The sequence below is a fragment of the Urocampus carinirostris genome, chromosome 2, assembly GCF_059441175.1.
Source record: "Urocampus carinirostris isolate Australia breed hairy pipefish chromosome 2, RoL_Ucar_1.0, whole genome shotgun sequence".
Lineage (NCBI taxonomy): Eukaryota > Metazoa > Chordata > Actinopteri > Syngnathiformes > Syngnathidae > Urocampus > Urocampus carinirostris.
Window position 1 is genome coordinate 34,138,978 of NC_142350.1, and position 121,701 is coordinate 34,260,678.

Here is a 121,701-nt window from a genome sequence, read left to right on the forward strand (position 1 = left end):
TAAGACAACTACACTTTTTCTTCCTATGATACAGTTTATATATTGCTTTCTTACTCTGCCAATCAAATGATGAATGAGATGTAGGATTATTTAATTGTAAATTTGACTGCCTTACCAGACACAAACCTCAGTACATCTCAATTTTCTTTCACATCCCATTTTTGTTCTCATTTGAGTTAAGCAGGATAAAATGAGGATCTTTTGGATGAAGTAACCGCATGGAAGAGATTTGGAGTGGACGAATAGATGAGGGAGGTTTACAGAAGCAGGAGTAGAGGAAAAAAGGACCGCTTCTTGAGGAGCAAATGCGGCTCTCCCAGGCAAAGGTAAGTCAGGATATGGGGAGGTGCAGCCAAAACAATCAAAAAGAGTCTTGATTTTCACTATGTCCCCAGTCACTGATTACTTCCATGCTATTGTTGAGAAGCAAACAGTAAAGCGCCCTTGCACCTGCCGAGCATCATTTCTCACAACGCTAACTCAGTGGTCTCTAATAGCCTTCGGTGTCAAACATCCGGCTCGCAGGAAGGATCAGGCCACTAGACAGATTGAATTAGGCCGGCGACACAGGGCTGAAAGAAGCACAAGACAAAAGGGCCAAACAGCGAGCATCTGTTTTAAATATGTCCACTTGATGTCGCCAAAGCTTGGCGCCACTCTCAATACAACAGTAGGTGTATTTCTTTCTATTTCTCTCGATCTCTATTTCATTTTCAGTTCTCTATCTTCATTTCTATCTTTATCTTTTTCTGTCTGTCTTTCTCTCGGTCTCTTTGTCTCTTTTGCTTTCATTCTCTTCATTTTCTCAATTTTTCTTTTTCTCTCTTTCTATGTATTTTCTTCTCCCGCTCTCATTTTTTTTGTTTCTCAATTTTTCCTCTTTCTCTCATTTTATCTTGTTTTCTGTCTTTTATCTCTCACACACACATTCTCTATATCTTTCTCTTCACTGTCTCTTTTTTCTTCAACTTTTCTTTCTCTTTATTTGTCTCATTTTTGTTTTGTTTTTTTAGTTTTCTCTTTCTTTCTCCCTCTCCTTTCTCTTTAATTTTTTCTAGTTTTCATTTCTCTCTCTCACTCTTGCTTTCTTCCTCTCTCTTTCTCTGTCCTCTCCTATGGGCAGCAGTAATTCAGGAGGTAGAGCGGTTGTTTTAGTAAGAGGTCCCAGGTTCGATTCCCCGCTCCTCCGATTTACCGGTAAATGTCAGTGTTCTTTGGCAAGACACTGAATCCCTAATGCCCCTTAAATCTAGGTAGCCACCTAGCATAGCTTACTCTGCTATGGATGTGTGTGTGAATGGGTGAAGTGTACTGTAAAGTGCTTTGAAAGTCCTCTGTGACTCGTTAAATCAAGTCATGTTAAAGGGGCTGTACAGAAGACAGACTACCATTACACATCCCCTGATCTGAAACTTACATCAAGGCAAGGAAAAACTCAAAAACTTTAGCATGAGGAAATGAAGAAACCTTGAGAAGGCTAATCCCCTTTCCAGGATGACCAGGCAAGCAATACACAGATATCATCAACTTAAAATATAGGTTATTCATATGCTATAGAATAGAAGTGTGTTTTAAGCCTAGATTTGAACACTTCCACTGAGGTTGCAGATCAAATCTCAGAGGGCAGAGGTAACAATAGCAAAATTTAGAGCAAAACGTTAAAACAAACAAAGAGCTAAATTAATGCAGTCCATTTACCATCTATCTTTCTTCCTCTATCATCTACAATTCGCTCCTTGTGAGATTGCTTTTTCTACCATGTGGCCCCTGATCTCATATGAATCTGGCACGCCTGATATAAGTCTAATGTCAAGCACTTAAACAAAGTAACCGAAATGATAAAGAGGCCTTTATTTGCAATCTTGAAAAATAGCACACAGAAAAAAGAGTCGGTCCCGCTTTGATGGTTTCAAGCTCTTTCCTTTCACTTATCATTTCTTATGAGTTCTCTGCACATTCCAAGTTTGTCAGCTTCTTATGTGCATCATTCACAGCACCTCCCCGAGCCAAAAGTGCATCCCCTCTTGGTCAAATGATGGTGTTCTCCTTTGCTTTTGTGTCACGAGGAAGGAATGCATATCTGGACATCTTGTGGACTGCAGTTGTTTTTGTGTGTGTGTGTGTTTTTTTTTTTTTTCGATCGCTAGTTTCCACTGCTCAGGACTTTCCGTGTGGAAGCGCTCCAAAGTGGCCAAGATAAAGAAGGAATTCCCAACCGAGGCAGTTAAGGCGCTGACAGATTCCAGTTTGGTCATCTGACCCCACCCGCTCACTTTAAATCAAAAATTGATGGGATGATCAAAGTATGAAACTTGTATTGGTTATACAGCAGTGATGTGTGGTGAGGTCCGTGTCTGGTCAGGTCCGGTTAGATTTACAAATAAATGAACCTACATCTTGGCAGAGCAAGAAAGCAATATATGCGCTGTAAAATCGAATGTTAGCTTGCTAATCCTATGACTACTTCTATTGTTTGAGTCTGAGGTGTGCGCCAAAAGAATAATCTTGAGTCTCAATATCGCCCTCTGCCATGAGGCAAGAGAATTGCTTGGCTCATTCAGCATTAGGAAGGAGGATTACCTCATGTGTGGTCCATTCTCAAGGTTTCTTCATTTTCCTCATGCTGAGGATTTTGCGTTTTTTCTTGCCTTCATGTTGGTTTTAGATCAGATGGTGTCATAATAGTCTGTAGTTTGCAATAGTCTGTGGTCTGTGCAGCCCTTTGAGACTCCTTGTGATTAAGGGTCAACAAATAAACATGACTTGACATTGGCAGATGCTCAGCACAGTAATATGTTACATACTTTAACGCTGACAAAAATATAATCATTTGATATACTTTGATATTTTATTTGCTATATTCTTTTAAAGAATGTGATTTTTTGGGGGTAAGTAAAGAAGCTGCCCTACTTACGAATGAGATAAGTTGAAGTTGCTCCAGTGCTATATTTTGTATGGAATGTATGTTTAAGATTTATATAAGTATGTTTAGGGCTTCTATAAGTAACCTGTATTGTTTTTGCACTAAAAAATAAACAATACAATGAATAATATGCTCTATAAAGCTAAAGTCGAGTTTAACTTACATTTGGAAGATGCGCTTCAAGAGTTAGACAACTTCCTCCTCTGTGGTAAAAAGTGGCCGGAAAAAAGCATTCCGACCATTTTCTCAACCGCATCAAGCTTTCTTATTCCATTTTTGTTTCAAAAGAAACAGCTCGCCTCTTCTTTACACTTTACACCAACCGTATTGAATGCATGCACGAGATATTAAACAGTAAAAATGTCAAAGTTTTTAGTACGCTGGAGACACAGTATAGTATGTTTACACACGAAGTAGGAAGAGGAAGCTGAATTTCTTCTTCGGGGTGGATGCTGGGTGAGCCCTCACAGCGCCACACGCCGGTAGCGGCGGAAAGAAGCACGACAGTACCGTCTTGTACTCGGAAAAAGGTGCACAATACAAAATCTAACTTACAGAAATGTCCAAGTATTTTTCGATATCCCAAAAAATATGTAGGTATCTACCGTTTTTGGTAACTCGAATGGAGTTGGAGAGCGTCTGTAATTCGTTGTTTTTCTTCCAGGACATTTTTCTGGTGTCCCTTCATTTGTCAATGGTTTTTATGTTTACTTTCACAAAGTGCAGCAACAGAAGACTTGGGAAAAATTACTTTTAAGTTGGCAGACGCAACGGCCAGGGCAGCCGTTTGAAAGAAGACCACCAGACCACCCTGGTGTTGAAAGTAATGTTTTTTATGTATTTTCAAAAGGCATCATACGATGAGCTTGGGTACATGCAAACATTTGAGCTGATTGTCCCTGAAGCAGCACCATCAGGAGCCTCAATCCTGGCTGTCTTCCAGCTCGACCCCCTTTCCTAAAATTATACCTCATCAGCCCCTTTGCAGTCTCCGGGGCAATTGTGCCATACTCAAATCATTAAAACGGTGTTTTAGCTTAGATCATCACAAGCGGAGTAATTCAATTTACCCTTTTCCTTTTGCCAGAGGATACGCATTTTTGGGACACCAAGGCAATGTTAACGAGGCTTTAAAAATGTTCTGTTTATTGGATCAGAGATACATTCAATAACCAGACCTAAAGTGTTTGCATTCGTTTGTATTTGATATTTCTATTTTTGTGCAGAAAATGTAAAAAAAGTGTTAAAATTCAGAAACCTTACAGATTGGATGCTATAGTGATCGGAGTAGTTTTGTGCTTATAGGGCTAAAATGTCACATGAAATTTTGGAGGTCCAAGTAGATGCTAGCTAGCATGAAGCAGATAGCTTTGTTATAATCAAATCAGATAAAATAACAGGGGAAAAAATTGGTTTGAATGCTCTGACGATTGGAGAAGTTTTGAGATAATATGGCTTAAATGTCATATAAAATCGTCGAAGGCCAAGCTAATGCTAGCAAGCAAGTAGCACATAGTCATTATAATCAGATAAAAATAAAGCTTTACAATTGAGAAACCTGACAATTTGAATTCGCTAATGGTTTGAGTAGTTTTGAGATATATCCCAAATGTCATATGAAAGAGCATTAACCAGAAACCCGAAATATAATCGAATTGAATTTAAAAAAATCAAGCTTTTTATTGGGCCACATAACAATTTGATTGCACCAATAGTTGTAGTAGAGATGATATGGCTTAAATGTCATAAGAACTCTCGGGAGTCCAAGTAAAGGCTAGCTCGCATGAAGTAGATTGTGACTTTAATCAAAGAAAGTCATTTATTAGTATACTATTTTACTTGTCATTATTGGTTAACTTAATTAATGCACTAAATTAATCCCAAATAATCACTGCTATAAATAATTACATGCATTCTTAAAATGTCATCCCACATTACTTCCGAAAGAAATAACAAATTGGGACCCAATCAAAATGATTAGCTTATTGACTAGCAATCTGTGTGTAGATCTTGTTTGTCACCTTATAAAGTTTTTAGTGTGACATATTTTGATGACATCTAATGTATTTTAGATAATTAGTCATCAATAAACATCATGCAAAAAGCCTTGGTCTGTTTAACATTAGCAGGGAAAAGAACAATATTTACCTTTATTTATTTGTTAATTTATTTGTTCAATGTAAAGCAACATATGATAATGGAGAATGTGTGAGAGATGCTCAATTTTAGCTTTCTTTACACCATACAACAAATTACTTAAACTTTTTTAATATTTAAAAAAAAAATCAGGCTTGGCCTTCAATTGGCCTTAAGCAAAATTACATTTTGGGGGCCCTATTACTTGAACATTTTGGCCTGGGTTAATTTACACTATATATTCAAAGTTCAAATATATTGTCATAGATATAGTATAAAGTGGGATACTTAAAGTCATCTATGCCTTCTAAAAGTAACCAAACAAACCAATGATTTACCGCAAACACAATTGTCTCTATTATTCGTGTTTTAAGTTTACTGCAACAACAAATGTAACAAGGTACCGAAGTTGGACTCAAATACTTAAATAAATATAAAAATGCACAGTGGTACCTGAAGCAAAGTATCATAAATATTTTTTGTTTTAGAATAACTGCAACAGCAAATGTACAAAACTGAATTCAGACGGAAAAATATACATCTTACCTCATAAATGAAATATATGTGCTGCTCCTTTTTTACGAATAAAACATCAATTGATAGTTAATCCTCCATTATGAAAATAAGTCCATGCAGCGAGAAACAAAAATACTGGATGGCTTGACACACTGTTAGCTTGCTAATACTATCACTAATTGTATTGTTTGTGGCTGAGATGTGTGCCAAATCAAAATCCTATGTCTCACTATCGCCCTCTTCAATGAGGCAAGTGTATGGCGTGCCTCACTCTGCATCCGCAGACGCACAGTAGAGTAATACATACATAACAATTGTATTGATAATGTTTATAATATGATGAGAAAAATTGGTAAGTTCGATGTGAAATAACTAACACTGAATAATTATAACCCTCTGATCTATTTTTATTAGTATATTTTGAGAGTAACTACATCAATCCATCCATTATCTGCACCGCTTATCCAACGTAGGGTCGCAGGGGTGCTGGAGCCCATCCCAGCTATCTTCGGGCAGTGGGCAGGGGACCCTGAACTGGTTGCCAGCCAGTCGCATGGCACACAGGGACAGACATTTGATACAATTTCTTTCTGTTTTATTATGTAGTGTAAGAGACCCTAGGACACACACTAGTTGTAGACTTTGTTTGGTCCTGGGGCTTTCTTACTAATGAGCGCAAAGAGCACCCAGTTTGAATTGATTTCTGAAATAGAAACATAGCTAGATGTCTTGCTAAATAGCTAAAAAGTACCTTGATAGTTGGATAGTAAACAGGTAAAAAAAAACTAAAAGGGAGATAGATAGAGAGCTAAAAGAGTAAAAATCCAACTAAATAGCCAGATAGAAAGCTAGAAAAACAACAACAAGCGAGATAGCAAGCTAGAATGGGGAAGGGGGGATAACATTTAGCTTGATAACTAGCAAAAAGAGATCAAATATTAGCTCGATAAAATGCTAGAATGTAAAAAGCTAGCTAGATAGCTTGGTAAATAGCTAAAAATGAAGGAACTACAAAGCTAAAAAGGTAGCCAGATAGCTAATCCAAAAGAACTGCATCTTTTTTGCTCATATGCTTTAAAAACCCATCAATAAGAATTTAGTTTATTGTATTTCCAGGCAAATAAATCAATAATAAATGAATAAATGTGTTTATTGGATTAAAAAATAGATTGTTATTCTCCTAATTAATTGCTTAAGAATAATCATCAATACTTGAATATCATTTTTTTTTGTCAATGAAGCCCTGGAAATTATTTAGTTGAATTTCTACAATAACAATTCATCATGTTGCTACTACAGATTAATTAAAAAAAAAATAGTGCTAAATAGACTCAGTCAACCCAAAAAAAAAAAATACCAAAACAATGACACAGCACATATGAGCTGTTTTCAGAATACATTTGCGTGTCTTTATAGGACACCCTGGTACCTGCAAGCACCGCCTTAGAGACCCCTGATTTGGACTATTCTGTGTTCGTGAGTTCCCTGCTACATGACCACAATCGTCCACTGACAAGTTTCCCCAAAGATCGGGAAAGCAGCTTCTAGCATTCATTGAAGGAGAGAGGCCCACTGACTCCTGTCATGTTTTTCTAGAACTGTTTGGAGCGCTTTTTCCGCTAAAGTGCTCAGGGTGACAGAACAGCTCTAGAAAGCTCTATTTGAAAGAGTTCGGGGTCCCCTTTGCCAGAAAAAACCTTTGTGAAGCAGCAAACTGAGACCCGATGCAGGATAAACACAAAGTCCCTCCAATCAAAATATGCCCCTCCCCGGCTTTGCTTATTTGGAAGAGGGATCACGTTGAAATTCTGTCCTATTAACATGATTAAATCTTGAAGTACCGCAAGCACTTTTTTCCGCCCCTCCTCTTTTCCGATTCACAAGCGTCTGCTGACAAAATGAAAGCGTGGAACCCGATCATTGGAGAAAATCTAATTTATCTTCCACTATCATATTGATTCAATTTAGCCCTTTTCGGAGAGGTTTTGACATCACGGAGACACTGCAACTACTTTGAAGTTGAAACAACTCGAGTCAGGAGAGCCCTTGAATGGGCCTGCCGCCAACGTATATATTTTTCTAACTTTCTCTTGCCGTTGGACAGTGGCTCCTCTGTGCTTTAAGAGATGGAACTCCTCCTCGTTTACACCCACCGTCATTTTCACTCTTGTCCCTTTGCTTTGCCTCCAATAGGGGGACAATTGTTTTGTGCATTCTATATAGTATGGGTCGAGAACCTTTTTGACCCATAGAACCGTAAAAGCGAAATATTTTGATGTACTTTTTAGAAAGATTCACACCATATATTCATTATCTGCACCGCTTATCCTCAGTGGGGTCGCGGGGGTGCTGGAGCCCATCCCAGCAATCATCGGGCAGTGGGCAGAGGACACCCTGAACCGGTTGCCAGCCAGTCGCAGGGCACACAGAGACAGACAACTCACTCGCTCATTCACTCCTAGGGACAATTTGGACTGGCCAAATAACCTGACATGCATGTTTCTGGAATGTGGGAGGAAACCCACGCAAGCACGGGGAGAACATGCAAACTGCACAGGAAGGGTGGTAGCTGTTTTTGAAGTCATGACCTCAGAACTGTGCCACGGACACGCTAACCATTGTGCTGCCGTTCTGCCCACACCATATATCTTAAGACAAAATTCAGCAAAACCTCCACACCCGCTCTCCAGACAACATCTAATTTTTCAGCGCATTTTATTTCGCTGTGTGACGTTTGTTGATTTGATAATTTAAAAAAATAATAATAATAATAGGCCCAGAGCCTGTGTCCCATATCAACAAATATGCCACTTTAAACTTGTCTCCGTACAACTGTTATTTAAGATTGTTGAGGCTCATTTTGACATTCGTTTTTCTTCCGTAAATAATGGTTTCAAAACAAGGTGCAAGCAGAGTTCTTTTGTAAAAATATCACCGAAAAATGCAAAGAAAAAGTTCACGGATGTATTTCCATTCAGCGCAATGGGTGCATGTGTGCTTTGTGTGCAGAGCTCCGGCCACCCCTACAACTCACCCAATCAATCTGATTGGCTGGCATTTTTGGGTGTTAACGGTTTGTTCTGTAGGTTTTTTAATCATAAAGTGTCTCATCAGTAATCATTGAGCTTGCTTATAAAAGATTCCTTAGCAACGTACAGCCGATACAGGGTATGTGGGTGTGAGATACTGTAAACTGTAGTTGTGCTTGTGCTCCTTATATACTGGACCGAACGGCTTAAATCATCAGGACTGCTCCGGTGATGCATGCACCAAGCTGGACTTTGAGCCTATCTAAATTGAAAAGCTCCAAAAGGCAATTTACACGCACAGCATTTTATCTCCTAGCCATATGTACTTATGAGAAGATATCAGGCTTGCCAGTCGTAGGTTCCTGACCCCTACTATTATGCTAAACTGGGGGAAATTATTTCAGGTTCCCAAAGAATAAGTATTGACTCAATTTAAAGTAACAAAAACACAACGTTTGGGGATTTCCATTCTTGAACACACATAAGATAGGTGTGGGCGGTACTGCAAATGTTGATAACCATCCGATCCAAGTAAACACAGGTTAGTATAGATCGATATTGATCCGACACTTTTTGCTCAGAATGTTAATGATCATTGAATAATTGAACCCTGCCCCCTTGAATTATTTTATATTTTTGATGTACACAGAATAAAGATTTCTGAGGTAAAAAAATTTGTAGATTAAATTACTACGCATGTTGCAAACTTTAAAAGTATTACAAAAATAATATGAATATGTCTATTACAGCTGTTTCAGATCAAAACAAAAAGGCAGCAATGTAAAAAAATACAAATACTGTGTAACAATGTCAACAAGACAAGTATGGCCCATTGCACAATATTTTAGAATTAATTCAGCGGTGCAAATAAAGTATCAATTATCTCTCACTGGCTCTCTCGCCATTTGGGTTTGCATCATATCGAAGTTTCACGGTAAAGGAGCAATGATTGATCAGTCGAAAAATATTTCTGACCTCATTTTTTCTGCAACAGGACTTGAACCCAGATTGCAGCTGTGAAAGTGCTGTATTCCTACCACTTTGGATGACATAGGAAAAGGCATTAGATTTAATCACATCATTACCTTATTTTTATGGTGCCACTTTGTACAAGGTTGTAATTGGGCATTATGGGAAATAGTTTATCCAAAACAACATGGTACCATGGGTAAAAATAGTGTGATAATGAGATAAAATTGACTGCCTTTTCCTTTGTCATTTAGATCCCCAGTGGTCTATGTTTACATAGTGGATTTGGGTTCATCATTTCTTTAATGGTTATTATTGATGTTATCATCGGGCCGGGCTGTGAGAATATGGGAATATTAATCTGGTCCGTGGTACAGAGAAGGTTGCCAGCACTTTCCTAGTTTACAGATCTACCCCAAAAGGTGTTGAATTAAAAAAAAAAAGCAACATCATTGGCAGTTACGTGAACAAAGCATAATGATTAAAATAATGAAGAACATTGAGGTATGATAGTCAAAATAATGAACTGGCATTTGTTTTCAATTTCCTTTACAGGTGTCAAATTTTAACAATCATTTTACTATGCTAAAGGTGAGGTGAGTAGTCTGAGGTGTCCTCAAAAAGTTTGAAATGAAATATTTTCTCTATTAAGTATGTGTTAACAATGCCCAACTGATTTCAAAGAGCCTTTATATTTTTCCCCACGGTGCTTTTATCTTACTTTTATCATGAGTGTTTCCGCCACAAAGCACATTATGCTGGAGGGAAGGAGGTGAGGGTGGGCGTGTGGTCGCGGTTTTCTTTTATTCTATTCCATGGTGAAGGTAAGAAAAGGATTGTTTCAAATACAGTCCAAATGCCAACCCAAATTCCAAAAATGAAAACAGAAGGAGCTGCAATGATTAGAAAATAGCGTGAGCAAGTACAATATTGTGAAGTTACAAACACCACCTTTACTGTCAGGTTATTAATAAACTGAAATTACTATGAGTGCGGCCTGAATAGGCTCAGTCAACAACAAAAACATCTTCCACGAAAAACATAACTGGACAATGATCAATTCTACAGATATATATTCAGTTGTTAAAAATTGACCACGTATCAAAGATACTGATTGTGTTACCAATTTCTTATGCCAGAGACTATCAATAAAAAATGTTTTCGATATTTTTTTTTAAACTATATTTTAAGTGTTTTTAAATCACAACGACTTAACAATGAACCTGGTGAGCTTCTTGTGGAAGTGTTGACTTAACAGAGCACTCACCTGTGATCAATTGTGTGCGCAAGGAGACACTTGGTGGTGCTACAGCTCCTGCCCCTCTGTCCTCTTTAAATACAAAATTCACACCACTCTCAATAATGACTGATGACGTTTATAAAAGTTGCACTATTTAAATCCTGTGCAAAATTCTCAGGAAGATAAAAAAAAAATAATCATAGGTTTGTCTTAAAAGTCCTAACATTCGAAACGGCTCTATGCTGTGCTTTCCAAACTGTCACACTTTGGTACTATGTTTGTTACAAAAACAATGTGGAAATTTGCCAATTTTTGTTGCATTGACTTATATTGTTACACATACTTTTAAAGCCATTTTTAACTTTAAGCCCCGTGCACACTTAACGTCACTAATGTGGGGGATTTGGCGTCAATGTCAATGACTGCATAACACCAAAAGCGCCGTCCTTAACACAATTGGAGCCATTTTCGGCTGTGTCCTTTTCGGCTCTACTCCAAGTTGTTTGGGTCTTTTTGGATTATTTGACCATTCAAGATGACTACTACCGAAATGTCAGATAACGATTATGAAGACGACCACGTATTGGTCACTGCACCACCAACAATGTTGTGTAAGCCGTTTATTTTTAGACTACAGCATCAGTGCACTTAATGAATACGTCTGTTTAGAATAAGGTCAGATTGCGACACGGATGTGAGAAGTCGACTTTTTGTTGTTGTCATAGGTAGTTGCCACGGTATCGGACCAAATTGCATTCCCTTGCCATCGTTCCTGGAGGATTAAAAGGGAACACTTGTGACTGTACAATGCTCTGCTAATACCAAAAAGAACTGTAGCGTGTAACTTTCGCTGCTGTTTAATATGAATGAGCTCGACAAAATGGCTGGGTATAGGGAGGTCTGGGCTTCCCTGCTGAGGCTGCGACCCCTGAAACCTCAAAATTTCTGACATGTGTCTATATTAATATTGTTAACATATCAAAGTTACACTTGTTTTGAGAATTATACAGGCCAAAGGCTATTTATCTCCTCTGTACAGGTGCCCTCCAAAATGTTTAAGTTCACTCCAGCCTGTTATGAACACACACAGTACCTGAACGAATCACACTTTTCGAGAAAAGCACACAAATCCCACAAAAACAGAAACCTGGTTGTCTCCTTTATTATCTGTTCACCATAGGAAATAATACAGCACTGAGGAGAAATGTTATCAAATAGTGTGTAAAATTTAGTGCTCTTTGGTCTTGATAAACCAACAGGATGCAAAGCTTCCTAACAGTAGCTCCCTCAAGTATTTCTTCCCTTCTAGTAATCTGAGCAAAATCTTTCCAGGAAAAATGATAGCCTCTTTAAGGTGTGGTGAAATTAATGTAATATAGAAATAACAATGGCTGAAGATGACTGTCCTTAAAACTGAAATTTACTTCAGGAACTATCGAAGTGGTAATTTTGTCGCTAAAAGAAAAACAAATTCAATGTGTTTTCAAGGTCAGATGCTACAATGATTTTTTTTAAGTACAATTGAAAAAAGGACTACTGTCTTTTGTTACATTTGTTGATTGCTCCGTGTCTGAGAATTTATGAAATGTCTGTCAGAAATCCATAGAGGCAGGTCAGGCATGGAACCTTCTGACTCATCCATGAGTTTGAAAGATGTCATGCTGCTAAAAATTGTCCACGACTACACATTGCAAATCTGTCATGACCACATTTCATTCAAGTTATTTTAAGTACAGTTAATGTTGAAGCTCCTTAACGAAATCATTTACGAAGGGAAAAAAGTATCCCGGAGAACATGTGGAGAGCGCAAACAAAATAAATGTCAGTGACGTCAGCCTCATAATCAGCATGCAGAATTTAGCGGGAAACCATCAACAACATGTTCTAGAAAAACAGTTACAGGAAAAACTCAACTCACATTACCAAAGACCCGATTGTCTTGGGTGACTCCCTGACGCTGACAAAAAATAAACAAACCAAGAAACAATATGGTTACATTTATTCTTGTTTGTTCTTTAGGAACATTTTTGTAGGACTAATATCGTACTATTGTTGATTTGATTTCAGATATGTAACAGTTATAAATGTTTGAGAGGCATGTGGAGGCGATAGCTCATGGAATTCACGATATTTGTGTAATCAATATGGTTGTTTTTTTATTTCAGGAACCGCCTAGGTCGTCAGGGGACCGTTGAGGACACAACTCTTGAAAGCCTTCTCCACTGCTGACAGTTCCTGGCCTGAGTTTGGGTTATGGCAAAGTTGGCACCAGTCCATTCTTTAATGTTGTCGGCCCAGTTATTTTTTGGTCTTCCTGTCCTCCTGCCCCCTTGCACTGTGCCCTGGAGAATTATCTTGGTCAGTCCTGATGATCCTGTGACAAAAACATACTACTGAAGTTTTCGTCTGCAAACAGTTGACAACAGTTCTTCGTCGGGTCTAATGTGCCCTCTGTTTCCTTTGTCATAAGGGCTATGTAGCTGAGGCCTAGAGGTTTCCTGTAGCATCGCATATCCATGGCCTGGATTTTCTTCCATGTCTCGCAAGCATAGAGGAAGATGGAAGTAACTAGTGACTGCATGAGTCTGATCCAGTAGTGGGCCATGTGTTTCACACCTAGGTCTTCAGCAGAGGTAAGCTCTTAAGTCTGGGCCTGACGTGCTTAAAATGGAGGATCTATCCTCCTCTCGCAGCTTGGTTTGAGGCTCCCCACACTAGCCTCATCCACTGGTGGCGGAATCCGCCGCCTTTAGACCCACAGAACCGAGCACGCGGTGGGGGCCAGTGTCGGACCAAATCACCTCTCATACACTCAAGTCCTCACAAATGAAAAATAATATTTCAGTTTTGCTTCGGGCTTGGTCATTCAAATCAAGTTATTTGGTCGGGCTCTGGAGTTGTCTGACCTTTTCAATTGATGTCCAGCTTTTCTTGAAGAGTCCCCCAGAAGAGTATTTGCATATATCTGTTAAATGGTCTGAGCTGGTTTCTGGCCAATGTTGTACTTATACATGGTGGCCTCTGCTAAATGATACACACTGTCCCTTTAAACACTGTTGAACCTTTAACATGTCTCTTGCAAAACTAAGGTAACTACCTTCTAACAGTTGTTTATTTTATTTGGATTAATTAGCACACATGTTCTGGGCTAAAACACTGACACTGAGAAAATTCTAGTGGCTCCATTCATTAAAATAAGTGTGAATTTGCAATGTCAGTAACCAAATGGCTGTCTTCTACCAGAGATCTCAAATGTGTCATTGATCTCTTTATGTCTAAATTGAGACATGATCTTTATTATTTTACCGTTACCGACACATATACATTGTTTAGGCGCTGTGAGATTGGTAAAGAAGACAACAGCCTTAGTGGAATAAAAGTGAGGACATTTTTCTCTCGTCTTACCATGACATTCAGACTTCTTTTACTCATCCACGTTTATTTTCATCAATTTTAATTATCTTATGAGCAGTCTTGGGTAGTAGTAGAATACATGTTACAGTGTTACGTAATCATGATACAAACATCTTTTTTAATTGTATTGTTACAGTTACAGAGGAAAATAGTCAAATTATAGGTACATTTAATAAAAATAGGGATTACTTTTCAGTATAACAGTTTTATTTAAAAGCATATTTATGTTGCACACTTCAGGGGACAAAGATGAACTCTGGTGCGTTGGTTTTAACGTTTAAATCTTTTCCTCACTCGCATTAGCTTTGTTTACATTCACCATGTCTGTTTGATCCTCTCTGTCTCGCTCTCTCTGTTTCTATCATTAAACACAGGCACTTGTATGCTCACTTTCAGGACCCCCGCAGCTGCCCCAGGTGCCCAAGTACAAAACATAACTACAGTGGCTTGCGATACTATTAGGCCCCCTTGAACGTTGTTACTTTTTGCCACATTTCAGACTTTAAACAATGATATAAAACTGTAATTTCTTGTGAAGCATCAACAATAAGTGGGACACAATCATGAAGTGGAACATACTTAATTTGATATTTTAAACTTTTTTAACAAATAAAAAATGAAAAAGTGGGTGTGGAAAATTATTCAGCCCCTTTACTCTCAGTGCAGCAAACTCTGTCCAGAAGTTCGGTGAGGATCTCTGAATGATTCAATGTTGATCTAAATGACTAACGATGATAAATGGAATCCACCTGTGTGTAAGTCTCTGTATAAATGCACCTGCCCTGTGATAGTCTCAGAGGTCTGTTTAAAGCGCAGAGAGCATCATGAAGAACCATGAAATCACCAGGCAGGTCTGATAAATTGTTGTGGAGAAGTTTAAAGCTGGATTTGGATACAAAAAGATTTCCCAAGCTTTAAACATCCCTAGGAGCACTGTGCAAGCTATAATATAAATATCATCCCCCTAAACCTTAGGCTCATACAAGGACAAAACTGATCAGAGATGCAGCCAAGAGTCCCATGATCACTCTGGATGAATGCAGAGGTCTACAGCTGAGGTGGGAGAATCTGTCCATAGGACAACAATCAGTATACTGAACAAAACTGGCCTTTATGGAAGAGTGGCAAGAAGGAAGCCATTTCTTAAAGGTATCCATAAAAAGTGTTGTCTAAAGTTTGCCACAAGCCACCTGGGAGACACACCAAACATGTGGAAGAAGGTGTTCTGGTCAGAAGAGACCAAAATCGAACTTTTTGGCAACAATGCAAGATGTTATGTTTGGCATAAAAGCAGCACAGCTCATCACCCTCAACACACCACCCCACAGTCAAACATGGTGGTGGCAGCATCATGGTTTGGGCCTGCTTTTCCTCAGCAGGGACAGGGAAGATGGTTCAAATTGATGGAAAGATGGATGAAGCCAAATACAGGACCGTTCTAGAAGAAAACCTGATGGAGTCCGCAAAAGACCTGAGACTGGGATGGAGATTTGTCTACCAACAAGACAATGATCCAAAACATAAAGCAAAAGCTACAATGGAATGGTTCACCAAAAAACATATCAAGGTGTTAGAATGACCAAGTCCAGACCTCAATCCATTTGAGAACTACTGTTCACAAACGCTTTTCATCCAACCTCACTGAGTTTGAGCTGTTTTGCAAGGAGGATTGGGTAAACATATCAGTTTCTCGATGTGCAAAACTGATAGAGACATACCCCGAGCGACTTGCAGCTGTAATCTCAGCAATAGGTGGCGCTACAAAGTATTAACTTTTTCATTTTTTATTTGTTAAGAGTTTAAAATATCCAATAAAGTGTGTTCCACTTGATGGTTGTGTCCCACTTATTGTTGATTCTTCACAAGACATTACAGTTTTATATTTTTATGTTTGAAGTCCGAAATGTGGCAAAAAGTCACAAAGTTCAAGGTGGCCAAACAGTTTTGCAAGACCTGAAACTATCAGAAAGGTGCCATATAATTAAAGAGACAACATCAACAAACAAGTAATGAACATGAAACAACATGAATTGAAATCATTAATGCAATTGAATGCCCTCCTCTACAGCATTTTTCAAGCAACCATTCATTCACTTCATGTACTCATTCACATTTGTCTTACATTTACTTATACATAACGGACTGATAGACTGTTTTGCTCAATACACTATACTATGTAGTTAAAATGTGAGCACTTTTTGGTGGACAACAAACAACACAATCTAGGTTTCTTCTATTTCTTTTTCAAGGTACATTTTTCATTTTTTTTGGACAACATGTTGTCATTGTATTTATTTTTAGTTTATTTTGTCTTCTATTAGCATATTTGTTATTGGTGAAATCCAAAAGTAATTGAAAGTAATCAAGTTAAATTTCTTCAACGTTTTGGTATTCGGATTACGTTACTGTTTACTTTTTTCAACAAGTAACTAGTAATTGTATCCGATTACATTTTTTAAGTAACACTCCTGACCCTGCTTCAGACAGAATGTGAAGGAGAATTTGGTGAGCAAATCTTCCATTGTGACAATGATACAAATGTAAACGCCCTGTCTGTAATATGGGCATGTTTAAGCATTTCTCACGATAGACATGGAAGTGCAAGCCACTTCATATTAGGAGGAGATATTTTTGCTTTTAACCAAAGTGGTAAAGGGACAAAGATAATTAGAGGGTATGTGGCTTGACCCATGTTTGTCTGACTCCATGACTAGACCTATGACCACACAATGGTGTGTTAGCATTGACCGTAGGATAATTGCGTACCGCATATACCACTGCAAAGCATTTCTATGGCCCTATTCTATCTTCATTTGTCAAGGTTTAAAGAGAGACGTGTGACAGCATCAGTGGTTGCTTCTGGGGTTCGCCACAAACCATCAAAGATGTCTGCGCAGCTACTCCTTGGCGTGATATTACAACAGTGTGTCACACTACAAAACATAAATATAAACCTTGCGGTTGAATTATACACTTCTGGGGAAGTGTAGTCACTACATTCATTGCACTGTAGTTGGTAAACCTTTTTAGCATTTCCAAATATTGAACATGTGTAGCCACAGTAGTTTGTCACTATTTTAGCCAAATCTTGACCTTCAGCACTCACGCACATGCAGTAAAGCGACAATATCCAGTTTGAGACATTTGACTTGAAAACAGCTTCAAATTACATTAGCAAATAGAACTTGTTGCAAGTAAAGATGGGTGCCTAGTAATCTTTAAATGAATTTCCTACATGACTGGAATGTAGAATTGAAAGTTGAAGTTATACGAACTGTCACCACAGATACTGCGTGCATGGAGACACAAGTTCTGTATTTTAACCAATGCACCGTCGTCTATAACTGAGCAGGAATAGAGCTATTAAAATTGAGTTGGCTCGTTGTCTACAACAAAACCTTACCCAGGCAGATGACTTTATCTAACTCACTGTGCCTATCATGGTAACATATACAGTATATTGTTTGAGGATGATGCATTACAAACATGTAGTTTCCTGACAATAATGTCAAAATAAACACGGCGTTAAAACAATTTCAGCACTTAATATGTAAATGGGGCTGCACGGCAGCTGAGTGGTTAGCGCGTCCACGGCACAGATCTGAGGTCACGGGTTCTAATCCAGCTACCAGTCTTCCTGTGCATAGTTTGCATGTCCTCCCTGTGCTTGCGTGGGTTTCCTGCAGGGAATCAGGTTTCCTCCCACATTCCAAAAACATGCATTTCTGGTTAATTGACCGGTTCTAATTGTCCCTATGTGTAAATGAGCGAGTGAATGGTTGTCTGTCTCTGTGTGCTCTGCGACCGGCTGGCAACTAGTTCAGGGTGTTGATAGCTGGGATGGGCTCCAGCACCCCCGCGACGCTACTGAGGATAAGCGGTGCAGATAATGGATAGATGGAATATGTCAATGTCTAACCATCAGCGGACATTACATATAATTGGGTTGATTGATTTAGGGTTAACCAAAATGTAGACAGAGTTTTGAATGTACATGCCGGTTTCTTTGAAACAGAGGAGTTTATATACACATATAAACAAACATTGACAATGGCAATGCCACTCAAAATCATATTTACAGTATGTCATTTAGGCAAAAAAAACAGTCATCAAAATCATCATGAATGAAAACTTTACAATCACAGACTTCCCTAAAAGCAGGACCAAATATGAACACAGTTAAAGCCCCTACGCTTATGAGCATACATATCACTATAAAAACAGCAAAAAAGATTTTTTTAGCCCTATTCATTACACTTCTAACAGAGGAACAAAAATTTCTACTTAGAACATGATGGAATTTTAGAACCTGATTGTTTGCTGTTGTTGCATTTATAGGACACTCATAGAGAGGACCACCCTCAGCTGTAGGCACTATAAGGCCAGTATTCGCTAGATCCTTTTCAGTCTCTGTAAGGACCACATTAATAGGATTGTCCTCATTTTTTCTCGCTGTAAGGCTCTTATTAGAAAGAGCTGTCTCTGTAACTGGCGTCAGATGATCTTCGAAAGGAACATCATCAGTTTTTCTAAACCCCATATTAAGATGATTCTTCTCGGTAGCTATCCCCATAAAACCCTCATTGAGGCTATAATCAACAGGACAATCCTGAGTTTCTGATACTGAAAGGCCCTGATCGACAGAATCACCCATAGTTTTGGGACCTTGAAGGCCCTCATTGTTAGAATCACATGTAGTTCTTTGTTGCAGATGAACCACATTAATAGACTCATGCCCAATTTCAGTCCCCGAAAGGCCCTCAGCATGATCCACCTCACTTGTCAAATTCTCTTTGGGTTCTGTCTCTAGAGAGCACCCATCAAACACATCTTCCGTTTCTGTCTCTATACAGCCCTCATCATCATTAGTTCTTGTATCTGAAAGGCTTGCATCAACAGACTCCTCCTCAGTTATTGGTTCCAAAAAACCCCGATCCTGGATGGTTTCTCTCTGTAAAAGGCTCTCATCTATAGAATCTTTGATTTCTTTCTTTAACTCCTTCGTGGTTTCTCTCTCCGGTGGTACATCAACAACAGAACCACCCATATTTGTTGGATCCAGAAGGACCACACCAACAGAATCCTTCACAGTCTCTTTCTCCTCATCAACAGAATGGTCCCTAGTTTCAGTCTCTTGAAGCTCACCATCAACAAGTTCCTCTTCAGTTCTTTCTTCTCCAAAGAACCACTCCACAGGATCCTGTGCACTATTTTTCCAATTTGCAGCAGTGGGATTTCTCTCGATTCTTTGTATCAGCCGGCCATTGAGTTTTTGCGTTGTTTCATTTGATTCTGCATCATTCTTTGTGTAAAATTCGTCCCTGCATGGTTCATTTTCCAAACCTAAGCAAGCCCGCTCAGCCATATCTTGACTGATAAGTTTATGTATTTGAATTTTGTTCATATCTGCCCTCAAGTCTTCCAACAGTCCTTCGACAACAGTTTTTTCTCTATGTGCTTTCTCCAAGAGACATAACGCTTCATTAACATTTTTGCTGAGTGTTATATTTTCAGTGAGAATCTCCTCAGCAACTTGTTGTTGAGCAGTAACTTTCTCTTGCTCCGATAAAATTCCATTATCACAGCACAGCATACACTGAACTTCATCGTTGTAGAAGTGAGAATCAGTTAAAGATGTTTCTCTGTATACAGTCTTTTGATTATGCTGATTTCTAGATGTGTTACTTTCAAACTTTTCTCTAATATTATTAGCATTTTGTTTGAAGAAGCTGCTGTTTTCGTTCAGGTCATAAAGCTTGTTGCACAGACTTTCATTTTCCGACCAACCATTCTCTTTATCATTCATCCTATGGTCCATTTCATAATTAAGGATCTGCATATCTGTTCTCATGCAATACGTGTCATTTTGATCAGTGTCCTTTTGAGATCCAACATGTGACGCGTCAGCAAGCCAGTTTCTCCACCTCTTCTTTGCTTTGTTGTCATTGTGTGTGGCAGTGTTTTCTCGTTGTACTAATGCCTCTTTTTGTTTGTCAATCCATACGTCGTATGTCTCGACATCAGCCAGCACGTCTGGGAATGTGTTCTTATCATCGAGATTGCACTTACGTTCGAGAACTTTAACTTGTGTCCTCAATTCCTCCTCCTTTATTTCCATCTTCTCGCAACGGCATTTAAGCAACGCCATTTCGTCCATCAGTGACTTCACCTTATCCTTGAGGCTGTTCTTTGCTCCTTCGAGAACTTTAACGTGTGCCTTCAAATCTTCATTCTCTGCCTCCATCAAACTTGGAGATTCAAAGAGCACTGTACTCAGATTTTGCTCGGAGGAATCTTGATTGTCCTCGGCGTTCGGTTGTATTTCAAACGCGGCATTTTCATTCGGTTCCCCACTATGAGCTTTCCTCAAGAGACACTCGTTACATTTTTTCATCACAAATAGCTCATTCATCTGCTCCATTTGACTTTGAAGATCACGTATAATTTGTCTTAAACTCATGTTGATAGTAGTAAGCTCCTCTGTGACTTCCCGTTGATAGGCTATCTCCCTGTTTTGCTTTTCTATCATGTCATCCTTACTGTAGAGGAGAAACTGGACTTGTTCGCTGGAGAGTTCATGATCTTTTAAAGCTGTCCTCAAGTGGGTGATCTGTTGACTCTGTATCGATTTGTTCTTTTCAAGCTCATCTCGAATCAACTCGTTCTGTTTTTTTAAAAAGGTGTTGTTTTCGTCAAGTTCGTTCAATTTGTTGCTCAATGTTTTGTTCTCCACACTTTCCTTCTTCATGACAGTTTCCGATTCATCGATCCGCCTTATCAAGTCATCTTGATCCTGAAGCATTGACCTGACTGTCTGCAATTCCGTTCTCAGACGATGGATCTCGGCTTGATTTTTGTCACGTTGCGTTTCAATTTGATACAAATCCAATAGGAGATTCTCCGTACTTTCGATGATGATGAAAACATTTTTTTTCAAAACGTTTGCTACCGCACAAAGGTTTTCAGTTTGTTTCCTAATCCTCACGCTCTGATTTTGCAGACATTCCAGGGCAAGATGCAAAAATTCATTATCCTGACCATCCTTGTTTTCTTGTAAATACTTCAAGTGGGCCTTCAAGTGTCTGTTCTCTGTATCCATCTTCAATGTATGACATTCCCGCAGCGCTTCATTGAGGTACCTGTTTTGCTCATCTAGAACAGTCTTGATTTCTTCCAGAACTTGAAATTGAGCCATTAAGTCGTTTTTCTCTTTTTCCATCTTCATCCCGTGTAGTTCAAGACCAGATAGCTCCTTACTGAGAAATGTTTTCTCATTTGCTATGGCCCGGTCTCCTTGACCTTTCACGAGTTTTCCCACAACTCCATTGTGGTTCACTCTAGTTGTCCTCACTTAACCCAAGATCCATAACTTGAACATTCTGTGGTCTTCTCTTTGTTCCCCATCTCTAAACTGTCTGAGATCCAAACAGTGCCGCTCAGAATAACAAACGTTGTATAGCTGCGGAGAATCTGAATAGATCTGCGATCTCACAGTGGATTGTTTAAAGGTGGTAAATTGTATCTTTATGACATCATCAGAGTGAAATATGTAACTTTGGTCAATGATGTCATCAAACTGATCGTGGAAACACAGTGCATATTGTTGCCTTCTGATAATTTGGCAAATCACACATGAAATTTCGGGTAATCTATATTTGAGGTTTTGGAAATCCTCTTTATTTCACTTACCAATGACTGCACCAGGGAAGACGGAGGTCCTTATGCCTTCAAGTGTTTCACCAATTATCTAAAGGATGGGTGCGTAATTTGAGGTTTCCTTAAAAGAGTTTAAAATTAAATTGTAAATGTAAACTGCGCTGCATTTATACAGCGCTTTTCAAGTCACTAAAGTGGGGTACGTGATAGCGAATTTTATTGTATTCCAGGATGAAAATGGTGAAAGTAAGAAAAGGCCAGTTTCAAATACAGTCCAAATGTCAACTCAAATCCCCCAAAATGGTAAATGGTCTGCATTTATATAGCGCTTTATAAGTCAATGAAGACCTCCCAAAGCTCTTTACAATGTGTTTCACACTTACCCATTCACACACACACACACCAATAGCGGCCATGCAGCCATGCAAGGCGCCGACCTGCTTATTGGGGCATTAGGGATTCAGTGTCTTGCGCCCAAGGAAACTTTGACATATACATAAAAACAATAATAGTTTATTCAAGCGTGTCTAAGAGAGACACGTACGACGTGCACGTCATGCAAGCAGTTTGACAGAGGCTGTAATGATAGTTTCAGCCAGAGGATGGCGTCAGGAAGTACAATATTTGATCACATGCATACGTGTCAACCTCCACGGCTACATGCCCGTAGAAACTGTCGTATTTTCCCGTACAAAATACAAAATAATCGTACACAGTATTTATTTATTTTTTCGGAATGATGCATGATGGGAAATCCCCAGGCGGCAGACGCATGCGATTGAAAAATTTGCGTTTTTCCGTACAGATTTCCTTGTACGTCGTACTCGTCTTAGAATGCACAAAAAACGTACTTTGTACGGCAAAACTGTACAGGTTGACAGGTATGCACATGTAACATGTCTACCATGTTCTACCAATATGCATAAGATCAATTTTTGTCTACTTTTAGAGCTTTGGTCTTCTCTAATACAGCATATATCATTGTGAACCTTAAAGAGATATTTGGTCTATTGTTTCATACAATCAATTACTTTCATTTGTGCACAATGTTTTGTCAACCTTATGGGTTCAAGTAAACTGGAAACTGCAAGAGAATTTGCACGTACGTAACGTAAATTTGGTAAGCGTATGTGAACGTATTAAACCAAGGTCCTGCTCACCTCTGAAAAGCGGGATAACTATTTACACCAATAAGATGAAAAAGGCTGTATCTCAGTCGGATAAGGAGGCTTCTCTTTTTGCTGTTAAATATAGAACCAAGTAATGTGTTTCATATAAAGGAACAAACCCTAGCACCCCAAAAAACAGAAACAATCTGGAGAGTGATGGGAGTTGCCAGGCTGTACTTTCCTAAGACACACCACACCACACAAAGCGCCAGGTGGTTGAAGAAAATGCAAGCCCCAAAATGTAATGCCTAACTGCTTTACAATGACTCACATTCACACACCAGTAGCATACTGCTGCAATGCCACGCCTGACTACTCAGAGCAATTTGGGGTTGTGTCTTGCCCTAAAATTAGGTTTGGGTGATGCTGGTCATTTTGATATTGGTTCGGTCCAAGTAACTATATGGTAGTAATACAGATTTTGATACTTTTTGCTTGGAAATGTCATCATTTCATAATTGAACACCCCCCCCCCCCCACCTTCGAATTAGTTTAGTTACGATAGCACAAAAAATAAGGCACAAAGGGGCTTCTTTTTTTTAATTGAATGACTAAATTGCGATCTTTAACAGTGGGAAAAAAATAGACCAGGTGGAAACATAAGTTGGCCTGGAGAGGGATGGGCGTCACCAGGCTGTACTTGCGCAAGACACCATAGGAAAATGATGCCCCCTACAGGAAATGGTACCCACTACGACCCTTGTGGTTAAAGAATCATTTATATTACAAGTGTTTCAGAACACAAGCCAAGAGTCAAACAAAAAAAAATCAGCAATGAGACAAGAACACAAATACTGTACATCAATGTCAAATGGAAAACTAAAATACCATCCATTGCATAATATTTTGAAAAAAAAAGTCAATCATGCAAGTGTCAATTGTCACTCACTGGCTCAGGTGTCAGTGACAATGGATTAACAGGTTTATGTTCTGCAGGTGTTTTAGTCATGTGTTTATGTAAATGTATGGTGTTGCCACAGAGGCAGACAACTTTACCACAGCTGGCATTGTCCTATTCTGTAATTGAAAGGAAAAAGTCAGCATGGGGCAGCGCTTCCTCTTTGCCTCTGTAAATTTTAGCTTATGGTAGAGGTGGGCACATAGATGTGGCCCTCTCTTCTCCCTGGAAGGTAGGATACAGCAGCAGCTCATGTAAAGAGTTACATTAATTGTGCCCGTCAGTCATACACTCAAGCATAAACTTGTTTCCAAGCTCGCTCTGTGAGGGAGAGAAGGGTAAACTTGTCGCCAAGCTCACTCTATGAGGGAGAGAAGGGTAGCGCTATCTACATAGAGACGGTGGAAGAGTGAAGTATCAATCCCAGGACATTAGTATCAATCTGATCCAATTACTTTATTATTATCGAATATCGGTAATGATATTGAAATCTATCCGCACACTGTCAAAGACACTTGGATATGACTTGCCATGTCCAGGAATCAATCCCAAAACCCTTATTGATACAAACACATACTTAGTGGTGCTGCATATTTCCAATTTGTACACATTAAAACCATTTATGACAATATTAGTGCATACTTACCAGTTTATTGAGCTTGTACATGAATCACTAAGATGCACACTTTAGGTTATTTTTTGACGCATGCATGATTGTACTAATAGTAAGAAACATCACACATACATCCAGGTATCACTTGCCTACATAAAAATTTTATTCACATTTGTACATCTGTAGATGGAATGTTTGAAACACTTTTCAACATATTAATTTTATTTAATAATTATGTGCACAGCGAACATGTTCAAAGTGTTTTAAAATATCAAATTGTTTTCATGATTACAATGTAATAGAGCAAATATGTAGAAAACTTTGAATGTTAGCCACTATGAAGACATCTGGTGAATACAAACACTGTAGTATTTGGGGGAAATATCAATGCAAATAGTGGAAAATGAAACATTCATTACTATTAGAAACCCAGCATTTGACAAGAGGACTGCTTCCTTCCCTAGTCATTGCTGCCCCCTATCATATATAGTGGTGTAAACTAATCTGACACTCAAGAGGCGATACATTTTTGTGATGTCCAATACCATAACACAGTAATTACAAGTATTTTAAATAAAAACGGGGATCCTATTTCTTGAATGAACTATGTCAGGGGTCGGGAACCCTTTTGACATAAAGAGCCATGAAAGCAAAATATTTCGGTAGATTTTAAGACAAAATTTAACATAGCTTTTGTCCTCAGAGCAGATTTGGCAGTTAATTCAAAATATTTTTTTGAGAGACCCACCATATAATTTAAGACAGAATTCACAAACCCGCCTGACCCACTCTCCAGCGCATTTAATTTCAATTATGTGACATATGATGATTAGGGAAAATTTATGAGATAACAATGCCAGAGCCTTGTTCTCATATCAACAAATGTACCACTTAAAATAGTCTCCCAGTTACTTCATTAATCATTGAAGCTCATGTTGACTATAATTATGTTGTAACTAATGGTTTCATATCGAGGTGCGAGCAGAGTGCTTCTATAAAAATGTCACAAAATACTGCAACTGAGAAGTATATGGATGTGATTGATTTCCGTGCAGAGGGCACAGGGCGGGAAGAAGAGAGCGTGTTGTGCGTGCACGGATCCCATCCCCTACTGCCTACCCAATCAAATTTGTCTGGGTGCTTGGCTAGCGTTTTTAGGTGTTATTCTGAGAGTTTTGTCATAAAGTGTCTCAACAGTAAATATACATTGTTTAATTAGGTTCCATATACAGGGTTTCATAGAAACATACAACCAAAACGGAGTTTGTTGTTGTAACACCTTGACTGTAGACTGTAATTGGCCTATTTATTCTGGACTAAACCAGATACAGTACGCCACAAAAGTGAGTACAATCCTAACATTTCTGCATAGATTTCATTATGTTAGATGGAACACTGAAGATGGATCACTTTGACACAATGAAAAGAAGTATGTCAACAAAGGCCATGACTTGTTGGAAATATATCCCCTGGTCAGTTGAGGCAAAGATGAATTTTTTTGGCTCAATGTGAAGCATGTGTGGCAGCAACCATGTGAGGAGTACAAGCATGTTTTTGCCATGCCTAAGGTCAAGCATGGTGTTGGGAATGTCATGGTTTGGGACTGAAAGAGTGCAACTGTATTTGAGGAATTGCATTTCGTTAAGGAAAACATTAACTCAAACATGTAAAGTGAAAAACGAGCAGAGAACAATTCCCTCCAGAAACTGGGTTGCAGGGCAATGTTCCAGCTTGACAATGGCCCTAAATAGACATCTAAGATGACCAAGGCTAAATAGGATGGACTGGCCAAACATGTCTCCAGATCTAAATCCAATAGAACATATTTGGGGCAACCTTAAGCAGAAGGTGGAGAAGAAAAAGATCTTGAATATCCCCCAGCTAAGTCATGTTGTCATGGGGGAGTGGAAGAGCATTCCAGAGGCAATTTGTAAGGGTCTGGTAAAATCCTTGGCCAGATGGATTAAAGTGGTCCTGCAAAATCATGGTACCACACAAAATATCAGGAACTTTCCTTTTAGGGTGTACCCAATTTTGTTGCAAAAGAGTTTAGTTATTGACAGCTACTTTTTGAGTTTTTGAAGGGAGAACTTAAATTTACACTGCTACATAAGCTTTACACAGACCACCTTTGATTGTGTCAAAGCGGTGTTTCTTTAGTGTTGTTCAATTAAAAATTATGATGAAATCCCTGCAGAAATGTGAGAGGTGTACTTGCCCATGTGACATACTGTATCTGTCTTGTTGTTTCTGCTTCACATGAACTTAGTTTTCACGATGCAAAGCAGATCACCATGGGTTTCATTTTGTCTGTGAGACAGATGTACTCATGAAAAGAGCCATAGGTTCCCGACCCCTGACCTTTGTGGTCAACATAAACACTATCAGCAATGAATCAAAGCAAATGAAAACCTATTTTAGGTGTCTGTTTCGCTAACACGTCTTAGATGAACAACCCTGAGTTGGTGCCAAGGGAGATGTCGGGACCTTGAAAGCAGTTTAAGGTTGAGGGTGCAACTCCTCAATGAAGAGTGTGTAAACTCAGAAGACGTCTGGGGAGACGTACTGGAGGAGCACAACAATGCCCACCAGCAACAGGCCACAGAAGAACACCACCAGCCACAAGGGAAACGTTCCTGACAACAACAAAAAGTATGTTACTGAAAGAACACAAGGCTGTTAATTGAGGTAGCGGAAATGGATAATGTTACACTACGTACTTTGGTTGCGGACGGAGTGTAGCTGGCAGCGGCTGTCTACAGCTACACTAAACAGGACCGTCTCGTTGGGTCCCTTTATATTCCGGCCTTTGAACGTATCGGGAAGGAAGGCCAAGTCCGTCACAACGATAGCATGGGACTCCTTCACAAAGTATAACCTCTGCACGGACAATGGAAGAAATTATCAATGATGATGTCATTATTCCGAATATGCATTAGAAGCACTGCAATGCTTCCTGATTATTGTCAAGAATTTCTCAAAAACATGTAAAATAGAAAAACAAATGTGGAAGCTGCATAAACCAGAAAACAAAGGAAGAGAAAACAAAATACATATTCAAAAAGGAGTGAGCAGAAGCGTAGCTTATTAGCCCACACCCCTTTACTAAACAAAAACAAATATATGTATTGTATATACACATACATAGACATACACATGTGCATACAGTGCATCCGGAAAGTATTCACAGCGCTTCACTTTTTCCACATTTTGTTATGTTACAGCCTCATTCCAAAGTATTAATTTAATCTCTTAACTCAAAATTCTAAACAAAATACTCCATTATGACAATGTGAAAAGGTTTTTTTTTTACTTTTTTTGAATTTATTAAAAATAGAAAACTAAGAAATCACATTTACATAAGTATTCACAGCCTTTGCCATGAAGCTCAAAATTTAGCTCAGGTATATCTTTTTTCCACTGATCATCCTTGAGATCTTTCTACAGCTTAATTGCAGTCCACCTGCAGTAAATTCAGTTGATTGGACATGATTTGGAAAGGCACACACCTGTCTATATAAGGTCCCACAGTTGAGTGTGCATGTCAGAGCACAAACACCAAGCATGAAGTCAAAAGAACTGTCTTTAGACCTGCGAGACAGGATTGTCTTGAGGCACAAATCTGGGGAAGGATACAGTAAAATTTCTGCTGCTTTGAAGGTCCAAATGAGCACAGTGGCCTCCATTATTCGTAAATGGAAGACATTTGGAACCACCAGGACTCTTCCTAGAGCTGGCCGGCCTTCTAAACTGAGCGATCGGGGAAGAAGGGCCTTAGTCAGGGAGGTGACCAAGAACCCGATGGTCACTCTGTCAGAGCTCCAGCGTTCCTCTGTGGAGAGAGGAGAGCCTTCCAGAAGGACAACCATCTCTGCAGCAATCCACCGTTCAGGCCTGTATGGTAGAGTGGCCAGACGAAAGCCACTCCTTAGTAAAAGGAACATGGAAGCCCGTCTGGAATTTGCCAAAAAGCACCTGAATGAGTCTCAGACCATGAGAAACAAAATTCTCTGGTCTGATGAGACAAAGATTGAACTCTTTGGTGTGAATGCCAGGCGCCATGTTTGGAGGAAACCAGGCACCTCTCATCACCAGGCCAATACCATCCCTACAGTGAAGCATGGTGGTGGCAGCATCATGCTGTGGGGATGTTTTTCAGCAGCAGGAACTGGCAGACTAGTCAGGATTGAAGGAAAAATTAATGCAGCAATATATAGAGATATCCTGGATGAAAACCTGCTCCAGAGCGCTCTTGACCTCAGGCTGAGGCGAAGGTTCATTTTTCAGCAGGACAACAACCCAAAGCACACAGCCAAGATCTCAAAAGTTTAGCTTCAGAACCACTCCGTGAATGTCCTGGAGTGGCCCAGCCAGAGTCCGGACTTGAATCAGATCGAACATCTCTGGAGAGATCTGAAAATGGCTGTGCACAAACGTCTCCCATCCAACCTGATTGAGCTTGAGACTTATTGCAAAGAAGAATGGGCAAAACTGCCTAAAGATAGGTGTGCTAAACCTGTGGGATCATATTCAAAAAGACTTGAGGCTGTATTTGCTGCCAAAGGTGGATCAACAAAGTATTAAGCAAAGGCTGTGAATACTTATGTAAATGTGATTTCTTAGTTTTCTATTTTTAATAAATTCAAAAAAAGTAAAAAAAAAACTTTCACATTGTCATAATGGAGTATTTTGTGTAGAATTTTGAGATAAGAGATTGAATTAATACAATTTGGAATGAAGCTGTAACATAACAAAATGTGGAAAAAGTGAAGCGCTGTGAATACTTTCCGGATGCACTGTATATACACAGGCTACATACATGCATTTACACTCAAACAATTATATATAGATAGATAGATAGATAGATAGATAGATAGATACTTTATTCATCCCCTAAGGGAAATGATTACATACACAAAGATGCATGTATATATATATATATATATATATATATATATATATATATATATATATACACACACACACACACCCTGGTCATATCCCTCGAGAGGGGTGAAAGACAGCAAAACAAACATCCAAAAACAAAGAAAATAAAAAAAGAGAAAAAGCAAAAAACACACACAAAAATGTTTCGACCATGGCCAACCCAAATGCCCAAACACCCAAACAAGTTAAGCACCTCGGTACCCAAGTGGGTCATGCTTTCCTCCCTCCAGATGAAACGGGACACAAGAAAGCGGCCATGTCACTCGAGTCAGGGTGACACAACACACTCTTCTGTTCAACAGCAGGGTCCGACAGCTTTCACTGGTCTACCCCTGCCGCATCATACAGGTGCCCTGCCCATCCCTTAGAACATGTCTAAACATCCCACTATCCTTTTACAACACCTCCCCACTATATTACACATATATTACACTACACAAATATGCACCTTCATGTGTAGCTACATACAAACATACCTAGATCTCCCTGACTCTCGTTACTGTACGATATTAACACATAAATCAAATTTACCAGTAATCATTCATGGTCGTTTTCCTTTGTAACCACTAAGTTACATATATTTGTACCTTTTCTTAAACTGATGGATAGTTGGACTTTGCTTCAGGTCCTCGTTAAGATTGTTCCATAGTTTACAGATATACAAAAACTTCAATGTTGTTCTTACATTTCAAAATTTTAACTTATGTCTCCCCCTAAACTGATAGCCTCCCCCTCCAGATTCCTAAATATGTTCAGTATATTTGCTGGAAATAACCTGCTTTTTGCCTTATACATAATAATTGCTGTTTGAGATGATATGTCAGGAAATTTCAACAGTTTTGATTGTATAAAAAGTTTAGTGTGTTCCAAATAGTTGACTCGATGAATAATTCTGACTGCTCTTTTCTGCAGTAGGACAAGTGACTGTCGTGAAATATTATGGTTATTTCCCCAAACCTCAGCGCAGTAAAGTAAGTATGGCAAGACAAGTGAAGAGTAAAGTGTGCCAAGTGTCTTACAAACCAGTAGTTGTTTTTCCTTGTTTATTACTGTAATGCTTTTTCAAACTCTGAACTGTATGTGCGTGATGTTTCCAACTCAGCCTATCATCAATTGTAACTCCAAGGAAATTATTTACATTCACCCTTTCGATTTCAACCCAATCAATTGCTATTCGTACCTACGTGTTCACAGTGCCTTTGCCGAATAACAAACTTAGTTTTGATCACATTTAATGATCATTTGTTCGAATAATTAAAGAATTTAAAATGTTACATACCTGAAGAGAGAATGCAATGTAGATCGCTATGGATCCAGTTATAGTTCCCAGTCCGAGAAACGTTCCAGAGTCACTGTTGGAGACAGGAAATTACACTTGTGAAAGATATTTCAAGTTATGGACACAGTTTATGCAACTGACTAATAGTAAAAGCTATTTGTCCTTACATAATGTGTGCCTTGAATGACATGGCTTAAGTGATAAATTGATTTTGCGTTTTACACTTTAGAAGGACAACAAACAAATCACACTCAAAGCACTGGTATGACAAGCAGTTTTCAAGGACCTTAAAAAAAAAAAAAAAAAAAAAAAAAAAAAACTGGCAGTTTAACCCATCTTTAACTATCCGTCTGAGAGAGCGAGCGAGCGCGAGCGAGCGAGCGCGAGCGAGAGAGCGAGAGAGAGAGATATATATATATATATATATATATATATATATATATATATATATACACACACACACACATCTTTATAGATATGACCCAGCTGAGGCTCGAATCAGCAACCTCCCAGTCTCGGGGCGGGCGCCCTACCACCAAGACCACTGAGCTGGGATAGTTTAGATAGATGGATGAAATTTAGATAAATAAGGAAGGAAACACACATTGTGTCTATCTGTATGCATTGGAAAACTTTAAGTCAAGTCATTTTTATTTGTATAGCCCTTAATCACAAAGAGTCTCAAAGGGCTGCACAGGTTATTGCACAGACTATTATTACACCATCCCCTGATCTGAGAGAGAGAGAGAGAGAGAGAGAGAGAGAGAGAGAGAGAGAGAGAGAGGTCCTAAAAGTACCAATTAAAATGTTGTGCCAACAAAATAAGGACAAGTGCTAAAAAAGCACAAGGAAGATAAACTACGAAGATAAACGGCACCATTTTCCCTCTCATTATTTTAACTAGTCTTTCACAAGGTTTTTGGCTTTCTGGGGTACCCTTAGCAGGAAAACAATGTCTGACCCTCTATGTGAGCCTCATGTTATGTAAAATAAATACAAATTCCATGACTTAAGAGTTTTTTTCTGAACAATGTACATTCAAAAGATAGTTCTTGTATTTTTACTTATCATTCAAATCAATAGTTATTATAAATTAATGATGTTTTTGGCCACTAACCATTTTTTAAATAACTGATAAATTGGTCAATTATTTCTTCTATTAAATCAATGAATCTGATTTTTTAAAAGCATATTTTTAATGTCCTCTTCTTTCAAATATTGAAGGACAGATAGAAAAATAGCAGACAAAACATAAAAAATATTCTATAATATAAAACAATTAAAAAGTGTTAGTAAATTAGCTTAACAATTGACAAAAATAAATCGAAATGTATACTATACACCTGCTTAAATGTAAGGGAAGTGCCTTACATTTATAAAGTGCAAAAAAAGAAGCATCATCGGTGGAGAAATTGAGTAATGTTTATAAACATAGGCTTAGGCCACCTCTCCCACGTGTTTCATCACGCAACACAATGTGATCTCGAGTCCCCCTCTGCTGGATTTAAATTGTACTACAAGCATGTCCCCTCAGCAGCTCAAATACGTTACAATGTCACGAAGCAATTCCAGCCATAAATTGCACGACACAACGAATCAATGACGAAATTCGTTGCCAATTCTTTTAATAATCAATTTTATCGATTTGTTGTTTTAGTCCTAATCAATATCCATTCATGATCTCAGGTTCTGAATGCCCCGTTTGACCCAAGACTGAAGAGATCTTTTCTTCCTCATGCCATGAGGCTCTTTAACTCCACCCGGCAGAGTAAAGGCCCACATTAAACCACACCACCTACATTGGATATTACCGAATCTTACTGCATTATGTGTTCTGTGTAGCACTATTTAGTTACTCGATATAACATGCTAAAGTGGGCATTTGCACGTCACACTGGGTATTTGTATATTGTATTCTTTTGGCTTTATTATTGTATTGTTCTCAGCTCAGGGATGCTGCTGGAAATGTGAATTTCCCTTAGGGGATGAATAAAGTATCTATCTATCTATCTAAGATGAAAAATAACCACATGACAGTGCATGAATTATATACCAGCTTTCTAAGTCTAACAGAATTTAACATTACCTGACAGCAAAGCTAGAGATGACCTCTGGCCCGCAAGGAGCGGTCAACATGGGAAGGAAACTTTTTCCGTCCCACTTGGTGAGGTAACATGGTGGAGGTTTTCGTTCTCGTTTGTGGGGGATCTGAACCGTGTACAGCCGTAGTGCGTCTTTCTGGTCTTCAACCTGTCCAAACCTGAAATATACAACCATAATACATTGTTATTGTCTTCATGATGGTATAAAAATACAGTGGCCCCTCCTCAAACGAGATTAATTTGTTCCTGATCGAGGTATTATTCAGATTTTGTCATATCACCAACAAATTTTCCCAATAAGAAATAACTGAACCAATTAATCTGTTCCCGTTCTCACAAAATCATTTAAGTTGACCCTCAATAGCAATCAAACAGAACTTCCTGATCACGTAAAACATTCATATAGTCATAGAACATTAAAAATACTGTAGTACCGTATTTTCCGCACTATAAGGCGCACCTAAAAGTCTTAATCTTTTTCAAAAGCTGACCATGCGCCTTATAATACAGTGCGCCTTACTTATGGATCAACATTCGCAAAGTCTTCCAACTAACTTGCAGCCGCCGACTAGATTTCCCCCCGAACGCCAAGTAGTACGCGGTGTATGCTGGGATTTATTTACCAGCGTTTCATTGGCTAACCAATGTGTCAATCATCATTTGAATCGATCACTATTGGCTAAAGTTATTCGGAGGTCAAGGGGCGGATCCTTTTTATCATTTACAGGCTGGCATTGGCTTAAACGGCAAAACAAAGCCTGCAATTGGCCGGAAAAGATGTGTCAATCATCAGTTGAATCGATCACTATTGGCTACAGTTATTCGGATGTCAAGGGGCGGATCCTTTTTATCATTTACAGGCTGGCATTGGCTTAAGCGGCAAAACAAAGCCTGTAATTGGCCGAAAAAGATGAATGTGAATAGCACGTTGGGTTGACGGCATAGAGAAAACAGTATTTTACTTTTCTGTACTGTATTTGTAAATATTTTAACTCTCTTGGATTTATCACACTCATGGATATAAGAGGACATTGGCTGCACATTATTATGAACACAACGACTTCGGTGAGCTACTCCAGGTTTTATATTATCCCTGTATCTTGTTTCAGACTGAACTCGATGTCTCTGTGATAAGCGGTGCAGATAATGGATGGAATGGAGTGTCTATTTTTAAATTAAACTCAATTCCAAGTGTTTATTGTCATATGCACAGTAAAGTTGCGAGCGAAAAAGAATCCCAAGACTTTAACCTTCTGAATGATGGATCGATGCATTTGAGTGACATCGTACGGACACCGCATCCGCACGTGTTCTCGACGCGTCTTTGCAAGCTTTCGGAATGTTAAGGAGGTAAGAAGTTGGACTGAACTATCTGACTGTTTTGTCCACGTTCCCATTGTAGCGCCTTATAATCCGGTGCGTCTTATGTATGTCAAAAATAGGACCGAAAACTATTTTTTCGGGGTGCGCCCTATAACCCGGTGCGCCTTATAGTGCGGAAAATACGGTAAAATGAAAAAATGAGATTAACGAAATAAATGAGAGTTGGCGGTCGCTAAAAGAGGCGGTGGAGTGAGGGAGCATGAGAGACTAATGAGAATACTTAAACAATGGAATGAAAATCAATAACACAACCGCGTGGGATCAGGTCCATTTGGCAGGCAGTGCACGTGCTAACTGGGATCTGATACTAGTGTTGAGAGGTCTTTAGTGTTAAGAGTCCAGAAACTCTCATAGCGTGAATTTTCTATCGTATGTCAGGCAATTTTTTTGCTCAAAAGATCTCCTATCTTGAATTTCTTGTCGTTATAGTAGCTTGTAAGTACAGGGGCCATTATATGACCAAGACGGTTTCTTTTTACCTGCAAGCCATATATCGATATGTGGTTTCAGCCATCTTAGGCACGGTTTCATGCCATTTAAGACTCATAACGTGTTGGTTGCTGCGCCATACACTGCAGGCAAAGTCCCTGCTGACAGTCACTAAGTGCTGCACAGAAACAGAATCATTCAGGAAAAGAAGTAAACGGCATGCTATTTATGTCACTTCAGTACTTTATGACAAGGAAATACGAGTGCGCAACCTTGTTTCCTGGGCTCATATCCAGGTCTTCTATTTCTCCTTCATGCGCTTTGAAGTCAAACTTTTTCTTCAGGGATGGAAACTGAAAGGAAATTGACATTTTTTTATTGAAATAAGATACATAAAATAAAGAATTTCATAGTTACCTCCCACACTCGAATATGCCCGTCCGTGCCCCCTGTCAAAAGAAGGCTCATGTCTTGACTGAATCTAACTACTTTTTGGAGGGGGTCCACAGGGTTTAAGTCTGACTCCAGCTCAGCTAGGGCGGTCACAGAGAGGTGGGCCGTCTCATCCTTCGTATCGGACTCGGAGATGGGGGCGTTTTCCTTTTCACCTTTGTTTCTTTTGCCTCCTCGTTGTCTGGCGCTACCTTTTTGCATGTTGTTGTCTAAAAAGAAAGCACAGAAACTGATAGTCAAGTCAGGTCATGTTTATTTGTATAGCCCTTTATCACAAAGAGTATCAAAGGGCTGCACAGACCACAGATTATTGCAAACCACAGACTATTATGACACCATCCCCCGATCCAAAACCTACATGAGGGCAAATAATAGGTTTAGTCTCTTTTTGATATTATACACCTGCAAAGGAGATATAAGATAACAGTTGGTTATTTGAATATGATGCTCTGTTTCGATAATCGTCCCTATCGGCCAATAATGCTAAGGCTATTTGTAACCTAGGGGATTTAATAAAAAGAATGGACTGAGGGGAGGGCTTTTAGAACAGATTTTGGAGTTTCTCCCGCCCTCCTTGCAAGCTCAAAATACATTGAGGTCTTCTCTCTTTATATTGAGTGTCTAGTAAACTATGAACCTATTGGTAACATTTTTGAAATGATGTCTCCCCTACAGAAGGGATTTAGAAAATGTCCAACCAACATTATTTTAAATAAAATTACTCATAATTCATTTTTAGATCTGGGGAAAAAAACGTTTTAGGACAACAATTCCTCTCACAGACACATATACACACTTATTTCTTTTCTCGAGTAACAAAGAAGTTAATGAGTACCGCGGACAGCCATGTAAGCTCCCTCTAGGTGAGCTTCGTGTAATGTAAAATAAATGCAACTGCAGTTTTATATGATAATTCATGAATTTATGCGTATCGATCAAATCAATATTGTAATTTTTTTAATGAATGACATTTCCCTTGGGAGTGTTTTTTAAAATATTACTATTTTCCAAGAAGTAGCATCTCAGGTTAAAGCAGAACTTTTTCTACCTTCATGATCGCCAGCTCTTCCTTTACATTTCTGCATGCAGTCATCAAATTTCATCAGCGAGCAAATTCCGTCTTGACCGGCAGCGATTACCCCATTGCCTAACGCCAAATTCATGGTGGCACGCATTCCCGTGTCGTGGGAGTGAAGCAGGCTGGCACTGTATTCTTTCTCTCCCACAAACTGCAGCTCCAGAAAATGCTAAAACACAACCGTGAATCACTTGGGCCCACATTATCATTTTCACAGAGAAGCAGAAAGGTAAAGTAAGTGTACTTACCACAGCATTTGTGATACCGGTTTTGGAAGCCCCTCCTCCCCCTGCAACGACCACAAGACCGGCTTTTGGGTCGACCTTTATGGAGTACAAGGGAAATGGGGCTCTGTACAGATCTGGCACCTTCGATTTGCCCATTGCTGGCCTGCAAGTCACTCACGGTTCTTCATGAAATTGTTGCATTCGAGCCCACCTGAAGTAAAAGTAGGTTTCAGCGAGTGGAGCTTTGAGGGCCCACCTTCTGGATAACTCCTTTGTAAGTCCAAAAAATAATACTTTAATCGCAAAAGAAGATCAAACTAAGGTTCCTAATGTGATGATTAAGCACATGGGTGCAGGGGCTAATGGCTCTTCAATTACTTTTATATTTCTTACTACTGCTTTGTCTTTCAGTTATTGTTTATGTTCATTGTTGATGTTGACCATGTATTGTCTATTGATGTCCTTACAACATCCATTGCAGCCTCATTATCCGAGAAGGGGGACACCTCATGTACAACCCCTCTCAATATCCCTTAATTTTATTCACCATACTACAGGTTTCAAATCATACGATGTTGTAATAATGATGGTATGTGATGTCCTTTAAAACGTTGTATGAATAAGGTAGTGAGCAGCCCTCCAATTCTGGCCTAAAATGTCAAGTCATGTTTTAATGGCGGCGCCCTCTGTTGGCTGCGGCTGCATCGACTCGCTACAACGGGTCAGGTGTATCGACATTTCGTTCTGTGTACATTGTTACAAAGAATGACAATACAAAGGAAATTATTATTATTATTTGTATAGCCCTCAATCACTAAGTCTCAAAGGTCTGCACAGACCACAGATTATTGCAAACCACTGACTATTAGTACACTATCCCCTGATCCAAAACATACATGAGGGCAAGGAAAAACTCAATAAACCTCAACATGAGGAAAATTAAGAAACCTTCAGAAGGGACTGCACATGATTTTATCCACCTTCCAGGATTACCAGGCTGCAATGGATGCTGCGATAACAAATAATACACAGAAATTTTCAACATAAAATATAGTTTATTCATATGCTATAGAATAGAAGTGTGTTTTAAGCCTAGATTTAAACATTTCCACTGAGGTGGCAGATCAAATCTCAGGGGGAAGAGCATTCCACAGCACCGGGGCCCGAATGGAAAACGCTCTCGAACCTCTTCTTGGCTCTTGGGTCATTAACTACGTTCGGGACAGGCATTTTCATTGTTCTTTTTTGTTTCTCTGCCTCGCTCTCTAAATACCGCAAGTCTTAAGAATGTACTGCTGCTGTGGTTCACGGTCCAATTTTCAACTGCTCAAAATTACGGACATTCTTAACATTTTCCCATCAACTCATAAAAAAATGTCTCAAACAACAAACTATAAAGGATGTTAATCGTTTTGCAGTCAGTGGACCCAAAAATAAATATGAAAGCTACTTCAGTAAGCAGCGGAACCAAAGGCAAAGCAACGAAAGGAAGCTGAGATAATTTCAAATTATTAGGTATTCATGGTCAATATATAATTATTATTACATGATTCAGATATTTTTTATGTTAGAGGGGAAGACCTTGCAGGGTCGCCGACCAACCACTGGTGGCAATGATGAGAAATTATCAAGAGTGTGTATTTTCAAGGCAAATGCACATAGTTAACAGCCTTACTTGAAATACTTCATTTCTTCTAATAGCATTAGTTTATAGAATGTTTTACGTTTTTTAGGGGAGATATTTTCATTAGAAAATATTTTGACTAAAAAATTCAATCCATACGATTTAACTTTACTTCTTATAATCAGTAACCAATGTCACACCTAAACAAGCAGTCATTCTACAGATGTATGATTTTTAGTTGCAGATTTCGGTATTTAAGATATATATAATTGCACTTTACTACTGACGGGTAGTAATGACAGCGAATGCGTAAAATATAATCACAGGACCACTACCACAACACATTAATCTAGACAAATTTGAAGAATGTACGTGAATCTTAACAAACCAGACAATTTTAACTGGAAATACATTTTTGGAGAAGGCTTTGGAGTAAACTATTACGTTCCATTTGTTTGGCAGCTAAGCTAGTTAGCCTCTCCTTCCGCTATTGTAGCATTTATATGGCGGATTGAACTTGGCATCTCCTACCTGTGCACAAGCTCGCGTCTTCCTCATGCAGTCGTACAATTGCCTCAACAAGAGCGAAAGAAGATTATTTCATTTTGAGCAATTTTGATCAAAGTCTTGTGATGTGTAAAATGGCCGACGCGTCCATGATACAACGCAACGTGACGTCACGTTCGGGGCTCAGGGCTGCTTCGTGAACACGTCAGCAACAACGAGTGACGTCACTTGCACCGTGACGTTAACCAAAATAATGAATATTATTTTTTTACACCTTTTCAAGAAATTTTAAATGGTATCATTATAAGTAAAAAAAAAATACCAAACATAACAATATACATATGTAAATCATTAAATGTTTGTTCAGATTTGTTTTAATTCTGCTTTTGTACAATTGAGAATTTGGTTGGACACCTACGAAGCAAATTTCCTGGGATGCCAGGGTTGTTCGTTACTTTGGCTATTATTGCGCAGTTTTGTTCGTTGTTTTAAGTCTTAATACGTTTTTAATCACTATTCCGGAGTGTCATGTCTAATCTTGTGCAATGTTCACTGCGTTGTTATCATTGACAATAAAGACTATTCTATTCTATTCTATTCTATTCTATTCTATTCTATTCTATTCTATTCTATTCTATTCTATTCTATTCTATTCTATTCTTCTGTAAACCCATGCCAATTGCTCCCCATATTAAAAATTGCAATTCCCCTTGATAAACCTGACCAACACAACGCAGCACCTATTTACTCACAACCAGACATACTATGTTGAATAAAAAAATGTAATTTGTGTAGAAAAACTTTATTTTATTTACCAAAAAATGTTTGATCGAAGATAATATTTGTCAAGTCAAGTCAAGTCATTTTTATTTGTATAGCCCTAAATCACAAAGAGTCTCAAAGGGCTTCACAGATTATTACACTATATTACACAGACTATTTTTCAGCCGACGAGAAGAGTAGGTTATTCATATGCTATGGAGTAGAAGTGAGTTTTAAGTTTAGATTTAAACATTTCCACTGAGGTTGCAGATCGGATCTCAGGGGGAAGAGCATTCCTCAGCACCGGTGCCCGGATGGAGAACGCTCTCGAACCAGCAGAACACTTCTTTGCTCTTGGGATCACCAGAAGACCGGCACTCTCAGATCGTAGGCTTCGGACCGGGACATAGGGGGAAATCAGATCTGAAAGATAAGAGGGAGCAAGTCCATGTATGATTTTGTATAATACTAAGAGAACCTTGAAATCACATCTAAGGCTAACTGGGAGCCAATGCAGGTTAGCCAAAATCGGTGTTATGTGATCGTACTTTTTTGTCCTAGTTAAAAGCCTCGCTGCGGCATTTTGTACCAGCTGAAGAGACTTGATTCTAGACTTCGGGAGACCAGAGAGTAGTGCATTACAGTAATCGAGACGGGAGGTAACAAGCATGAATTATAATTTCCGCATCCGACTGAGACAGTATTGAACGGACTTTAGCAATGTTACGAAGATGGAAGAAAGCGGTTCTAGTAATTTTCTTTACATGCGTTTCAAAGGATAGATCAGGGTCAAATATGACACCTAAATTTTTAACTGAGTCACTCTGTGTGATGTGACATTTGTCAATGTTCACAGCAGTTTTTGAGAATAAGTCACGGCATTAAGATGGACCAATGACTAACATTTCGGTCTTTTCAGAGTTAAGACGCAAGAAATTGAGTGACATCCACTCTTTTATCTCAATGAGGCAGGCCTCCAAATTTCCACAGTTTAGTGTGGGAGATTTCTCCAACGTAAGATATAGTTGAGTGTCGTCCGCTTAGCAGTGGAAGCTGATATTGTACTTGCGATGGACCAATGACTAACATTGGTTGGTTAGTTGTTAGTTGTTGGTTGGTTAGTTAGTGTAACGCAACAATTTTAGCAATCGACGATGAAGTTGTCATCTGCTACCGATGGACCAAAGCTGAAATGGGCAGGATGAGATTGTTTTTTAAAAAAAAAACGCCTTTTTGTTTTTTTAATTTAAAAAAGAAAATTAATGTACAATTGTTGTACTACATAAACAATTTTAAATGTTCAAAAAACGCATCAAATATGTAATAAATGTATAAGTTCACAGGTATTCTATTATAGTTCATTCTACTCTCTTCTATTCTCTTATGTTGTATTATATTCTCTTCTATTTGATTCTATTTGAATCTATTTGATTATATTTGATTATATTCGATTCTATTCTATTTTGACTACTACGCACTGTTTACATCATTGTCCCTATTGGCTAATGGTGATACTGTTCTTACTGACACCTCACCCTTTTAAGACCTGCTTTTTGTAACCATGAAAAAAACATTTAAGACTTTAGAACAGGTTGGATTTTTATCCACTTACCAGTCCTCTCCTGTTTGCCTTGCAAGCTCAACGTTCATTAATGTCTTTGCTCCATAGTTTGGGTGTCTGCTACACTAAAATCTTATCAACATCCAATTACATTACAATTCACGGAACCCTTAACCGCATGGGAACCACTTCCTGTGCTGTGTCTTGGGCAAATACAGCCAGATGGCACTCAACTTTTTTCAGGCTATTTTTTGTGTAGGGCTTGGGTTCCCCCGACATGAAACAGATAGTACTGGTTTCAATAACTACCTGTAGCAGGACAAGCCTCCTAATCTGACTGAGTAACAGCGCCATCTTCATCCAGTCACCGTTGTTTTTCTGTGTAAAGCTTTAGCTTGCTCTTCAGAGATGAGCCGTACTTCAGCATTGATGGGACGTGTTGTGTGACAATACTGATCCTAAATCACAAAGACTACTTTGTCCTGAAATGCTAACACATCAACCTTCCTTTTAGTCATCATCATTCCGACCTCCTCTTTCTTCCACTCAGTTGCTTTACTTCCACATCCTCTCACATTTAGTGACCCTATAACTAGGGTTTGCGAGACCTTTCGGTCTCCCACTTCCCTTTCTTACCATGGAGTGGTTTTGTAAAAGGATCGTGGGATGTTTGGTGCGTTCTAAGGGATAGGCAGGGCACCTGTATGATGCGGCAGGGGTAAACCAGTGAAAGCTGTCGGGCCCTGCTGTTGAACAAAAGAGTCTGTTGTGTCACCCTGACCCGAGTGACATGGCCGCTTTCTTGTGTCCCGTTTCATCTGGAGGGATGAAAGCATGACCAACTTAGGTGCAGAAGTGCCTAACTTGTTTGGGTGTTTGAGCATTTGGGTTGGCCATGGTCCAAAAAATTGTAAGTGTGTTTTTTGCTATTTTTTCCCTTTTGTTTTCTTTGTTATTGTATGTGTTTGTCTTGCTGTCCGTCACCCCTCTTGAGGGATATGACCAAGGTAGATAGATAGCAAGATAGATAGACTTTGTCCTGAAAGTTTGATTTATACATCATACAATACACATTGCATCACTTATAGCTTTCATGTTGTTATTAACAATTGATGAGTAATACACTTGTAAACTGGTGTTGTCCGTGCATCATATATCACTAAAAATAGAGAACACTTTGTAAAGTAAAAGGCCAACAACTTGTGCATTGAGGATGGAAACTGGCAAGCACAGGGTGTGGAAAAATCAATCCGCGCTTGCCTTCGAACAGTATGTTAAAAGTTTGAAATTACAGCCTTGATCCAAATCCGAGTGGTGCATTGCCCCTACTATGTTCACATGATATAATATCAGTTTTGTTCCTTTCATATTATTTCAGGTTTTGTTCACAAAGTTGTCATTAAATTGCAATTGACGTTTTTCTGTGCATGTAAGCACATAGTTTGTCCCATTCCTTATGATTCCAAATTTTCTATAAAACAGCCTACTCTTCCTTCCTCCCTTCATTCCTTCCTTTATTCATTGCATATTAATATATATATATATATATTTTATTGCAGTGCAAGTTTTACACTGAAGCTTTATTGTCCTCGCAGTACTATAATTGACTACAATGAACACTATTCATTAAAAAAACGACATAACTAATAATTAAACTAGCATAAGATCGGATGGGACTTTCCAAATATATACCCGTGCTTTTATTTGAACCTCTGTGACAATGAATCTACATTGCTCGTGGGGCTGTGCCTATATTGATTTTTCCACTCCAACCATGTGCCTACACATCATCTGAGCACTAGTTGTTAACAATCTTTTCACATGAATGTAATCAGACAGAGATATGTTTGGACTATTCCATGGCCAAGGAGACAGAACATGCATTTGAATCAATTATTAATGAGCACTACATTTTAGATTGAGTTTTAATGGTATATGTAGATCAGAGTTTTTCCACCTTTTTTTTAGCCAAGGCATGCATTTTTGACTTAAAATTCTCGAAAATGTGTGGAAATTGATTCCCATCACAAGTTTTAATTATGATCTATCCATTACCTGCCCTTTTTATCCTCAGTAGGGTCGCAAGGGTGCTGGAGCCCACCCCAGCCATCTTCGGGCAGTGGGCAGGGGACACCCTGAGCTGGTTGCCATCCAGTCGCAAGGCACACAGGGACAGACAATTCGCTCGCTCATTCACATCTAGGGACAATTTGGACCGGCCAATTAACCTTTTTGGAATGTGGGAGGAAACCGGAGTGCACAGGGGATAACATGCAAACTCCTCATGGAGTAAGACGCGGTAGTTGGACTTGAACCCTGAATCTTTGCACTGTGGGGCTGCACGCTAACCACCTAGCATTAGTTGTCAGCATTTGAGGTCACCGTGGCTCTTGAGGTAATACAGTACAGGTCATTTATTTTGGTTAATAATTTGAATTCAATTTGGATTTTACAATATTTAGTTTTGCTACATCATACTGCTTTTGGGGGGGAGAACAATATTTATTTTACTACATTCTAATACATTCTTTCATGTTTTTTTTTCATTGGTAAAATAAGAAATAATAATTAAACAAGTAAATTTCTGAGCAAAATTTGTACCTTTTTGGGGATTATTGTACTCTCTAGGGGAAGTGCTATCTTAAAAGCTTCATCAAAACAAAACAAGTTATAAAACATATTTACCTGCACTACCTCATAAGCAGATAACTAGTTTTACGGTTGCACGTAAACAAGTACAAAATAAAAATAGTAATCTGCTGCCACCTACTGATATGGATGAAGGTTACAGTTTCTCGAATGTTCACCGGGAGTAATGAAAGATACTGAACAATGGCGTGCTTTTTTGCAAAGATAATACAGAACGGGGCAATTACCTGCAGCACACTAGGCGAGGTCTCTGGGCGCACGAGTGTGCCCTAGCACAATGGTTGAAAAACACCAATGTACATAACATATTTTTTTTAAAATAAATAATCTCATTCAAAATAATGGCGGGCAAGACTCAAATTGGATACATCCAATTTCAGTAAAAGTCCGACATGCCTTTCTTTTCCCTTTTCGATTCGGATTCCTTCAAAGTTTGTTTTTGAGTGCGCATGATTTAAGTGTGAAAACTAACTCATGGAGCTAAATAGTATTCATAATTAAACAAAGGCACCATGCCACAAATGCAGGTGCTTTGCATCAAATATTACAAGTGGAAAACATAATGTGTCATAGATTTTCAATAATTGTCCAGTCTAAAAAATGATTTTGTAAATGTTCACAAAGGTAAAAAACAAACAAAAACGAGTGTTTAATCAACAACCTTCCAGGAAACACCACAAAAACAAAGGAGACGATCCTGGACTTCAGGAAGGGGAGAGCAGTCTAGCCCCGCTTCAGGATCAACAGGGACAGTGTGGAAAGGTTCCGCTCCATCCGATTCTTTGCCGTGTAAACATATGAGGATTTCTCCTGGTCAGCCAACACTGCAAAGGTGATAAAGAAGGCCCAGCAGCGTCTCCACTTCCTGTGTGTGGGCTCAGTCAACCACTAAAAATCATGCCGGTTAAAAAGCAATTTCCCAGAAAATCACAATGACCCACGATATAGTTTCAGAACCACTCCGCGGGCTTCTCAGATCGTCATGGGGGGCTACCTGGTGCCCACGGGGACCACGTTGGAGACCCCTGATTTATACAATATCCTACAGTTAAAAAACCATAAACCTCATCCATATGCTCATTGGGATAAGAAAAAGGTACAATATTAAAACAAAGGTGTTAATATCACTAAAAATATCCACAGTTTGCCATGTAGGGTACCTATAAATAAAACACGAAGAAAAATAGGCACAGTGGAGTACTTCTCTGGTAATTTGCTCAAGGGGGCGGGGATACAGAAAGAGAAAATGTTGAGATGAGTGTGTAAAGCTTTGAAGATTGTCGCTCAACTATTACGGAAGTAAAGTGTTACTACTTCCACAACAAGAGCTTACCCTATTCTACTTTTTATTTTTATTTTACAAAATTTCACTTTGATTTCCATAAAGAATGAATAAATCCATGATCACATTTGGTCCTGAATGACTGTTTAATGTATTTTATTTTCAATAAAGTTATAAGGGTTATATATTTGGAATTTCAACATAAAGTGCCGGAAATTCAGTTCGTGGTGTTTACAGTACGAGACAAAAATCTATCTTCTGCGGAAAACACCCAACCTGGGGAAAAAACCTACACACGCACGCACTCAACAAATGAATTCATTGCAATGCTACCTTTTTTAACTCTAACTGTTAATTCTCTGCAAACCGAGGCTTTGAATGGGATGGCCGCTGTAATTCCCGTTGATGACTCCCGCATCTATTTTAAGGAGTAAGGATAGCACCCCTATATCTGGTCTCCATAAGGTAGGTAAATGCATCATTGGAGAATTTCACGACATCTGGAAGAAGGTTGACAAAATATTAGCGTCAGACGTAACTAGGGAATTCGAATAGCCGGATACAAATTAACTTTTGCCCGATAAAGAAGCGCGTAAAACATTGCAAATATAGTTTATAGATGTTTTAACTCTATAATGCTAAAAGATGGTGTCTTGAGGGGGAAATGATGGGGGACAACGGATAGCATCGTCTGAGAAACATGAGTGGTCATTTGGACGCTGAGTACTAGCGATGCTCAATGTTACAATGAAGCTGAGAAAGTGGAAGTGTTTTTACGAACTGTCTGTTTGGCGTCGTGCAACATGTAGTCTGTCAATCACTCTGTAGGCCCATAAGCACAAGGCCTGGATCATGAATGATGACCAAAACGATTTATGAGTTACTGGGGCTTTTTGCCTTTATGTTAATTTATATCAAACATATATACATCATAATGTATTGCAATTAATGTATCATTTATGTCATACCAAGTTTTGAATGTGTAATTGCGAATATCCTCTTCATGTGTACTTACTCATCCAGGACATATAACTTCGGAAGGCCAACATGCAAATTATCATTACCAGGACGGGAACTCATGAAAACGTTTGCCCAGGGGATGACAACAACAAATCAACCACTCAGACTGGTCGCATTGTTGTGGAGAGCCACGATAGAAATGAGACGATGAACCAGTCACGTTGCTGATGCTGGATAAGGGGGGAGAAAAAAAGACAATCTCTGGATCATGTTGCTGAAGAGGCGTGCCCAGTTTGTGGATATGACACAGGACTGAACCAAGCAACAACAGTTGATGGAGCGGGCACAAATGCAGCAATGTGAGCTGACGTCTCCTGTGTGAGGCAATCGGCATACGAAAAGGATTTCGTATACGTCTGGATACAAAGAGGATGTAGAGACGAACTGGTGAAGATTTTAAGAGTCTGGTTAGCACCTGTGTGAAAACAATCAGGTATTAAGGTGGAGATAAACCAGGAAGCTCCCAACACTTAATGTCCATCATGCCTCGAAACCGGGCCTTCTCTGAGCCGGAGTATTCGGCAGAGTATTCGGCAGACTGTTCGGTCACTCTGCCGTCTGACCCCGGACAAGTCGTCGGGCGTGCACACGAAGTAACAGTGAGGAGTTCGGGATGCTGCCTCTGCCTGCCCCGTTTCATGCGCCTCACCTTCGCGCCGGAGTCCCTGGAGAACCTCTACCAGACCTACTTCAGGCGGCAAAGGCACGAAACCTTGCTGGTGCTGGTTGTGTTTGCAGCACTCTTCGACAGCTACGTCATAGTCATGTGTGCAGTGGTCTACACAAGTGACAAGCTGGCCTCCGTCCTTGTGGCGTCCGTCGGGTTGTTTGCAGACGTCACCCTCTACCTGCTATGCCGCTTCGGACTGCTGCCAGACCGCATCACCAGGCGGGTGGTACCATACGCCCTATGGGTGCTCATAGCGACCCAGATATTTTGCTACCTGGGTTTGAATTACGCCCACTTTCACCAGGCCAGCGACACAGTGGGTTGGCAGGCTTTTTTCAGCTTCTCCTTTTTCCTGACTCTGCCCCTGAGGTTGACTCCCATCGTGCTTATCACGACTGTCACCTGCGGGGTTCATACCTTGGTTTTGGGGGTCACCATTGCCCAGCAGCAGCAGGAGGACATCCAGGGGGCAGCACTTGGCAGACAGGTGAGATTGGAATCAAAAGACCAGGGTTATAATTAAGGTTTATCCCAGAAAACTTTCTAAGCCTGTTGGTCATTGATGTTACAGAATAATTCTACCTTGGCCAGGGTTCAGCAACAAGGAGCCTTTGGCTCCCTGGTGCCTTTTAAAAAAATATTTATAATAGAAAATGATATGGTTTCCGTAGGAGGACAAACATGACCCTAACATTTTTAACGTTTACCAATAAATATAGATATCTACAGTACACCGTACATATGCAATATGTGTTTCCTTCATTTTCAGGCTTTTATAAAGCTTTTAATGTTCTGCAGCTTCAAACACATGTTGTTTTTTCTTGGTCTAATATTGCTCTCACAACATTTTGGGTTGCCAAACCCTTACCTAGGCAAAAACCGAAAAACCAAAATTTTGGGGTGGTTGTCAGCCTATGGAAGCCATATGTTGTTTCCTGTTCTTTATGTGGGATGGCTTTTAACTCCTCTTTTTCAGTTGGATTCGTTGATGGAAGGACATTACTTTTCATTCATACCCTGGTGGAGGGGGATGTTGTGGGTGCACAACCAAAGCCTGATGACCGACCAGGCCTTTAATGAGCTAGGGGATAAACTGGGTTGTAATAACGATCATATTAATTAAACCCCTTACATCAGTTAAATGTCTTACAATATTTTAGCGGCCTGTTCCCCATAATAGTATTGGTAATAATAATCATAAAACCTTAATCCACTGTGTAATCCGAGTCCCACGTATTCAACAAAGTGGTACCCCGAGTAAAAATAGAGTGATGATGAGATCAAATCTAATTCCTTTTCCCATGTCATCCACATGCCTAGTTGTCTAGTGGTTAGGATTCAGCGCTCTTACTGCTGCGAAACTGGGTTTGATTACCATTGCATCCTATTTTGTGCAAATGTGGTCAACGATAGTATTTGACTGGACAAAAGGTGTTCAGATTTTGTATAATATACTACAATAAAACCTCTGGTATAACCCGCACCTACTGTGTGTTATATTGTGGGTAAAAATATTTATATACGTTATATTCCGTCTGGGTAAAAAATAGGGCAACTTTTATTAATTTCTTTGTGGCCCGGAATCAAACAGCCCAAGGCTGGGTACCGGTCCGTGGCCCTGTGGTTGTTGACCACTGTCTTACATTCATCCATCGATCAATTTTCTTAATAATAGTCTGAAAAAATAGTCTCTGTAATAACCTGTGAAGCCCTTTGAGACTCTTTGTGATTAAGGGCTATACAAATAAAAATGACTTGACTTGACTTCACTGCTTATCCTCACAAGGGTTGCGGGGACTGTCTTACATTACTGTTGTTAAGTCACAGTTTTAAAATGCTACTTAACTCACTGTGCAAAAAGCACCTAACATCTTGTAAAAATATTGCTTGAATTTTCACTTGTGTAGTTCCTACAGTGGTCTATAATTGGTAATTAATTATTTGGGCCACATTTGTGTAAGATCCACACTAATTTTAGATAAGAGACAATGTAAGAAATTTAAATTCATCCACTAAGGTTCAATGTTAAAAAAATCTTTACAATTACTGTAACTTGTTGCCATAATAGAAAACAGCACAAATTTATTTGTTCTTTAATTTAGTCAAGTTTGCTGAAACTATGTAATCTGAAATATGTATAATTTTAACTAAAATAGAAATGTTCAAATATGTATTTTCATCTATTTTCCTATCTTGGAGTCCTATTTGCTGCAAAAACTATTATGCGGATTAGAAATTCACCAACTGCTTATGAATACATTTTAAACGTCATTCCAACCAATCAATTTAATTGTGTTTTATTTATATTGAAATTTTAACTATTTGTGCATTGACCCAAACACCATTCCTTGCAGTCTATGGGTATCTGCTATCTGACAGAAAAAGTAAGTTCTTATTATTTTTCTCTCAGTGCAAAAGGGTCAGCTGAATAAAAAAGTACCATTTATTGACCGCACAAAACCTTTGAAAAATATTAAAGATTAAAACATAGTTTTGCAATTTTATATATATATATATATATATATATATATATATATATATATATATATATATATATATATATTACAAGTGTCATAAATGGCTTGTTGAATCATTTCTCTGATAAATCAGTCGGGCCTGACTTCAAAGTATTGCCTGCAAATTCCAAATTTAAAATAAATGTAGCTATTTTTTTAATATTTATAAAGTTACGTAGTTCTACAGTAGAGTGGTAGTTTACTAGTTATAGCCCCAGAGCCAACTTTTGCCCACCACCTTTAAAGATGGCCACAATCCAAATAAGACTTTTACCACTTATTTATAAGTTCTACAGTGTATAAAACTAAAAGTTGAAACAAAACAAAAACAAAAAGATCACATCGGCCCTTGGATCCATCTTTTATACTCTATTTGGGCCTTGAAGGAAAGTTGATTCCCATGAGGTTGAGCAAAGAATAGAGAAACAGCATCTATAGAAAAGGGAAACAAGTTCTCCAGTAATGATATTAAAAAAACTTTACGAATTGATAGCACCATATACCTTCAAAAAAGGCTATGGTTCTATACAACAGATAACTTTGTGTTACATTATTGTTTGCTTGATTGCACAGTCTGTGAGCATAGGAAAATGAAAACCAGACTGAGCTAATCATGCAAATAATGTCACGCTAAACAAATGTTGCAGATGTATTTTTAGTCCTTTTTTCCAGCTGTTGGCCACAGTCTCAACATATCAAACCTTTCTAATCAAACCCTTTCATAGAAATTGATGTAAAATATGCAACAAAATAAGCTTGCTGGGTATGTACTGGCACCACTACCTTTGCTCCATGTTGCAATACATCTTGTGTTCATCATAAATGCATAGTCATGTCACAGTTTTTTTGCATTGAGGCTGACAAACAAAGATTATTTTGGGTAGAGCCAAAAGAGAGAACAAAACCAATCAAATAAAGCAAAGATTTCATAGTACGTTTCGCATGGTCCGATAGGGGTTCGAACTGGTGTGCTAGATTGACAGTATGCTGGCCTGAAAAGTCCATCGATTTGATCAGTTCAATAGTTTTTCAATACACCCCCATTTTATAGCGCTTCCTCTTGACCTTTAAAGTAATAAACAGATGGTGTCAGGGATTTTAATTGAGTGTTTTGGTTATGATATTTAGGGATTTTACAACATTTCTGTTGATGATTTTCCTAAAAACTAATAGATCTGTTATTTTCAGTTTTATAGAGATCACAAGTGGAATAAAGTTATCACTGCTTTACGTATTACTAAAACTAATTTTCCGGAAGGCTTCACAGAGTTTGTAGAAAAGAATGCTGCTTAAGATATGGTGTTTATTTAAGCATTCCAAAAATAGGGATCTATTTATATGTTAGAAACATTTTGCCCTTGAGTACTGTGTGTACTTCAAAGCTACAAATTATCTGCCAAGGTCACCTTTCATCACCTGCAGTACTGTACAATTCTATTTAGTAAGTAAGAAACTGCTTGTGGCATCATGCGGTTGTTAGACTTTGAGAGCAGAAACAGAAGAAATATATTCCTTTCCATAAAAAGATTAATTCCAGATGTTATTTATTATTTTTAATGTAAGAAGAAACAACAAATAAATCCTGAAGTGAAATATGTTTTCTGTGAAATTTGTTTGTTTTAATTTCCTTTCAGAATATGCAAATAACTTAACAGTATTTCTGTTCTCCAGCTTCTAGCCAACATTGTGATCTATGTTTGCGCAATCACCGTGGGCGTCATGTCGTATTATATGGCTGACCGCAAGCACAGGAAAGCTTTTTTGGAGGCAAGACAATCCCTCGAAGTCAAACTCAACCTGGAGGAGCAGAGCCAACAACAGGTCAGAGTTCAAACAGTACAGCAAGTCCGTGTATGAATGCAAATTCATTACGTGAATACTTCATCAAACATTAAAACGCTCTTCATAGACCTTTTTTTATGTAGTTGCCACAAGGAAATAATGATTTTGCTCACAACAAGTGATCCCACAACCCTCCACACACACACACACACACACACACACACAGGTTTATCATCCATAAACCTGAAATATTCTCAAACTCTCTAACCTCCCAAATTCTGCTATTGGGTGTATGCATGCTAATCTATACATGAATACAATATAATTGTCTATATTGTTATTGACACCAGGTTCAGAACATTGTTTGCAACAAAATTAGACGTGGCACTTCAGGATAAACAAGATAAAATATAATGAAGATTGAAAAAGGGATAATGAGATAAAAGAATGTCAGGATCAAGAATGTAGTTTTGGCATGAATGGAAGGGACGTGTCCCCACCAATACTAAGCAATTGTTGTATTTTCCCCCACCAGTATAATGCAATCCTTTTGAAAAAATGTGGTATGTGCCCAAAAATGTCAAGACCAATATTTTGCTCTACAATTTTCTTCCACGATAACAGTGGAACCAAAAGTAGTGCAATAACATTTAGCACTGACAGAATTTCAAAATAGTTTGATGAATAAGAACTGAATACCTATTTTTCCATACAATATCCATTTTTCAATACAATTGGCAATACAACATATGCTAAAATGTTAGTGAATTGTTGGACAGGTTTTCTTCTTTGACATGAAACAGTTGATCAATCTGTATGTCTGTATGAAGACCCCTGCAGCTTTTGCTTTGAGTACCAGATATGTAATTATTTGATGGTTCACCATGACAACCTGCCTGCTCACAATGCCCTGAACATCAAAACTCAGTTGTTCAGATTAGATCTTCTCAAATTAAGGTACAGACCTCAACAGACATGCAATGTTTAGTTCTTTTCATCCTAATGTAACTAACTTATTCTTTCATAAAGTTATTCTATTCTATTCTATTCTATTCTTATTGTTGCCATTCAGATCATTATTTGTTAACTTAATTTCATAATATGCAAATAGATTGCAAAATGTGCATGGGTACATTAGACACACCAGCACCATTCGTCTTAATCAACATGTAGACTGGTTCTAAAGTAAAGTACTGTCATGGCTCGTTTATTATTTTTGTAGGAACGGCTGCTGTTGTCCATCCTCCCCAAACATATAGCTGATGAGATGTTGCAGGACATGAAGAAAGAGCCCAGTCAGAAAGAAATGCAACAGTTCAACACAATGTACATGTACAGACACGAAAATGTCAGGTAACGTGATGATATATAAGGTTTATTATTCAATAGTGTGATTTCCGGTAAATGTATGATTTGGTATTAAATGATTTTCATTGATCTAGCTTTTTTCTTAAAATTGTTAAATCGGAACAAGTACATTGTTATAGCTGTAAATGATCTGAATTCTAAACCAACTAAACAGTGATGTGTTTGAGTTAGTCGTGTCATGCTTGATTGTCGGACCTTTGCTGGTAAAAAATGACCTTGATCAGGGCGTTTTATACTGCTTATTGACAAAAAATATACTAGGGACCTAGTTGTTTGCGTTTAGTTTGGACTATTTTTTTCTAGTTTTATGCATGAAAAGCTCTGATGGAAGAGGTTAACTTGGATTTTGTATGTACAAGTATTTGTCTGAAAAAACTGTAAATCAGTAATTAATAGTTCAACATTTTACTTTTACTGCATCATTATAAAATCATATGTACATCGTTTGATTATCCTGCAAATTATTTTTTCACCTTAAACAAATGTTATGTTCTTTCCCGTTTCTTGTTGTTCAGTATTTTGTTTGCAGACATTGTGGGATTTACGCAGTTGTCATCATCATGCAGCGCGCAGGAGCTGGTCAAACTGCTTAACGAACTTTTTGCCCGGTTCGACAAATTAGCTGCAGTGAGTCATACAATTCCTCATATCGGTTGTATACGTATATTTGTGTTCTTTTACACATTACAATTTATAAATTATTCTATGAATAATTGTAGGACAGATAAACAAGTGATCTTACATTAACAGGCACATTACAATACACACTGTCCCTCTTAAGGGCTTGAAAAAAAACGGGAAGAATTTACTCTATGCATGATTAGGTGTGATGCCAGTGAACATTCTTAGTAGTTGTAGTTATACTGGCCATGATTTACTCAAATATCAAAAATCAAATAAAGACAAATAATCCAACTAAAAGTGAATACTTTTCGGTAGTATTTTTATGGTTTAGAGGCTAAGAAGCTCCTGCAACATTAAGTTTCTCATTGTGTGCTACAACTCTAACTTTCCTTACCAGAAATATCACCAGCTGAGAATAAAGATCCTAGGAGACTGTTACTATTGTATTTGCGGGCTACCAGACTACAGGGAGGACCATGCTGCCTGCTCCATCATGATGGGCCTCGCCATGGTTGAAGCCATCTCGTGAGTAGAGCTGCAACTTAAATTTCCAGAAGTTAATTATTGCATTCGCTTGTGATACATGATGGTCTGTCACATGCTCAGTGAGAAATCAACCCCTTTACGGATTGAAATAGATTTTTTTGTATCAATGAAACCAAGGACATTTGTTGTCCGTCATTCTTCATGTGTGTTTGCGTGAGTGTGTTTTCTTTTTGCTTTATGATGCTAATGTGGCTACTGCATTCAACACTGCATTCCCGTAATTGAATTTATCTCAACCACTAGGTATGTGCGTGAAAAAACTCAAACAGATGTGGATATGCGAGTTGGAGTGCACAGCGGTACAGTCTTAGGGGGTGTGCTTGGTCAGAAGCGTTGGCAATATGACGTGTGGTCCACTGATGTCACTGTTGCCAACAAGATGGAAGCTGGAGGGATCCCAGGGTAAGGACAAGTTTTACATTGATTTACACCATTACAGTACTGTTAATTCTGGACTAGGTAGTGCACCTGATTCAGACCCACATGCGCAAATTTAAGAACAAATCGAGATTTTGTATTCGTATGAAGCATACAGAATTTAAAGCCGCAGGCGTAAAGGTAAGGTGCATCGCCTGAGATGTCCTTAAAAAGGTTGAAAGTTATATATTTTATCTATTAAGTATGTGTTAAAGGTGCTGTCTGGAATTGGAAAAGTTGTTACTCTCTGCCAAAATCTGCTGGCTTAAGGTACAGTAATAATCGCAGCTTCAGTCAGATCATATACAAATGCATTCGTATCTTAGATACGCTCAAATAACCTCTTCTTTTTGGGGGTTTAAACTGTATTTGACACAGGCCTTTTCTTACTTTTACCATTTTCTGGCTACACTAACAAAAAATTACTGTGTCAAGCATAAAGTCACTCTCCAACCTAGCCCCCTTCCCTCTCACCCCTTTCCTCCTACTTTTTGTGTTGCAGCATTGGTAAAAGTAGGACATTTTCAGCTGCACTGTTTTCCTCTCCCCCTAATTTGCCTAGGTCATGTGTTTTCCAATCATGTGACCATTCAAGATTGCGATTTTAAAGTTAAGCAAATACGGTAATTTACTACCACGCAAACTAAGAATAAGGGCCGTGTTTTGCATTTGCTTGTTCGGCTTCGCATATACTAAAATTGGATTCCTCGTGGATTGAAGGAAACTCCAGCGGCCTGGCATTGAAGCTGATGACACGGAGAGAGAAGTGTAGCGTTTTTGAAAGATGATTTCCACTGACTTTCAATTTGGATGTATAAATTGAGGACTTGATTGAAGATGCAAGAGTCAAACATTTTGAGTATGTTGTCATTTTTAATAAACTACTTACTGTCAAACATCCCATTTTGCTCCGTTATGTATTATATGAATAATGTTGGCAAAGGCATGAACTAATTTATCCCAAACAAACATTTCCTGGTGTCACCATGGTGTTTTGTATGTGTATTTCTATGCTTGCTGTTATTTTAGAATAGAATAGAATAGAATATATCTTTATTGTCATTGTTACAACATGGGTTGAATATATTCTGACAACGAAATTGGACGTGGCACTCCAGGTCCACATTTTAGAGTGAAGATAAAGAAAACAAAGAGATAAAGGAACAAAGAAGATGTTTGTACTGTCCTTGTTGCAAGCTTTGTTTTCCTCCGGAGGGGGTGCATGAGGGGGTGAGGGACAGATGTTTGATCTTACTGTACACACAGTCCAGTGTTTTTTCCCCTAGTTGCTCAGTCCACGTATTGAATGAATTTGGGAAGTACAGTCCTTAAGCATGCCTGATTAAAGTCGCCAGTGACGATAAAAGCTCCGTCGGGGTGTTTAAGTATATACCAAAATATATTGAGGATTTGTTTTACTGGTCTGCACCAGTTCTCAGCCAGCTGCTAGGTGGCAGCCAAGCTAGGGAGATCTGCAAGAAAGGCCTGCCGCGCATCCAAAGTCGCCGCCAACACCCTCGCGACCAACCGCCTCCCCCCCAAAAAAATCCACACTCTATTTAAAGCTGGAGACCTTAAAATGTAGGGGAAAATGTAGTGGCTTGTAGTCCGGAATTTACTGTATGTGCTTTTTAAACTGCATTACTTGCAGTTGGTGTACAACTCTGTATCAAATATTCATGTTTAAAATGCAATTCCATTATACATTTAGTTTTATGTGTGCCCAAATTTTTGACAAAGACAGTGACAAATATTTTATGTCATAGTTAACAGCAGCAAATGCTTTGTAAAATTTTAGAAAGAGCAATAAAAACCTAAGAGGTAGCTTAATTATTCTCGTTGTGTGTTTAAAAACAATTGTTTACCTAGTTAGCTCCGCTTTTCATCATTTTTGATAAGTAGAGCAAACGTCTAACCTCTGACTGTATTCCTTTCATATATCACAACGATCTCATTCCTCCTGTTTGTGCGGACTAGTCGTGTCCACATCTCACAGACCACCTTGGAGTGTCTTCATGGGGAGTTTGAAGTTGAACCTGGAAATGGAGGTGAGCGGTGCGATTACCTGAGGGAAAGAGGAATTGAAACCTACCTGGTCATCCTTTCCAAAGGACCTGTTGGAAAAAATGGCATCAACAGTGTAGTGAGTCGAATTTCTATTTATCTCAACATTGCTTTTGTCTTACTTTTCTCTTTTAAATTTTGACGTGTTTATCCTGTGTGCAATTTCTAATATCATTGTATACAATAGTTACTATGTTGTTATCAATTACAATAAAAAATAATTCTGATATATACACACACACAAACAAAATTGACCAATCCCATTCATGACAGTATATATAATAAGTGGTTCCAAAAAAACACTAACGTTAATAGTTCATCAACGATAAAAGAGTAGGACTAAGGCAATAGCTGAAATTAGTCCAATTATTTTTTTTAATCTTAAGGACCAATATCAATATTTTGACATTAAATAGCAAAATAGCATTGTTTGTGCTTTTGAGATATTTTCTATTCAATCCTATAAGTGAAATAAATAAAAAATGTAAAATTAGTAGTTCATCATTGAAAGACAAAGTAGGACTAGGTCTATAACTCAAATTAATTTGATTAGTCTATATTTTTTAAAGACCAATTCCATTGTTTTGGCATTAAATCAATGATATCAAACTTTAAGCCTTTATTCCAGGTATTAATGATGCAGTGTCATACTAGAGATTGCAAAACAAAAATACCAACACAATAATTTGTCAGTGAAAAGAGATTGAGGAATAGGGCAATACTTTTAATTTATTTTATTGATTTCTAATTTTTAAAGACCAATCCCATTATTTTAACATGATAAATAGCAAGATATCAAACTTTATGCTTTATATACACTTTATATTTTCGGCCATATTGCCAAGCCTTATGTTATATATGAATGGCCTTCAGATTTAAACTCTTTGGAGCATGCATTTTTAATATTTCTTTTTTGTTTTTTTCTGTTAGAAATTATCAGTTACTTCATCCAATGGTAACTCTCCTCTGCTGATCAACACCACCGAGTGCAATGGTAGTGTGAACACAGCCTGCACAACGCCAGAAGAACCTGAAGAACTAGACGCGAGGGTAAACACTCTTAATCTTTCACATCAGACTATGAATAACACCAATGGGGAAAAAGAGTTAACCAAAATTTTCTTCTGTTTAGGGTTCCATATGTATTCAATAAAAGATTGAGATTATTTACAACTGTGGAACAATATGCTTATATAAAATAAGTTAATACAAAGGAGAAAAATATTTTTATTTTTGTTTTAAAAATCAAACATGTACAGTAAGTAATCTCTTGTTTATTGCAAGGGTAATGTTCCCCCCAAAAAAACGTGATAGGCAAAATCCTTGTAGAAACCTTTAATTTACAATTATTATTCAACCAAATACTGTATTATACTCTAAAGCTCAGGGACAAACTCTTTTTACAGGTTCAAGCATTTCTTTAACAAACAAACATATTGTATAAACATTTTTGTAATTATCTTCTTTATTTTAAATAACTTCTGTACTGTCTCATTATTAGCGGAAGACTGTTTAACTTATCAGAATGCAGAGCACAATGGACAATGCAAATCCGCGAAATAGCGAAATTGTGAAAAGTAAACGACGTTATAGCGACTGATTTGTATTCATTAAAAAAGTAATGTGAGTATTCTGTCGTTTCGCATAATTCCTGGTGCTATCTTTTTGATATTGTTTAGATGTGCCTTGTTCTTATGTATTTCTTTTTGAGTGACGCATTTTATCAAAGACTGGCAAGACATTTACAATGACAAAGACTTTTGTAACCGCAGGTTGTAAACCCTTCTTTCCCAAATCCTCGCCGAAGGCTACGCTTGCGGGACCTGGCTGAAAGGGTGATTGACGCTCAAGAGAATGAACAGGAGCTCAACAAACTGCTAAATGAGGCTTTGCTGGAGCGAGAAACGGTCCAAGCGTAGGTCCCCTCTGTTTTTGTTTTTTAGCGTTATTTCTACCGCAGCCTCCCCGTGCAGAGTTTGCTTGTTCTCCCCATGCCTGCGTGTGTTTCCTCCGGGCACTCCAGTTTCTTCCCACATTCCCAAAAACATGGATGTCAGGTTAATTGGCCGGTCCAAATTCTCCCGAGCTGTGAATGATTGAGTGAGTTGTCTCTGTGTGCCCTGCGACTGTCTGTCAACCAGTTCAGGGTGTCCCGTGCCCACTGCCCGAAGACACATGGGATGGGCTCCAGCACCCCCGCAACCCAACTGAGCATAAGCGGCGCAGATAATGGTATGTAGGAGAACTTGATTTTGTTGAGTTACATGAGTAAAATCATCCTTTAGTTCGGTGGTTGGCAACCAACGGGCCACAGACCGGCACCGGGCCGTGGGTCGTTTCGCACCGGGCCGCACAGAGACAAAGTTGCACAGAGTTTGGAAAAAAAATCCCCCTTGCTTATTTCTTGTACTTTTATTTGTGTACATGTAACCGCGGTGTACTTGTCCCACCAAAGATCCACATTCACGCTGGACTGGATGATGAGGTTTTTTTTACAGTTACTGCAAATTAATGAGTCACAACATTAGCTTTTCTGCTGGCTTTGATCTCTTTGATCTCAGTAGCAGTTCTCTCTGAAGACTGCCCAACAAAGCATATCAAAGAGCTTTCTTTTCAATTTACATAAAATAGATTTTAGAATATCACAATACATTTTTACATCCATTTTAACAAGATACTTTTAACAAGAGATTGTATAGTGGATTTTTAACGTTTACAATGAATTCAACATATTTTTCCTTAGTCTAAATTTCAACCAACATCATCCTTTTTAATTTATATGAGGAAATAGAAATAAAAACAATAATGAGTATAAAAACAGGTACAATTTACCTGCAAATGAATGGGTCACAACATTAGCTTTTCTGCTGGCTTTGATCTCTTTGATCACTACAAGGGGAAGTACATTTTAGTAAAACAGAAACAAAACGAAAATAAATCTAAACAGCTTGACAATATCAATCACATTATTGTGCATGTTGAGAGATTTGTCAGCTGGGGTTATAATGTTTAAAATTAACTTCTTTTGTGGAGCACCAAAAGATGTGTCTTACTAGTAGCAGTTCTCTCTGAAGACTGCCAACAAACCCCGCCTCCCGGTCACATGTCAGAAGCCAAAACCAAACCCCACCCCATACCAGCAGATGGCACTGATGGACTCATCATTGCAGGACACTTACCAAAAACTATACACATATTTCAGCAGGAATTTCAATAAAACAAAAGTTATTATTACACCCGTTACATTTTATTTATGTACACACACAATATCTTTTTACCATTAATAACCTCAAAGCTGTTGAGGTTTTGCACTGGTAAAGCATAGTATTTGGGCAATGATTAATTAATCGATACATTCTGCCAATCGTATTTGCTCAAAAATGGATACTATGCGGATCAAATTATTATTATTTTTTTTAATATTTATTTTATTATTATTATTTTTTAGACCTGCGAAGCTCTGAACCCGCGAACATGGAACCACGAAGTAGCGACGCCCCTTCAAAAATGCTTAATTTTTTTTTCTTAAATTAAATTGTTATTTTATTATTATTATTTTTTTTTAGGCCCGCGAAGCTCTGAACCCGCAAACGTCGAAGCGCGAAGTAGCGAGGTCCCACTGTATTTCCTTAATGTAAATGTAGGCAATGACCAATATTTTCTGTGGTCCTACCCCTCCACACCTAGAATTCTGATTGATGCAAGAAGTGTGGAATGATAATCATTCAGCATACTCTACTCCTTTTTAATCCGTGCCTGGGCACTGCCATGTTAATAGTTTCTGCCCACAGTGTCACAGTGCTTTAGATTTTAGGTCCAATCAGACCAATCAGCTGAGAAAGAAAAAAAGGTTAGCAATGATTAGTTGTTGTTCTCAATATTTTACAATATGTCCGCAACAATGTAATGCTCTACAATTTTGTCTGATAACAAAGATAGATGTTTTCTTGTGTCTTCAGTTTAAAAGGGAAGCACACAAACCGTCTTTCTCTGCGGTTTGTTGACCCCGACTTGGAGACACGCTACTCAGTAGAAAAGGAGAAGCAGAGTGGAGCTGCTTTCTGCTGCTCCTGCGTGGTGCTGCTCTTCACGACTGCAATGGAGGCCCTCATAGATCCCAGGTTCATCTCCGGGCCGTGGCCTCACAGACTTAACTCATTTAGTGCCATAACACATAAATACAATTTAAGAAGAATTTTCCCTGAGAGCCAAAATGTAAAAATATGTTGTTTTGGGGGGGGGTTTATAGAAACATTTTTTATATACTACAAAAGGTTTGGCGCTGCTCATCAGTAAGTTTCAAGCCTCTGGAAATGATTTCAGTACAAAAAAAATTACATGGCAGGAGTGGCTTTGTTTAGGTCTATGTCCACACCTCAAGGAAGCTCCCTTTTCATAGTTTCACTTCCTGTATCCAGCACTTGAGAGTTTGTAGGTGGTCTCCGAGTAAGCATAGTGAAGCAGTGTGGTGAGAAAAGAAAATATATGTATAAGGACCTACACACACTTCAACAGTTTTTTTTTCTAAAAAAGATTACGAAGTCCCTTTGTCATCGTTGGGGCAGAGAGGGATGACGTTTCTTGCATTTCCACAGGAACGCAATTTTTATGTTAAATTGTGTGACCACGTCACCATAAAAATCAGGCACTCTAATGTAAAGTTCAGTGTTCTTGTGAGAAAATGTATCAGTTTATGGAGAGCATTGTTTAGATGTTGATGGTATCATAAATGCTTTAAAAAAAAAAAAAAAAAACAGAGGTGAAAGTTCTGCCTGAAATGCATCCTTTTCACAAAAAGCTGTTTTCCTCAGAATTTTTCTTGGAAACAAATATTTTCAACTGTTGTTTACTAAACACTGGTAAAAGCCAGTAACATATTTTTTGTAATGATAGTTGAGGCTGAAGTTTTCTTTTGATATGTCCTATGCCTTATTAGCTACAGAACAAAATGTTCTGTAGGCCTTGAAAAATAAGCCATAACGGCAAAAATTGGCTGGCACTGGCTCATTGAGAGGAATGTCTGGCATTGAATGAGTTAAATTAACAGTATAACACTCTTTTCATATGTTGAATATTCACTGACAACCATGATTGTTGGTCATTCACTAAATTTCTTGTTTTAACAGTTTGATTACAAACTACATCACTTTTGCAGTGGGGGAAGTCCTCCTCCTAATCCTGACAATCTGTTCATTGGCTGCCATCTTCCCCAGAGTGAGTTTGAACCTCTATTTTTATTTTGCTTTGATTTTATATCTGCATTAGGAGAGCAATTCCTTTTTTAAATAGTAGTATGAGGAGAAATGATCAGAAAAACATGAACATCATAATTAGCATGCTCGAAAAATTTGGCAAAACAGCCAGGAGGAAAAAAAATATTGTATTGTATCTGCTTATAGTCTCTAAGCTACCTTGCCAATACACAATTTAGGTAGGCCTATCCTATTTATCATGTCTGCTGTTTTTAAGCATTCTTTTTTATTGTAAACATTCCACTCATGCAAAATTAATTTAAAAAAAAACGACACAAAAAGAATATCAGTTTTAAAGTAGCAGCCATAATATGCATCTAAGAAATAATAAACATGCGGACATTTACATTTTACATTTACATTTTTTCCATAGACCATTTAATAAAATTTGTTTTGAAACAGTACAAATCAATGCAAAGCCATATAAAATGTCCCTTTTAAATTCCTAAGTTTAATAATATGCATCGAAAAACTCTAAATAAAATGGGGGTAGCTCAGAAATGCTTTTATTTGCAATACATATATCTTGATAAATAAAATTAAAACTTAATAAACAAAAATAGCAAGCATAGTAAAAATTTATCGAGATATTTTAATGTCGTGGACACGGGGGACAGCAGTGGCACCAAATAAACCACTTTTCTTTTTACCATTATATTTATATTATGTCATTTTTAGGGCAGCACGGTGCTTAGCGCGTGTGCGGCACAGCTCTGAGGTCATGGGATCAAACCTTCCTGTTTGTATGTTCTCCCCGTCCTTGCGTGGGTTTTCCTCCCACATTCCAAAAACACATCAAGTTTATTACCCGATCCAAATTGTCCCTAGAAGTGAATGAGCGAGTGACCTGTCTGTCTCTGTGTGCCCTGCGACTGGCTGGAAACCAGTTCAGGGTGTCCCCTGCCCACTGCCCGAAGATAGCTGGGATTGGCTCCAGCTCCCCTGTGACCCTACTGAGGATAGGTGGTGCAGATAATGGATGGATGTTATTTTTATTATTTGGGGGGCTGAATTAAAAAGCTTGATGGGCAGCACGTGTAGTTTGCTCAACGCTGTTCCAGATGGCGTACATTGATTAATTTTGATTATGTTTACAACAAATTACTTTTAGGGATTTACTAAATTTAATCTTGATTCCTCAAAACAAAACAAGAAAAGCAATGCATATTGTATATATTGTTTATATACACTTACAACCACCCATACACACACACAAAACACATGATATAAGATGGATATATTAAACCTGATGTAATATTACTCCTTGGTAGTGAAAGGTTCTCGCTTGATCACATTTGTTATGGCTTTTACTGCAAAACATTTTATAGTTTGATTAAGCAAAGACACATCTTTTTTACAGCTGTCAATATTCAACGATACTATTTTTATGAAATGTTATTGGAGTCATTCACTGTTATTGCTGCAAAGATCAGTTTTAATAGAGCTGTCAGGAAATAATCAAAATGAAAGTTCCATGTCCTTGAGAGCTCAACCTTTCAGTGTGTTCATTGATTCAGATTTCCTCACTAAGGAAATTCAAAAGCATTTAATATCCAGCAGCATTGATCTCCTGAAATCTCAGGCTATTCTCAGCTTGTCGGTACAAAGATTAGTCACTGGTAATAATCATGTTCTTCTGTCAGAACAAAGATTACAGTACATCTAATTACATGACTCTATGCATGTCTTGGAATTTGCTCGGATCTGTACAGTCTATTGTTTTAACGGCATTAAGTTATTACTTTATTATTCTGAGAAAATATTTTTCTGTGCTGTTTTCTCTCATTCTCTTAAGCAGTCAGCTTCAATTTAGATTTAATATGCTTCAATATAAAACACATACGTTGTTTTGATGTTTTTATAGGTTTTTCCCAAGAAGCTAGTTGGTTTCTCAACTTGGATTGACCACACTCGCTGGGCTCGAAACACCTGGGCCATGGCAGCTATCCTTATACTTACCATGGCTGACATTGTTGATATGGTAAGATTCAAACCACATCCTCAGCAGCCGCTAGTGCTTGGATCTTGGCGAGATTTGGGACAGATCGGCTTTTCCACTAGAAACCTCTGATAAAAACATTTCATTGTTCCATTTTTTCAAATTGCTCCACAAAATAAGATCTCATATTAAAAAAACACGATGAATTAAAAAAAAAAAAATCATCCATCCATTATCTGTACCGCCTTTCCTTAGTAGGGTCACGGGGTTGCTGGAGCCCATCCCAGTTATCTTGAGGGAGTGGGCAAGGGACACCCTGAACTGGTTGCCAGCCAGTGGCAGGGCACACATAGACAGATAACTTACTCGCTCATTCACACCTAGGGACAATTTAGAGAGGCCAATTAACCTGACGTTCAAGTTTTTAGAATGTGGGAAGAAACCGGAGTGCCTGAAGGAAACCCACACAAGCACGGGGTGAACATGCAAACTCCACACAGGAAGGTTCGATCTCATGACCTCAGAACTGTGCCGCATACGCGATAACCACTGCGCTGCCTTGCTGCCCGAAAATAAATATAATAAATCAATCGGTAATGAATACACGATTCATGTGCACTGAACATTAAAGCAAGCGTCTCAAACTAAATCTACCTGGGAACCGCTGGAACTTTTGGTGAGGTTGGGCATCAACAGGTTCTTCACAAGTAATGTTCTGATAAAAAGGTTCCAATGTTCTAAAATACCTTTATTTTTAACAAAAAAGAAGATGAACAAATTAACATATTAGACATTGATAAGGAAATCAACCACTCCCTAATAAAAAAATACCATTATAATAATATAAGAGGAGATATAAACAACTGAAGAAACCACATATATTTTCTGACTGGAAAAAATATTTTCACTTCATTTGCCTGTATTAACAGTTCTTATACTTTTAACGTTCTAAGCATAAATGGAACAGTGAAGATGATTTCTCTTGCTTATTACTTGCTGCTGGAATTACGATCAAAAAACAACCCACAAAACAACTGAAAAATTATCCCCCCCAAAAAAATAACCAAAAAAGTTAAAAATCGACCAAAAAATGCCTTTAAGAACCATCCAATTAATCCCCGGAAAATTACCCCAAAAGGTTCAAAATAGATTAAAATGTGAAAATTCAAAGTATGTACTTAAAAATAACTGAAATTGTACTGACTACAAAATCTTTTGAAAAGTGAAAAAATACTCAAATGGAATTAATAGTATGTAAATGTATGGAAAAAGTGCAAAAAAGTATGTAAAAGTACTGAAAAGTAGTGAAAAAGGTACAGATTACGTATGACACTGAATGAAAAACGACCGGAAAATGACCAAAAAGCTAATCCTAAAAACGGAAAGTACAAAAAAAACCTACAATGAAAAACAGCTGAAAGAGTACTGAAAGGTATGGGAAAAAGTATAAAAGCTAGTGGAAAGTGTGAAGAACTACTAAAACTGATCCACTGTATGTAGGATGGAAAAATATGAAAAACTGCTGTAATGGTTGGAGAAGTATTGAAATGTTGTGGAAAAGTACAAATTATTCAAAAGTGTAAAAACCAACAAAAAAACGACTGAAAAATGACTAAATAAGTGAGCAAAAACTGTCAAAGAAGGACCAAAAAACAACTGGAAAATTACCAAAAAGCAAACGCCTAAAAACAAAAAACGACCCCAAAAAAAAAACATTTTTGAAAAATGTAAAACGAAAAATCTTTTCATTTTTAAATTTAAGACGAGGGCCGCATGTTCAAGACATCTGCTCTAAATACCTTTTTTATAGACGGCTGTAAAATAGTTGCCCATTATTTATAGTACTGACCTGAAATGAATGTTTGCTGATTTTGTTCCCAAACATCTAGCTGAGCTGTTTGCCTCAAGCTCATCTGTCAGTCAGCACCTCTGTGGCATCCCCATCTTCCTCTTCTTCTGCCTGGTCCAGCTCTGAGGGTTGTGTGAACAACCCCAAATATTATAGCTACATCGCTGTGCTGGCTCTCATGGCCACCACCATGCTGGTTCAAGTTAGTCATATGGTCAAATTCACGCTGATGCTAGTCATCACGGTTGCCACTGGTGTTGTTAACATATACAGCTGGAGGGACATCTTTGACCGCTATGACATGGCCCGCTTTCAGGATTACAGGTGAGAAGACAAATACCCGACATGTTGTATATACATCAGAAAATTTTGATTTTATTGTTTACAAATATATAGATTTTATCATGGGTGTTATTGTTTCTCTCAGGTCATATTTAGTCCCATCCAAGTTCACCATGTCAATTATGATCTTCACTATGATGGTCAGCTTTTATTTTTTCTCCCGACATGTAAGTTAATGAAGTGTTTTTTTTCCTGTTTGATTTTCTGTCTCTCTGTCCGTCTCTGCATTTCCCTCAGTCTCTCTCTTTTTGTCAGTGTCTCTTTCTCTCTCTCTCTCACACTCTATATCTATTTCTTCATCAGATTATATTACTTGTTTTATCTTTCTGTCTTTCTCTCTATTGTTATCTTTTTTCCTCCTTCTCCCTCGCTATTTCTCTCTCTCTTGCTCTCTTACTCGTTATTTCTCTCTCTCTCTCTAGTACTTGTTATCTCTCCCTCTCTGTCTCTTTCTCTTACTCTTTACCCCTGTCTCATGATTTCTCTATATATCACACTGTCTCTCTATGACTCTCGGTCCATTCCTATTTCTCACTGTCTATCACTCTCTCTATCTCTTTCAGTAGCTCTCTCTCTATCCCTCTCTGTACTGTATTACTCTTTATCTCACTCTTTCTCTCACTGTCTTTATTACTCATCTCTTTATCTTTATCTGTCTGTCTCTATGTTAAGTATTATTGGAATTGAGCAAACAAATTATACAATGTGTAAAAGAGGTGGTCATCCAATTGGGTTAAACACAAGCTGCACTACAACAAATGACTTACCGTAAATTTCGGACTATAGAGCGCACCTGATTATAAGCCGCACCCACCACATTTTAAGAGGAAAACCGCTTTTGTTCTTACACAAGCCGCACCTGTATATAAGCCGCATGCGCCCACATTATAACATGTAACACAATCACAAAATTAACCCAAACCCTACTTTGAGTCCCACGATTTTAACTGAACATACAGTACACAATTCAAAAACCACAGCCGGCAAAATAACGGAAAATAATACCGGTAGTTAAGATTTGATGCAGACCTGCAGAGTCCGGGTCCCGTTAACAGTAATCCAAGGGAAAAAAGTGTATATTTCCAAAGGTAAGGGTGGGAAAAATATATATCCACTATTGTCTGCCGTGTCCACAAACACTCACCTTTACCGGTCCCCACTTCCCGTCATCCCCCGCGTCTGTTACGCCCCTTCTTTTTAATTGGTCAGTGCAAGACTCATCAGAATATGTGTCCAAAATAAATACATTACATAAATATACAGTTGCAAATACATATTATACATGGTTACACATATTTACAAAGAAAGGTACCGTCTTTCTTTTCCGAGAGAGTTTTCAAAGCTTTAATAATAATAGTATAACTTTCATCCCAAACCGTGCCTGTGAAGGGTGGCAAAACGCCACTAACAACACGCTCGCAATACAGTTAACGGGTCTGTTATAAAAACATACCGTACATGTAGAAATCACGGTAAACCGTTCTCATCTTCCTCCCTATAACTAACGTCATCAAAGTTGTCCTCCTTTAGTATGGGAAAGAGACTTTGTCATATAGACTCCGTCCCACGCTCCCTTATTCAAAAACATGCTAGCAACACGCTCGCAAGGTAAAGTTTGGGTGCAGTAGCCCTGTTTCCTTCTTTATCGGACTGCTCGATCACGTTTAGCTTGTAAGCTGCGTCATGTGCCTTGAACTCGAGCGCCGCTGGCGGCTGTTAGAAAAATTACATAAATTCGCCGCATCACTGAATAAGCCGCGGCGTTGAACGTTTGCGAAAAAAGTAGCGGCTTATAGTCCGGAATTTACGGTACTTAACAACTCAAGAGAAGAGGTTTGAGTTAATCTGCTAACATTGCAGAAGTTTTGCAATTACTACTAAACCAAAGTTAACAGCAATGTGTTAATATGACAAAACACATATTTTTAATTAATAATTAGTTCACCGCTGTATGATGTTTAATTTACGCTTTATTTCTTTAAAATATATTTCCTCCCCTTTATGACAATTGGCCTGTGTATTGATGGTTTAGAAAGATCTAATGTCAGTTTTTTAGAAAGATATTCTGTCAAAGCGTATGATGAGTTACTGTTTTGACCTGAAGGTGGAGAAGCTTGCTCGCACTCTATTCCTGTGGAAGCTTGAAGTTCATGAGCAGAAGGAGAAGGTATATGAGATGAGGCGATGGAATGAAGCACTGGTGACTAACATGCTTCCTGAACACGTAGCTAGGCATTTTCTGGGCTCCAAGAAGAGAGATGAGGTAAGGGCCTAGCTTCAACAGAGTGATCGTTGTCCATAGTAGAAAATTCTTAATCCTTGTTGACTTGCTGTTTGCCAGGAACTGTATAGCCAGTCATACGATGAAATTGGAGTCATGTTTGCATCCATTCCAAACTTCTCTGACTTCTACACAGAGGAGAGCATCAATAATGGAGGCATTGAATGCTTACGATTCCTCAACGAGATCATTTCAGACTTTGACAGTGTGAGTTTGGTCACCAAAAAACATTCTCTTTGTGTTTGGATTAGGTTGACTTGTCCTGTTTTTGGTTTGTGTCAATGTGCAAACCTGTGCTCGACGTAGCTACCTTCCGTAATATAAACCGCACCCAAAAACTTTTCACTGGCCACAATTTCATAATGGTTGCAACAGGGATCAAACCAGAACACTGATGGTTGTCCACAATTGCATAACATTGGATGCAACAGAAATAGGTACCCGGATCCTGGCGGGGAAAGCGCTGGAACATATCCACTCAACCAGGGGTTGGAAACCTATGGCTCGCGACCCAAATATGGCTCTTTTCATGAGTACGTATGGCTCAGAGATAAAAACATACCCGTACAAATCTTATCTATCTATCTATCTATCTATCTATCTATCTATCTATCTATCTATCTATCTATCTATCTATCTATCTATCTATCTATCTATCTATCTATCTATCTATCTATCTATCTATCTATCTATCTATCTATCTATCTATCTATCTATCTATCTATCTATCCATCCATCTACCTTGGTCATATCCCTCAAGAGGGGTACTGACTGCAAGACAAACACATACAATAACAAATAAAATACAAATAAAATGAAAATAAAATAAAATGGGATAAAATGGCAAAAAAAACCACACACAAAGATTTTTGGACCATGGCCAACCCAAATGCCCAAACACCCAAACAAGTTGGGCACCTTGGCACCTAACTTGGTCATGTTTTCGTCCCTCCAGATGAAACGGGACACGAGAACGCGGCCATGTCACTTGGGTCAGGGTGACACAACACACTTCTGTTCAACAGTTCAACCTACATACATGCATTTACACTCAAACAATTCTATATGTTTACATACACATAGATGCATGTATGTATATTTATTTATATATATATATATATATATATATATATATATATATATATATACACCCTGATCATATCCAGACAGCAAGACAAACACATCCAAAAACAGAGAAAATAAAAAAAATAGAAATAGCAAAAAACACACACAAAAATGTTTCTACCATGGCCAACCCAAATGCCCAAACACCCAAACAAGTTAAGCACCTCGGTACCCAAGTGGGTCATGCTTTCCTCCCTCCAGATGAAACGGGACACAAGAAAGCGGCACTCGAGTCAGGGTGACACAACACACTCTTCTGGTTTACTCCTGCCGCATCATACAGGTGCCCTGCCCATCCCTTAGAACGTGTCCAAACATCCCACTATCCTTTTACAACACCTCTCCACTCATTCCTAAAAAAAAATTATCTATAGTGTTCCAATCCTAATAAACGCAGTGCTGAGTCTAGTGTACATATTTGACGTAGCGCTAATATAAATAAGGCCAGTCAATGTCCAGTGTGTAATGAATGCTCCCCACTACCGTTCACAGTCAAGATTTTACACCAAGAGACCCCGTTTTGGCTGTACGTCGCTAAGGAATCCTTATATGGAAGCTCATTAAATATTTTAGGTCCACAGTTGAGACACTTTATGATGAAAACCCCCAAAACAAACTGAACACCGGAAAACGCCAGCACACAACCAATTTAATTGGACGAGTGGTTTAGGTGGGCAAAGCTATGCACACAGCGCAGTTCTCTGTCCAGGTCCGTCTGCACCTAAGTTAAATACGTCACTATCCTCGTTTGCAGTATCTTGTGACATTTTAACAAAAGAACTCTGCTTGTACCTTATTTTGAAACCGTTATTCATGATAAAAATGATGGTCAAAATGAGCCTCAACAAAGTAACTGTGGTAGGAAGAGAAGTTTAAAGTCGTACTGTAAAATTCGGACAATAAGCCGCAACTTTTTTCCCAAGCTTTCAACCCTGCGGCGTATGCAATGATGTGGCTAATATATACAATTCTTTTAACGGCTGCCAGGGGCGCCAGAGTAGTAAAGGTCAGAGAGAGACAGGTGGAATATATGTGTCGAGGAATACTCACTTTTAATGTACTGTAACTTCACGCTTTGTGCATAAATAAAACTAGCATGGATAAGATTAAATATTTAAGGCGGATTTCTATTCATCTGTCGGCCTTATCATGGGGTTTTATTTCCATCAACCCAATAGTCTAATGCGTCTTATATATAAAAAGTATATATATATATATTTTTTTCCCACAACAGTTGCTGGACGAGCCTCAGTTCCGCTGCATCACCAAAATAAAGACCATTGGAAGCACTTACATGGCCGCATCAGGTGTCACTCCTGATGTCAACAACGGCTACACATGTATGAAGGTCAGTACCTCGACTCGATTAAATTACAACCCGAAAATATTTGTACATAATTGGACCTTGTTGGTGAGAAGGAGGAGCAGTCCGACAAAGAGCGCTGGCAGCACCTGGCAGACCTGGCCGACTTTGCGCTAGCCATGAAGGTTACACTCATGAACATAAACTACCAGTCCTTCAATAACTTCATGCTTCGAATTGGTACGTCTTCACACACGAGCTGCTTTTTTTAATACGTTATTTATTTATTTATGTGTTTTAGTTGACATTTTGCATTTGCATAATTACATTTATTTAAATTTTCTCTTGCAGAATTATTGCATTTGACCATTGTGGGTTAGGAGTTTAGTGCTGTTTGAAAAAAAATCATTTCCTTACTGCAATCATATTTGGATTTTTTATTTTTATTTCAAAAGCTCGCTATATACAGATTCCTGTGGATTCTTGTAAATTCTTGAAGGCTTCAGATTCATTATTGTGAAAAAGGCCTTACTTGGCATTAAAATGTCTTAAATCAAATTTTCAAAAGTCTTAAAAATGTGAAGACAAAGATTTAGGGTTAGGGGATTTAGTATTTATCAATTGTCCATATCCAAAGTTTTTTTTTCCCAAGCATGTGTTTTTATGATGCTTCACTCAAAATTGGTCATGAATATAGCGAATATAGTGTAATGTTTTTTAAAAATATTTTACACTAGACAACAAAAACCCATTTTCATGCATCATGATAAAAATGTTTTATGAATGTAGCGGAAGAATTATTTGTTAATAGTAAGTGTGAATTTCCCTACGGGGATGAATAAAGTATCTATCTATCTATCTATCTAGTTATCTGTCAGTTTTGACTGAGGATCTATGACATACTGTATACATCCTTTTTATACATTTTTTCCATATCTAAAACTTTGGAGAGAGCGAAAGTTTTTTTTAGATGGAAGGTTTTCAACTGGACCAAAATGTGATTGAAAAAAGTAAACATTCGTTTGAAATTGCCTCTAATTTAAGTGGTGTTTTGTTTGGTTAGTTTCAATTGTGTTTATTTTTGTCGACTTGGTCTTAAATTTGATTTCAAAAGGCATCAAAAAAAAGTCTTAAAAAGTTTTTACTTTAGCTCGACTGCTGGAACTCTGGGCAGCACAGCGGGGCAGTGTTTAGAGCGTGTGCGGCACAATTCTGAGGTCGTGAGATCAAACCTTCCTGTGTTGCACCCCAAATTAAAAATTACAAAATAATTCAAAAGTATCTTTAGAATAGCAGCGATGATATGTATTTATTAGGTACTTGTTATTATTAAGTACATGTTATATTTCTTGTTTTGTCTATAAGTAAATCATTTATTCAAATTAGTTTTGCACTGTTCAGAATTAAAGCAAAGTGATACATTATTACCCTTTTTAAAGTATTAAATTTGATAACATGATCTTTAAAAAAAACTTAAAATGCAATATAGCTAGCTCAGAACTTGTTTTTCTTTTGATACAATTTGATAAATGTCTGGATGAATAAAATAAATGCATAAGAAAAATAGCAAGTGAAGAAAAATCAACACAATTCCATTAGTAGTACGTTTTATTTATCATTTAATACAGATTATCATTATATTTTTAACATTTCTGTTTGGCAGGGGGATTAAAAAGCCAGACAGGCTGCACGTGGCCAACGGGCCGTGGTTTTCCCACATCTGATCTCAAATGTGTAATTTGAATTTTTTTTCCCCAAAATGATTCTTTAAGTTACAAATCTGTGTAAAAAAACTACGTGGTCTATCACCCTTTAAGAATCCTCCTAGATTTTCATAGTGTTACAGGACGTTTATTTTCTTAGCGCTATGTCGGCTATGCACACTAGATTCGACTCTGCGTCTATAAAAATAGGAAAACTATAGATTCAATTTAATTTCTTCTACCTATAAAAAGAGCTCTAAAGGTTCCCGACCTCTAGAATACGGTAATGTAAAAAAAAGGCAATATATGAACATTATTTGGTTAAATTTCTGGAAATATTAATCAATGAATTCCATAAGAAAAACAAAATAGGAAAACATAATGTATAGACAAAAATGCTGTGTATCCTCAATGCAGTCAGTTGTAATAAGTATCACCTAATTTTTGTCTCTCTTTCTTTCGTATCCCTGCTCCTTCAGGTCTGAACAAGGGAGGAGTTCTGGCAGGTGTGATTGGTGCACGCAAACCTCACTACGATATCTGGGGAAACACAGTGAATGTTGCCAGTCGCATGGAGTCCACCGGGGTGATGGGAAACATTCAGGTACTGCGTCACAATACTTTAAAGGAGCTGTCAGGAATTTTAAAAATGGTCTACTAGCTGACACCATCCTCTGGTTTAAGACATCATTGCAGCCTCTTTCAAGATGTTTTTGTGGTGCGTTCAAGAATATGGATTTCTTAGACCCGCTTAAATAAAAATTTCTTTTTTTTTATTTATCTTTTGGGAGCTTGGGTTGGTGTTTGTGCTGAATTTGAAACTTCTTTCACCATTTTCATGCTACACTAACAGAAAATCCGGAAGCACGAGCATGAAATCATTCTCAATAATACATAAAGTAGGCAAAATAATCTTTTTTTTTTTCACAATATTGCATTTACAGAGCTATAGGATGGTTTCTCACTTCATAGCCAAGGGACAGATTCCGCTTCAAACAGAACAACTGTACTTATATTAGAGCCATGATGAAAAATGCCTGGCAAGTTGGGTCTGTGAGTGCCCATGAGTACGCTAGCTAGAGATCCAATTTGATTGAACATTTCTGGAGGGATGTGAAATTGGCTGTCATCCAACTTCATCCTCCTGTCTGGACTGACAAAAAGGAACTACAAAGAAGGAACTATCGTGAAAAAAGATGAAACTGTGCAAACAGCATTCAATAGCTCCATGAAGATAACCTCACTATGTTGTGTGTTCCCATCAGGTGGTGGAGGATTGCCACAACATTCTCAAAGAGTATGGCTTCCGCTTTGTGAGGAGGGGGCCTATCTTTGTCAAGGGAAAAGGGGAGCTGCTGACTTATTTTCTCAAGGGAAGGGACAAACAAGGTTCTTTTTTAAATGGCTCTTCGGTCACTCTCCCCCATCAAGTCGTGGACAGTTAAGCCACAAAACGAAAATACGAACAGCAAACAAATGTTAAATTTAGAGAGGTTGTGAAAAGAACTTTTGCACTCATAGTCATTTGCCTTTAACCATGAAATGCCCTCATATCCTCAACACTGCCTACTTAGTCTAAAGGCGACTCACAACTGAAGATGTCCTAATCTTTTGGGGGACCGATCCCCTCTTTAAATGCCAGTAGAGAATGTACTCGTAAAAGTAATGCCATGTCATTGTCAACCAGAAACATTTGTCACAGGGGGAAATGATCCTGGATTTTCTTCATTTTGAAAAATGTACATAACATTGTACCGTATTTTCCGAGGTATGAGGCGCACCTAATAAAAGCCAATTGGCTAGAAATTTTAACGGGCGCCAATAGTCTGGTGCGCCTTATACGCGGACAAATTTGGAAACGCGTTACCATATTTGATCAGATGATAATTTTATCACTTAACACAATTGCATAACAATGATGGCAATGGGGATCAAACTGGGCAATGGTAAGAGCACTGAATCCTTACCACCAGGCTGCTAGGGACATGTATGGTTCTTTTACAATCGTATAACATTGAATGCAACGGGAATCGAAACTGAGACCGTATTTTGATGCACAAGGCCCAAAAATTCTATATAGTACTTTCCGATCCAAGTAAATACAGATTAGTATCGATTGATACAGATCTGATACCGATACATTTTGCTTGGTAATGTCATGATCATTGAATATGTGATCAATTATAAATGTACCCTTATAGTACAGTAGTTTTAATTCCATGCGCCTTATGGTCCGTTGCGTCTTATAAATGAGAAAATGATTGTAATAATCGGGTGCGCATTACAGTGCGGAAAATACGGTACAAGTTAGGAACATTTCACAATTCATACATGGGACTAAATAATTCAGGTTGTGGCGGTGTAATATGCAGATGAGAAAATTGTGATAGAAAAACAAACTGCACACTGGAATCACACTGTGACTTGAACGTGAGTTGCTCCTTTAAGATACAAAAAAGTGACCTGGAAGAGCAGTCCTGCGGGAAAAGGAGCGTTTACAAATGTATCTGTTATTGTTCGTCAGGCCTCTGTGTTGATGAAATTAGCTCAGTTGTGTCCTCTCTTCTTCTCTCTGCTCATGGATCTCTAAAGCACACTTACCTTAACATAGTTTGCGGGGGAAACTGTCCATGTTTTTGGATGCACCCGATGTTCGTTTTCTCTGTTCGTAGATAGAAGTGCCTATCACATGATGTGATTGCCAAATTTTAGATGAAGGATTCCATTATAAATGCAGATCATTTCATTTTTCATTTAATTATCTCAATACTGCTATTCCAGTCCACTGGGTGTGCTTTTAAAATAATTGGTTTTCATGCTTTTAATTTCTATTTGATAAGATTATCAATTAGAGTGAGCTCGATTAGTTTTTGTTGAAGAAATGTATTACACTCTAACCAAACATTATCCGAATAATGTAAAGCTTCATTGTGTAATATTTGACCACTAGATGGCACTGTTGTCAAATGCGAATGAAAACCTGTGCCACAGCAAGAAACAACAAGGCAGACAAACGTGACAGTGTCTTAGGGGCCGGTCACACAGCCGTTTGCGGCTGAATCACGGCTAAAATTTTGCGTTTTTTTTTTGCCCGTGGTTGCCCGGGATGGAAAATGCACAAATTTGGCCAACCCGCTGTTCATCTGTGGTATGGCCGGAAAAAAGATGCCGGCGACTGTTCCGCTTCCTCATCGCGTCATTTCTGCGTCATTTTCTCGTGTGGACCACGGGTATAAAAGCTCCCGAGCCGGTGTCGTGCCCAAATCCGACTCCTACGCAACACGTAACACGCTAATTTCACGTAATAACACCGCGATACAGGCGAAGAACATGCTATTACCATGCTCTACCCACGATTACCCGCTGAAATTTCCCGTCCTACCCATGTGTAACCACGCTCTGGCCGCGGCGAGAGCACGTCGTTCCGCGTCATTTCTGCGTCATTACCTCGTGTTGACCACGTGTGCGGCACGCGGTTTAACACGTGCTCAAACTTTTGAGCAGCTCAAAAGTTTTGAACGCGGCCAACCACGTGAAAATTTCCGACCGCGAGTAAAGCACTGCTCTATCTCGTCTATATAGCGGTCTCAATACGTACAACAGCACTCAACAGCATCTGCTTCACGACCAGAAATATCTGGCCGTGGTTCAGCCTCAAAACGCTCGCGAAAGACTGTGTGCCCGCGCTCTGAAGAATTGAGCAGCGCTAAATAATTTCGCGCTGCCACCCGCGCGCGAATATCCTACTGCGAGTTAAGCACCGCTGTTTCTCGTCTGAATGACGATTTTAATGCGTCCAATGGCGTCCGCCTAAAAGGCAGAAATTTCTGGCCGTGATTCAGCCGCAAATGTCTGTGTGACCGGCCCCTTAAGTAAGGATTCCGCTACGTAAAAGAAATATACATTTCTCAACTTATGATGTTTAATAAAAATTAACATTGGTATGATAGTTCATAAATTTTTGCCTAGCATTACACACTAGATATTACACACTTTTCTTTGAACAATAATTTTGGATGTTTGGTAGCACTTTTTACACACTGATACCAAAACGAGTACGCAACACTAAAACCAAGTTCCGATGCAAATCACCTCCCAAACTGAAACATAAAAACACATATACCCCAAAGTTACATTTATTTAAATGCATAAGAAATGTTCTATTTTAATATAGTTTGATATAATCTATACTACAGTGATAAGGATCAACTGCTGTTGGTAATACTGATACTAACCCAATACTTGATATTGCTAATCACGGTTCACGAATCCTATAATCGCCTGAGTCGTAGAGGCACAACTTTCTGTGGTGTATCTTGGGCAAGTACAGCCTGGTGGCCCCCATCCCTCTCCAGGCCAGTTTTTGGGGTAAGAGTTTGCTCCGCCATATGAAACAGATAGTACTGGTTTCCATGGTGACCAGTATGAAAAAAATGCTCTTGATCTGACCCCGATACAACACTTTAATCATCTGGTCGCCGTTGTTTTTCTGGTGTAAAGCGTCATCCCTTTCCTAAGAGACGAGCTAGACCTCGACATTGATAGGCAGTAGCCCTAATTCTTACCATTACTTTTAAAGAGACAGTTTGTATTATTTGGGCACGAGATTTCACTGTATGGTATAGACTAGGGCAACCCAAAACGAGTGCTAAAATGCACAAGGAGCAATACAAATTTCCGAGACTCAAAGTGACTAAAAAGTACCACTTCTATATTTTTGCCCAGCCTTTTTGGGTTTCCGTCGCAGCAAAATGGCTGACAATTATAACAGCTCCCTTTAAATATTTTTGCTTATTATTTTAATGTGTATTGTTTATTTATCACCAGGAGGTACTAGATAATACACACTTCCCCCATAACGAACTTTAGGCCCATTTAAGGATAATGCATTTAATATTGAATGTTGTTTTTCATATTGGACTTATTGGGTAGGTTTTCAGAGGTAAACAGGACAGCCTTAAGTGCCTCCAATGTTAAAAAAAGTATGAATGAATGAAAACTTTTATTTCGAACATAAAAATAAAAACAGGACAAAAACAATGAGTCAACAACAGAATAATGTCACATAACATGTTCGAAAAGGGGTAGTCAGAAGCAGATGCTTATTTTTCCTACCCCTTTATCTTCCTTATTAAATACATTTTATAGATAGCTCCTCTTGTGTCCAATACAACAAATCTCATGGATATACTTATTACATGGGTCAGATATAAATAATTATGATAGTTACAATAATCACATATTTTATACACTAATCTTCACAATACCATCCCTCAACGTCATAATGCGCATAATGTCACTGCGGCACCAGTGATAATAACAATAAAAATAAACACAATACATATAATAACAGTTCTGATATAATAATAGTAGCAACATTAACAAAGTAATTAAAGTAAACCAAATACCAAATAGAGCAAAATTTATGGCTTAGTTGAAATTATTTTCCTTAACTAGTGCTGTCAAAAGGTTTTAAGTGTGAGCGAAATCTTTTAAACTGCTTTAATTTCAATGTTAAAGCATCTGTAAAAAATAACTTTTGAGCTAGTGTTTCCCCCAGGAAAACTTGCTAAGCCTTGTTATTAGGGGAAACAATCTGTATTGAAAAACCTTCACCACTACCAAGAGAATTCTGCTGGCCCGTCAGGCTTTATGAGCTTTGATGAATACTATTAATATCATCAAAATATTTCTCTCTTTCCAAGCAGAACATTACTGTATTCGTGCCCATAAATCTTCACCACTTCTCTGTTGTAAAAGCTACCAGAAAACTGCAGTGAAATGTCATCGAGGTATTGGTCAGGTCTGGATTGGGACTGTGATTTTGTCTTTTGATTACTTCTACTTGAGTACAACTTTTTCTTCTCCTGCATGACTACAATCCCTGTCAAATTAGCTATCTAATAGATGCAGAGTAGTCCAAATCTAATTATTATAAAAACACAGCATGAAAAAGGACTCAAATCCAATTCGGAGAAGGCACAAAATTTGAATGATTTTTTTTTCCACTTTTTCTACTTTTTAGTATTTTCAAATTAATCTTGGTATGAATTTGAGGTATTGACATTACACCCGAAAAAGTCAAATGGAAAATTGGAAATTATCTTAATCAGGGATGTCAAACTCTGGGGCCGGATCAGTCAAAGAATCTCATCTCATCTCATTAGCCGCACCGCTTATCCTCAGTAGGGTGCTGGAGCCCATCCCAGCAATCATCGGGCAGTGGGCAGGGGACACCCTGAACTGGTTGCCAGCCAATCGCAGAGCACACAGGGACAGACAACTCGCTCGCTCATTCACACCTAGGGACAATTTGGACCGGCCAATCCACCTGAAATGCATGTCTTTGGAATGTGGGAGGAAACCGGAGTGCCCGGAAGAAACCCACGCAAGCACGGGGAGAACATACAAACTCCGCACAAGAAGTCCGGTAGCTGGATTTGAACCCACACAGGAGGTAGAATGTCAACTTTAAATTGTTGGCTTTGTTTTTCAGAATTATGCTTCGTCACTCAGCCTACATTGGTAAATTACCCTACAAATTATAATCACGGATGACAAGGGATATTTTCTAAACACAACACATTTGTTTACAATGTGTTAACTGGTTTATTTTACTGGCCAAGTGAATGCAGTTTTACACCTGATCCAACTCACCATGCTGTACAAAGTCAACACTTTTCTTTAGTGACTGGAGATCATTTGGTTTGATTTTATTTGAAAAAATCATTACTTTTGCTAGAAATTACCTCAAGACTCGCTTCATTTTTCTTACCTACGCAAAAATTTAAGGTGGGCCGGATTTAATCATCCAATAGAATCTGTTCCGCGAGCCGTATGTATATGCCTGGTCTAAATAAATGGGTATAAGTGTTGGAAAGTAAAGGAATTCTCCTAACATTTTTTTTATATACATACTCGTTCTTAACTTGAGTATTGAAATTCATTTGTGCCATTAACTTACTTAAGGTTCGTGACATAAATTTAACAGCTTTAGTTACATCTCAGGTCAAAATTGTTCTTAGATTTTTTTAATAGAATGTGTATTTTCTGTTATGTTTAATTTATTACAATGTCCTGTGATATATTTATCGCTTTCCTTACAAGTTTGGGAATCATTCCCAAAATAAGACCATGAAGGTATACATTATACATGTTTCATGTTCTCTGTTTTAAATTATCTTTTTTTTTTTTTTTTTGCAAAAAGTTGCCTGGAAATTGAGTGGATATATTTGAACCACGCATCCAGTGAACTAAATTGAGAAATTGAAAAATAAAAAAATAGAATATATGCATACGCATGCCTATTTCTCTCAAAAGTTTCCAGTTAGGATGAGTTGGGACACTCAGTAGAATTAGCAACCGAAAAGAAATGTTTGAAGCAGAGCATTTAAGAAGCCTGAGCTGTTAAATGAGATTAGGGTTAAATTGTTTTGTTTTGTTTTTTTGAAAAGCTTGACATGCTATTTTAATTAAATATTCATTCTTTCCCCTTTAATCCATATTTTTATAATGTAAATTTATGCTCCATCTACAAAGAGGGTATTGTATATAGGAATTAAAACTGTATTTATGAGTCTGCTGAATTTATTACAAAACGCGATAAGACGTATTTTGACACTAGCGTGAAAGTGCCATGGATGTTCAAGCCAAAATATGAATTCGGGATTGTTTTCTCATATGTATTTTCAAAAGATCAGGAGAATTAGATAGCACTTTAAATTGTGTGTTGGTTGTATGATGCCAAATTTCTCAAAGTGTTCTGCCCTGATTTTCTAAGATTCATTCCTGCCTTGATGCTAGTGAGGCCATTGATGGTTATCTATTGATTTCTCTTGTAGTTGTCTACTGTATCCTTTGACCGTTTTCCCCCTATTTTGGTACTTATAAGTCAATGTTTCCTTCTTAATTTTAGTCGTCAGAAAAAGTAATCTGATTTTGTTTTCTAAATGAAAATGTTCGCTTTGTTTTCTGTTCAATGTTCAGTTTTAATAATAAACACAAAAAAAGGCCAATGAGTTATTTTGCAGAGGTTAATTTGTGAAAGATGTGTCAACAGTGTGGATTTACTATGTTTTAATAGTTTTTAAAATTGGTTCTTAGATTCCAATTTAAATTGTAAAAAAATTAATAAGTTGGGCCAGATATTCGGAGGGAAGCACAATGAATTATTCATGTTTTTCTTAGTGTTGACTTGACTGTCACGACCAGAACAGAATTAGGACCCAGATGCGTAACGTTAACCACAAGTTTATTGAGATAAGAAGGAAAGCCAGCGCCCGCGATCCGGTGCTCGCTGGACGCGGGAAGCAAGCCGCTCACAGATTCTGAACGTGTTCCGAATGCGGAAGTGGATTTTCCGGAGCGGGAGATCGTGGTGTCGAAGACTGAAAAAAAAAGCCAGGACAGGAGAGCAAAAACGTCGGGATAAAAAACGGGTCGTAAGCCGGGACGGGAGAGCAAAACGTGGTCAGGGTCAAAATACAGGTCGTAGCCGGAGACAAACGGGGAAATCAGGAACGGCGGGTGGAAAATGGGTGCAAAAATTGGGACCGACGGGAGTCAGAGTCAAAATGCTTGCCTTGTAGAAACAGAGGTTTGCTGACGGACTGACAACAGGCTAATGAAAGGACTGAGCTTGAATGGGTCGGGGAGCCAATCAGGAAGCCCACAGCGGCAGGTGCCAAACGAGCGGGCACATGTGAAGTTAATCAGTCATCATGACATTGACAACATTTTGTTCTGAAGGACAGTATTCATAATACCTATATTTAATAATTTATTAACTATGAAGTGCAACATGTATTTCTACAAAAATCCATAAGTGTTAATATGACAAATGATCATTTTTTAAACAAATAGTAAGGTACTGTATGTTTAAAACAGCCCTCCAGGTCCTGAGTTTGAACCACATTGGTAACCCCTGAGCTAGATGCTACACTATCAGTATATGCAGCGATAAGTGATAGAGCTACCGACACACCGTTGTTGAATGGTAATCCTAGTTTTGACTCAGGTAAGACAGTGATGTTTTAGTACAATGTTTTTACAACTATTGTGCCATAAGATGACGAGTAGATTTTGCCCAATTTTATCTTTGAAAAAAAAGCATGCCATGCCTTTGCTTTTTTTCCAATGATCAGGTGGGCAAGTGCAACATTCATTCATCTGTTTTATTTTTATATACTGTGTACTAATAACTTCTCATTAGGTATTACATAGATTTGATCAATCAATCAAACTGTATTTGTATTGCACCTTTCAGGCAAGTCAAAGTGCTGAATATAAACAATTAATACAGAATTAAAAAAAAAAATTCCCCTACCCACCAACCCAAGACTCCAAATACAAAGACACACACCGTGGTTGAAATAAAAACAATGAATTTAAAAAATAATACTAAAATTATAGCAAGGCACAGACAAAGCCTGTGAAGAAAAAAGACCTGAGAAAGGCTCATCCACACTGATAAGGGATGGCAGCAGACAGCCACAGGAAGGATTTTCAGCCAGCTAACTGCACCATACCAGTTTTGCAAAAACTGCAGGGGAATATAAAAGCATTTATGATGAGGGCTGGGTTTGTGCTTGCCCACATGAAGTCTAGTATGACTTCCTTAGATTTGGTGGTGTTGAGTATTAGTTTATTTTTCCGAACACAACGTCAGCGTCTGTCTCCACCTCCTTCCTGTATGCCCATCAGAGCTGAATCCCACCAGCAGACTTCACAATCGTGTTCGTGGGGTTGGTTGGTGAACAGTCCGATGTGTACAGGGTGAACAGTAAATGGCTGAACACACATCCTAAGAGATTCAGTGTGCAGCATCAGGGTGAAAGAGACTTGGCGGCCGAGTTTCACAGCCTGCAAGCGGTTGAAGAGTCCATAACCCAGCTGCAGATGGAGGAGGAGAGCGCCAGTTCGGAGAGTACACTAGGATCGATTGTGTTGAATGGAGAGCTGAAGTCCAGAAAACATTCTGACCTAGCTACTGCGTTTATCTAAATGGCTAGGCGCAGCTTGAGGAGCGGTGTTTATTGAATCATCAGTGGAGCAGTTTGTCCAGTACAAAAATAAAATCCTACCCTAGACTCAAAACAGACAGGCAAACGAGCAGTTCAACCATCTAACCTGTGTTACCTCCTGATCAGTGGTGACCACAAATTACATATTCAAAGAACAGTGTGCTTTGAGATTTTCGTTTTAAAAAAAATGTGCGCCTCGGCTCAAAAAAGGTTGAGAAAATACAGTTGTTACTATGTATAATTTCCAACTGCTGCATACCCGCCAACACTACCAGTTTGTGTGTCAGACTACTGATTTTTGCCCCTTAAAAAGGCCAACCCCCCTTTTTTATAATACCGCTTTTTAACATTTAAACAACTAAAAATCTTGACTCAACTAGTATTTTAGTCATTTTGTGTTGAAACCAAGTGTATTTGTGCATGAATAAACCACTCAAATGATCGCATTAAATTTCCATTTTGGTAAAGGTTTACCACGCAAGCAGATGTTTTGTTTTCTTTTGTAATATTATGTACACAGAATGTGTTTGGCATGTAAAAAATAGAGTGCACGGTGGTTGCCATACATGCATTTTTCCACAATGGGGACGTTCTTTTTTTTCTTTGGCACTGAATATGTTAACTGGTTTATTTCAACAGCTACATGAATACAGTTTTACATATAAACCAACTCATAACGCTATACAAACTCAACACAACACTTATCTAAAAAACTTTCAATGGAGATTACCTATAGACTCATATATATATATATATATATATATATATATAATGTATAGATGTGTTAGTTTTGGCGGACGTTGCATGTTGTGCTAAAATTCTAATTCCCCTTATAGTGTTGAAAGCCAGCAGAGGCGCTAACCACGCATTGTGTCTCATTCATTTGCAGGTAAATTGTACCTGTTTTTATACTCGTTATTATTTCTATTTTCTCATATATATAAATAGGATGGTGTTGGTTAAAATTCAGTTTAAAGAAAAATATGTTGAATTCATTGTAAACGTTAAAAATCCACTATACGATCTCTTGTTAAAATGGATGTAAAAATGTATTGTGATGGTTGATATTCTATAATGTATTTTATGTAAACTGAAAAGAAAGTTATTTGATATGTTTAGGGCAGTCTACAGCGCGCTGCCAACGTGTTGAAAGCCAGCAGAGGAGCTAACCACGTGTTGTGTGTGTAACTCATTCATTTGCAGCAACTGTAATAAAAACCTCATCATCCAGTCCAGCGTGAATGTGGATCTTTGGTGGGACGGGTACACCGCGGTTACATATATTCAAACATTTATGGAGGTTGACAGGTATGCTAGCCACTCATCCGCTGTGCTGCCAATGGACTTACTATAAGTATCTAAAACTACCCAACATCAACAGCGGTCAACTTTTATTTTCTCTAACTCGTCCCAAAATCAAGTAGTGCAATAGTCCACCGTGCACGAGAGCGCCTCTAGCGGCGACGCCGTACGTACAAAAAGACATGAAGGAATTTCCGCTGACGTCACTGCGTAAGACCATAACAGGGCTGCAGCTGTCTGGGAGCAACAATAACAAGCTTAAAAAAATCAGTAACTTGAACGCGAGTAAAGCGATATATGACAGCGCCAAATATTTCTAAATCTGTCAAAATGTGGCGCTAGGAATCATCGTTGGCTCCGTCTGTTCGCCTCTCCGAGTCGAATTGTTCGTTAGTATTTTCTTTGTCGCAGCAACCGCCGCGTAACAAGCATCAGACTCGGCCGCGGGGGAACAAGACAGTTTGGGGCTCTATTTGGGTCAGTGGGCCTGTCGGCGGCTCCGCTGGTGCTTGGAGTTTTTCATCCTCGTCTTGTCCCACCGTGTCTGTTTGTCTTTTTCGGTGAATACTCGGCAAACAAGCTGAGCTAACATGCAGGCTAACGGGGCAGCGCAGGACCGAGACCCTGAACTGTCCTGTCGAAACGGTACCCAGAATGGCGAGTCGTCAGCCGCCGGGGCAACCCACTCCAACGGACTCGTTTCGGTCAGCAACAACGGGAACTCGGCGAGTAACAACAACGGAGTGCCTGCGTCCAACAACAACATCAACAACAACGGCTCGGGCGACATCAACTGTGGCGTCAAGAAGAAAAAGCGCTTGTCTCAATCCGAGGAAGACGTCATTAGGCTCATCGGGCAACATTTACACGATTTGGGTCTCAAGTAAGTCCTTCAACTTGACTTGATATACTTAACGGAAAAGCTGGATGGTTTCGTGGTTACTAATCCTAGTTAGGAACTCGTTTGGGCAGTAAATGTTACCCATTTTGGTTTTTCCATGACGACGAAACACTAAACGTCAGTTGGTGGATGATTACCCCGTTGAAATATATATTTTCTCGGTTCTTGATAGAAATTAAGTCCGTATCCCCCCCATGACTGTTTATGTCGCTGGCGAATGTGGAGTTTACGTTTGGGTTCATTCAAGGTCGCGACGTTTTCTAAACAGTTCTGTTGTTTTTCCATATTAAAAGTCTTCCTAGGACAAAAACATTCGCTACGTTGGTCAACTTGCAAATATTAGACCCACTGTGGGGTAATATTTTAAATAAAGATGTCCAAAGTACGGCCGGGGGGCAATTACGGCCATGATCAATGTTTTACTGGGCAGCACCCTCTGTCATAAAATTAATAATATGTAGCCCGCCAATAATGTTGACCGCAGTACAAAATACATTTGTACCGAAATAAAGAAATCAAAATTTTACCTCATAATGGCAGTAGCCCTTTGGCCACCTTGCCCTTGGCTTTCTGTGTGAATTTTAGCCCACCCTATTTCCGACATGGAGACTGTAAATAAAAAAAGGAAAGTCGACCGTGAGGGCTACAGGCTTCCAGGACACATGGAAAGTGGATTTTTTTTTTCCTGAAATTCGAAACAACTGCTTCTGCCTAATTTGTCTGTGGCTTTTTTCAAAGAATATAATATCAAGAACCTCTACCAGACGAATTATGCTGACTACAAAAAGCTAAGAAGAAACGAACGTTGGGAAAATGTGAAGCAACTGAAAGCTGTTTTAAAAGCACAGCAGTGCTTTTTCACAAGAGCCTGCAAAGTAAATGGAAATGCTACAAAGGCGAGCTATGAGGTCACGACGCTTATCGCCAAGCACTGCAAACCTTTCACGAAGGGTGAATTCATTAGAGACTGCTCAAAAAATGTCTGGCTGAATAGTTGGCCCTCACACTTATTCAGCTTACCAAATCTGGCCCACTTTCTGAAATGTTTGGACACCCCTGGTTTAAAGGCACAGTGTGTACTATTTAGCCCCTTTGGTAAAAACCATTAGAAAATATTTTGATTTAAATAATAAGCAAAAATACATGAACTATCATACAAATGAGTCCCCCAGGGCAAACTTTCGACCTTGGTTGAGAAATGTATTTTACATAACATTACCTTTTCCTGTGATGAGCTGACATATTTGTCTGTCATCTTGCTACTATGGGTACCCCAGAAAAACAAACACTATGCGAAAGGCTGGGCAAAAAAACGAATAAAAATGGTCATGGTTTCAATCCCTTGTAAGTCTCTTAGTAGTTTGTATACTTCCATGTACATTCAGCACTCATTTTAGTCGCATTACACAATACAGTGACATCTAGTGGCAACTAATACACAATGTTGCTTTTAAAGCATGGGTTTCCACTAGGTAGCCCCCAAAGAACACCTGAGTAGAACGCGGACTGAAAATAGCTCACTGGTAATGGGTCATTGCGATTTACTGGTAAATTAGATTTCTAACAGACATGATGTTTTAGTGGTTGACTTAACCTCTAATAATTAAAACCTGGTAATATCATGGTAAGAACATAGTTATATCATAAGCTATTTTAGACATGTTTATTAAAATAGTAGCTCTTCGCGCCAATCAATAACAAAAAGTAGCTCTCAGTTTCAAAAAGGTTGGTACACCCCGGTTTAAAGGGATAACTTGAAATATTTCCCCCAAGAGATGTCCCTGTATGTGTATTATTAAAGCAGATGTACAGAATTTGGAACTCTCTCATCCGCCATCTCCTGGCTGGTTTCACGATTGCTGCTTCAGTCAGCTTGTTCATGACTCGTGTGCAAGTAAAACACTCAAATAAACTCTTTTTTTCGCCTTAGGGTTTGTGTTTCTGTTTTCGAGCTACACTGACAGGTTTAAAATTTAAGAAACCTGCTGGAACGAGCATGATGTCACCCCTCCAGCACTCTCTACCCCCATTCCTCATACCTAATGTGTTCCGAACTGAACAACCCTGCTTAAAGTCAGATAAAGCAAATAGGCGGAGTGTTAAATAAGGTAGAAAAACATTTAGGAACCTGGAATAAAATAATGTTAAAATGCCATTAAATGAATTTAAGATAAAGTGAAATATTATGCTGGGAAACAAATTTATTTTTATTAAGACGTTAGTCTATTTCCTATTATTCTCACAATACCGCAGCAGAGCCAACAACATTATAAAGGACTCTTCACCCCGGCTACCACCTCTTTGACCTGCTGTTCTGTAGCAGATGCTATAGGTTCTTAAAACCAAGATCAACAGGCTCACAGTTTCTTCCCCTGGACAATCACCACCCTAAACAAGTACAAAAGACTGTTAACAAAAATACTAAATATTTTCTATGTATAGAAAGATTATTATTTCACTGCACTATTTTTCGATGCACTAATGTTCTGATGCCCTGACAGACAACCAAGTCTCCAAGCATCGCATTTCACATATTTCGCCTTATCCTAAAAATATTTTCTATTTTACTTTTCTCTTTAAAATATTTTTATGTATATTTTATCCTGAAGTGCAATGTCTAATCTTTGTGTGAACAACCTATACAAGGTTGTTGCCAACAACAATTAAGATGAGTCTAATTTTATTTTTGTCGAGGGATTTGAATTGTATGTACCAATCAAATCGGTGTGTGGTATTGTATCATTACTCATTTACAGTCTGAAAAAAATGTATCAAATATTCCTAAAAAAGCCACTGTTGATGCCCTATTACATAAACGCAATTATTAGAAATTATTTTTCAAGGCAAGGTCTTGTAATCTGTTATAATAGTTCATGACTCAAGCCTTATCTCAGGGGGCTGACATGTTTCTCCACTATCTTTGTACTACGTATGCCTGAAAGTGTTCAAACTCAGCAGCTAGTTTGCTTCTTTGGCTGCTTCTCAATTATTTTCTTGGCCTTTTTAAGTAGTATGTCCCTATTGGCCCTTTTGTTGGCCACTAGACTGAAGCTTGTGGCTCAACGTTAGCTGCTTCATTCGGGTAAATCCAGCTTGCTCAGTATTTTGGTTTCACTTGCCTTCCACAGCTGGGTTGTCTAGGTTATTATTGAGGAGTCTATCTATTCAGGCTTCCACAGCTTGACATTTTACTCTTGCAAGCCTTACTAGCTGCCACAAGTTGGTCATATGAGACAGCTTTTTGTTAGCATCTAAATCAGGGGTCCCCAACTTTTAATGAAGTTGAGAGATATTTTTTTTTATAACTTTATTTCTCACACAAATTTTGACAGAGATTTGATTCCACCATCATACCTCAACACAAACACAAAACATATACACTTGACACACTCATAAATAACAGAAGGAACAACAGAACAAAAAAATGTTAATACAATACAATCAATAAAATAAAAATGAGGGGGAGGTGTTTAGACATCAGGTAAAATTTGTGTGATAGGCTTCCATCTTTTCTCGAATTGATCGAGTTTCAGTTGGAGTCTTGCAGTGATTTTTTTTCATAATGAACATTTGCTTTAATTTGTCTCTCCATTGTTTTATGTCAGGGGGGTTGTGGTTTACTTTTTGTTAGTAATTGTTGCGTAGGGCTACCGTTTTGATGTACATTCCTAAAATTATGTCATTACTATGTTGTTACTATGTTATTACCAGGTTGCAATTCTTAGACGTTAAGTTAACCATTAAAACATCATGTCCGTCAGGAGCAATGTCCCCTCTAATCTGCGCGTGTGCGCAATCCCGCAATGCCCGCACATTCTCAGCGCACAAGAAAATCTGTCCAGCGCATTGTTCCCTCTAAGCTGCGTGTGTGCGCAATTGCGCACTACCCAGAGCTTTTCTGCGCACAAGAAAATCTAGCCAGCTCACAAAAATCAGGGCTCGAAATTGCTAATTAGCAAGCGAATTAAGTCAAAGTTACAGTGCATGAAGGTAAAAATACAAGGGTTCCCCTGACCAAATGCGGTATTTTTAAGTCAAGGTCAAAGTAGAACGAAGTTGAGTAAAGTCAGTAGAGTTTTTCGAGAACCGGCTTCTTCGGCTCGGCTCACTAAAAGGAATCGGGTCCTAAAAGGCTCTTCGGGTTGTTTTTGCTTCCTTCATCCCTATATGACCAAATATTATGTAAAATTATGCACAAAATGACTTAAAGGAAGGGGGAATAGAACAAAAAATAAAAAAAAATACAAAAATGAAAAAGTAGTGAAAAGCTGAGAAAAAAAGAAACAAAAGGAAGAGAAAAAAAGGACAAATTCAGAAAAAAAGCCAGAAAAAAGAAGAGAAAGAAACAAAGGAAATAGAGAACAAAAAGAAAAAAGTAACAGCTAGGAAAAAATAAACACAATGAGATTTTTTTTTAAGGAATTAAAAAAAAAATAGAAAAAAACTGGGAAAAAGAAGAAAAGGTTTGTGTTGCATTCAAATAATATCCAATTATACCAAGTCAATCTTGTTGCCAACATTGTACTTCCACTCAAAAATGTGATTAAATACAGTTGTGTATCGTGCAACCGACTAAATAAGCCCCCAAAAATGTTAGTATTATGCGACAAAAGCTACCAGGAAAAAAAAAAGAAATGGAAATCTTGTGAAAGAATTATTGTAAAAACAAATGACGTTTGTAGGCCGTACAACCTTTGCAATAATACATTAGTCAATTCATTCAAAAAAGATTTTTTTTTTTTTTTTGCATTGCCGGAAACTTTGCAAAATGTAACGTGGTGTCAAGTTTTGGACATGTTTGATAACGACTTAGTTGCCACACTTAGGATTGCTGTTGCTCACTGTTGTTTCAAGCGTTGCTCACCGACTTTGTGTGAACGCTCAGACCTGTGGAAAATTAGAAGGAACATTGGTCAGAAGTCAAATTGACTCGAAAACCGCAATGACCCATCACCAGTGATTTATTTTCAAAACCTGTCCACAGGCTACTCGGGTGTTCTTAGGGGACTACCTGGTGCCCGGAGGCCCCACGTTGGAGACCCTGATATAAACCTTGGTTTCCCTGTCATATTAAAAAAAAGTCTCTTGATTTCTAGTCTACAAGCCGCACCTTTTGTCACACATTTTCAACCCTGCTCCTTATATAGATATGCGGCTACTGTATGCATTTACTTTTTCGGCCGCCAGGGGCGTTCGGGCAAAAAAGATAAGAGTGGTGTTGAGGAATATGTAAGACACAATCGGCAATAAGTACCATAGACAAAGAAGTTTAATGTTCATACATGAAATTGACAAAAACAAAGGACATTTTCACTATTAAGTTTTTTCAATGTAATTTAAACGTTAACTTTTTTTTAAAGCACTGTAACTTTTCTCTTATTTTGTCAACAAAAAATGTTTTTTTTTTTGTTTTTTTGTTTTTTTGCAATTTAAGTGTGAGTTACTTTGGTCATTCTGGTTCACTATAGCCTCGCGATGTAGTTAGAATGTTACTTCAGGGAACGGGTAAACGGACTCCCTGCAGGCGTACTGGTTGATAAGGGTCAGCGTGACCCAAACTCAAGACTTTGTCCTCAGTTCGGTAGCAGCAGTCACTGTCAATCTTTCGAAACTTAGTTATTTATAGATATATTCAAGGCCTCTTGTAATTATGTGTGTGTCTGTGTGTGCGCGTCTGTCTGTCAAAACTACACTCGCATTCTTGTAATTACAAGTAGACAAAAACAAAAAAGAACCCAAAGAAGTATGACTCTCCTCACTATTGTTTTTTCCCCTCTTTATCCAGTAAAATCAAATCCTCCAATGTCACATGGATGTTCTGTGAGGTCAATCATGTGAATTGATTTCCTACTCTGTGCTGTATACAGTCAGACTGTGGACCTCCTCATGCAAGAATCAGGCTGTCGGCTGGAGCATCCCTCTGCCACAAAGTTTCGAAATCATGTGATGGAAGGCGAATGGGACATGGTTGGACCGAGTTATTTACTGCACAAATACTATTAGTACCTCGTATGTTTTTGTTTTATTAAACAATGTGCTTAACCTCATTTAGGCAGAGAGTGACCTCAATGAGTTGAAAACACTGATGCATTCTCCAACAGCTATAGTGGTGAGTATTCCCCAGACTGCTGACAAACTTAACACTAACGTTTATCAATATTAACGAGTGAAGGACATAACACTAGATCCTGTAGAGTGTTTTAACTCCATTCAGGTTTTGTACATTTTAAATTCAAACTCAGCGATCTTGTGCATTTTTGAACAAATCAAGAAGCAAGATCTATAATAAGTGTGTCCTCTTGTAAACTAGTGAATCATAAATATGATAGTTATGAAAGACACTAACACAGCAAACAAGTCACACCTGCATAGCATGGTAAACAAGATGGGAGTTTAATGAAAAAAAATCTACTCGTCATCTTATTAGACTAGAAATAACAAGTGTCGCTCCGATGCCGTACTATTTTAAGGTATTATTTCGACGAATAAACAGAAAAAATCATTGATATGAGTTTTAAATGTATTTAAATGGAATACTCATATTAATGATTTGTTAAATTACAGTATTAAATATCAGCACTGCTGCTTGTGTGATTGCTGCCATGACAGAATGCTGATTCTTCTTCACTGGTTCACAGGAGGTTGTTGTAATGCGCATTTTATGAGCTACATTTATGGCCCCATGCGTATTTTTTTTTCTCATAGTTTGCAATGACAGGGATTCATTTTTACGCTCTGTTGATAACAACGACAGTGCGGTGAGGCGCTGGGTAGGTTTTCTGCACGGAATGCTCCGCGATGAACCTTTTCTTTTGGTCACAGAGAGTAGAAAAATGTCAATGGGGCTGACTGACCAATATTCCTTCTGACTGTGTGCACAATTACACAAATGTACAAATGGCATTTACAATCATTTATATAAATAGAAATCCAAAAGTTATTTTGATTAATTTCACATTTACATATATATTTAGAAATGTTTTCACACCTTTTAATAATACTTCAATTTTATGAGACTGGCCACCCACCAGAATCTTTCAATGTATTGGAAACACTGCCATAAATCGACAGATTAGCAGCAGATTAACCCACCAATTACTGTATGTGTGAAGTCAAAAGGAAAGAAGCAGGAGAATGGTTGAAAAATAACATCTATTTGCTTGTTTATGTATATGAAAAATGTTGTTGGGATTGTTATCAGTTAAGCTGCATGCCCCAGACGGCATGGGCTTTAAAGGTTGTTTTCTTGAAATGTATCAATTACTTGTCAATTTAATCTTTTTCAAAATCTTTCTTAACTTTATTTTTAACATGATGTTGCACCCTGTCTTAAGTATTTTTAGCACCGGTAATGGTCTTCACTTGAACTTTTCATCAGTGTTTTTTTTTATTGTTGATCTTAATATTGCTCAGTGGTGTTCATGTCAAGTCATGTTTATTTAGAATAGAGAATAGAATATACCTTTATTGTCATTGTTACAAAATGGGTTAACATATTGTGACAACGAAATTGGGCATGACACTCCAGTTTTACACATTCACAGTGAGGTATGAGCCAAGAAGATAAAGGAACAGAGAAGATAAGGTTATAAAACAAGGGGGATAAGGCTATAGTTATAATTTACATGGTATTTACACAAGAAATGTCGGCATGTGGGATGTTACATACAGTGTTATCGTGATACCGTTGGTATCGTAAGGGTTGTGCAATATTGCATTTGGTGCAAAAAATAGTCAGCATATGCATTGGTGCAAACATAGACATCATAGTGCAGAAAAAGGAAATGGTCAGACATTGTGCAAGGTGAGCAGTAAGGTGTATAGACCTTAATCACAAAGAATCTCAAAGAGTCTCAGACCACAGATTATTGCAAACCACAGACTATTATGACACCATCCCCTGATCTAAAACCTACATGAGGGCAAATAATACACCTATTATCAACATAAAATATAGGTTATTCATATACTATAGAGTAGAAGTTTGTTTTAAGCTTTGATTTAAACATATCCACTGAGGTTGCAGATCGAATCTCAGGGGAAGAGCATTCCACAGCACCGGGGCCCGAATGGAGAACGCTCTCGGACCTGCGGACCTCTTCTTGGCTCTTGGGACCACTAGTAGACCAGCATTTTCAGAGCAAAGGCTCCGGACCGGAACATAGGGCAAAATTAAATCTGAAAGATATGAAGAATCAAGTCAATGCATGATTTTGTATACTACCAACTGAACCTTAAAATCACATCTTAAGCTAACAGGGAGCCAATGCAGGTTAGCTAAAATCGGGGTAATGTGATCAAACATTCTTGTCTTAGTTAAAAGCCTCACTGCTGCATTTTGTACCAGCTGAAGGCTCTTGATTTTGGACTTCGGGAGACCGGAGAATAGTGCATTACAGTAATCGAGACGGGAGGTAACAAACGCGTGAATTATGATCTCTGCATCCGACTGAGACAGCATAGGGCGAATTTTAGCAATGTTGCGACGATGGAAAAAGCTTTTCTAGTAATATTCTTAACGTGTGTTTGAAATATGACACCTACATTTTTGACTGAGTCACTCTGAGCGATATTACATTTGTCAATGTTCAGAGCAGTTTTTGAGAACAAGTCACTGCATTTAGATGAACCAATAACTAACATTTTATTCTTTTCAGAGTTAAGGTTCATTGATCATTTGTATAATTCACTTAATAATACATCATCATGTGGAAGTCACATGATCCTTTTTTGTCTTTATTATGTGTCCCATTTGTTCAGCGCATGAAGTTCCTCCTGCTGCAGCAAAAGTATTTGGAGTATCTCGAGGATGGCAAAGTCCTGGAGGCTTTGCAAGTTCTCAGAGCTGAACTTACTCCTCTCAAGTACAACACAGAGCGCATACATGTTTTAAGCGGGTCAGTACATAAAACCTTCTCATCCAAAATATTTTTTTAAGGTTTTGAAAAGTAAGTAAAGTAAAAAATGGCCTGAGCATGACTGTTCAAAATGGTTTCGAAAAAAATAAATGTCTTTAGTATTTAGCCTAAGTTTATTCAGCCAATCTATCAGTTACATACTGTCATTTACTTAGTATGACAATAAATGAATGGCATGCTGTTTATGCAAGACTTATAAAGTATTGGGGGAAACCATCCCATCCCTACAAATATGCCTCCATTTGCAGTTTGTTTCTCACAATTTACAATTACATTGATTACTTGCTGTAAAGCGAATCATTTAACATACACTGCAGTGCTAAATGAGAAATAACGAGTTTCATATTTCTAGGCCTTAACCACATGACAGGCGTCTTACTATATATTTGATTAAATCTATTGAGTCTGTTTATATATTGGATTGACCTAAAACACAATCTAATTTGACCATTAGGTTAAATTGATAGAGATTTGTATTTTTTTTTTTTTTTTTGCAAGAGCAAATATATGAGCCGTATAATCTTGGGTTTTTCTTTTGGGAATTTGAAACTGCATTTTTTTGTGTTGATTCTTATTTTGAATTGATTGACAGACATCAGAGACTATGTTACCTAGCCTCAAATAACTGTAAGTCAACTTTGTAATTGAAATGCTGCTTGTTTGAGGGGGCTTTTTTTATTTTTGGGGCCATTTCACAGATTTGACTTCCCTTAATATTTGTATCCTCTTTGTTATGTTTTAAAACCAATGTGAAGCAAGTTTTGATTCTGAGTTTATCGTGTTGTTGGTAGGTACCTGATGTGCAGTCACGCAGAGGACCTCCGAGCAAAAGCAGATTGGGAAGGCAAAGGCACTGTATCCCGAACAAAGCTTTTGGACAAACTCCAGAGTGAGTGCAGTCTGACTCATATGCCAACTATACAAGGTGCATAGTACTGTACATTCTCAGTGACTGACTGACTTATGAGTAGAACATCTCCAAGGAAATCATGCAGATGCTTTTCAAAATGTTACCCTTTCTTTCTGTTGCAATCAGTATAATGTTTAGATTTTTAGTTGGATGTTTAATTTGATTAGATTTTTGCTAATTTCAAAGACAGTTCTAAAATACATCTACTGATGCACGTTAAAACAAGACAATGTCTTAGAACATCTTGTCCAAAGTCCGGCCCTGGGGCCAGTTACGGCCAGTGATCTAATTTTTATTGGCCCCCAGCTTCCGTCGTAAAATTAATTTTGACTGCAGTATAAACTACATTTGTACAAAAAAAATCAAAATAAATCACCATTTCACCAGATGATGGCAGTAGCCCTTTGCACACCTTGCCCTTGGGTATTTGTGAGAATTTTAGCCAACCCAATTTCTGACATGGCGACTATATATAAAAAAAGGAAAGTTGTCAGTGAGGGCTACCGCTTCCAGGTCACATGGAAAGTGGATTTTTTCCCCCTGAAATCTGAAACAACTGCCTCTGCCTGATTTGCCAAGAGACTGTGGCTGTTTTCAAAGAAGAAGCACAGCCAGATGAAACATGACGACTACAAAAAGCTAACTGGAAACAAACACCGTGGCCCTGCAAATCAAATGTAAAAGCTACAGGTTCGTGATACTTGAGAACCTTTCACAGAGGGTGAAATTGTCAAGGACTGTTCAAAGAATGCCAGGCTCAATAGTTGGCCCTCACACTTATCAGCTTACCAAATCTGGCCCGCTTTTTAAAAATTTGGACACCCTGTCTTTGAAAGAAAAAGATAAGACATATTCATGTGTGTTGACCGACAAATATCCCTTTTTGATGTTTCAATATTACGGCCAGTACTTGGTAATTTTGCATAAGGATGCATTTGCGCTGTTTATGTGTACACGGACTACGGCAAACTTGTTTTCATTGTGGAGAAAATATTATCATGTAGTCATCTATCCTTATATATTAAAAAAATAAAATATGCCGATAACTATTTCAAAAAGAACTTTTTATGTTGGCTGCAAAACGACAACAGACAGTAAAAAAAACATTTTTTGTATAATGAAACAAAATTTCCCAGACACTATAAGTTTGATTGATTGAATTCAAAAATTATTTTTAGTGCTCAAATATATTTTAATAGCTTTTCACATTGTTAAGGTGGATTTACAAATAATAGCAGTAGCTCAGGAGGTAGAGCGCTCGTCTTGGGATCAAGGGATCCCAGTTCGAATCCCTGCTCGTCCGTGTTACATGTCGAAGTGTCCTTGGGTAAGACACTGAACCCTTAATACCCCCAATAAGCAGGTTAGCGCCTTACATGGCTGCAAGGCCGCTATTGGGAAATGTGGAGCACATTGTAAAGCACTTTGGGAAGTCATTGACTTGAAAAGCGCTATATAAATGCAGATCATTTCATTTATTTTTATAATTCCACAATTGTGTGAGGGTATTGGTAAACCAAAATTCCCAAATTAAAATTAAAACAATAAATATGTATGTATGTATTTATATGTATGTATTTATATGTATTTGGTTTAATATGATTTTTTAATATGTTCATATAAACTAGCATTTATCTGTATATGCTATACATTGATTTTGCTTTTTGTATTTATATATTTAGGTATATTTATATTTTGCTCCTCATTAATAAGAATGTATTTGTATTCGCCCTTTTTTTTTACATATATCCAATATTATTTTTACCTTTAGTCATTTAGTTCATTTATTTATTTGATTTTATCATTTGGTGCATTTCTAGCAGTATAATACGGATACCAATAAACGTTTTATTCATTAATTGTCTTAAAGACTTGTCAGTTGCTTCTCTGTATTTAGACAACTCCCACAAAAATAAACTTACTAAATGGTTGCCTGGAATCCGTAAGAAAACTATCCCAGTACATTTGTTTCAATTAATGTCCTTACGTAAAAACTGAAGATGATAATTGAAGATAACCCAAGGTGATCTTCATGCGTGTACGCAGCCTACCTGCCTCCATCCGTGATGCTGCCTCCTCGCAGACTGCAGACTTTGCTCAAGCAGGCGGTGGAACTACAACGGGAGCGCTGCCTCTACCACAACACTAAGCTAGACAGTGGACTTGACTCTGTGTCCTTGCTGCTGGACCACGGATGCAGCCGGTACCTCAAACAGTGCACTTACAGTTGATCTCATCTTCTTTTGATGAAAATTCGTCATCATTTTTGCGGTTATGTTTTTGAGGGTACATAAAACACAAAAGGAGGTGAATAGGAAACACAGGTCATGGTAGGGTGATAATGATTATCATCACAATAATTAGAAGTGGGTTCAAAATTTTGATACATAGATATTTATAGACATGACTAAAAGCTGTTTTGCATCAATATGGTACTCATGGTAAATTTATACAATTTGTTTCCTGGCTCTCGCTATTAGATGACGCTGCCTTAGCCATTAACCGCCGCTAGCGAGCCGAATCAAAGGGAAACCACAAGCCGCTTTCTTTTCATTAGTCTCAAATGGAAGAAGAATTAGGACGTTTAAAAAAAAAAAAACACAATTCATACACAAAAGCCACACAAGCATGACATATTGTGGACTTGAAGTGTTACTAAAAGCAGCGCTAGCGGACCTCTCAACTAACCAGCCAGCGAATGAACATTGAGTCAACAGTCCTGATGTACACACCCCAAAACTGGTTTATGTTGCCAAGTTTGATGAATAAGATAATAAAATAAAAATGCTAACACTGCAAGCTCGTTTTCATATATTATGTGAGCTTAATTTAAGTGTTTGCCGATTTTGTGGGACGAAACAAGCTTGTTTGTTCAGAGATGGATCCGATTACTTACTAGGTTATTCGTTTGAGGTCAAACAATTGAATTTCATCATAATTGACTGCTTTCACATTTACCTAACTCACCTCTTGAAACTGTTATTTTCAAGTAAAGCTTGTTTTTGTTATTTGCAATATTCTTTTAGGGGATGGTGGGTTTCTCATGAGAAGTGAAAACAACATAGCATTATTGCTAGCAAGAATGTAGAATTGATTGTGGTTATATCCTTCACAGCTTTTTGAATTACCTTCTGATGCAGTTGAATGATTACCATAAAAAATGAAAGTAATAACCTTATAAAAAAGTTTGATGGATTTGTTTCAAAATTAAGCACAGTGATTAACGTATCTTGTTATTGGTAAGTTGCTGTTAAAAAATAAAGTAGCTTTTGTTTCCCTATTTTTTTCTGTATATGACCTTAGATGAAACTTGTCATAGCTAATGTTCAATCTTTTAGCAAACCTTAGAATTTTTACTTTAGCACATGTAATATACAAGCACACTTGTACTTCTTCAAATATGTATTGTGTTAAAGAGAAACTATGGCCCTACTTTATATTTTTGTTGTGTATCACGTTGTGTAAAATGATTATACCATATTAAGGTACAATCATAATCTTCTCTAGATTAATTTAGAATTAATTTAAAAGAAAATCTGCTTAATGTGTATGTTTGATTTGTAGGAAACAGTTTCCCTGCTACACTCAGCAAATTCTGACTGAACACTGCAATGAAGTCTGGTTCTGCAAGTTCTCCAACGATGGGACAAAACTGGCAACTGGTTCCAAAGATACTACAGTCATTATTTGGCATGTCGACATGGTAATGTATCAACTTATCGTCCCGGATGCCACCAATTAGGGATCCATTTACGGACTGGAACCTTTGTTTTTTTATATAAAGGAAACAAGGCAGGTGAAGTTAATGAAGACACTGGAGGGTCATGCATATGGCGTGTCTTACTTGGCTTGGAGTCCAGATGATTCCTACCTCATCGCATGTGGTCCCGACGATTGCTCTGAGTTGTGGCTGTGGAATATACAGGTAAGATAAGCACTCCAAAATTGACTGAATTAATCAGCAAAACATGAAAAATATGAAAGTAAAGACATGAATAATCTGGTCTGGTTGTCAAAAATGAACAATAAAGGTTGTAGTTTAGTGCTCTTTATTTTCTTCTCTCTGAAATGTAGTAAAGTGATAGAAACAATATATTGCTAAATCTAGTTTTTATTGACTTGAACAGTGCTTCATAATGCATGGTTTAAATGTAACCAAAGCAAAGGATTGCTGTATTAAATATAATTTTTGTCCCAGCATTTGTCTTAAAAAAGAAAATACCAAATTCACGTGTGCTAAACCACAAACAAATATGCATAATTTCACTTTTGACATTTCTATTTTACAGCCAGTAATTACTTATTTTGTGTTAGGTTTTAAATGTTCTGTTTATGTGTACACAAACTATGGTAAATCCTTTTTCATTGAGAAACAAATATAACCATGTTCCATGGTACATACCTTGGTCATTCCTTAATTCTTTCATAAAGAAAGCGCTGATGACTCTTCAACATTAACATTTCATGTTGACTTCCAAACAAAAACCGTAAAAAAAGAAAAAAGGTGAAACATTGTTTACAAAGTTCTTCATGATTTGTCCTTGCACTTGTCTTTAATTGTTGAAAAACAATCATTTGTTCTGATTTTTCCTTTTATCTAAGTCACTGCACAGGGTTTGTACGGGTGCTTGAAATCTTTCTAAAAAGGCTTGAATTTTAATGTTGTGTTTGTAAGGTATGAAAAGTGGTTCAATTTTGTATGAAGTGCTTGTAAATGCCTGAAATTGTTGCCATGGTTCACAACAAGTCTGCTTAAAATTGACACGGACACTGCTCTCTGGTGGCTTCGCCATTGCATTTCTTCCCTTGTTATTAACTGCAGCTAATATGGTTTTTATAGCATTGTCCTATGAAGTGTCATCGCTCCCTATGGGGCATATCCAGGACTACAGGTGCATGCTACACCGAAACAGAGTACTATGAAATGTGTATTAGTGTAAGGAATTTGTATCAATTATGGACATTATTATGGGCCATGCAAAATAATTAAGGTAGTGTTTCCCTGTGGTAAATTGTAATGGGAAGAACTTCCTGCAACTAAAAATGTAAGCTGCAATGTTCTGTCATTTTACCCTTCAGCTACTTGGGGAGAGATTTGTCTCAGAAATATTTACACACAAATTGTTCAGATTCACAAATATTTATGCAATCTACTCAAGATATAAAAATAATATGTCTTATCCAATGCACACGCAAGATTAAAAATCGCATCAGTAAATCTCAGATATATTTGTGGATCTGCAAAAGACATAATTCACACCAGATTTATTCTTTTATTGGTAATAAAAACATTTAAAAAGTGGCTTTGAAAGTACTTAAAAGTGCTTGAATTTGCCCATGGAGATGGTGTAAAAACCCTGAATGCATTAGCTATCAGACACTTAATAAATGTCAAGTCACATTTATTTGTATAGTCCTTAATCACAAAAAGTTTCGAGGGCCTGCACAGACCACCATTACAACATCCTCTCATGTGAAACTTATGTGAAGGCAAGAAAAACTCCAAAAACCTCAGCATGTGGAAAATAGAGAAACTTCGTGTAGGGGTTGCACATGAGCTAATCCGCCTGAAGTCCTCCATGGAGTTAAATCCCAGTTTAATTTTAAACGGTCATTTTCTATTAAAGGTAGTCACTGTGCAGTACTTGTTACTGCATCCTCAAAATAAAGTCAACGCATTAATTGCTAGCAAGACAAGTGAGTAACACCATTTCTTGAGAACAACACATAATCTAATAATATGCCCTCCTCACAAAATCACCCTTGTAAAGCAGATTTTCTTTGGTAATCCTGTACCATCCGCTTATACATTCTTAGTAATTTGATAGATTGGGATTATTTGGTGCGGAGATTTTTGTAAAGAGAAGTTTCGGTTGTCGACATTCAAGCCCACAGAAATGAGCTGGTAAAAATGACACCCGCCCATTTGACTGTAGTGCCTACAGGCTTTTGCAGACAGCCTCTCACAATGAAAAGCTGCAGCTGTCACAGGAATAACTTGACATTATCAGGAGTTAATTAAGATGTAATAATACATAAAGCAATAACAAATAATGTATGTGGATGTTATGACATTAACTTACTCAGACAAGAAACCTGTTTTAACTACAGCATCTGCCCTTTGCGCTTAGACGGGGGAGTTACGGACGAAGATGAGTCAGTCCCATGAAGATAGTCTCACCAGCGTGGCGTGGAATCCAGATGGCAAGCGCTTCATCACTGGTGGACAGAGAGGCCAGTTTTATCAGTGTGTGAGTATCATTTGGAGCTCACGCCAACCGTGCAACTGCACTGCTGGTTCGTGATCAAAAGATCCTCGCTGAGGTTGGACATGCCGACAGTTTGTATCATCGAAATTACGTTTCACACTGACGATTCCCTCGTATGTCAAGTCAATCTGACGAAATTGACAAATAAAATTGACTTTGACTTGAAAACCAATTAGTTATTCAGTCTTCTTATGTAAAAAAATTTTGGAGATACGAGAAAATCTAGGTACAAGCTTGATCTTGGAACCAATCAATTTCGTATGTAGAGTTGCCAATTAATTCAAGAGCATCAAAGTTTCACATTTGCATCAGGTCTGCTTGATTAACTGGAATCCGATCGATATCACGGTGTGACATAGTGAGATTGTTTAATCGCAAGACACTGCAGTTTGAGCAGACCATAACCAAGCCCCCCCAGCAAAGGGCCCTGTTTTCTTAACGTTAAACCATGTCAATATGATTGAACCTTGTGTTTTGTCTTCATTTTGAGGACCATTTTGTACTTTTTTATACAGCTTACATAGAAATGTGAATAAAACCTTTCATTTTTCAACTGTTGGGACCAATCTAGGAAAAGTCATAACATTTCAAGTTAAATAAAATGTCATTCAAGGGGATTTTTCTGGGATTTTTACAACACATAGGTGGGTCATTTTGACCCGAGGACAAAGGGATGGTTAGGTACTCTGAAAATAACAAAGCTAGCCCAAAAAAGTACTTTTCTTTTAAAATCGAAAATCACATCAAAATTGCTATACTGGTCTGAAAAAAATCACCATTATGCTTTTTCCAAAATTGTGCAGCCCTAATCTGCATATACACTTCTACAAAGCTGTACTGAAACCCCTTTAAAATTTAAGTTAATGACCAAGCAGATTTAAAAAATAACGAGTTTGCTTTCAGCTTTTTTTCTATTTGTAATGAAAGTACGCACCTGCTCCGGTAAATTAATATCCCCCTGGTGGCGCAACGTGTCTTGCACTTCAAGCAATCTTCAGCAATCAGCAGACATTCAACAGCTTACAGCTATCCCACCAAAAGATTCAATACATTTTATGATGACTAGTTGTACAATATTGTTGTGTGATTTATATTTTTCTCATTATTATTATTATTATTTGTAACCAAATGTTCTCTTGTGTGGCTTTTGATTGGCTTAAATCATCACTCCAACATGTATTTTATATTCACCCCAACAAAATGACAAACAAACGGCAGAATGCAATTGCTAAGAATATTTTTTTATTTGTTTTGTCGCCAAATAAGCGGAACTCATTTTAAAGGTGGTGTATGTAACTTCAAAATAGTGTACTTGCTGATGTCATCTTCTGGCTGAAATCAGCTCCCTTTGTTGCGCATACAAGTATAGGGAATTCTTAGATGTCCTCAAATAATCGCTTCCTTTTTCATCTTTTTGGGGGTTTGGGTTGGCATTTGGACAGTTTTGTAACAGTCCTTTTCTTACTTTCACCATTTTCATCCTACAAGTAAAGAAAATCACAACTATGGGCGTGCTGCATCTCCGTCTGCTTCCTCTCCTTTAGGATTTCTTCATGGCTAAAACAGATGATAAAAATAAGAAAAAATGAATTAAGACGCGGTGGGGAAAAATATATAAAAGCTTTTTGAACTCAGATGGGCATTTATAACACATACTTCATCCATCTATCCATTATCTGCACCGCCTATCCTCAGACTAAGCACCCCACCTTTAAATCTTCCAATCAATACGTCACTAATTAAAAGATGCCTTTGAGAAATATTGTTTTAGCTCAAGTACAGGGTTATTGTTGTGTTTTTGGTATCTCATTATATGAGCATCCTTTTCCATGAAGGGTTTTATACTCCTCACAGGATTTGGATGGAAACCTGCTGGACTCTTGGGAAGGAATCCGTGTGCAATGCCTGTGGTGTTTGGGTGACGGGCGGACCGTCCTCGCCTCTGACACGCACCAGCGCATTCGCGGCTATAACTTCGAGGACCTGACGGACAGAAACATGTGAGTCAATAGCTAAGCGGTAGTACAGGTCAAGAACCTGCGTTTTACAGTAATGAAATTTTGGTTGATGGTTTGTTCCAGAGTCCAGGAGGACCATCCCATTATGTCCTTCACGGTCTCTAAGAACGGAAGATTAGCTTTGCTTAATGTCGCTACCCAGGTCAGTGGCAGTTCGTTTCTAAACTCAAATAACTCGACGCTTCTAATTTTATTTTGACTGTGTTGGTAGGGAGTGCACCTATGGGACCTGCAAGATCGGGTGCTAGTGAGGAAATACCAGGGGGTGACGCAGGGCTTCTACACCATACACTCCTGCTTCGGAGGCCACAATGAAGACTTCATTGCAAGCGGCAGTGAAGGCAAGATGCCATTTTTTTATGTTTAGGGTTCGTACGGGTGCTTGAAATCTTTGAAAATGCTTACATTTTAATGTTGTGTTTAAGGTCAGAAAATGTTTGAATTTTGGGTGAAGTGCTTACAAATTCTTGAAATTGTTGCCAACCCCATATTTCTTGTCAGTCTGACTTTAGGAGGTTCGGGTTCGCGCCCCGGCCGAGTCATTCCTAAGACTTAAAAAGTGGTCGGCGGCGCCCTCTCTTGGCTGCGGCTGCATCGGGTCAGGTGCAATCGACATTTCGTTCTGTGTACATTGTTACACAGAATGACAATACAAGGAAATTATTATTATTATATTATTATTATTATAGACCACGCAATAAATTATTTTATTTTTTTAAAGTGTGAAAATGACAGCTTTGTGCTCCCAAACGGTTCCTTTGATTCATTTTTAATTAGATATAATTTAGTAATTAGTAATTTAATATTTTTCCAGGGATCCCTGAAAAACACATGAAATATAAATTAGAATATTTACAGATCTACAAAAAAAATGCTTTTTACACACTGAACAGATTAAAAGTTGAACAATACAAAATCTCTGAAAATGCAGAACGATAAAATAAAAATTGAAAATGTCAACTCTTAAGTGCTATCAATAAATGATAAAATGCAAAAAAATAACGACTTTTTACAATTCTGAAAACGTGCAAAAAATATTAATATAAGTAAAACAAAAAGCAAAAGATCAGCAGTCAATTGAAAGATTGCTCCGAAGCAGAGTGCATTCAATCAATATCACTTAAAATTAGTCCAGATTTGGCTCCATTTTCTGCTTTTTTCATATGCACAGTCCTCTCTTTTTTGGTCTTCTGTATTGATTTCAAATATTACCCAACACCTACAAGTCCCTTTCTGAGTCTATAAATAAGCGTGACGTAGCCAGGCTGCGCAAGCACTTTCGAAGGCAGGGTTCATGTCAGTTTATAGCAGCCCATTGACACAAAAATATCATGGATCATAAGATAGCACAAAGTATATGCTAGCAGCAAGATCACAACTTTATTTTAGTAGACGAAAGTTAAAAAAAAGGAAAAAAAACGACTTTTGATCGGCGCTGGATGTCTTTCTTTGACGGTACTGAAAAAATTGAAAAATTGGCCTTGAAAGTTCTTGAAATTTGCTTGAATATGGCCATGAACAATTTGTACAAACCTTGTGTGTTCTCAGACTTCATCATTGGGGTCACCTGTGATTAAACTGTTGTCTTTGCCTTTGCAGACCACAAAGTTTACATCTGGCACAGGCGCAGTGAGCTGCCCATTGCAGAACTGACCGGACATACGCGCACGGTCAATTGTGTGAGTTGGAACCCCGTCCTGCCCGGGCTACTTGCAAGCGCCTCCGATGACGGAACCATCCGAATCTGGGGGCCCGCCCCTTTCCTGGAAGTCCAGGACGCAGAGGGACTCAGCGGTAAGGAAAGCAAAGCCTAACTCCGGGTTCGGCATGGCGCAGCTCAGGAGCTTGTGGCTCTTTAGCGCTGTAGAGTTGCTCCGTGGCACTTTCCCAAAAAACGAAAAAGGAGGAAGGAAATTTTTTTTTGTATTTTCATATGTATTCTGTAGGAGCACGCACTAACACTTTCTGTGAAAATGTGCAGAAAAAGTATTACATTTCAACAGCGGGTGCTACTACGTAACTATTATATGAGACGAGATGGAAATCAGCTCCTTCGCTTGTACCCTCTCTCCCGTCTTCACTGTTTGAGCAGAGCAGAGCGCAAGCTCTGCCCTTTTAAAGCGACAGCATCATAATTTAACACTGCACTTCTGATTTCACCACAGAAATCACATTAAACGGGTGAGAGCACAATGCTATACTAAGCACTTATTAGTAACAAAGTGGTGTTTTTTTGGCAGTATATATTTTGAATGACATTCGGGCTCAGGACAAAGAATGGCTGCTTTTAGTATCAAAGTGGAAAGAAGATGGTGCTGCTGTGTTTTACCAATGTACTGACTTGTTTGACATGTGCAGATATCAAACTTAAATTACATTAATGTGATTTTATTTACTTTGCTTGAAATAAAGGTGTTTTTTTTTTTTATATAAATACATGCTACGCTTTATTGCACTCTTTTTGTCGCCCTGATAAGACCAATTCCATTTTGTCGTTTTTTTTTTTCTTTTCGAATCTTCAAAATGAAAATGACATAAAAAAAAATCATTTCTTTATTTTTATCAAATAAATGAAATTTGCTGTAATTCTTTAATATTCCCAATGACGTTAAACTTGACGAGGTATCTTACAATAGAGTAGTTAGGTCGTATATCATTCACCACAGGATGCGCTGCATTAAACTAAGTCATTTTGATAGTAGACTTAATATATCTAATATAGGTAAACACAGCATGTGTTACAACAATTAGGAGGTTTATATAAAACTTTTGTTTTTTTGCTGCTCCTGACAAAATTTTTTTTTGTCCTATACGGCTCTTTCCTTATTTTAGGTTGTCGACCCCAGGCTTAACGTCTACATTAGGTTCTTAATACAAGTATTTTTCATTTCAAATTCTTTGTCTAAGATTAACAGGCGTTGCCCCATCTGCCCTCTCCTCAGAAGTGCCTTTTAAGAATGTTTTTTAAATGTGGTCAACATGAACTGACAGGGAATGTTAGTGCATGCCTCCCGCGTTTCAGATTGGTCTTCAATTTCATTAGATGTGGTTTTGAAAAAGTCTTACATTTGAATGGAAAAATCCTGGGGGAACCCTGACCCTCTATATATGACAAAGATATCACTAAAGACTATTTCGGGGGCGGGGTGCCTCATGATCCGATGCACCTTATAGTAAGGAAAATGCTAAAAAAATAGTCAAGTCAAGTCATTTTATTTGTATAGCCCTAAATCACGAAGAGTCTCAAAGGGCTTCACAGATTATTACACTATATTACACAGACTATTTTTCAGCCGACGAGAAGAGTAGGTTATTCATATGCTATGGAGTAGAAGTGAGTTTTAAGCTTAGATTTAAACATTTCCACTGAGGTTGCAGATCGGATCTCAGGGGGAAGAGCATTCCACAGCACCGGTGCCCAGATGGAGAACGCTCTCGAACCAGCAGAACACTTCTTTGCTCTTGGGATCACCAGAAGACCGGCACTCTCAGATCGTAGGCTTCGGACCGGGACATAGGGGGAAATCAGATCTGAAAGATAATAGGGAGCAAGTCCATGTATGATTTTGTATAATACTAAGAGAACCTTGAAATCACATCTAAGGCTAACTGGGAGCCAATGCAGGTTAGCCAAAATCGGTATTATGTGATCGTACTTTTTTGTCCTAGTTAAAAGCCTCGCTGCGGCATTTTGTACCAGCTGAAGAGACTTGATTCTAGACTTTTTGAGAATGAGTAACGACATTTAGATGGACCAATGACTAACATTTCGGTCTTTTCAGAGTTAAGACGCAAGAAATTGAGTGACATCCACTCTTTTATCTCAATGAGGCAGGCCTCCAAATTTCCACAGTTTAGTGTGGGAGATTTCTCCAACGTAAGATATAGTTGAGTGTCGTCTGCTTAGCAGTGGAAGCTGATATTGTACTTGCGAATAATATCACCTAATGGAAGCATGTAAATGCTGAAAAGAATGGGGCGAAGCACTGAACCCTGCGGAACACCACAGGTAACATTAAAGGGCTCAGATGTCATTTCGCCATATTTAACACAGTGCGTCCTATCTGAGAGGTAGGATCTGAACCACAAGAGGACGGTTCCTGAGAGACCAATCCATTTTTCCAACCGTTCTGGTAGGAAATTGTGGTGCACTGTGTCAAAAGCAGCACTAACATCCAGCAGCAGCAAAAGTGATGAAGCGCCAGAATCCATTGCCAGTAGGAGATCATTTGTTACCTTGATCAGAGCTGTCTCAGTAGAGTGGTTAGCCCTGAATCCTGATTGCATAGATTCAAAAAGGTTATTCTCGGATATGAAATCATTCAGCTGCTGTGCCACTACTTTTTCCAAGTACTTTAGAAAGGAAAGGTAGGTTTGACACAGGTCTATAATTACATAAGATTTCTGGATCAAGGTTGGGTCGTTTCAGTGTGGGTTTAATAACGGCGGACTTTTAAGCTGCTGGAAATACACCTGAGGAGAGTGATATGTTTATAATATTTAGAACTGAAGGTCCAAGGACGCCAAAAAGACTTTTAATAAGTGAACCTGGGAGCGGGTCGAACTGGCAAGTTGTTGGTTTGGCCGCATTCACCACCTGTTTGAGATCATCAAGTGACAGTTCACTAAAACTGGACAATTTCCCTGGACAGCCACCCTGTCGTGCATCTGTAGATTTCAGCCCTTTAGTATGTGTGGTATTAATAATGTCTTTAGCAATTTCTTCCTGTATGCATTGAATCCAACGTGTTCGTGTACGCACCCGATTATAAATGACAACATGCGTATATTCTAAATCCTTGCAACTGTTAAGTTAAACATGTCCTTTTTAGACTGTTGCAGCATGGACAGCTGATAATCGGCCACAAACACGACGAGCACTAAAGACTGGAGACACTTGACCGCATGGAGCAAGGAACTTTTTTCCGACCGGGCAGCCGAATCGCCAAGGCCGAAAAAGCCGTCACCGGCCGCGGGCAAAGTCGGCACCCGCGAGTTCCGTTTTTCTGACACACCTCCTCCTGACCGGATCCACTCGCCTCCTCTTATTTATTATTATCAGAGACCTAATTTATTGTTTGGGGCAAAACGGCTCCTAGGCGAGGGCATGTGTGTTCTTTCCTTTCTCCAACTCACATCTTCTTGAGATTTTACCTGCAGGAACACAATGGATGTACCACTCAATGAATTTTCCTACACTATATTGTAAGTTTTGGATCCAAAAGAGATTTTATGGCTTTGTTTTTTGTCCACTTGCGTCGACAGATGAGTTTTTACTGAGCATGTCGCACAAGATTGCACAAAACGTGTTTGATGGTCCACTTGCGCTCTGCAGTATAAATGTCCCTCATCCAGTTTGCTGACTCCTGCTGTGATGTCAGTGTAGATTCCTTCATGCCTTTTTTGTGGATGTTCTTACGTTTTTCGGGCTTCACTAGTTGCTCTTATCCTTGTTTGATTGTAGCCAGTTGCCATTTCCCCTTACAGACTGCAACTGCTTTCTTTTTTTTAAGTTTAGGCTCAACTTGCAAAGTTTTATTCATCGCTTATTTATTACTATTTCCTAACGGAGGTCATATATTTAGTCTCTGCTTTTACTTTTGTTTACACTTTAACTAAATATAAATTTGGATGTCAAAACATAACCACGTCTGCCTCTTAGAATTTTGCTTTCTCAATTGTTCTACAACTCAGTGGTCAGCCACCACTAGGCTGCTGACAGGTTCTGGGCCGTACAGAGAGAGGAAACAGGTGCCCTTGCTTATTGCTTATACCGTATTTATACGGTTAATCAGTCGATACATACCGGCAGTCACATATTCTCAATATTGGAGGCAACAGAAGTCCAGCTCCGATAACGGCAATGACAATACCATTGATCTCATAATCACACTATTTTTACTCACTATGCGAGCTTATCTCACTTTTGGCGCATGTTATTGCTCAATCGTTGTACATTGTTTTGGCTGAATTCATTCCCATAATGCTCCATTACAACTTGTCACTGTAATGGAGCATTAAAAAGGTAAAACATCACGGTTCTGTGAGTAGAAATAGTGTGATAAGGAGATAAACTATAAAGACTTACCCATTTTATGTCCATGTCAGATCCCTCGTGATAACAAAACAGATTTAGGCTTATTATTGTTATTACTATTATAGGTGGGCTGAGCCACGAGACGAATATCAGACATTGACTAGTTGCAGACCACTGCTTTAACTGATAATTTGTCAGTACATTAGTCATTCCTGGGAGATATTATTTACAAATAATTATGAAAAAAGCCACCTTAACCTCCTGGCACCACAGAAGCTGTTCTAAGCACTTAAAGCATTTGTGGCCGTTGTGATGGTTTCATTGTCACCTGTTGCACCAGTCAGGCATGTGTACAATTTTTTGTTACGCATTTCAAAGGTCTTCACGTAAGGTGTTGATAGTGATCGTTCAATTTTGTACGCTACAGGCAAAAAATATTTTACAAATGCAGTCCCGCAGTGTATAATCGCCATAAACTTGTACAAAATATTTCCTCTCAATGGACTCAAGTGAACAATTTTTCTGCTCTGTGCTGTATATTTGTGTTATGGCATGTTTGCTGAGCTCGTGTTCAAATACGGAATATAACATGTTCACTGGGTTCCTACATTTACAGTTTTAATAAGATACAATACTTGTGATTTGCACTGAAAACTAAACCGAATTAGCTATTTGGTTTGTCTGATGCACAACAGCACAATTGTCCTTCAGCCATAGTAACATTTGAAAATGCTTTCACAAATCGCTTGATCAAATGGATAACTTTTGGGGCCTTCTGCCTCCGGAACCCTGTTTGTGTCGCAATAGCATCATTATCAGGCGACACCAAACACACTTTAGCAGAGTTGTCTCGTTTCCTTTCATTCTGCGTTTCGGGCTTCTCTTGCTGTAAGATAACAAAAGTAGGAACTTCCTTTGCTTGTAGGTAGTTCCTTCCAGATGTGTTATTACTAAAGTGATTGTACTGTTCTGTATTGTTCTGTATACACATTTTCAATAAAGTCAGGGTTTTAAAAATTCCTTGTCCGGTCTGACAGGCTAAAATACAAGGTGTTCCGAAATAGTTGACCCCATTTCGTTAAAGAATTTTCATTGGAATGATCTCATTTTCACAGCTTGAGTTGAAACATTTCATGTTTGTGTAATGATTGGCCTTTCTATCTTTTCGGGTTAAGAAAAGCCATTCACTTAAAACAAAAAGGTGTTTTGGTTGTTAGAGTATGCTCAGTCTTTGAAGAAAGTGCAGCGTTCTCTCTTCGCAGATTTTGCAAAGAAGACATTAACTAGAAAATATTGCGACATACCACCAAAAGATTTTAAGAAAATGCATAAAATGATTAAGGGTTTTAAAGGTAAGAAGGGTGTGGAGGAGTACACTACAACCCAACAAAATATTTCGCTCTGTCGACAGTGTTTCAGTGATATGTAGAAGGCACCACACACACACACACACACATATACACCTTGAGGGTATTGCATAAGACTAAGATAAGGGATTAAGCCTGGATGTTCGTTTTGGCTGAATCCAGCCTCAAGTTGGTTGAATGGAAGCAGGTTAAATTAAGCTTGGCTCAGTTACAAGTGATTTATCTTTACAGCAGAGGTCTCCAATCCTTTTCATGCTAAAAACTCATTTTTGTTAGTAAGGAGTGCAAATGCATTTCTAAAATAATATTACCAGGCTGATTATTGGAAGTAGGGTTGAATAGACTGTCAGCCACTAAAAAAACATTTTACCATACAATCACAATGACTTAAAATTGTTGAACAATTTTCAGAACTGGTCAGCGAAGACCTCAGATGTCCTTAGGGAACATCGCGTCAGAGACCCCTGCTCGACGGCTGGCCTGCTTCAGACCAGGCTAACAACCATGCTATGATTATCCCCAGCATGTTCATGGATCTTCTTGATGTTTATTTTTATTATCCTGCACAAAATTTTGCATATACTGTATGCAACATGGTCATTTCATTAAACTCTGTTGATTATAATTGCAAGTCATTTTATAGCCACTCATTTAGTCAATTTCTTGTTGTCAAGCCATGTGTTTTATTGCTATAACAATATTTAAGAGAAACTACACCTGCTCATGCAAACTACATTGATGTTAATTTAAAATGCACCTCCTTTTTAGTTTTTTTTTTTTTTACTTCAAAACGGCTAATTTTCAGATATTTTCTTGCCTGCAAGAAAACGGCTGCCTATGTAAACCTGAATCACCTCAACCGGCATCAACATCAGCAGACAGTGGAGCAGGTTTGTAAAGCCTTCCTGCGTAGTCCTTGGAGGAGTGTTAGAATAGCAATTTTGAAAACCCCCATTCCACAAACAAATTGGCGGAATTCGAGGAAACGTTTGAGAACTACAGCTTGTGGAGGCCTTGAGGGAAGGTGATAAGTAAAAACAATAGTTTTGTGTTTAAACACGAGAATAACTCAAAGACGATTGAAATGAACAGCTAGTTGATAGTAATGAAGCCAAACTACTGGTTGAGCATGTGCTCGAATACAGACTTGATGTCCATAGAGTCAAAGCCGGCGGCCATATTGAACATTTGTGAAATTTTGTTATAGAACCAAGAAATATTTGTACCTTTATTTGAAAATTTAAACAAAATATATAACCTTTGACATAACCTAGGTTCACACTGCAGAGAAATGGAATGTTTTGCATTGTATCCAATCTGTTAAAGTCTGCGTGAACGGCAAAGATCAGCTTTTATCACACCATACCCAGGGCACTTACATATATGGTCCTAAATCCGATACATATACGATCTTATGGAAAGCGACTGCTGTGTGAACGATCGAGACACATTCATGCAACGTGCATGTCATCAATAGGGGGCCGATAAACCGGAGTGTCGATAAAATTCATTCTAATGGAAGATGAACGCTTGTTTATTTTGTGACTAACGGAACAGCCAACATCGCATGGCAGATTCACAACATGCCGCTCGGGTTCATTCCTAAAGTGATAGTATCCTCTAGTGATAGTTAAAAAAAAAATTCAAATCCCACCACTAGAAGAGCATTTGATGGGGGAAAGCGAGGTTTTGGATTTAATTTTTTGGGGACAATCCTCCTCTGTTAACATCCATGAGTACTTCCGCAAACATAAGTGGATTGCGTGTGACGTCACGTGCCTTCTTCACATGCGTAACAGTAGAGCGTTCACACGGGAGGATCAGGTCGCATACAAGTGGCATTTAGTTGGAAATGTGTACGATCTCTCATAAACATCGAATTTCATTCAAAAAATCGTTAATGAACATTCAGCTCTGCAGTGTGAACCTGAAGTCCATTTAGTTTCAATAGGATCCATCGAGTAATTCCTGAGATCTGGGCATTTAGATGAGGTCAACCATTTTTGAACGCCATGTATTTAACCCGGGCCTATATATTCAGATGCAGACATTTGTTTGTATTTTTTTGTTTTATTTACAAAACTCAAAACCACAAGGAAAAAAACAACAACACTGCTACCGAGACTTAAGAGAAGCGGCCGTCATACAAACCACTAGTCTCATCAGTTACACTGAAGACCACGCTGGCTTTCATGGGAACACATGACTCTTTTGTGGAGTCATTTCAAAGCACTTTGAAAACGGAGGTGACGGCACAACTTCAGCATCCTGATGAGGAGGCAGGTAACCTCTGAGTAAAGGAATGGTGACTTGCACAAGATCAGAACGAGAGTTTTTGTTTTGCAGTGTATAGAAAACAGGAAGTTTGATAATGACAGGCGAGCAGTGTTGGGACTAACGCGTTACAAAGGAACGCAATTACGAGTGCTGTTACACGTTTTTAATAACGTTTTGCAATGCTACCTTGTGTTTGTACTTGGAGCATTACGTTACTTAAGAAATGCAAATCATTATTTATAGTGACCTGTGATAATTGACTACTCTTGCTATCACCTACTTACTCACATAAATCCGTCTATCCGGAAAAGAATCTCTAAAGGGTGTTTATAATTACGGACAAAATAGAATTAGACAGTCATGGTAGCACTGTCTCAAGCAGAGTACAAAAACCCTGAATTCCTCTTCATGCAAATAGTCATCCTACCGTATATACTCGCATCTAAGCTGAATTTACAACAATAAAATAACAAATAAAATTAGGGAGGCAGCTTATAGGCACATATTTGGTTGTGTGTCACCAGTAGAGAATGGTAGACAGCACAGGGAGAGGGGGCGTGGCTTATACAGGAACAACAAATGGTAAATTAATAAGCCAAAGGTGAGCACAGAATTTACAGTAAAAGAGAGCTATAATTTTCATTTTTGTAGAACTAATTACGCAATGCACCATGCTTGGAGAAAAACGGCACCCAGTTAGAGATCTTCAAGTGGTTTGAAGACCGGAAACAAAATGGATATGGAGTGTCTTGGCTAAGTGTTCCTTTGCAATTTCTCAAAATTGCACTAGAAATATGAAGGGTTCATCGCTTCCACAGGTTGGTGTACATGCTTTCTTCCAATTTTTCGATTATGTGGGTATTTTAAAGCAGTTCTAGGCAGGTTTTAGAGGGAGTTTAATAATAATAATAATAATAATTATAATAATAATTTCCTTGTATTGTCATTCTGTGTAACAATGTACACAGAACGAAATGTCGATTGCACCTGACCCGTTGTAGCGAGCCGATGCAGCCGCAGCCAACAGAGGGCGCCGCCGACCACTTTTTAAGTCTTTATACGGTACATCGGAACTAGTTACCTTCACATTATTGCTTTTTTTGTGTCTGTAATTTGTGGGGGAGGGGTTTAACTGAATTAAGTTTTAAATGAAGTAACTGATTCCTTTTTTTTTTTCTCAGTAACGCGCCCAACACTGCAACCAGCAATTCAAAATGTTCAGTGAATATTATAATAACGAAGTTCAGTGCATTAGCTTCAATACTTGTACTTTACCGTCTATACGGCGCACCTGATTATAGGGTGGGTTTGCACATTTCTGGTCATTTTAAGTTTTATAGGTGCGCCTCATACTTCCGGAAAATACAGTAAACAATTTTTTTTTAAAAAGTCACTTAAGGCTCAAGATGAGGAAAGTGAAGGGTACTGTAAGCTTAGCTTGTCCATATACAAGTATGATTCAAACTAAAAATCCAATATAGAGCAAAGCAATTTTCATTTGTCATTGGCAGAGATGATTGAACATATTTTGTAAGGAAGAGAGGAAGAAACGTTCCATGAAGGAGTGACGTAAAATGGACGGCTGCCCGCAGCATTCAGTCGTTGATCAGGGCCAGAATCAGGCTGCAAAAACAGATAACGTGGCTGTAAAGTGTCTTTAACAAGTAACAGTGCCGTGTTTCCCATAGAATTTGGATGGACAGTCTAGGAGAGTCTTGGGACAGGAACCCCCGGAAGAAAATGTTATACATTTTAAATTCAAACGCATTGATCTGTTGCATTCTTAGAACAAAATCAAGACGCTAGAACTATGATAAATGTGTGCCTTTGTAAGATATTGAATTATTAATACACACATTTTTAAAAGCAATAACATTTGCTAGTGTACCACGACAGGACAGAGACCGTTTGCTACTTAGCGCTTTAGTTATTGCTGGTTCACTCCTTAGCGGACTTTGAATTGAATTGTTTTCATTGTCATTGATATCACCGTATCGATTATTTTGTTCAGGCAGAGAGCACACAGTAATTGCTGCACGGGGCAAATTGTGTGTGCGAGTACCAGGGTGGGCGTGACTGTCTGCGTGCTCAATTCTGATAGGCTGGTATATGCTGTCAGTCAAACACCCGGGGTGGGCATGACACTCAACGTCTCTGAAACAAAACAAACTGGGAGGATAGCGGACGCTAGCATTTAGCGGCTCATTGCATTTGAAAAGAAATTTAGCAATTAAATCGGACTCTGAGAGAAGTCAGAAGAGCGCAGAGAAATGCTGATCACCAGAGGGTGCTCTGTGGATTATTATCGGATGGTAGGGTTCCTAAAGCTCAAGGCAAGTTAAAAAGACTTCTTAAGACTTTTAATGCCTTTTGAAATCAAATTTAAGACAAAAGTTGACAAAATAACCACGATTAAAACACATAAAACAAAATAAAAGACATGTACTTCTTGCACCAATATATTGTGCCTCGTACCCATTACCTAGCACATCTTTTAGCGATGGTGAAAAACGTTCGTCGGACAGCCCCTTCTCATTAAACGTACACTTGCTCATGGTCCAAAGTAAACACCTCTGTCTAAAGTTGCTATGTGGATTTTTGACCTAATACAGGCGTCTGCTCTAAAAAGCCCGACATCAAGTGCCTCAGCTATGAGGGACTCATTTGGGTTCTTCTGTTAGTGATAGACACTCTGCTTTGGAGCCACGAGTAAATAAAATGGCTCCAAATTAGGATAAATTTCCTGCTTTGACTCATTTTTTTATTACCTTGCATTCTTTTTGTCCTCCATTTTGCACTCTCTCCCATATTGTTGACTGCCTACCGCACCCCCACCCCAAACTGCTCCGCCCACAAAATAGTGCAGCTGCATAGACAACACAAAGCTTATAAAAAAGCGTGCGAGCAAGCACAACATGGCGTTTGCGTTAACTTGGTATTTATATATATTTAAAAATATAAAAAGTTTTGATGATACTAGTTTATAAAACTCTTGGGGGGATCAATTTAACCCTGACGGCCCGCCAAAGACTTCCTATGCTATGGGAAACACTGCAGATTATTGTGCTGGCTACCTGTACAAATAAATGAAGAAGCAAAGCAAGTGGTAGCCGAGTTTGATCATGGCTTCTTTCATGTGAGACTTGAGCTGGCCCCGGTTGTGGATCTCCGTGGGGTCAAACACGCCCATGTTGCCCATGGGGACTTTCACGTACCTACACAAGTCAACAAGCACTACGCAGTCAGCATTATTAGTTGTGTGTGCTCACAATTAAAGTATTGTTCTCGCTGTAACACTGTACAGTAATGACGTGTTCTCACACAAATTAATTGAAAAACCGGTTTACCTATAAATGTCCCAGGCTGCTACAGGAAGGTTGAGGAAGAAGACAAACCAGTGTGCGGAAACCAACATCAGCACCGTTGATAAACACTGGCCGACCATCTCAGGTATTACCCACTGAACAGTAAACACACAAGACATACAATACCGTCAATTCCATACTACAGAGCACAAGTGATTAAAACCTGCAAACGCAAATTTAAGGAATTCATTTAAGAAACTAGGCAGCACGGCGGCGCAGTGGTTAGCGCTTGTGTGGCACAGTTCATGTCATGGGAACCTGTCGTGGGTTCAAATCCAGCTCCAGACTTCCTGTGTGGAGTTTGTATGTTCTCCCCGTGCTTGCGTGGGTTTCCTCCGGGCACTCCGGTTTCCTCCCACGTTCCAAAAACATGCATTTCAGGTGAATTGGCCGGTCCAAATTGTCCCTAGGTGTGAATGAGCGAATGAGTTGTCTGTCCCTGTGTGCCCTGCGATTGGCTGGCAACCAGTTCAGGGTGTCCCCTGGCCACTGCCCGGAGATGGCTGGGATGGGCTCCAGCCCCCCCGCGACCTTAATGAGGATAAGCGGTACGGCTAATGAGATGAGATTTAAGAAACTTAACCTTGGTTTTGTACAAGCCGCACTGGATGTTAACGCTTAGGCTAAAACCGCCATAAAAACAAACTCAGTAATGTCAATTTCTTACATTTAACAGAAAAAGAAAATAAGTGGGGAAATGCCAGTACAGAAAAGTATCACATTGTGTTGCGATTTAAACTATTGTTTGCGAACTGTGTCTGCAGTTGTAGATCTTTATCAACTCGCGCAGCAGTCAATAATAATTACATTTGCATCAACATAAACGCTGGTAGGGTAAACTTGGCGGATCACACCCAACTCTACCTTATCCTGCAAACTAATCTCCACACTTCCCCTTCTTCCCTCATCTCCCGCCTAACTGAAATAAAATCATGGTTCACAAACTTTAAAAGCAAAAAAAAACTGAAATACTTCTCATTGGCACAAAATTTGTCTTCTCTAAAATTGACACCTTCTCTATCTCCATTGACAAGTTTTTCCCTTCCCTCAGTTTAAGAGTCTGGGATTCCTCCTTGACAGCAATAACATCATCCAGTCCGCATACTTTTACCTGCCTTCCATCAACCGTCTCAGCTCCTCCCTCACCCCCACACCACCGCCATCCTTGTCACCTCACCCCTTCTCCACGACCTACCACTAAAGTCCCTCCAAAAACTTCAGTTGGTCCAGAACTCTGCGACGCGCATCATCACCAAAACCACCCCTCGCCACAACATAACCCCTGTTCGTCAACAATTAGACTGGCTCTCGGTCAGCCAAAGAATCACCTGCAAAATCCTTCTGTACACCTTTGAGGCCATAAATAACTTGGCCTTTCCGTCCCTTAACAACCTCAGATCTTCCTCAGCCCTCCTACTCAGCTTTGTGTAGTGCAAAGCTTTCAGCTGCTCTTTCCCCCAGCTCTGGAACTCATTACCACATGACCTCCGAAACTCCACTTCCCTTGTCCATCTTAAAATCTGGACTCAAAACCCATCTCCTCCGACTTGCCTACCCATAATAAACTGTCTCACATGCCACCCCCCTATTTTTAAAAAACAATGTTTTTTTTTTAAATGTTTAATTTATATTGCCTGTTTGTTTTATTCTAGTTTTATATTCTGTGTACAGGGACCTTTTGTGTCCTAAAAGGCGCTTAGACATAAAATGTATTATTGTTCTTTTTATTATGATAAGCTGTGCAGAAAATGGATTGATATATGCAGGAGTGAGACAAAATAATTATACACAAATGCTTGGAATCTTTCTAACAAATAGTGTCGGCTGACTGAATAGTTTAGTGTAGCAGCAGGTGACTAAATATCGGGTATATTGTTCCTATCGGGCCAAAAACTGACGTCCAATAACCATTAGTCCAATAACTGTCAAACTGATAATTATCGTGTACCCCTCCTTATTCAGTAGCTAGTGTCAGCATGTATAATGATTTTACATGTAGTAGTAGCAATACTTGGTCTCCTCTCTTATCATTTTGACATGTGCAAGATGGATGGGAGAGATTATTAGCAGTCATAATCCTGGTTAAATGTGTTACTTTTCATGGACATTTCCCCGCTCATGTTGCCAAGATGGTTACCTTACTTCAAACAGACAGTGGGAATCTCGTTCAGCCATTCATACATGTCATTAATTAAATCCACGGTATTTAGCTACCAGTCGGAGTCATAAATACTCCCACCGTTTACCCGTACTGAATTCTTCACTTTGACATTCAGGGAATTTGGCAGAAACTGCGATGCTTTGTTTAAATCAAACAGTCAGATTCCCCTGGTCCACACCGGTTCTTAATCAGCTGCCAGGGGCCAGGGACACGCTGTAGCAAGGCCCCAACAGGCAGTGCAGCTAGGGAGATCCACCTGAAGGGCCTGTTTCCCGCCCGAATCCACCATTGTCCCTCTTGCAACCATCCACATTGCAAAAAAATAAAAAAGAATAAGCCGCATTGTATTGTAAGCCACAGTGTTTCAAATGTAGAGGAGGGGGAGTAGCGGCTTGTAGTCTGGAATTCATGGTAGTGCAAATCAAGACGTAGGGTTGAATTTAGAATATGTTTAAGTTAATATGCATGCATATATGACTGTTAAGGAATAGGTTTGCATTTAATAAACCAATAGATTTTTTGGTTTGAAGAATTTTATTGACACTATTAACAGCAAAGGAACAATGTGAGGTTTGAACAATTTTACAGCAATTAAGCACTTACTTTATTGAGTTTCGAGCAGCATGCTCTGGCGTTGATGTAGTCACATTCCAAATCAGATAGTGTGATAATCTTAGTATTAAGTCAAGGTGGGGAAATCCCCGAGAGGGAAAAAAAACCTTAGAGACCACTCAACTTCCACTGCATCTACTAATTCGCCTTGCAAAACAACGTCAAAATACTTTGGCTAGGTCACAGCCAATCCAAATAAGACGCCATTCAGAAAGTAACTAATACTAGTGGTGCTATTAAGTTTCTTTTACAGCGGCTCGTTATTTATCATGCGGAAGTACTCCCAAAGTGGCTAAAATGTTAGCATGGAAGTTGGACTTTTACGTCAATTTCACTAATTAGGTAAACAACATTTGCAAGTATGTTCAACGCGGTGCAATCTTGCAAAAAACAGGTTGATGATCGTGCATACAAGGAAATGCACGTAGGGAAGGATACAAAATAGACAGCGAGGAAAATCAGTGCACAGCAGTCGATCAGTGACAGAATGAACACGGCGGTGTCCATCTTTGTGGCGTACTGATACCGGAAAAAGGAAAAAATATGCACTGCCATCCTGCGGCCTGGCATGGAAAGACAAGCAAAAATCGTGCCCGGAGTAACGAAGTACTAACTATTATTATTATTATTATTATTATTAGTAGTAGTAGTAGTAGTAGTAGTAGTAGTAGTAGTAGTAGTAGTAGTAGCAGTAGTAGTAGTAGTAGTAGTAGTAGTAGTTATAGTTTTATTTATTTTGTATAATAATAATGATTATTATTATTATTATTATTATTATTATTTTTATTATTATTATTGTTGTTGTTGTTGTTTGCTTTTTATTGATCATCATTATGAATAAAATACTCATTAACAGTCAGACAGTACAAATACAGTGGGACCTCGCTACTTCGCAGTTCCACGTTCATGGGTTCGGAGCTTCGCGGGTCTAAAAAAATAATAATAATAATGAAATAAAATTTATTTAAAAAAAATTATATATATATATATATATATATATATATATATATATATATATATATATATATATATATATATATATATATATATATATATATATATGTGTGTGTGTTTTTTAAGCATTTTTGAAGGGGCGTCGCTACTTCGCAGATTTTCACTTTTCGCAGGTGGTTTTGGTCCCCATTAACCGTGTCTAAAAAAACAATAATAATAAAATAAAACAATTTTAAAAATGAATGAATTATTATTATTTTTTTATTTTATTTTTTTAAGCATTTTTGAAGGGGCGTCGCTACTTCGCAGATTTTCACTTTTCGCGGGTGGTTTTGGTCCCCATTAACCGCGATAACCGAGGGATTACTGTAAGTAATTTTCAAGGAAACAATAAACGCTGTAGGATTGCGTAGAACGTAAATGAAGACGGCGCTGTATTGTCTCATTTGAACGAAAACCAGTGCGAAGAGCACTGCGTAGCAGCAAGATGCAAACAAACATGGCGGCGACTTCTAGGTAAGGATTCCATTATGTAAAAGAAATACACATTTCTCGACCTATGATTTTTTAAAATAAAAATTAACATTTGTTTGATAGTTCATGTATTTTTGCATAATATTCAAACCAGTGTTTGTTTTTTTTTACTGAATTAATGCTTTTGTACAGCTAGGGGTCACTCAATATTATGCACCGTCCCTTTAAGTATATTATACATCATTTGTATTTTGGGATTGTTTATTACACAATAAGAAACAAGGATATCATCTATTGTCAACTGCAAATACCCTCCTTTTTCCATTGTATTCTGTTTTTGTTTTTAGCTGAAAAATATATTTCATGGCTTCCAGTGAAGGGATAGAAATCGTTGGTGCGGCAAAGGTTGTTTTTCTGTTTTTTTAAGTTTGTTTGTTTTTTTATACTTAGACTTTTCTTAGAATTGTGTTCACTCTTTGATAGAAAGAAACGAGTTTATGTTTTGTTATTGTTAGTTTAGTTAGTTTAGTTTACTTAGTTCAATTTAGTTTGTAAAAGGATCGGGTCATGGTAGGCCTTCTGCATTCTTTCAGATTAGGGTGAGTTAGTTTGGTGCTCATGTGTGAAAGCAGCATTAGTGAAATCTAGAAAGCAACATTTATAACTGAAGCGTGAAATTGGAGCTTCTAAATATAACCCCAGGGAACTGCTTTGTTGACAAGAACCCTTTAATTAAATCAAGTTCACTTTCCATAAATATAGTAACCAGAGTACTTTTATTCATAAAAGGACACAATGCTGACACTGCTATTGGTGTGTGAGTGTGAAGCACATTGTAAAGCACTTTGGGAGGTCTTCAGTGACTTTAAAAGCGCTATATAAATCCAAACCACCATCTTCATCATCATCATCAACAGAAAAATAATAAATGAATATTGAACAGTTCTCAACATTATCATTTTGGTTTGCGATAGAAAATCTGCATTTTGTGGCACTGGCGATGCAAAGATTATTCAAGATCCTGCACAAATACTATAGTGTAGAAAGTTAGTCATGTTTTATTTGGTTGGTTGTTAACTCATATAGCCCGTCTGTATGCCGTGGAAAGGAAACCTTGACTCAAGATGTTGAAATCATTTAGATTTGCTAACTTGTAAGAAAAAAAGTTTGATTTCATAACAATGGAGTCTGGTAAACCTACATCTGCTTTTGGAGTTGTAAATAAGCAGGAACGGCAAAAGGTTTAGTAAGATTTATTCTGCATATACCAAAGTCAAATCTCCCCACACATAAGTCTATTTATCTGAGGCATTTACATTGACCACTCAGACAGCAAGCGGGCTTTGGTCAATGAATTTGGACTTCCATGGTCATCCCCAATTCAGGTGTGTTTCTAGTTTGGACTTTGTCAGTTAATTTTTTTATTTTTTTTATTTTTTTTGTCATTTGAATGTGAGCACTCGTTTGTTACTTTGTTCCTGTATTTTGACATTAGACTTCATCCTTTTTAGAAGCACATCTGCCTCTGTTCCAGCATCCCTGCATTGTAGTCCACCTGCATATTGTAACTAATTCCATTTATAGTAATATTTGTGACTACTGTTCTAGCTTTTAACAACCTAGAAAAAAAATTAGCCTATTTATCTATATCAGAGCTGGGCATCCCAGTCCTCGAGGGTCCCACACTAGGATCGTTAACAAGCTCCTGCCTTGCTAAAAATCGGATAATTATTATTACAGTTGAAGAAGAGAAACCTCCAGAAACACGCAGGACATGCAGCCCTGCAAGACTGATTTGCCCACCTTTGGTTTATACAAACCTTGATTTGCTAAATGTTCATCCATTTTTTGCATCACTAATCCTTACTACGGTCAAGGGGGGTGCTGGAACCATCCCAGCTATCTTTGGGCAAGAGGCACCCTGAACTGGTTGCCAGCCAGTCACAGGGAACAACTCACTCGCTCATTCACACCTAGGGACAATTCAGACTGGCCTATTAACCTGAAATGCATGTTTTCAGGAATATGGGAGGAAACAAGAGTGCCCGGAGGAAACCCAAGCAGGCATGGGGAGAACATGCAAACTCTGCATGTGGAGACTGCGGTAGCTGGAATTAAACCCAGGACCTATGCGCAGTCTGGCTGCGCACTAACCACCCCACACCGTGCCTTCAAAATCTTCAATACTGTCATTTTTCACAGTTCACAGATTCCATAAATGCCTGTGTCATCATGGCACCACTGAGGACACATATCTGGACAGCTCTCTACTGTTGACAGTTCCTGACTCTGAGTTTGGGTTGTGGCAAATATGGCAGCTGTCCATTCTCTTTTAGTCTTCCTCTCCTCCTTCCCCATTGGACTGTGCCCTGAAGAATGTTCTTGGCCAGTCGTGATGATCCTGTGACACGTACATACAACTCTGCGCATAGCTGACAACACTTCTTCATAGGGTCCAATGTGCCTG

At 38.4% G+C, this 121,701-nt stretch overlaps 4 protein-coding genes and 2 long non-coding RNA genes across 8 annotated transcripts; 3 read left to right on the top strand and 3 right to left on the bottom strand.

Moving 5' to 3' along the window:
- Positions 1–21,856: 21,856 nt before the first annotated feature.
- LOC148371698 (uncharacterized) lies at positions 21,857–31,014 on the top strand. The gene is made up of 3 exons (XR_015849482.1): positions 21,857–21,985; positions 27,011–27,215; positions 30,423–31,014. It is a non-coding gene; the product is annotated as an uncharacterized LOC148371698 (long non-coding RNA).
- preb (prolactin regulatory element binding) lies at positions 24,705–38,773 on the bottom strand. The gene is made up of 10 exons (XM_088326247.1): positions 38,617–38,773; positions 36,483–36,672; positions 36,205–36,403; positions 35,121–35,365; positions 34,976–35,056; positions 34,754–34,881; positions 32,876–33,049; positions 30,790–30,862; positions 27,284–27,443; positions 24,705–27,199 (listed from the first exon to the last, which is right to left on the bottom strand). Exons 2-10 carry the CDS (start codon positions 36,615–36,617, stop codon positions 27,105–27,107), a joined length of 1,290 nt encoding a protein of 429 aa, XP_088182373.1. The 5' UTR covers positions 36,618–36,672; positions 38,617–38,773; the 3' UTR covers positions 24,705–27,104.
- A 6,354-nt stretch (positions 38,774–45,127) lies between these two features.
- On the top strand, positions 45,128–79,662 carry adcy3a (adenylate cyclase 3a). Its single transcript, XM_088326248.1, has 21 exons — positions 45,128–45,311; positions 45,870–47,023; positions 50,724–50,873; positions 52,057–52,187; positions 52,718–52,829; positions 53,224–53,351; positions 53,616–53,774; positions 55,767–55,932; positions 56,784–56,903; positions 57,626–57,768; positions 59,813–59,974; positions 60,980–61,067; positions 62,970–63,086; positions 64,934–65,217; positions 65,321–65,402; positions 67,340–67,498; positions 67,577–67,723; positions 69,876–69,989; positions 70,061–70,184; positions 72,127–72,251; positions 72,913–79,662. The coding sequence occupies exons 2-21, from the start codon at positions 46,340–46,342 to the stop codon at positions 73,090–73,092; spliced, it is 3,375 nt and encodes a 1,124-aa protein (XP_088182374.1). The 5' UTR covers positions 45,128–45,311; positions 45,870–46,339; the 3' UTR covers positions 73,093–79,662.
- Positions 50,675–58,743, bottom strand: LOC148371701 (uncharacterized). Of its 2 annotated transcripts, XR_015849484.1 has the most exons (5): positions 58,686–58,743; positions 55,882–55,903; positions 55,706–55,825; positions 53,221–53,367; positions 50,675–50,849 (listed from the first exon to the last, which is right to left on the bottom strand). It is a non-coding gene; the product is annotated as an uncharacterized LOC148371701 (long non-coding RNA). The 2 variants fall into 2 exon arrangements; XR_015849483.1 differs by having other exon boundaries at positions 55,706–55,903.
- A 3,503-nt stretch (positions 79,663–83,165) lies between the features above and the next one.
- Positions 83,166–107,632, top strand: wdr26a (WD repeat domain 26a). 2 transcript variants are annotated; one of them, XM_088326249.1, is made up of 14 exons: positions 83,166–83,854; positions 89,740–89,839; positions 89,925–89,981; positions 92,633–92,769; positions 93,582–93,715; positions 95,747–95,903; positions 97,265–97,403; positions 97,485–97,625; positions 99,832–99,951; positions 101,824–101,969; positions 102,051–102,129; positions 102,199–102,328; positions 103,587–103,781; positions 106,820–107,632. In XM_088326249.1, exons 1-14 carry the CDS (start codon positions 83,562–83,564, stop codon positions 106,840–106,842), a joined length of 1,851 nt encoding a protein of 616 aa, XP_088182375.1. In that variant the 5' UTR covers positions 83,166–83,561; the 3' UTR covers positions 106,843–107,632. The 2 variants fall into 2 exon arrangements, with proteins under 2 accessions (XP_088182375.1, XP_088182377.1); XM_088326251.1 differs by having other exon boundaries at positions 83,167–83,854; positions 93,582–93,679.
- A 3,809-nt stretch (positions 107,633–111,441) lies between these two features.
- Positions 111,442–118,354, bottom strand: cnih4 (cornichon family member 4). The gene is made up of 5 exons (XM_088327923.1): positions 118,245–118,354; positions 117,798–117,866; positions 115,016–115,128; positions 114,743–114,883; positions 111,442–113,291 (listed from the first exon to the last, which is right to left on the bottom strand). The coding sequence occupies exons 1-5, from the start codon at positions 118,311–118,313 to the stop codon at positions 113,264–113,266; spliced, it is 420 nt and encodes a 139-aa protein (XP_088184049.1). The 5' UTR covers positions 118,314–118,354; the 3' UTR covers positions 111,442–113,263.
- Positions 118,355–121,701: the final 3,347 nt, after the last annotated feature.

Excerpts from the sequence above, each read along its gene's own strand:
- adcy3a (XM_088326248.1), top strand. The coding sequence starts at position 46,340 with ATGTCCATCATGCCTCGAAACCGGGCCTTCTCTGAGCCGGAGTATTCG. Across the intron at positions 57,769-59,812 it reads GAGCGAGAAACGGTCCAAGC|TTTAAAAGGGAAGCACACAA; the intron begins GTAGGTCCCCTC and ends TTGTGTCTTCAG. Across the intron at positions 70,185-72,126 it reads TAACTTCATGCTTCGAATTG|GTCTGAACAAGGGAGGAGTT; the intron begins GTACGTCTTCAC and ends CTGCTCCTTCAG.
- cnih4 (XM_088327923.1), bottom strand. The coding sequence starts at position 118,313 with ATGGACACCGCCGTGTTCATTCTGTCACTGATCGACTGCTGTGCACTG. Across the intron at positions 114,884-115,015 it reads GCAGCCTGGGACATTTATAG|GTACGTGAAAGTCCCCATGG; the intron begins GTAAACCGGTTT and ends TGACTTGTGTAG. Across the intron at positions 113,292-114,742 it reads TTCTTCATTTATTTGTACAG|CCTGATTCTGGCCCTGATCA; the intron begins GTAGCCAGCACA and ends CTGTTTTTGCAG.
- preb (XM_088326247.1), bottom strand. The coding sequence starts at position 36,617 with ATGGGCAAATCGAAGGTGCCAGATCTGTACAGAGCCCCATTTCCCTTG. Across the intron at positions 33,050-34,753 it reads TATCGATATATGGCTTGCAG|GTTTGGACAGGTTGAAGACC; the intron begins GTAAAAAGAAAC and ends TGTATATTTCAG. Across the intron at positions 27,200-27,283 it reads ACACTCCGTCCGCAACCAAA|GAACGTTTCCCTTGTGGCTG; the intron begins GTACGTAGTGTA and ends TGTTGTTGTCAG.
- wdr26a (XM_088326249.1), top strand. The coding sequence starts at position 83,562 with ATGCAGGCTAACGGGGCAGCGCAGGACCGAGACCCTGAACTGTCCTGT. Across the intron at positions 83,855-89,739 it reads TTACACGATTTGGGTCTCAA|TCAGACTGTGGACCTCCTCA; the intron begins GTAAGTCCTTCA and ends TGCTGTATACAG. Across the intron at positions 97,404-97,484 it reads TTATTTGGCATGTCGACATG|GAAACAAGGCAGGTGAAGTT; the intron begins GTAATGTATCAA and ends TTTTATATAAAG.